General features: G+C 36.9%; 8 protein-coding genes across 16 annotated transcripts in view; 2 read left to right on the forward strand and 6 right to left on the reverse strand.

Moving 5' to 3' along the window:
* Positions 1–9,390: 9,390 nt before the first annotated feature.
* Positions 9,391–14,991, reverse strand: ube2t (ubiquitin-conjugating enzyme E2T (putative)). 2 transcript variants are annotated; one of them, XM_058763532.1, is made up of 7 exons: positions 14,838–14,991; positions 13,923–14,040; positions 13,748–13,817; positions 12,035–12,140; positions 10,195–10,293; positions 9,778–9,861; positions 9,391–9,613 (listed from the first exon to the last, which is right to left on the reverse strand). In XM_058763532.1, exons 1-7 carry the CDS (start codon positions 14,853–14,855, stop codon positions 9,494–9,496), a joined length of 615 nt encoding a protein of 204 aa, XP_058619515.1. In that variant the 5' UTR covers positions 14,856–14,991; the 3' UTR covers positions 9,391–9,493. The 2 variants fall into 2 exon arrangements, with proteins under 2 accessions (XP_058619515.1, XP_058619514.1); XM_058763531.1 differs by lacking the exon at positions 14,838–14,991 and adding an exon at positions 14,276–14,430.
* A 1,422-nt stretch (positions 14,992–16,413) lies between these two features.
* LOC131531558 (uncharacterized methyltransferase YdaC-like) lies at positions 16,414–17,491 on the reverse strand. Its single transcript, XM_058762394.1, has 3 exons — positions 17,003–17,491; positions 16,530–16,670; positions 16,414–16,424 (listed from the first exon to the last, which is right to left on the reverse strand). Exons 1-3 carry the CDS (start codon positions 17,436–17,438, stop codon positions 16,414–16,416), a joined length of 588 nt encoding a protein of 195 aa, XP_058618377.1. The 5' UTR covers positions 17,439–17,491.
* Positions 17,492–28,613: 11,122 nt separating this feature from the next.
* On the forward strand, positions 28,614–34,422 carry etv7 (ETS variant transcription factor 7). 2 transcript variants are annotated; one of them, XM_058763732.1, is made up of 10 exons: positions 28,614–28,897; positions 29,402–29,528; positions 30,131–30,295; positions 30,385–30,504; positions 31,004–31,048; positions 31,232–31,336; positions 31,633–31,797; positions 31,923–32,065; positions 32,151–32,251; positions 33,685–34,422. In XM_058763732.1, exons 1-10 carry the CDS (start codon positions 28,862–28,864, stop codon positions 33,866–33,868), a joined length of 1,191 nt encoding a protein of 396 aa, XP_058619715.1. In that variant the 5' UTR covers positions 28,614–28,861; the 3' UTR covers positions 33,869–34,422. The 2 variants fall into 2 exon arrangements, with proteins under 2 accessions (XP_058619715.1, XP_058619716.1); XM_058763733.1 differs by lacking the exon at positions 31,004–31,048 and having other exon boundaries at positions 28,616–28,897.
* Positions 34,423–35,008: 586 nt separating this feature from the next.
* On the forward strand, positions 35,009–43,599 carry pnpla1 (patatin-like phospholipase domain containing 1). Its single transcript, XM_058764286.1, has 9 exons — positions 35,009–35,799; positions 37,301–37,533; positions 38,397–38,462; positions 38,555–38,764; positions 38,936–38,996; positions 40,137–40,358; positions 40,439–40,571; positions 42,720–42,842; positions 42,946–43,599. Exons 1-9 carry the CDS (start codon positions 35,595–35,597, stop codon positions 43,199–43,201), a joined length of 1,509 nt encoding a protein of 502 aa, XP_058620269.1. The 5' UTR covers positions 35,009–35,594; the 3' UTR covers positions 43,202–43,599.
* A 978-nt stretch (positions 43,600–44,577) lies between these two features.
* Positions 44,578–56,722, reverse strand: LOC131532539 (uncharacterized). Of its 4 annotated transcripts, XM_058764282.1 has the most exons (8): positions 56,564–56,722; positions 54,870–54,898; positions 53,567–53,660; positions 50,689–51,277; positions 47,279–47,419; positions 47,051–47,115; positions 46,370–46,636; positions 44,578–44,890 (listed from the first exon to the last, which is right to left on the reverse strand). In XM_058764282.1, exons 4-8 carry the CDS (start codon positions 51,266–51,268, stop codon positions 44,846–44,848), a joined length of 1,098 nt encoding a protein of 365 aa, XP_058620265.1. In that variant the 5' UTR covers positions 51,269–51,277; positions 53,567–53,660; positions 54,870–54,898; positions 56,564–56,722; the 3' UTR covers positions 44,578–44,845. The 4 variants fall into 4 exon arrangements, with proteins under 4 accessions (XP_058620265.1, XP_058620266.1, XP_058620264.1 ...); XM_058764283.1 differs by lacking the exons at positions 54,870–54,898; positions 56,564–56,722 and having other exon boundaries at positions 53,567–54,315; XM_058764281.1 differs by lacking the exons at positions 53,567–53,660; positions 54,870–54,898; positions 56,564–56,722 and adding an exon at positions 52,155–53,526 and having other exon boundaries at positions 44,581–44,890.
* A 9,513-nt stretch (positions 56,723–66,235) lies between these two features.
* On the reverse strand, positions 66,236–91,016 carry kcna10a (potassium voltage-gated channel, shaker-related subfamily, member 10a). Of its 3 annotated transcripts, none has more exons than XM_058764475.1 (2): positions 90,901–91,016; positions 66,236–70,674 (listed from the first exon to the last, which is right to left on the reverse strand). In XM_058764475.1, exon 2 carries the CDS (start codon positions 70,539–70,541, stop codon positions 68,835–68,837), a length of 1,707 nt encoding a protein of 568 aa, XP_058620458.1. In that variant the 5' UTR covers positions 70,542–70,674; positions 90,901–91,016; the 3' UTR covers positions 66,236–68,834. The 3 variants fall into 3 exon arrangements, 2 of the variants coding, with proteins under 2 accessions (XP_058620458.1, XP_058620459.1); XM_058764476.1 differs by lacking the exon at positions 90,901–91,016 and adding an exon at positions 74,420–74,943; XR_009268935.1 differs by lacking the exon at positions 66,236–70,674 and adding an exon at positions 77,352–77,888 and having other exon boundaries at positions 90,901–91,012.
* A 17,229-nt stretch (positions 91,017–108,245) lies between these two features.
* Positions 108,246–118,638, reverse strand: kcna2b (potassium voltage-gated channel, shaker-related subfamily, member 2b). 2 transcript variants are annotated; one of them, XM_058763197.1, is made up of 3 exons: positions 118,472–118,638; positions 117,377–117,778; positions 108,246–115,887 (listed from the first exon to the last, which is right to left on the reverse strand). In XM_058763197.1, exon 3 carries the CDS (start codon positions 115,765–115,767, stop codon positions 114,283–114,285), a length of 1,485 nt encoding a protein of 494 aa, XP_058619180.1. In that variant the 5' UTR covers positions 115,768–115,887; positions 117,377–117,778; positions 118,472–118,638; the 3' UTR covers positions 108,246–114,282. The 2 variants fall into 2 exon arrangements, with proteins under 2 accessions (XP_058619180.1, XP_058619179.1); XM_058763196.1 differs by having other exon boundaries at positions 117,377–118,638.
* Positions 118,639–135,131: 16,493 nt separating this feature from the next.
* LOC131531961 (potassium voltage-gated channel subfamily A member 1) overlaps positions 135,132–144,179 on the reverse strand; it is a 9,699-nt gene continuing 651 nt past the window's right edge. Inside the window, exons 1-2 of the mRNA XM_058763195.1 lie at positions 140,564–144,179; positions 135,132–135,317 (exon numbers count right to left, since the gene is read on the reverse strand). The exon at positions 140,564–144,179 is cut by the window's right edge and continues 651 nt beyond it. Of these exons, the coding sequence (XP_058619178.1) occupies positions 142,879–144,179 (1,301 nt within the window). The 3' untranslated portion in view covers positions 135,132–135,317; positions 140,564–142,878. The remainder of the gene's footprint in view (positions 135,318–140,563) is intronic.

Here is a 144,179-nt window from a genome sequence, read left to right on the forward strand (position 1 = left end):
CGCGATGTCATTCATTGTACGCGCAAATTCAAAGCGTCGCGTCTAGGCGCGTCATCAGCGCTCGCGCTCTTTTAAACTTGTAATAAAGCAGTGAATGATCTTTCCAGAAATTACGCTGATCGACAGAACACGTTTATATTTAGAATACATTGCAATCACTCCAAAATAGATGACGACAACTCACACACCTGCATTAGGAGCTATACTTCTTTGCGTGCCTATTTAGCGTTTGCATCGCAGAGTTCGCAGCACCTGAAAGATGAGTTCGTTATGCAAACATTCAGAAGGCGGGAACCGCTTTGAAACTGCAACATTAATTGGTTTAATTGCAGATGAGTGACAATTCAACTATATCCAATGAACAATGAGGCTAGAATTGCTGTCCGCCTTGACTGGTGGACTAACATATAGGGGATGTTACGGTTATGGATGCCCCTCCTCAAAGCCCGAGGCCCTAGGCAATCACCTGCTCTGCCTATAGCTAGCGCCGGCCCTGGGTGGGGCCATCTGGCTATATAAGCGGGCATTTCACCATAGGATCTCAGATCTATTATCCTTCAGCGACGATGATCTTTCTTCGCTGATCTACAACCTCGAAGCCATTCACTGTTGACATGCCTCGTTGCAGACAAAGAGCTGACTCACCTGCACTTCTCTGCTGATCCCGACCGCTCGCCGAGCCGCTTTCATCCAGCTCGTCCCCTGCCGCCTACTAAAAGAGCATCGCACCATTGTTTCAAATGCCGCACCGTCATTGCAGCTCATGCAGGATTTCTCTGCATGCAGATGACAGCCACTCAGAGTGTGTTTCCTGTCTGGGTAAGCCCCACGCGGAAGCCACTCCGACCGAGATGAAATGTTCGCACTGTATGAACATGAGTCTCGCCTATGCATGCTCAGATCGCTTTATTTTCAGAGATTGACGATTTGGTGACCTACAGGCGCTCTCGGTAAGCCCTGCCTGCCTTGAATTTGGGCCTAACGACTCTAAAGTCGTCCTGAAGCCAAGGCATGGTTACGTTCTGCACTCTGTTTAGAGCACAGTTTATCACACTCCTCATCGGAGGACCAGGAGTTGAACCTTCTCTGCCCTGTCAGGGCACTGAGAATTTACATTGAGCGTACCGCTACCTTCAGACAGTCGGAACAACTCTTTGTATGCTTTGGTGGCTGCACCAAGGGGGCTCCGGTCACAAATAAGAGAATTTATCATTGGCTAATTAATGCTACTGCGCTAGTGTACTCCTCCCTAGGCCTGCAATGCCCCACAGGAGTACGAGCCCACTCAACAAGAGGCTTGGCCTCTTCCTGGGCATGGTCTAGCGGCGTGTCTATAACAGACATTTGTGCGGCGGCTGGCTGGGCCTCTCCGTCCACTTTCACCAGGTTCTATAGCTTGGACATTCCGGCCTTACAGGCTCGGATCCTATCTGCTTAAGAGATACACGCCTGCCTAAGGGCGGGCCTAATACTTCAGGCATCTGCCTTGCTTCATGTACGCTCTTGGCCCTTTTATAAGTGCTGAGGCTGTACAAAACTGTTGGAACGATAATCCAACGATAATCTGCCCTCGTGCCTCCTGTATTTATACTTGGACCCTCTGTGCCCGAGTGGCTCAAGGCCAGATGTATCTGTCGTTCCTCTTTCATGACACGGCGGGATTGAATTGGTTCCCCATAGCGTCTAGCGATGCAGTACGAGTAAAAGGATCGATAGGGAATGTACTCGGTTACTAACGTAACCTCGGTTCCCTTAGATACGGGAACAAGTACTGGGTTCCTTGCCGTGCCATGATGCTGCACGACTCAGTGTCGTCACTTCAGTCGAATTTACCTGAGATCCTATGGCAAAATGCCTGCTTATATAGCCAGATGGCCCCTCCCATTCTGGCAGGCTTCGCTGCCGAGCCATTGGTTCAGTTTTGATTGGTTCGTGCAGTTACACTGCATGATTGAAAAGGCTTCAGTCGTGGGAGAAAAGGAGTTTTTCCCCATATCGTCTAGCGATATTTCCAGTACTCATTCCCATATCTAAGGGAACCGAGGTTACGTTAGTAACCGAGTATGTTATGTGTGGTTGCCAGGCCATTCCTGTAGAAATTTGCCTCACTGGTCAGTGTGTCAGTGAGAAAGCCAGGGTTAAAGCCCCAGAAATTAAATAAAGCCTATATCAAACGGAAAATGGCTTGAACATAACATTTATTTATTTATTTGAATTAAAGTTTTTTTTTAATCATATTTAAGCAATATCACACAAACAGAGTGTTGCAAAAGCACTACTGTAAGTGTTAATCTTTTGAACAACATCTAGGATAAAAGACAAATAAATTAGTAGTAACATTTTACTCAGCATTTTTCTACTTACATTTATGAAAATTGTCTTCCAGGTCAAAGCAGAATCATTGCGCTTCTTCGAGCAAAGTAGACAGCATTTTTTTCCTGAATGAATGAATGATTTTGAATGAATCAACGATTCAATGACTCACTTCATCATCAAACTTGCTAACTAGCACATTATTTGGAAAGGCGATTTGCAAATATTCATAAAAAAAAAAAAAAAAAACCTTATACTCACTTCTTCTGTAGATGAAGCTGGATCACGAATGATTCGCGCTAACATAGACACATTTAGGCAGATCGTGATGAGCGCATTCCCTTCAAAAACGAAAGTAACGTTAATCCTCTGCGTCTTCAGAGGCTCAGATGTCGGGAGTAAATGATGACTGCTATGTTCATTACATCCAACAACAAAATGCCTCAATTGCTTAATCAGAGACATTCTTGTCTTCCCCTGCACCGAAGTCGACACAATGGCGGACAGCTCTCAGCTCACTCAGAGTGGGTCTAAGCCAAGGTAAGATGGCCTTGTCAATCAACTACCGTGGGAGTGGTCTGTGCAGAACTACATCATTCTGACAGGAATCTCAGAACAGCCTTTTAAAATCCCCTTTGAGAAAGGGGATTTTAAAATAGGGATAAAAAAAAACACTGAGTGGATTTCAAATAACTTGTAAAGTGAATTTTGCATCCGATGACCCCTTTAAAACAGTAAGTTATCACCACATACTGGCGTAAAGATGCAGAAATGTGCAGAAAATCTCTACCTTTAATGCCCAGACTGCAGTCTGAACGCAGAAATGGAATGATAATCTCTTTTGGAAGGCCGCTTTGCTAAATTAAATTTGAGTAGCCCTACATGAACTTAACTCGTGTAGCTCACAGTACAATAGAAGCCCAATAGAAACCATCACAGAAATTCCAATGGTTTCCATTAAACTACCATTATAAACCAAAATTCCTTTTTGTAGTGTGTTTTGGGCATTTTTCCAATAGGATTTAACATCCCACCAATAGAATCCATCACATACCAGTAGACACCATTATAGTTCATTCCCATTATAACCATTAAAACCATTACACTTTCTATTGTGTTTTGGGCAGGGTTCTATTGTTTTTTTCAGCAGGGTAATTGTCGTATCTCATAGCATTTGTGCACGATACCCACTGCAGCCATTCAAAGTCTCCACCGTATCCACTGTAGTTTTAACGTAAGAATGCGGTCATTTTCAAATTGGATGTACGAGGCTTCCGGTGCAGCCATTCAGTATTTTAGCTGTAAAAAAAAAAAAAAGGAGTTTATGCTGCACCTAAATATTATTTTATTGTATTATCGTAATCAAAAACACATTGGTTTGTCATACAGATAGTTTTACTGTGTATTACAGCACTTTGTATTGCACTTCTTATTGTAGGCTACCTAGCTGATAAGTCTGAATCAGAAGTATCGCACATTGACAGGAAATAGTTGCATTCATGTTGAAAAATAAGTGGATAGCCAAAGTAGTTACTCTTGTAGAAATGGCTCTAGCCCATCCTACATAGTAAGTTTATGAATTTCTTAGCATCTTTTTCACCTGTTTTATTGTCCACCAATGAAAAGAGAAACAAACAAGCTGCATGATTTGAGGACTGTAAAATACAACACTAAAAAAATTAATAAATAATGTACAGGGTTTTAGTTTAGGTTTTATTCTCAACATGTTTATCTTTTTCTTTCTTAGTTTTGAAATGTCGTTACCTCAAGACATTTACCTGTGAACCTGCACAAGAGTTCATGTCCCAGAATGTTTACTCCAAAGACAGCAAGCTGAATTCATGTTGGCTTACTCGTGAGAATCACGTTGACAGTATAAAATACAGTCATCTAGTATACATGATAACACATTCACGAGTCAGAGCCTGCCAGGGAGAACAGAGGAAAGAAAAGGATCTTATTTTGGATTCTATTTTAAGTCTTGCCATTGGCAGTCCAATTATAGAAGCAAAGGTAAGGAGGGGGCATGAATTAAATAGCAATAAATAAGGATGATAAATTATCGATTGTCTCAAATTTGATTGCTTCCAATTATTTCCAGGCAAAGACTTGTTGCATGTGTTACTTTGGGACAAGTCAGACGGGTTATAGGGTTAGAACCTAAACTCTTTAAATGACTCTGCATCACGTTCAAAGTGTGCAAGTAAATACTAGGAAATCAATTGTTTTTGTGTTTTTGCAGGGATATTTTGTACTTATCAACTGTGGTTCTAAGGCCTACTTTGTGATCTAAATCAAACTGAAAAGCTGCAGTTGATAGAACGTGCACAGAAGCAAATAAGAGACAGCTAATTAGTCTTGAAAGGAAGCTGAGCGCATATTTTTAAAACATTTCACTACCATGCATAGGCAGTATAAATCATGCCTGATATTGCATTGTTGACTTTGAATTTGATGAAAAAATAAGTTTAACAAGTTGATAAATGGACCGTAGACACACCGCATAATTAGGTCAATGTGGCAAAGCTGTAGCATTAATGCAGTTTGAAATTGCTATTGTTGCAAAGTGCATTCTATTTCACATTCTACACTCTTAAAAGTAAGGTTCTTTATTGGCCTTACTTTTAAGAGTGTAGAATGTGAAATAGAATGCGTTCTTTATTGGCATCGATTGTTCCGTGAAAAAACGCTATCACCCGTGGAATTTTTTTCATGTACAAAAGCTTCTTTATAGTGGAAAAAGGTTCTTCAGATTATTAAAATATCTATATATATATATATATATAATTTTTATTTTTTTTTTTTTTCACTAAGAATCGCTATCCCTGTCGGAACCTTTTGTAGAGACAAAATACTGTGAAATATACAGTAATCTAGTATTCCACTCCGAACACAGTGTTTATAAGATAGGTATTCTTGTGATGGAAATTTAGCATACAACAGTTATCAGTTCACAACAGCAGAGTAGAAAGAGAGGACTGAGATGAGACGGCACTTGTTAAGCTGTGTTTGGATTCATGCAACAGATATGTACACCAACAGAGGGAGAGAGAGAGAGAGAGACAAAACACAGGTACAGTAAGTGATGATTGTATCTGGCATGCAAGCTGCGATTACAGCTGAGGTGGAATGTTAACATTGCCCGATAATATTTTACTGTCTCCATTTGAGTTCAGCCAACCGGAACCAGAGAAAAATGATTGACCTGAAAAGCAGGACGTGTTTGTGTCCACAAAGGCGTGTGTGAGAAGGAGGGACAACAACCACGAGACTAATCAGGACATAGAAAACATGTGTTGAATCTATTTCTATTAAAATCTTGATTTTTAGGTTCCCAGCAGATAAAAACTCTGAGAATCATGAGAGGTTTCTCTCATTCTTTCTCGTTCTCTTATTCAGTGATCACGAACCCAGTATACTTTGGCCCTTTAAATGCATTTCTTCCATAAATGCTTCAATATGTAACACATAACATCACTGATGTGATGTTATTTTGTTTATATAAAGCTATAGTGAAAATATGTGTTGGTACTGTAATATGACAGCTCTCCTGTTGTTTGTACAATCTCACGTACTTTTTATTTAAATAAATATCCTAGAGCGCCTCCTAGAGCATAAGGTTAAGCATGGCACTGACGTACAATTCGAGCTGGGATGTACAAACTCAGTCCTGCAGGTCCACTGTCCTGGAGATTTTAGCTCCAACTTTCCTCAACAAACCAGCCTGGAAGATTATAGTAAGACCTTGATTAGCTGGTTCAGGTGTATTTAACTGGGGTTGGAGCTAAACTCACTGGAGATTGATTCAAGATTCTTCAAGAAACCTACTTGCAAAGCTACAGAACTGTTAAAAGTTTTAGGCACTCGTGTAAAAATGCTGTCAAAAATAATGTCATAAATAGATTTTCTTTATCAATTAATTTCTATTAACTAAATTAAATTAACATTTGGTGTGACCATCCTTAGCGTCTAAAGCAGCTTTTGCCTTAGGTGCACTTGCGCATAGTTTTTCAGGTAGCTTTGCAGGTAGGTCTCTTGAAGCATCTTGTTTGTTATGTTTCTTCATGTCCTTCCAGACAGACTGGATGATGATCAGATCAGATCTCGTGTGGGGCACTGGCTGTTGTCAGACTCCTTGTGCAAACAAAAATCTCACTGGATTATTAGAATTAATGGCAAAATGAATGTTTGGAAATGTAAACTGATATTTCCTACTGACACACTACAGCAAAAGCTAGAAATAACTGACTTAAAACCATTGAAAATACTAGTGTTTAATAATTTTGGCCACCACTGTATGTATATACAGTGCCCTCCATAATTATTGGGACAAAATTGCTTTGCTGTGTAGTCAAGACATCTATAAATATGTTTAAAAGATGAATCTGAGACAAAAGTATAGAATGACACATTTTATTATTGGGTGCTTCAACACATACACCTTTTACCAAATAAAAAGGACAACACTTTTAGAGTTTCACCCCACTATCTGATGTGAGCATAAGTATTGGGACAGCAGAACTTAAGGCAGATGTAAAAGTTAAAAACTAATATTTAGTTGTGAATCCCTTGTATGCAATCACAGCAGTGAGTCTGCGACCCATAGACATCACCAGACTCTTGGTCTCATCCTTTGAAATGCTTTTCCAAGCCTTCAAATGCAGCCATTTTCAGCTGTTGCTTGTTTTGGGGAGTTTCTGCCTTTACTCTCCTCTCCAGCTGGTGAAATTCATGTTTAATAGGATTTAAATCTGGAGATTGACTTAGACAATCTAAGACTTTTCATTTCTTTGCTCTTATAAATTCCTTGACTGAACTGGCAGGGTGTTTTGGGTCATTGTCCTGATTCAATATGAAGCACTCTCTGATGAGTCTGGTGGCATTGTCTTGAATATTGGTAGCCAAAATGGTTTTGTACTCTTCCAAATTCATTCTGCAGCTGTCGTCATACATTAAGTCATCAGTAAAGTTGAGAGGGTCTGTTCCAGAGACAGCCATGCATGCCCATGCCATGACACCACCTCCACCATGCTTTACAGATGAGGCTGTATGCTTAGGATCATTGCAGTTCCCTTTTTTCCTCCACACTTTTGCTCTCTCATCGATTAGAAAAAGGTTAATCTTTGTCTCATCTGTCCATAAAACTTAGTTCCAGAACTCTACTGGCTTACCTTCCTTTTTAATCGTGCCTTTCTATTTTTGGTACTGGTCAAGGTTTGCATGTTGCTGTGTAGCATCTGTAATTCTGTGTCAAAGTCTCCAGACAGTAGATTGTCAAAGCATCACCCCAGCTTTCTGGAGGTTCACTCTTAAAAATAAAGGTGCTTCACGATGCCGTAGAAGAACCTTTTTGTCTAAATGGTTCCATAAAGAACCTTTAACATCTTAAGAACCTTTCTGTTTCACAAAAGGTTCTTTGTGGCGAAAGGTTCTTCAGATTATAAAGAGGTAAGAAAGAGATGGTTCTTTAAAGAACTTTTGACTGAATGGTTCTTTTTTGGAACCAAAAATGGTTCTTCTATGGCATCGCTGTGAAGAACCTTGTAAGCACCTTTATTTTTAAGAGTGTTGTTGGTGATTTTACAGACACGTATTTTTTAGGGATCTTCTATTTTTTTTTTAGGGTGACTTCTATTAGGGGTGTAACGATTCACTCATTTTCCCGTTGCATCGAATGTGCAACACTCAATCGCTGTTTACGAATACCATAGGAATGAATGGGAAGTGGCGTAAGCTGAATCCCACCTGTCGCAAAAAGTCAGTGACTTCTCTTCTAAAACGGCAACTCTAAAATAGTTAAATCCAAAAGTATTCTTTAGTGTAAAACATGTTGAAGATTAGCTGATCGATTCATTAAATGATGAGCTGTTTCCTCTAAAAAGCCTCTCCTCCATTGACATCCATTCAAAAAAAAAAAAGGCCTCTGGTCTCCTTTCCATTAGCCATTACGCTTTTTTGGCTAAAGATTGGCTTGCCTTCTAGTGGCTTCATTACGACGGTAGTCCACTCACTTAACGCAAAAGCAGCAAAAATGCACAAAACTACATAGTTTTAAAGCATGTCAGGCATTTTCAGACAATTCTGTAACAAGAGTTTAACAATTTTGCCTAAATGTTTTATTGCAATGTAGTATGTAAGGGAGAGCTGTTGTTAGACTGAAGGGCTTTATTTTGCAATAACTGACTAGATGTACATTATCCTGCTTATTACATGCCTACTTGCCACAAAACTAAATAATTAGACACTAAATATTGATTTGAGTTGAAATATTTGAACACAAGCTTCCGTGAAGAAAGCAGTTGCTAGCAAGCGGCTAATATATTGATTTAAGATGAAACTGTTTTAAAATCTTATAGTCCATTACAGTATACAAAACAATCACGAGTCCGCGATACCAGGATGACACAATTAAATATTTGTAGAGAATATTGATTTGAGTTTTAATATTTTATTAGCCAACCAAATACAAAGCTTCCACGAAGAAGAAATGTTCCCAGCAAGCGCACAGCACCAGCTGCAGTTATCTGGATGAGCCTGTGTTATTAGTTTTTACCGGTTGTTATTGGCGAATAACATACCTCAGAATGCGGTGTTTGACCAATCAGAATAGAGTATTCCACAGAGCCGTGTAATAGATATATGAAGTTATTTCTTCTAGTTTTACCTTCACGAGAGCGCAGGCAGGAGAAAAAGAACAAATAACTGATCCTACAACCAACGTTACCACAATAAAGATCAACTCTTACACTATTAAAAACAACAACAAAAAAGCTCAAGTTTTACATGTTTACATTGTGTTAAATATAAGACCACAAGTCAACAAATCATGATTGTGAGTGATTTGATAAGCTTGTAATAAAGCTTGGTTGAGATCTTTCACAGATTGTAAAGTAAGCTACTTATTGTATTATACAATATAACTACCTCTGATCTAGTATGGAATACTTTTTAATAGACTTTTATTCATTAAATATTAAATGTGTATTATGAAATGTTTTTAAATTGAAAGGCACTTTATGTCTTGAAGACTAATGAACAACTCCGGGAGATGCAAATGTAGGGTAACATTAAATTTATTTTATTACATTCATATAACCAACTGTAAACAAGAAACAAAAAAAATACCACAGAAAATTATTTGTATAATAAACTTAAAATCAGTCATTTGTAAAATATAAGCCTACTGCATGCATACTTTCTTGGTGTGCTCTAAATTCTCCTGTGCAGTAAGTGCCGCTCTCTTCTGTGCAGTTTTCTTATATTTATCCTCAGGAGTCTTTTCTTTCGTCTCCACACAACCCTTCAAACACAAGAGAGAAGAGAAACAGTGCCATCAGACTGAAGCAATGAAAGAACACTGGCTCCCCCAGTGTCTGATGTGTGTAATGTCAATGAATGAAATGTTGGACTTAACCATTGCTGCAAGTTTAAAGAAATGACAGTTCTGAGAAGCACAAATCTTACCTTGTTCTTCTGTATTGCATGTTCAGCCGTCCATTTCTTTGCCTTTTCTAGATATAGTGCTTTGTTGTATTTGAATTCTGAGGACTGGAAAGTAAGCCAGGTATATTAATTTTCAATAGTAATGTAAGAGCAATAATTATGAATGCTTATTTCTGCCACTGAACGAAAGTTTAAAAAGGGAGTTTCTCTCACACAATTTCTGACTTTAGCAGAAACAGGCTTCCATAATTAACAGTCAGAAGTGTGAAGGTGGCACAAAATAAAATCTTTTTTTTTTTTAACAAACAGCTAATCCCAAACCTAATTTAAGCCACTGGTTCAGCCAATGTTATGCCGGGCTGATCAAACAAACAGATTTCAATTCCAGAATTTATACACTTAACCTTTAAAAACTGAGGGAACATATGTAAAACTCACAATATCAGCCATGAGTGGGTCGTCGGGGTTCGGTTCGGCCATCAGTAACTGTATGGAGGTGAGCACTGTAGAAATGTTGAGCGATGGCCTCCAAGCTCCCTTTGAAACAAAATGCATATGAATATCAACATGTGACAATTGACAATCACAACATACAGGTGCATCTCAAATTAGAATGTTGTGGAAAAGTTCATTTATTTCAGTAATTCAACTCAAATTGTGAAACTCGTGTATTAAATAAATTCAATGCACACAGACTGAAGTAGTTTAAGTCTTTGGTTCTTTTAATTGTGATGATTTTGGCTCACATTTAACAAAAACCCTCAACAAATTAGAATATGGTGACATGTCAATCAGCTGATCAACTCAAAACACCTGCAAAGGTTTCCTGAGCCTTCAAAATGGTCTCTCAGTTTGGTTCACTAGGCTACACAATCATGGGGAAGACTGCTGATCTGACAGTTGTCCAGAAGACAATCATTGACACCCTTCACAAGGAGGGTAAGCCACAAACATTCATTGCCAAAGAAGCTGGCTGTTCACAGAGTGCTGTATCCAAGCATGTTAACAGAAAGTTGAGTGGAAGGAAAAGTGTGGAAGAAAAAGATGCACAACCAACCGAGAGAACCGCAGCCTTATGAGGATTGTCAAGCAAAATCGATTCAAGAATTTGGGTGAACTTCACAAGGAATGGACTGAGGCTGGGGTCAAGGCATCAAGAGCCACCACACACAGACGTGTCGAGGAATTTGGCTACAGTTGTCGATTCCTCTTGTTAAGCCACTCCTGAACCACAGACAACGCCAGAGGCGTCTTACCTGGGCTAAGGAGAAGAAGAACTGGACTGTTGCCCAGTGGTCCAAAGTCCTCTTTTCAGATGAGAGCAAGTTTTGTATTTCATTTGGAAACCAAGGTCCTAGAGTCTGGAGGAAGGGTGGAGAAGCTCATAGCCCAAGTTGCTTGAAGTCCAGTGTTAAGTTTCCACAGTCTGTGATGATTTGGGGTGCAATGTCATCTGCTGGTGTTGGTCCATTGTGTTTTTTGAAAACCAAAGTCACTGCACCCGTTTACCAAGAAATTTTGGAGCACTTCATGCTTCCTTCTGCTGACCAGCTTTTTAAAGATGCTGATTTCATTTTCCAGCAGGATTTGGCACCTGCCCACACTGCCAAAAGCACCAAAAGTTGGTTAAATGACCATGGTGTTGGTGTGCTTGACTGGCCAGCAAACTCACCAGACCTGAACCCCACAGAGAATCTATAGGGTATTGTCAAGAGGAAAATGAGAAACAAGAGACTGAGGCCACTGTCAAAGAAACCTGGGCTTCCATACCACCTCAGCAGTGCCACAAACTGATCACCTCCATGCCACGCCGAATTGAGGCAGTAATTAAAGCAAAAGGAGCCCCTACCAAGTATTGAGTACATATACAGTAAATCAACATACTTTCCAGAAGACCAACAATTCACTAAAAATGCTAATTTTATTGGTCTTATGAAGTATTCTAATTTGTTGAGATAGTGAATTGGTGGGTTTTGTTAAATGTGAGCCAAAATCATCACAATTAAAAGAACCAAAGACTTAAACTACTTCAGTCTGTGTGCATTGAATTTAATACACGAGTTTCACAATTGAATTACTGAAATAAATTAACTTTTCCATGACATTCTAATTTATTGAGATGCACCTGTATATGCATAAAAAAATTCTACTATCAAAAGTTAATATGACTACAAGTGTCATACTTCAAAACAAACAAAATAATAAATTATATTTTGAAAAATGAAAATGAAGCCTATATTTATTGAATTGGGTTAAAAAAAATTTTTCCAGTCTTTACCTTTGGTGGCAGTTTCAGAGCATCAAGACAAATGCGTCCTGCATTATCAATGTTGGGGTGATAGATGGGTGTCAGAAAACGCATCTTTGGAGGTTCAAACGGATACCTTCAAACATGAGAAGTGTTAAAAAAAAGTTATTAACAAAAATGAAATTTCGCTGTAAATCAGTTGTAAATCAGTACTCAGTTGTAGATGAGCTTGTTTCATCATCGGAACAGATTTGGAGAAATTTATCATTACAAATCCATCGAGACATTTAAAAATGCGAGTACATAATCCATAACACTCCCTCCAGTGAAAAAGTTCATCCCCTGTTGTCCTCTCACAGACATTAAAGGGGTCATATGATGCAATTTCAAGTTTTCCTTTCTCTTTGGAGTGTTTCAAGCTGTTTGTGCATAGATAAGATCCCTGAAGTTGCAAAGACTAAAGTCACAAAACCAAAGAGATATTCTTTATAAAAGTTAAGACTCGACCACTCCCCCCTAAAACAGCTCATTCAAACACGCCCCCACGTCTACGTCACTGTGTAGGGAGATTTGCATAACACCGCCAAAACGTATACACAATGAAAGACGGCATGATTTTTATTCTCGCTGTAGTATTGTTGCTGCCGCCGGCGCCATGTCGCGAAGACGCTGTGTTTCGTTGTGAAAGCGAAAGTACTTTGTTTGGGCTTCCAAAAGAGGACACAACTAGAAATCAGTGGTTAAGTTGTATTTACAACACTGTTCCAGAACAGTTCAACCCAAATATTAGAGTGTGTGCAGCGCATTTTACTGAGAACTGTTTCCTGAACCTGGGAGTAGCTGCCAGCTGCACAAAGGCTGTTTCTATAAAGTGGGGCAATTCCAACTTTGCAAGGACAGTCTGGTGCTTCTGACTCACAGCCTGTAAGTACGTTTTCTTATTTGAATTTGCCACTGACTATTCAAACACGAGTTTTGAGCCGTGTAGAGAGGTGCTTGTTGTTTGTCGTTCTTCCGATCACAAATGCAGACATGGTAATGTCATCGCGCCACGTAAAAAGACAGTATAAATCATTATAATCAGTAATTATGTCCCCACTGGATGCAACAAATGCCTCGTTTATAGTGGGTTTTATTTATAATGGGTCTCACGATGTTTTTATGTCATCGTGCCGGGACACGGCATCACAATACGGTAAGGGGCGTAACATTTCCATTACATGCTTGAGGCATTCAGCCAATCACAACGCACTGGATAACTGGCCAATCAGAGCACGCCTCGCTTCTCAGAACGATGAACTTTGTAAAAATCGGCACATTTCAGAAAGGCGGAGCATAGAGGAGCAACAATAATGTACAGTATGTGGAAAATAATGTTTTTTAACCTTAAACCACATAAACACATTGCATTACACCAAATAATGTTACTTTTTAGCAACGTCATATGGCCCCTTTAACTGATAGACTGGAGTGGTGTGGATTATTGTGATGTTGTTATCAGCTGTTTGACTCTCAATCTGACGGCACCCATTCACTGCAGAGGATCCACTGGTGAGCAAGTGATGCAATGCTACATTTCTCCAAATCTATTCTGATGAAGAAACAAACCCATCTACATCTTGGATGGCCTGAGGGTGACTACATTTTTAGAAAATGTATTTTTGAGTGAACTATTCCTTTAGGCATATCAAAAATCAGTTTATTAAAACAGTATGTTAGTGTTGAGATCATTTATAGTCTCACCTCTCAGGTATGTTGATTTCCAGTGTGAACACGCCTCCTTCATATGGAGTGTCTGCACCTCCAACAATCTCTGTATCAAAACACAAGAGCAATGCAGAAGAGGGGATGCTGTCAGTGTTTAATGTTTGATTTTGATATTGTGTCAGTATTAAATCTCATATGAGAGCAGACTGACGGGCTTGTAGTTCATCCACCCGTCCCTCGGTCTGCCAGCAGGAGACTCCTGGAGGAGGCTCAGCACTGAGGAGCTGCAGCTCCCGCTTCAGACGACTGATTCTCTGCATAACGACTGCCTACATGAACACGACAGTTATTAAGCGAACAATATTTTCAATACTTGTCACTTGCCACATTCACAATACGCATTAATATGTGGCACGTTCCCCTTCTCTAGCAGCAGCCAATGAGTGTTAATCAATGTGGACTGCAATGGAGTTTGTCAAGACGTTTTCAACTAAAAAGCCGATATAAAGCAAAATAATTTAATAGACAATTTTATGAGGTGTTTAGCTTGTTATCTTCACTTACTGATGTTGTTACTGCCAAGTAAACTGGATAGTAAACACCGTCTGAATGACTTTCGTGGTTTTGATTCTGCCCGCTGTTCATTCGTCATTCATTGTGCGACCGACGCGCGGTTTTAGCTCCTGGTGCATCATGGGTATTGTAGTTTCTTACGTGTTCACTTGTCATGGTTTGATTATCGTTTGTTTGTTTGTTTGTTTGTTTTATTGCTTAGGTTGAATCAAACCTCCCTTACAAATGTTTAGTCATCGAGACGTAAAATGCTACTATTTTAATATTGTTGTATAGCTCTTGACTTAATAAGAGGATGGTATTTTAACCAAAAGATTGAAGTGTTTCCCCAGGACAAGTGTATTTTTCATGAATGTAGGACTAGGTAAAGTTATAACTGTTTTCAAGGTCGAAATTTTATACAGTTCATTAATTACAAAGGTTTATCCTTTTTTCGGTTTGATAAACCAGCCTAAAACATTTTAAACACAGCACTGGTCCTTGAGAGGCAAAACAGGCCACAAAAGTGAAATTTTATGTATTAAAGGAATTATGTTACGATGCTTTTACTTACGTTTAGGTAGCCTACCATCTACTGTGCTTTTCTTTCTTAACCCATTTAATCTCAAAATTACACCTTAACGATTATGTGTACCAAAAATCTGTCATATCTTTAACATGCATTATAGCCTTTTGTTTTGGAGCTCTGATGCAGCCATCTTCTAATGGTGCAAACAGGAAGTAAACATGACAATTTGCACTAAACATATGAAACTGCACATATTTAATTGAGACCCTTTATTTTATTTTTTTTCCATATTTGCAGAAAATGTACTAAAACACCAGTCAGTAACATTTTTAGAGCTTTATAAATGAAAACCTTCTTTACGATCACTATTGTGACCAGTGGGATTAAATGGATTATATGGGTCATCACCATTGGATTCAAAAACAATGTGTGTAAAACTGTTAAAAAAAAAAAAAAAAGGCACTTATCTAAGTCTGGACTTGTCTAAAAGGAGACCTTCAGGAAAAAAGCTGCCTTGCAGGACATATAGTTTCTTTAAATTACAGATAATACCGTATTGACCCGAATATAAGACGATGTTTTTTTCTTGGAAATGCATCTGAAAAAACGCGGTCGTCTTATATTCAGGGTCTAGACTTTGACATGTCAGTAATACACCCACAACAATAGGTGGCGCCAAAAACGCATAAAACGAGTGAGCCATGAAATATGTAATGCAATGTGTGTTGTAAAGATGCCGAGTGAAAACAAAAGAAAAAGAAACGCTTACAACGGCACGAATCGTGACTGTCATGTTGTCTGATGGGACCAAACTTCCTCTGTAAGTGATTTTAAAACATAAGACAGTACCCAGATTTGAAGACTACAATAAGATTTCACTTCTACTGTTAATAAAATTTTGGTAGGCTACTATGAGATGGATAGCCTAAATGTTATATAACTCAGGTGGGCTACCTGTTGTTTTTATGGTATATCAAAAAGTGTATATTTTTCAATGTCATTGTTGGTACATTTTACCAGTATTTACCATACTTTCAAAACAAAAATTAAAATAGGAAAAATATGCAATATGAAAATAATTTAAGAAAAAATGTGTTTTAAAAAAGATTTGGTTTTCAAAAAGCCTTTTTCCAAAAGGTACATCTGGAAAAGGGGGTCGTCTTATAATCAGGGTCGTCTTATATTCGGGACAATACGGTACTTTAAATTGAGAATGATGAATGGATTTCTATAGGGACAACTTATACTTGTTTGCCTCATAGGCCCATATAGACAACATGCAGTGTGTTAAGGGAACTACTGTGGGAATCTTCAAACACTTTTTTTTTGTACTCAAGATTTCTAGGTATGTGCCAACACAGAAACCGGCTAATCCCACCCTGAGGAAATATTCACAAAAATGTCAGATCTTGCTTCATTGCACTGGAAAAAACACCTTTAAATGATTTAGGTTTAGGATTTCATGGTCAGGGAAATCATTTGAAATGTGCATCATTGATTATTTTACTGAACTTTTGTTAATTTGTATTAAATGTGAGAAGTTTAAATGTTTTCTAAAACAGATATATTGTGTACAATGTCAATCACTGGCAATATTTGCTCCTGTTAGATTCATTTTATTTCAAAACAATCCTGAGAAAGTGTGGAGTATTATTACACATGAGTATATTACACAGGAATTTTACTTAACAGCAGTGGCAAAAATAGCTTGAAATGTGATGAGTTTCTCTCTTTTACTCTCCATTCGGACATCTGTGAATCCAGAGGACTGCAGTGCTTCCATGTAGACCTCAGGACGCCATTTGTCTCCAGTGAGCACTTTCATATGAGCAGCTTTAATAACACTGTCTAGTCTGAGAGTTGTAACCATAATACCACCTGCAGAGATAGAAAATAATAAATTCCAAAATTATAATAAAAAAGACATACAGATGGGTCCAGCAATCTGAGACCACATTTTCATTCTCAAATTCATTTTGGATATCATGTACTGTAGTTTTGAACTTGTGGAGTTCATGCATCTCTAGATAATGATAGGCATACTAAATACTGTACAAAAATAAAATAAACAATTAATTAATTAATTAATTAATTAATTAACCTTTTCAATAAACCAGTTCCATCAGTTTCTTTTATGAAGTTTACCATCTTATAAGCATAGATGTTGATTTGGACATTTTATTGAATCACTCAAGTTCTCGAGATCTCACCTGGTTTCATAACTCTGTGAATCGCTCTCGCTCCTGCTTTCAGATCCGGCCAGAAGTAATAACAGTTGCAGTGAAACACCTTGTCAGCCGTGTTTTCCTCTATCGGCATGGCCACCACATCACTGTAATACAGCACAGCCTTTCCTCTGGAGATCTGCTCCTTCATGCGTTTACTGGCCATCTCATGCATGTATTGCGAGTAATCCACACCGAGCAGTTTTCCCTCCGGACCCGTGAGGAGCTGCGCCGCCGCCTGCAGACCGAAGCCCGGGCCGTGACCGAGCTCCAGCACCGTGTCGTTGGGTTGTATGTTGCACAATTTCACTGCATTCTCCTCCAAAATCTGATTGTGCCATTTAAAGAACTTGGTCACCAACCATCCAGTTAAAGAATACGTGGGGTGACCCAGCTGTTTGCCCACTTTGGTAGGCAGCATTTCTATGCTGAAAACAAAACAATAAAACTATACTGTATATGTATATATATATATACCTCAATAATTAGGAACTCGGAGTGTGTGGTCAAAGAGCTACTCCCTCTCAGAAGTAGGGATGGCTGACATGAAGCTGATGTTTTGACACAGTGTCGAGATCCCGAAGCGCAGATGTTTCGAAACACCCATGTCACGTGACTAAGGCAATTCGAAGCATCGGGGCATGTCACAACTGTTTCGAGACGTGGCATACCTGCCGAATCAGCGTTTGATTGACAGGGTCGGGAAAAAATCACACAATCGCACATCTTTCTCAACCTAACTCCCACAAAGTATAAAAGTTTACGCATCTTCACTTCGTGGGTTTTTGTGAGAGGAGAAAGATTTTGCAATATAGTGATATTTATAGTGTAATCTTGTTAATTATATTTAGGCTAGATGAAAAGTTATTATTAAGATATTGATAGATATAGGCTATAGACATTGACAGGTAATTAGGATAAATATACTGATACATTCATATAGGCATACATATACATTAATGTAAGTTAGATAGTGACAAGCACAGCAAGTTAGAGATAGGATATCATAGGCTAATTGATACATAGATTATTTCATACTGATAGATTACATAATAATGGAAGCTCCATGCAAGAGATGCCATGCATCTGTGGTGTGGGAGCATTTCCATTTGGAAACACAAAATAAAGTGAGATGTATGTATTGTGATAGGCAGCTAGCCTACTGTAATAATACAACATCCACGATGGGCCATTTGAGGAGCACTCATCTCGGCCTTTTGGGGGGTGCAGAGGATGGTAACATTGTCCCTGTACCTAGGCCTGCTATTGACACTGCTGGGCCATCTAAGCAAGGCATACATTGTATGAAATCTAATTCAGATCACAAAGTGTTGAGACACTGTTTAGAAAATCCATATTTTAAAATAAAAATCTTTATATGTAAAAAAAAAAAAGAAGTCAGACATTGTGGCTTGATGTCTTTTATTAATGTTCATTTTTCATGACCAAAATAACATTTATTCATAAAGAGTTCATTCAGATGTCAGACCGATGTTTCAACACATTAGAATAGCAGAACAATAAAAACACAAATTCTAAATGCTTATTTTTAATTTTATGAATTACTGCTTCACCCGAGATTCGAAACCAGGGTGACAGCATTCCAGTCATGAACACTAACCACTTCCCCGAACCACTTGGCCAACCAACGAACACAACGTAGGTTATAATTCGTATATTCGCCTAACTGCTTCTCTGTCGAAACTGTGTCAGAGCAATACTTGAAAATGACCACTAGGTGTCACCGTAGAGACGGGTGTCGATTGCTTCGAAGCCTCGACACATTTGCTTCGACTGTTTCAGTGTTTCACGAAGCCTCGCTTTGCCCACCACTACGGGCAGGAACAGAGAATTTAAGCATTAGTGGTTCTGCCCGGACATACCATTCATTGAGGTTGCCCGGGGGAGGAGGAAAAGTTGATTTCTTTATTAATTGATTTATGTAGTTGTATATTTATGAGATGTAATTTATATTTTGTTTTCTTTATCTTGATTTAATGTTTCTTTGTTTGATTTGAGTTTGACTTGTGTAATGTTACATGTTGAATGTAAAAGTTGTTGCTTTCCCTCTTAATTTGTAATGGGCCCATCTTTTGCTTTATAAGCTGTTGCTTTGTTCGTTTGTGAAGTCAGTTTTTAGTTGTTGGTTTTGTGTCTGTCTGGATAGATTGATTTTCATTTTCTTTTGGTTTATTTGTTGTATGATTATGAGTTTGTGGAGTTATTGGTTTGGGGGTAAATTAAAAACCCAATTTTCTAGTGAAAGCTGGTGTTCCTTGTTCCTGACTTCTCGGTCCCTCACACTAACCATGGATAACATTTATGATGTGGAAAAGCATATACAGTGCGTGCATAATTATTAGGCGATTCAATATTCTGATCATGTTTTTTTTTAAGCACTTTTTCCAATTCCAAACCACATCAATCATAACAACTATTTTGTTTACGATCATATATTATAATTATATAATCAACAAGAACTGGAAGTGAAAAACGCTTACTGATGCTCCAGAAGGAAACCCAATACATTAAGGGGCTGAAAACTTTTAAACAGAACGAAGGTGTACATTTTTCTTATTTTTTTTTTTTACCTAAATATTTTTTTCATTTACTACTGCCCTGCAGAAGCTACTTACATGTTTCCCACAAGAAAAAATATGTTCAATTTACCCTGATCTTCAAATTCAAAAAGTTTTCACCCCCTTAATGCATTGTTTTTTCTTCTGGAGAATCAGTGAGTGATTGAACCTTCTGTATAGGGGTTCCCATCATGGGATCATTTTTGGGATTACATTTTTATGTTTTATTTAATTTATTCATTTCATTAAATGTTTTATTTTAATTACAATTTAAGACTTAAACAGCTCATATAGCTACTTTATCACTAGAAAAACTGAAATAACTATAAGCATAAGACATCAAGGAGTTGTGTGATCATTTAAGACACTTTTATTAGCATTTACAATGACAAGCAATATATAGCACAGCAATTCATAGTGCAACAGTTACAGGGATTAACATAAATCCATGTTTCTTTATTTATTTTATACTTTTTAAAAATATATTTTTACCTGTCAACCTAAAATGGCACTCTCCATTTTAGAAATATTGTTTTTTCAACCCCCTCCACCTTACTCACCCATCCAACATGTCAGTCCCAAATATATGTTGATTGCTAGAAACCACCACCAAAAATAAAAAATAAAAATTGAATGTTAACTTAACAAATAAATAAAGTTAACTTGCAAAAATAATTTTAAAAAATGTAATACATAAGTAAAATTAGAATGTGAAAAGTCTGTCATCAAATAGTGTATTAATGACAATCTTATTTTGCATCTCACCACCAGGTCATTACCCTTTACCTTAAATAAATGTCAAGTATTTACTCCACATTCTCCTATAAACCTATAAACCAAGTAGTCTGACTTTTCTTTGTATGCTGCAACTTTCCCCAGTTCCCCAGAAAAATGGTGAACCACATGTTTCTGAAAAGGGAGCTAAAAGACTAACCATAGTATTGTTTTTTTAAATTTATTTATAAGCATTAAATATTAATTTTACATTTAGATAAGCATTTAAACAATAAAAACAAAGGACCCAGGACAATTTCAGCACTGGGAAGGGCTGAATAGTAATGATTGAAATTAACTGAGTGATGGATTTTGGATGCTCCATACTGAACAAAAAGTAGACTGCAAACAGATACTTCTGGTATCTCTGTGTTATTGGTCAGTGACACATCCATTTTGATGCTAACTCTCTTTGCGTTGAGTAGGCTTGACATCCTAAAATGGGGATACAAGTCAGATATACAGTAAGCACTAGAAGTAGAGACTTATACTACTTGGGGTAGTTTTAAATAAACTTTAATTTCGCTTTTGATGCAAAAATTATCAAAAGGAAAGAAAAGATTCACAGTGGCACATCTTTTGCATTGTTTTGTGTAGTAATTCAGTTGTTTTAATATGAATATTGTTTTAATAGTGTTCAGGACAGTAATTGTCTATACATCTAAATCAGTTCTTTAAACTTTGTTGTCTAAGACCTTCTTATTACACCTTAAGAAAAAAAAAGATATATAATTATGTATTATGCTTGATGCTTGTAATCATTGATTTAAAGGTATTTATCATTTCTACTTAAATTGTCATTATCTACTTGTATGATTTGTATTATCCGGGAACTGTACAAGTAGCCTACTGTGGCATATGGACATTACTCTTTTTATTTGTAACTTTTAAATGCAATACTCTTTTTAAATGCATTTTTTTGTAAATCTGCATTGAAATATGTATTGTGAAAAGCACTGTACAAATAAAGAAATTTTATTTGAATTCTAGATATGTATACAACTTATTTGTGTGTGTGTCTGTGTGTGTGTCACGAATCTGGTCAATGCACTTCCGCTCCCTCACCACCAGAGGTCACCCGCTCATCACATGGACTCTTGCACTTCACCATCTAACTACATTTCCCATCATCCATTGCACAGATATCACAGCTGTCACCAATCACTCATTGCACCAATCACATGCACACCTGATCCTACGCACACACAATCACACACTCTATTTAAGCCTTGGACTTTCTCTGCCTCACTGCCGAGTATTGTATGTGTTTACCGCTCCCCTAGCCACTCTACTCTACTCTACTCTACAGAGCCCTTGTCAGTATCACAGTCTTGGATTACCTGTTCACCTGTGTTTGTTTTCTAACCGTGTTTCCTGGATTAACCCTTTCTGTGCCATTCCGTGTTTCTTTTCAGTTCCTGTATTGTTCTGCGTTTTTCACTCCCCTAGTGTTAGCTGCGATACGGAAATTTTGTTGTTTTCTAGTCTGTTCCTAGTGTTTACCCCTGTCTCCCTGTTCGGACTCTGATTATTCCCTTGCCTGGATTATAGCTCGTGTACCTGGATTATCTCTCTGCCTTGCCCCATTGGATACTGTTCGCCGATCGTCGACCCACGCTTGCCCTAGGTTTACTCTTTGTCTTGTCCCTGCTGTACCTGTTTGCCATTGTTTTGACCCTGCCTGTATTTATGACCATGCCTTTAAATAAAAGCTTGCACATGGATCCGCACGTCTCGTCAGCCACGTTACAGTGTGTATGAAGGCCTATATATATATATATATATATATATATATATATATATGTATGACCTGGACCAGATCCTGCTCACATTTGGGCCAAATCACCATAAAGGAATCCGCAACTGGTCTGGAGCTGGTCCAGATCCAGAAAAAACGGATCCATGCCGGTATTGGCCCGTTGTACTAAAAGACACCGGTCCGAGTACGTTACGCGGATCTGGTCCAGAACTTCCAATGGGTCTGGCCCAAATGATTTTTGCTATCTGGGAAATAGCAGCTGGCCCGGTTCTTCTGAGGTGCTAGTGGGTGCTAAGCACTTGTGGCCGCTGGTGGAAAATTTTAGGGCTGTGCTACATCCAACAATTTTAGCTAACATCCCAGTATAATTTAGATACAGTGCCTGGGAGGGGACATGTTCGGTTCACTTGTTGTGGCCATGAAATATTAATTTGTGAGAGTGTCATATTAACTCATATTAATTCCACAGTTATTGTAAATAAAAATAACTTATATTGTTACAATTGTTTAGAGCTGTGTGTGTGTGTGCGCGCGCAGGTGTTTTTGTGACATATGAGAACACAAATTTGTATAATGAAAAGGGTATGACATGGGAATGAAGGTGAGAAGGACAAGGTGATTTATGAGGACATTATCAGTGTTCCCATATTCCAAAAGGCTTATAAATCATACAGAATGAGTTTTGAAAAAGTAAAAATGCGCAAAGTTTCCTGTAAGGGGTAGGTTTAGGTGTATGGTGATAGAAAATACCGAGTTGTACAGTAAAAAAAACAATAGAAGTCTATGGAAAGTCCTCACATTTCACAAAAACAAACCTGTATGTCTGTGTGTGTGTGTGTGTGTGTGTGTGTGCGTAATGCAACCAGTCAAATTATTTGTTTTTTATTAAAAAGAAGAGTAGTTGTAATTAGTCTCTTATTGCTGTGTTTATACAAGTTCTCCATAAACAAACAAAACAAATTAATAAAATAACATGTTTTTACTCCAAATGCTCTGGTTACTAATATAGCCTCAGTTCCCTGAGACAACGGGAACGCATACGCTTGTTCCCTATTGAATGGTCTCTCCTGTTGCGTTGCTGACGCTTTGAGTAAAATCCTGTTTACTCTGATAGAGGAGCCGATGGCTATATAAGCCAGTTCACAGCACCATATCATCAGAATTTTCTCCTTCAGCGACGAGATATTTCTTCGCTGACTCTGTGACAGAAGCCGAAGAAGAAGGAAGAAGCTTATGGGGTTAGATCCCTGCCACAATTCAAAAGTGCATTTTGCACACGCGCAATCTTAGATTTGTGGAGAAAAAGTTTGTCTCGCAAAGAAGAAAGTATTTAGAGCATACTAAAATCAATTTTGCATTTAAAATAAGTTTTTGGATGTGTGCAGACCTTCTCTTTTGCACGTGCAATGTTTCACTAGCTTGCTCACTTGATGCCCACCCTTAGTGCTCTCTAAATGCCGACGGCTCGTTTGCTCAACACAACCCAGCCTTACAGTGTGCCATAATTTCAGCCAATCAGAGACGAAGCTGCCTTGACAACCAATCACAACATTCCTTGCATTACTGATGACAGCTGAAGAGGAAAAATACAGTGCATGCATAATTATTATGCAGGTTGATATTCTGATCATATTTTTTTCCAATCACATTTTACCAATTACAAACAACATCAATACTAATTACTATTAATCAGAGATGGGTACAAATACATCAGAATGTATTTAAAATAAAAAATACAAAATACTGCATGGAAAAATGCATTTAAATACAAATTCAAAATACTGTGTGGGAAAATGTATTTAAATACAAATACAGTATTTAGTATTTTGAAAATACACAAAATACATGTGAAATTGGCCATCCAGTGAAGTAACACTATTAAGGCATGTTTACACCAAGAAGGATAATTATAAAGATAATTATATTAGTGTATTCTAAGTATACAATGCAGTTGTGTCATCTGTCACTTTAAATGCTCAAGCTCTTTAAAGCAGAAATAATTCTGATTGGCTGTCAGTGTTTTTATTATTCATCATTTTTTTGTGCTGTTATGGTTTTAGTTGTGGTATGCTATCTGCTGTTAGATTTAGGATGTACTCACAGTAGGGTATCTGATCCATGCTTGAGCGAGATTGACCCTCTAAGTCCAGCTCATTTCACAAGTGTGACTGCTCTGTACCGTGTCCAGTGTAGTCCGTTTAACCATGCCCTGGCCCGCTTGAAGAGGTGCATCGGGTGTGGTACACATGTAGTGTGACCGCTAACCGCGCCGGAGCATGGAACAGTTCATTTACTATTTTTGTATGTGCTATTGTTATCATTATGACAGCAAAAATCTTTATTACTACTTGGATATCACACTTTTTTTAATTAATTTAATTTCAAGTACATTTAGATTTATAATGGGTCTGGTTCTCATCTTATTGATGAACAGGTAATGTAGTTTGTGAGTAAAGCTGGGAATTCCACCATTAACTTCAGTTGCCTCTGTAATAATCCTCTGATATCTGTCTGTTAGCGAAAGGACAATCGCGCTTGGGCTTTAGTACAAGGCAACTGTGCCTAGTGTGAGTATGCCTTAGAACAATTTTTTGAACTTTATATCTTTATTATTAGCATTATAGTTATCTTTGTCTTGGGATACACACACAGAAAGCTGCTTATTACTCATTTATCCATGTTTCTTTATTGCTCTGACGTGTCAATAACTCCTGCCCACTACAAGCTCCACAGATATATTTGCATAACACAACGATATATAAATGATATAGAAAAAGTTCAATCGATTTACACTTTATATCATCGTCAACATATATATCCATGGGTACCAAAGACGTCACTTCCGCTATGCTCGCCGCCATATTTGTGTCCGATGTGACAACGAGCACAGCACATCCGTATGAGATTTAATAGATAATATTAATTAGCTAGCTTACTACACAATCTGAATAATGTCAATTTAGCTAATATTAGCACAATTCCCTGCTGGAACAAACAGCATAGACCAGCGTAATTCCCATGCTGGTTTATGCTGGTCTATGCTGGTATATGCTGGTTTGGTGCTGGTCTATGCTGGTATATGCTGGTTTGGTGCTGGTTTAGCTGGTGGGCCAGCAAGACCATGCTGGTCAACCAGCCTGGTCTTGCTGGTGGTGCTGGTCAACCAGCATGGTCTTGCTGGTGATGCTGGTCTACCAGCATGGTCTTGCTGGTGATGCTGGTCTACCAGCATGGTCTTGCTGGTGATGCTGGTCTACTGGTCTTGCTGGTGATACTGGTCAACCAGCATGGTCTTGCTGGTGATGCTGGTCTACCAGCATGGTCTTGCTGGTGATGCTGGTCTACTGGTCTTGCTGGTGATGCTGGTCTACCAGCCTGGTCTTGCTGGTGATGCTGGTCTACCAGCCTGGTCTTGCTGGTGATGCTGGTCTACTGGTCTTGCTGGTGATGCTGGTCAACCAGCATGGTCTTGCTGGTGATGCTGGTCTACCAGCATGGTCTTGCTGGTGATGCTGGTCTACTGGTCTTGCTGGTGATACTGGTCAACCAGCATGGTCTTGCTGGTGATGCTGGTCTACCAGCATGGTCTTGCTGGTGATGCTGGTCTATTGGTCTTGCTGGTGATGCTGGTCTACTGGTCTTGCTGGTGATGCTGGTCTACCAGCATGGTCTTGCTGGTGATGCTGGTCTACCAGCCTGGTCTTGCTGGTGATGCTGGTCTACCAGCATGGTCTTGCTGGTGATGCTGGTCTACCAGCATGGTATTGCTGGTGATGCTGGTCTACCAGCATGGTATTGCTGGTGATGCTGGTCTACCAGCCTGGTCTTGCTGGTGATGCTGGTCACCAGCATCCCACCAGCATCCCACGCTGGTCACCAGCATACCAGCACCAAAACACAACATATGCTGGTCTTGCTGGTATGACCAGCTTGCTGGTCTATGCTGGTTTTTCCAGCAGGGTTTATAATTATTCATTCTTTCTGGACAAATTACTGTTTGAATTGCGAACGTAGCCGCTCGATGAAGGCTTTAAGACCTTGAAGAATCCTCTCCCGGCTGGTCGCTCCTGCTTCACAGCGAGCAAGACTCTGTGATCCCCTTCTCCGTCCACGTTTTGATTTCAGCAAGTCTTGGTTAATGCAAACAACGTGATTACTGATCATGAGCCCAACATCCAGCAAGCCAAGAAAACAGGTTGTGCAGCTCTGACTCAGACACAAAAATGGCGGCGATAAAACACTGTGACCTCACATGGAACCTATGGATTGTCGTATTGGCATAGCAACCAGTAATGATTAAAGTTTAATGAACACATTTGACTAGCTTGGTCAGGGGTCACCAAGTTCAGTCCTGGAGGGCTCTCATAGTTGAGGTATACCTATGATGAAAAATACAGGCCTCTCTCATCTTTTTAAGTGGGAGAACTGACTAAATACTTTTTGCCCCACTGTATATATATATATATATATATATATATATATATTATACTATTTATTATTTTAGAATGTATTTATTAGTTTTTCATATTTGTATATTATTATGTTTTAATTAAAATTTTAAATGTATTATATTTCTATTTTTATATTGTTGCAATTTCTAACAATAATAGTATTATGTAGTTAGGTATTTTATTATATTTTTAGTCATATTGTTATATTTCAAGTTTTATTGTATTTTAGTCGAGGTCTTCACTGTGGCTATGTCTCTGGGGGTCATCTGGGTGTCCTGGTCTCCGCTGACGATCAGGGCTGTAGACATCATCTCTTGGTGCTGATCCACCATCTGATCGAATACGGACTGAGAAACAGAATAAGAAAGAAACAGACAAATATTAGCGTAGATGCCATTCTTCTTATGATGTATCGAGAACATTGTGTGTTATGGGGAGTGTTCCCGGTTCCAGTTGATCTAATTAATGCAGCCTAACAATCCTTTGACGGATTTGAATAATATCCAGGACCCGTACGGTCAGCACTGGAGCTCCTCAGGGTTGTGTTCTCTCCCCACTGCTCTTCTCCCTCTACACCAACGACTGCACATCTAAAGACCCCTCCGTCAAGCTCTGGAAGTTTGTAGACAACACCACACTTATCGGCCTCATTCAGGATGGTGACGAGTCTGCTTACAGACAGGAGGTTAAAGTGGAAATGAAGCAGTCAGTCAAGTTCACATTATTTAGGAAAATAACTTCCATTTTAATAAAAAAGTATATAACAAACATGATTAATGAAACCATTTTAAAGAAAAAAACAATGTTTTAAAAAGTTGGCACGGGGGCAACAAAGGGCTGAAAAAGCAAGACATTTTGAAAAGATTCAGCTGGGAGAACATCTAGCAATTAATTAAGTTAATTGACATCAGGTCTGTAACATGATTAGCTATAAAAGGCATGTCTTAGAGAGGCAGAGTCTCTCAGAAGTAAAGATGGGCAGAGGTGTGTAAAAAGTTTGTGGAATACTTTAAAAACCTAAAGAGGAGGGAGACCTTCCAGCATGTTATCAGTGTTCAGTTCAAAAGCCAGTATCTCCGGCTGAGTGGTTGTCTTTGGGTTGTATTGATCTATTTTTGTCAGTCCTCTGTCATGTGTTCCCACCTCTTGTGTCCTTATTTGGTCATGTTCCTGTCCTTGTTAAGTATGCTTATCAGTTTATTTAGTTCAGCTGCCTAATTATGTCTAATTATCGTGTGTATTTAGTTCCTGCCTGTTTAGTTAGATTTTGTCTCTACTCGTTACTCCCCGGTCTTCCTGTGTGTCCCAGCCTTGCCTTGTCTTGCCCTGTCTGTTTTGGATTTATTAAAGACTGTATTTTGAGTTCTCATCGTTCTTTCCTGCCGTGTGCATCGTGACAATTAGGCTATTATAATTTTATAACTCATAATTGAGTACATTATTTTTCATTTTAAGCTGAAACAGCCTGTGCTGTGGTTTTGCTGTAAATGTATAAAGCAAATTGCTTTGTCAGAATGGGGGCATTTTAGCCCAAATTAAATTTGTTAATCTAATAACATGAAAACTATGGATATTTTTCATACTTGATTTATAGTTTGCCATTGCCGTTGAAACGATGATAACTATTCTGGACACATTTCAGTTTTGTTTCACAAAAAAAAAAAAAAAAAAAACTCCACCCTAAGTTGCGAAGACGCACCTTAACTGAGAATCGCTGACCGAAATAGTCCACCTGATAATCGCTGAATTCGCAGGCCTCATACATGTCATGACTAACAATTAATTCATAAACATAAACACGATAAACAATACTTAACTTTTTTTTTTCTTCTTATTTTTTCCCAAATGCTTACATCCTTTGGTATTTTTAATGTTTTTTTTTCTTTCTTTTTTTTTTTTTTTTTTTTTTTAACTTTTAAAGATTTGCTCATTTCACACACATTGAATCTTTCTGGGTTTTCAGGAAATACCAGATTAGCTACCTGAAACAAACACCAGAGAGATCTCTCTTCCCATACAGTGTTTGCGAGATTCATGTGCACACTGCCCCTGGCAGATCCGCTCTCTTTCGTTTTCATTTCCCGGAAGGATTCTTAATATTGCAGCGACTCGCATAAGAAAAGACAAACTCTGCTGTGCGAGACTGCGACTTTACGCGACACCGCATGCTGTATTCGTTGTATATATCGATCAGCTTGATAGATTAAGGTTGATACAGTAATCAGGTATTAATATTGTAGCGAATATTTATGTGCTTGTGAAGTCTTGAAGGTTACAGAACATGAGTGACGCCTCCTCACCGCCACCTTTGATAAAGGTAAGATCCATGATAGACGCACAGCACTCACTCACTTCCAAATAATAGTAGAGAAAATAAAATGACTTTGGTCAGTGCTTTTATTAGTGCCACAAAACGAAGACACACTTATCACATGAAAATCACCTCAAACTGCTCACTTAAGCAAATATTATATTCAACTAACTTTTTTTTTGTTATTTTGTAAACCCTCTCAAATGTCATAATAAAAAGTTAAATATTAATGTAGATTTTTTTATGCAAATATACCTTATTAACATTTTAGCCAACAGTGCAAAACTGAAAATAAAAACTGGTGTGTGTCTCAAATTTACTTTCACTTTTGTTGTGTGTATTGTGTATTGAGATCTTAGTTTGTTTTCATACTGCAAGAGTCGATTGTCTAGTTTCTGTACTTTCTGATTCATTCATATAAATGCTTTATTATACATCACTGAAAACATGGATTTTGGATTTATTTGATTTTTATTGAAGTAAATGTTTCTTTCTGCTTTCGCTTCCAAGCTTCAGCAGAGTTGTAATGGGAACAAACCCCCAGTTTGCTCTCCGGTTCTGCGGGACCCTCAAAATGAACCTCCCTTCGGTTACGACACGGTGCCTGATGAACTCTGCAAGCTACCTGGAAGACTACGTATGTTCCCACATAAAATATTATATTTACATGAATAGCTCATAGGTCATAACAACAAAGTGTATTAAAGAACAAATGTACTCAACATTATACCCTTTCAAACATGACTTCTTCTACAGAACACAAAATATGTTTAACAGAGATACAATGCTACACTTTTCCACATTGTGACCAGCGGCTACAAGGCTTCAAATGACAAATAGCACCATGACAGTAGCATAAAGCAATTCTCTTCATATATTTACGTATAAGTCTTCTTATAGTCCAAAGCCATATAAAGTTTTGTGAGAGGAATAGACAGAAATGATTCAGTCAAAACCTACAACACTTGCAAATATTCAAACCTAATGCCTGCATTACATCACATCAGTTTTGAATATGCGCAAATGCACATACGAAAGCGATGATGTTCACCAAATTATATCCTAATTTTTGTTCTGTCCCCCACGCAAAGCATTTACATGCTTGGATGGTGTTTGTATGTCTTTTATGGAGATTCATAGCCACTTCCATTGCAGCTTCATCATTCCCATAAAATAAAGAAATTCATAGAGATTTGGAATGGCATGAACTAACACTGAATTTTATGGTTGTAATGTAAGGAATCAATCCATCTTTGTGGAATAAGGAGGACGTGAATCTCTGGCTGCGCTGGGCTCAGAGGGAATATTCTCTGCGGCGTGCGGACCACCAAAAATTTGAGATGAACGGAAAGGCACTCTGTCTTCTAACCAAAGAGGACTTCCGTCTTCGCTGTCCCAGCTCTGGTGTGTGATCTGAAATGAATTGTAGTTATCAGTTTTGTTCATAGCTTTCATGATAACTGTGCACTGTGAATGGGAACTGCTGTGAACAGGTGATGTTCTGTATGAACTCCTTCAACATGTGAAGCAGCAGAGGAGATGTGCGATCTTCAGTCCGCTGTCCAGCTCCAACACACATTCACAACAGACGCCCGACTCGCACAGGACGACAGGTGATCTAGTTGTTTGTAATAAACTATTATTCATAAAATAGGGAGCGTTCGGCTAAAGTCTTAAAGGCAATCAAATTCATCCATTTTAAAAGGTAATGCATGTATTATTTGATCGCTTGCATATTTTTATACAATTATTTGTTTGGTTATTTAGGTTTAAATTTACAGAATTTTAGAGCCTTTTCAAGTTAAAAGCTGAGAGGACTCTTCCTTGTTCAGGCTGTTCTTGTGTAATATTCTATTATGGGCATTTTGATAAATGTCTGACTTCCTATTTGAACAGTTGCCAGAGAATAAATGAAATGGCTCACCGTTGAAGGAACTGAGCTAGTGTTTGCTCTAACATGCTGTGGAGTCCTTGTAAAAGGAAATATTTTGCATATCATACTTACTGAACATTTTATATCAGTATTTTATAGCAAGTCCTTTATTACTGATACTGATGGGAAGCACACTGATCTGCTTCATGAGGTTAAATAACACCCATTTCTTTATTCAGGAGGGAATTTCCTGGTTGTAAAGCAGCTAGAGCTGTTGCCAATAGGTGTGGCTAAATTAGACCTACCTCCATTCAAACAATAGTACACAATACATTTCTTTCATATTTGCCCTTTTCCATGTAATGTTATAAATAAAATGAATTGTTTTGCAATTAATAAATAGCATTTGATAAGTTGTCTTGCAGATCCTTACGTTGCCTCTAACAGAAATGTTCCTGTTTGTCCAGTAAATACAAACTCCTGGGTGTTAACAGCTGGATGCAGCACAGATCAGAGCCAGGAGAAGAAACCTCTGTCTTCTGACCCTGAGCATTCACATGGCATGCACAGAGGTCAGTGTTTAAACCATCTTTATTGACCCCAGAAAGTCATGAAATCAAAGGCCTGGGGATAGATCTCACCCAAACTTGCTGAAAATGTATAAACTCTCAGGCCAGCGAAGATATAGATGAGATTGTTTTTCATCAGAACAGATTTGGAGAAATGTAGCATTATGTCACTTGCTCAGCAATGGATGCTCTGCAGTGAATGGGTGGGCCCCTAGAGGACCCTGGCTTCCTGACTAATACAAGATTTTGACACGGGAATTTAAAAACTTCACTTTCTCCTTTTATTTCATATTTTGCAGAGATTTCACATCATTCTCCCAAGGAAAAAAATCAACAGACATCTCCAGACAAAACCAGACAACCAGTAAATGTTTACTGTACAGATGAGCCTCTCAACCTGTCCAATAAACCCAAAAAACCTGCAAACACCACACAAACCTCTGAGGCCAATGGAAAGATTGCAGGTGCTCAAGCATGTTGCTTCATACACTGTAAACTGGCATTAATATAAAAAAAAATGATATCAGACATTGTTCAAATTTGCTGTATGTCAAAAATCATAGAGATTACTATTCCATCTTTTCATTAGACTGCAAACTCTTATGGGACTATGTGTACCAGCTGCTGTCGGACAGCAGGTATGAGGCCTTCATACGCTGGGAGGATCCAGATGCCATGATCTTCAGAGTGGTGGATCCCAACGGACTGGCACGACTCTGGGGCAACCACAAAGTACTACAGCAGACAAGACCAGCTCACTTGTTCATTGCTTTAAGTGGGATCGATAATAATTGGGTTTATTTGTTTGTTATTGCAGAACAGGGCCAATATGACCTATGAGAAAATGTCCAGAGCATTACGTCATTACTACAAGCTCAACATTATCAAGAAAGAGACAGGCCAGAGGCTGCTCTTCCGGTGAGTGGAAACACTTGAAAAGCAATTAATGCACATTTGTATTTTTGTACTCAAATGTAGTAGTCAGGTGACATGGGCTTTTCAGTCATTGGTTTTAATGGTGATGCCAATATGATTCCTATATAATTCCATTTAATGATGGTAAGTGAGCGGTACCTGTTGTTTTTTTTTTTTTTTTAAAGTGCACTTAATCACAAAAAAGTGCATTTTTAGTGTACTTCAAATTTTAAAAGAATATTTTCAAAAAACTGTTCTTGCAGAAAATATATTTACGGTAATCAAATAAAAACATTGGAGAATAGGAGAACACAACGTAGACAGAACAAAGAGACTGAGGAAAGGCAGGGCTGTAAGTGTCACAGTCATGGACTTTTGTTTGTGTTTTCTCTCCCCATGTGCTCGGTGACTTAGTTTCTGTCTCTCGTTAATTGTGTCATTATGTTCAGGTGTGTCTAGTCATTATCCTCATTTACGCTCCCCATATAAATTGCATTCAGTTCAGTGTCTCTTCGTCCAGTCTCATCGATGTATACGTGTGTTTGCTACCCTCCTGTGTCAGACTGCTTCTATGTGGATTATTAAAGACTGTTTACTGTTATTCCTCATCTTAGTGTGTTACTCCTGCACCACACCGTGACAATAAGTACTAAACCAAACGAGGGACTAAGTAAAGTAAAGTAACAAGACACAGGTGAACAGAATGGCATAATCAGGAAACAGGAAAACTAGGTCAAATGATAAAGGCAAACTGAAAACACAAAAAGCAGACTATGAGACTAAAACAGACACAAAAAAACACACACACGAAATGTGACAATAATGTCAAACGCTTTACTTTAAAGTACTTTAAATCATTATGTTTTAATATTTTTTTCTTTTGCTTTAACATCCTGAAATACATGTAAAATACTTTATATTACAATTTTAACTAGTGTTTTCTATATTACTATTAAAAGTAATATAATGTAAATATGCTAAATTGCAACTTCATCATTACAAATGTGTAATTACAAATATATATTAATATACCATGAATATTGGATTTCAAAGACAATATAATTATGAAATTACATATAAAGATGTACTTTAGTCCTATACTTCAATCAAAACACTCTAAAGTTCAGCTAAATGCATTTAATATAAATTTCAGTTCACACTTTCCACATTTAAAATATTCATAAATATGTTTATGTATATTATTTCTGTATTATATTGAATTGAATTCAAATTCAGTTAAAACCTATTTTAGACAAGATTTATTCACTAACATATTTGAAAACAGAAATTCTTTATCACTGAAAAGGAGTCAGTAGATTTTTGAACTCACACAAGGGGGAGCTAAAACTGTAAAAATGAAAAATATTCTGGCTTGGCCCATATATTGTTCAGTCACACTTGATCTTGTGTTTTCAAACACTGCCTCTGTGCTGCAGGTTTCTGAAGACCCCTGAGGAAATCATGCAAGGCAGGTCAGACCGCACAGAACCGTCAGAGTCTCCTGACAGTCCTGCATCTCCTGACTACAGAGAAGACGCTCTGGAAGTATCTCCTGTGTCGACTCCTACTACCATGAGCCCCAGCTCTGATCACAACTTCAGCATATCACCAATCCCATAACATTCACTCCCACCTTCTGATCCAGGATCGGCCTTAGCAATGAATTATCCTGATTTTTTAGAATGGGAAACCCAGAGCTGATCTTCTGTCAGAGTGAACGTCCAATGCAGCACGATGTGAAATACCATCAGCAGCACCAGAGATGGCTGATATCCCGTAGACGTTCCACAGGACTCAGTGACATTTTAGGAGACGCTCAGACCACATGGTTTTGGCTCAGGGTAGCAGCGTGCAGTTGTTTGCTGTTAGTATGTGTTAAAAGCTAAGCGACACTAATTTCTCAACACAACAATTCTGATTGATTCTCATAGTTGATTATTCGAGTTGATATGAAATTTTCTCTCAGGTTGTAAAACTGTGCAATGTAATTTTTTTTTTACAGATTTGTGAACTTCACTGCATTACTAAATGGAATTACATTGTTGATTTATGCCATTAATCAAATATCATTGATAATCTACTGAATGAAATCTGTGAATTCATTAATGAACTATTAACTGTATAAAGGGAGTTGATAAATAAGATGCTCATCAACTTTTTTAGGTTGAAATGTATGGATTTTATATTTGATTAAATCTTATTCAACCATTTCTTTCAATGCTTTTTGCAGTTTTCTTACAGTAAATATTCCTGTATGACAAATAATTGTTAAGTACAAATATTTCATTTTATCTAATAAAATCTAGATGAATAATAATTGATCAAATATTGATGAATGGGTCAATACAATGAAATACCATGGACACAGGACCCACTTTGAGGCGTCATCAAATTTCAAAATGATTAAAATTATTTAAAATACTTTAAGACAAAACAACTAACAATTAGTATATTTCTTATTTTAATTTACCTCCTCTGTTTCTTTCTTTCTTTCTTTTTTTTTTTTTTTAAGAACCAGGGTTCCCACTTTCTTGTAAAACCTATATTTAAGTTTATAAAAGTTTGATTCCCAGACCTAGAAAAGTCATTTAAATGAAGAAGAAGAAAAAAAATCTATATTATCAATAAGCTTTATTTATATCAACATAGAACAGATTTTTCTGGTTATGTCAAGCTGTAAAATATTTTATTGGCCTTAATCCTCATCCAGTAAATCATGATCAACTGGAAAAGTCATGGGACCTGTGAATATTGCCGTGACCAATGGTGCCTTTGAGTCCAAACTGTTGAGAATCACCTTAATGTGGGAAGTGACATCACTGGCTTATTACTTACAGTAAATCAACTATGTGAATGGTAGGTACATTTAAAATGATTTGGTTTTAGAAGAGGAAGCTGATAACTTTTAGTTTCAGGTTTAGTGATTCATAGCTCTTCTAGGTTCAGTTCTTCCTGTTGGTGTGTGTGCTTGAAATCTATGATGGGTTTAGCTAATCTCTATGGTAATCTAGTCATGACTGTGCTCATTTTAAGACATTTACTAAATGTCAAGCACATGACTGCTCTAAGGACAACAATAATACATTTACCTCTGATGGCCTCAAAGTGCGTCGACACAAATATAATAAGCCTACTTTAGACATCATGAAGTGAGGAATTGATTTGAGAATCGGATCTCCTCAGTGGCTTCACATCATTCACAGTGTCCCAGAGGGAAAGGAGGGACTTCTGTGGTTTTTGATTTAACAACACCGTGACTGTCTGTTTTAATATGAGGTGCTGATGCTTCACATCCAAAGTCAGTTCGAGCGTTGAAGAACTCGTACCATCTGAGATTATTCTAGTCATGTCATCACCGTTATGCGTTCTGTCTAAACATGACAACCTCTCCGTGTCTTTCTGTGGTTCTGGCTTTCTAGCTACATACCAGCTCGGTGCTGCGCAGAGTCTTTTGGATAACGCGGCCTGGATCCTGCAAGGAGCTCCGAGGGTCTATGGCGCGTCTGCTGGTTCCCTCGTCGCTGCAGCGGTCGTCTGTGGCTCCAATCTAGGTATGAGATCTTGCTATTCATAACTTTCATTGACTGACTAGGACTTAGTATTTTACTTACTGTAAAGGTTGTAGGTTTAAAACCCACCTCAACAGGACCAGATTGGTACTGGCTTTACAGTTTTTTTCAACTGCTTACACACAAAATCTTTACTTGTCACACACTTTCTGAAACACCAGAACCACACACCAAATCTGCAAAACCATACACTAATTCTCAGCCTTTGACTCACAAAACACAACACAAAAATCTAACAGGAATTATCAAAAACAACCAATCAAATGGCACACTAATTCATCAGTGCCGCACACTAACTCCTCACATATGCAAACACTTATCGCTTTACTGAACACCATTCAATCATGGCTTTAGAATAGTCCTATAAATACACATCTACAGATGGTTGATGTGTTTCTTTTCTTTCATACCGTGTAATACTGTATTCACAACCACAAATGCACTGTAAAACCCGATAAGTTAAGAATACTCAAAATATTTGAGTAAACAAACTCAATTTTTTTTTTTAAGTTAGTAGAGCTTAAAATTTTTATGACAAGTGGTCATACAAATTATATACAACTTGCTTCCATAAACAGCACATTCATTCAGATCTTTATAGTTAAGTGCTAGTTTGCAACAGCACACTGACACGCTAATGTAGTTATCTAAAAGACTCATAGTCAAACAACATGCAGTATATACAGTATAGTCTTTAAATTTTGTTAGCCACCCTCAACCTAACCACAAGCTCTACTCTTCACCACAACGGTAACATTACAAAACCAACATAACAGAAATCTATGTAAATCTTAACATAACACAACATTTAAGTACTAACTTGTGTCTCTCTATGTTAATCTTGTGCAAAAACACACAAAATAACACTTCATTTCTGCATTTATTTTCCTTGTTGTCTGATGCAAAGCATGCTGGGAACTAGAAAACGCAATCATTTTAAGTTCACCTTACTACAACAACATTTTGAGTTTACAGAACTTATTTCAATTAAGTCTAATGAACTTTCATTATTATTTGAGTGCAATTAACTCATTTCATTTCATTCATTTCACTGTTCGGTTTTACAGTGTGCTTACCGTAAAAAAAAAAGTTTGGTTTCAATCTTGCTTTCGTGTTTACCGTGAATTTTTCAACATCTCTCTGCCGATTACTTTCAAACTTGTACAGAAATGTACATAGGAGCTCATGAAAGAAGAGCTTTAGGTTTTGAATAACTGTGTATACATCCAAAAATATACTATTATGGCAAAGGTGTTTGCAATGTAAGACAACCTTTTGTGATATTTTGAACGCAGTGCTTCATTTTGCGAGAGATGTGAGGCATTTTGTATTTTGTGTGTGCAATTCTTGGATTTGTGTGAAAAGTTTTGGGAAAAACAAAAAGAGGCAGTGTTTTGAAAATGTGTGTAAGCAGTGTAATGTGCTGTAAGTCACTTGGATAAAAGAAGTCAGCAGTCATTAAATCCACCCTTTGTTCTCATAGGACGCATTCGAGACCATCTTTTGGAGTTTGCGCGATTTACCAAACAGCATCCGCTCGGTCTTCTCAGTCCCACGGTGGATATTTTCCGGTGGCTGGAGGTCACACTGCAGCGCTGTCTACCTGATAACGCACACACTCTCGCCAGAGGCCGTCTGCACATCTCCATGACTCGCATCTCTGATGGAAAAAATGTCATTGTGTCAGAATTTAATTCCAGCGATGAACTTATTAATGTAAGCATTATGATTTTTTAAATGTTCATTCAGAGTAACATTTTATACAGTAACAAAGCAGCATTTGCAATCCATTATAGTTAATTCATAGTTTATAAACTGCCTCTACATTGTTAATATATTACCGGTAATAGGTTATGTACAAACAGTTATCTACAAATGATTATCGTTTAATTAGCTGCAAAGAGTCAGATGTTTTATTACCCTTTGTTAACAACTTGTTACCAAACTGATGTGCAGCATTTAACCCAGTAGAAAATGAGTTGTTAATGATTCATTAGAAGTAAATAGTGCTCACTTTAGATTAGGTCATAGAAAATACTAAAATAAACACAATAACCTACATTGTAAAAAGTGAAAGTTGACTTAACTTAATAATTTTAAGGCAATGGGTTTCCTCAATTTTTTTAAGTACATAATAATTAAAAAAAAAAAGTTAAGTGAACTTGACAATTCAATTAACTTATTTTTTTAATTATCATTTACTTAAAAATGTTAAGGCAACGGGTTTCCTCAATTTTTTTTTAAGTTAAGTCAACATCACTTTTTACAGTGTAGGATGTTCATTTTTAAACAACAAGAAGATAAACTTCATTAGTTTGAATTAAAAGGCATCAAAACTCTAGAAAGCGGAATCAAGATATTGCACATCCCATAGTAATATCAGGTTTTCTTAAAAAATTCTGAACACATGCAGTCCTTCTTTTCAAGAAAGAGGAAGAGCTGAATAAAATTCATCACTTGGGCTTATTTGTTGATGACTAAATTGTGTTCTCTCTATAACTTTGTAATACAGGTCAAACTCTGTTTTTCTTTCTCTTTCACTTTTTCTTTAAATGGCTTTTTTTTCTGTCCACTACAAGGCACTTTTGTGTAGTTGTTTTGTCCCTGTATATTCTGGCGTGATCCCACCGCAGTATAAAGGTGAGGTGAGTAAAAGTGCCTAAACACTACAGAAATACACTAAACCAACAGACAGCCTAGAATAAGCTATAAATGCAACACCACTGTATATTCCCAGCACTATATGGATGGAGGTTTCACAAACATCCAGCCCATCGAGGATTCCTCTCCCACCCTCACCATCTCGCCGTTTGCTGGAAACACGGACATCTGTCCGTCCGATACCTCCACCATCCTGTGCGATGCCATCATCCAGCAGCTCTCCTTCCAGTGCTCCGTCATCAACTTCATCAGGCTGGTAGATGCCTTGTTTCCTCGGGACTGGAGGGTGAGATCTGTAACACAGGCACTTCTATGGTGCTTTTTTCTTTTCGGAGTGTAAACAACTCTGAACACCTGGAAGAGACAAAGAGCTTGAACATTGTGTAACTTTTTTTGGCTCATTAAAAAAATGAAATGATTTCTGTCATTATTAACTGTATATATTGTTGATTGTCAGATTTTGAAGAGGGCTTTCTACAGTGGATACCAAGATACCGTATACTTTCTGCAGCAGAGCAGTGAGTTTTTATCAGATTTGTATTACTATCATTATTATTCATTTACATTTAAAGTATGTGTACACTTACTTTTTTGCATTTGGTAAGAGTGATACATACAATGTCAGCGTTTGGAGGACCAAAACATACTGTAAACCCTTTCATGTAAACAATTGTAGAGATGCACAAATGCTTGTGAGTCTTTTGCCCTTTTTGATTGGAAATGTTCAGACGCACCAATCTTAAAAAAAGCTCAAATAACTCCATGAAATTGAACAGAGGATTTCTAAAGTTGTACATATGTAAAGGGTTTACATTTTAGAAGCTGTTCGTACATTGATATTATACACATGTAAACAAAATAAAAAGTATGTGCTAGAACTAATTTATATATATATATATATATGTGTGTGTGTGTGTGTGTGTATATATATATATATATACAAAAACACTACCATTCCAAAATGTTGGGGTCAGTAAGATTTTCATTCACTCATTCATTTGTTGGTTGGTTGGAAAGAAATTAAGTACTTTTGTTAGGCACAGATGCAGTAAATTAATCAATTTTTTTTTTTTATTTAAAAAAATGCTGTTCTTTTGAACTTATTTATCTGAGAATTTCTCCAAAATGTATAAATGTACAAAAAAGCAGTGCAACTGTTTTTAACACTGATAATAAATGTTTGTTGAGCAGCAATTCAGCATATTAGAATGATTTCTGAAGGATCATGTGACAATGATGCTGAAAATTCAGCTTTGATCACAGAAATAAATCACATTTTACAAAATATAATCAAATAGGGTTAGAGTTACTTTAAATTGTTGTAATATTTCACTATATTACTGTGTTTTTCATCAAAGAAATGCAGTCTTGGTGAGCATATAAGACTCCTTTAAAAAACATCAAAAATTCTTTCCAACCCCAAACTTTTGAACAGTATGGTACCTACAGTATGAACGCTACTGACATCACATTGTTTAGAAAAATATAAAGTATTATAATATGAGAGACCTTTCTGAATGTAAATGTAAAAGTTGGACAGGCAGTTTTTGTCTGTTGCTATATTGTGTATTGTAGCCCAGTTTGAATGCTGTATTATCCAGTAGTAAGTTTTTAGTTCTGTCTGCTTGTCATTAACGCTATCTCTCATACCTTGACAGACGCACTGCCGCTGTATCCTCAACGGAGAAAGGAGTCTGATGCGTCTGATGATTCGTTGAGCTCAGACCACTGGATTCTGACACAGACTGATCGTGCAGAGGAAGAGGAATCCCATCAAAACGGCCCTGAACAACCTGCAGTCAATGGGGTTTGTTCATCCGCGAGTCCATCCCATCAAGAGCCGACAGTACCTAAGAACTCACCAGTAGAGGTCCAGGAAGGTACTGTAGAGTCCTGTTTCCATTTCTGATAGTGGAGGATTCGATACAGACGTGAAACAGTCTCCTATTCTCTGTTTTAGTGCTGCTGTGTAATATCGTGGGACAGCTGGAGATTGTGAGTAATTCGAATGTCGCTTTACCTCAACGGACGCTCTCATACCTGCTCTTACTGTTCACACTGCCAATCTGGAGTGCCACGACCTTATGGGACAGGTACTGATCTAATTATAGTTTATTTCGGAAAATGTGACCCTGGACCACAAAACCAGGCATAAGTGTAAATTTTTCAAAATTGAGATTTATACAACATCTGAAAGCTGAATACATAAGCTTTCCATTGATGTATGGTTTGTTATGATATGACAATATTTGGCAAGCCATAGCTTTCAAATTCTTCAAATTTAAAATGTCACTACTTCATTTAAACAATTAACGTGTGGTGCGTGAACCGATCATCTCTTCATTTGTAGTTATATCACAAAATAAACATGAATGAACATCAGAAGGTGTTAAAAGACACATTTCTGAAATGTATCATGTCTCATGTAATCGCTCAGTGAGTGTTTTTTTATATCACGGAGGACGTCGATGAAACAGCTCGTAAACAATATGTCACATAACGTTGGTTTACCTCAGGAACTCCATTCAATGTGCATCAACTTGTTGGTTAACGCTATATAGATGGTAATAAGTACATGTACAAATTTACATATTTGTTTTATTTTTACTTAACCTGTTGTCTTCACTATTTAATGTGAATATTACAGCCACCATTTAACAATTAATTGGGTAACACTTTATTTTAAGGACCAATTCTGGTAACACTTTATTTTAAGGTGTCCTTGTCACACGTTACATGTACTCACTATTATAATAACAATAAATTATGCATAACTACATGCAAGTAACCCAAAGTCAAACCCTAATCCTAACCCTAACCATATAGTAAGTACATTACTTTGTACTTAAATGTATAATTACACTGTAACAAGGACACCTTAACATAAAGTGTAAACCAAATTCTCACTATTAACTAGTAGCTTATTAGCATGCATATTACCAACATATTGGCTGTTTATTACTTATTAGGCAAATATTATTGGCTTATTCTGCATGACCATATTTAAGATCCCTTAATCCTATCTCATACCTATTAATTAATTATACCTTGCTGACTATTAATAAGCAGCAAATTAGGAGTTTATTGAGGAAAAAAAAAAAACTTAGTTAATAGTAAAATGTGTTTCATTTTCTAAAGTGTAACCATGAATTGGAGTAGTAAAATAATTATATCCTAATTATAAAAAAAGACTTATGTGCAATGTGTATGTTTATACAACTCCATTGTTTGAGTATTTATTATTAGATCAATTAAGTTTAATCAGTTAATTAAATAGATTAATTCAACAATTATTTAATAAACATTGGTTTCAGTATGAATTCCATTTTGATACATCACGAGTTTCCTTTAAATGCATAAAAATGAAAATGAAAAGATAAATAAGAATAATACGCAGAGCCTAAAACAGGGGTGGCTGCAAACAGTAACATCTGTAAAAATGTTAACAACATTGTTTTTAAAGGGTAAAATTTTTATATTGTTACGGAGTTAGAACTCTACTAAAATCCATACATTTAGATCATGACGACGACAGGTAAAACCACACTTGGCACCTCACTACCATGGTAAAAAAATAAAATAAATAATAATAATAATAATTACCAATATGGTTTCTGTGGTATCTAGAATGGCTTCATGGTATTTAGTCTATAAACACATTTATTTAGTATAAATACAAATGCACAAAACTGTTATCTTATAACAAAAATTTGGCCTGTTCATTATACTTCCTTAATACATTCAATAGGCTTACATGACTACATTAATAATATAATACAATTCTATATAAATGTAATACATAGCAGTAATGAAGGGGGCCGATTCTTTGCAAAGGGTCAATTGGCCCGCACGCTGGACTTTGGACACCCCTTTGTCACATGTATGTTCTGTTTTGGTTTAGTTTTCTGTGTTTCTGTTCTCCTGCCTTGTTTGTTTCCATGGTTTTTGATTAATTAGCTCCACGCCTGTTTCGGTTCTCCTTGATTACGTTCCCAGTGTTTATAAGCCCAATGTTTTTCTCAATTCCCAATGTCTTGCGTTGAAATTGGATTGTGGTAGTTGTCTCCTGCGTTCTCCAGTGTTTTTTCTCTTGGATTTATAATTAAAGACTCTATTTTGATTACCCCTTCTTTGTGTGCTTCATCCTAACCACACCATTACACCCTGACCTAAAAGGTTTTTATTTTAGAAGGCGGCATTCTTATGTTGTTCATAAGCACTTGTGATTTGTTGTTTTGCAGGTATCAGAAAAGGATCACTGAGGCTATGAATGTGGCATACTGGCTCTGGCATGGTATTAAGCTCTTCATGATTTTTATACTCAAAATTGTACTGTCCTCTACAAGGAAAGCCTTTGGAGATATGTAAGTACACAATAAAATTTTTTTCGGCTGTTAATTGTTAATGCTACCATTGTGGAAGGTTGAAATTCATAACTGTCTTCTGTCTTTTGCAAAGCATGCTGAGTCTGATCAGTTTCATACCTGTGCAAGTTCACGATGAGCAGCACAGACGCAGAGAGCTGTCTGAGCGACACATGGCCTCCTCTAATCTGAATGGGCACGCCTCTGCTGTTTTCCCGCCGAGTCCCTCCATGGCACAGACCCTCCCAAACCTCTACACACTCCTGTTTTCACTAGAGACAGAGAGCAAGTGGAGAAGACACAAGATAGAGGTGCAACACACATTACAGCAACACGTGGCCGATGTGAAAAGAAATTAAATACATGCGAGATGGTAATGTTACTCATCACAGAGTGAAGCTGATACTGTATATTATTCTGTGCTGCTTCAGATGGAAAGTTGAATTGTTTTAATGCAAAGTACTGAATACTAACATACAACTAGCATTGGAACAATGCTCTAGATTATTAGTGTCCTTTTCTTTGTAAAGACCAATGAAATTTGGTAATGTCTTATGAGCCCATATTTTTGCTGATGAACTAAAAGGCAACAAAAATAATTAACAGTAAGAAAAATATACAGCTGCATATAGTTTTGTGGAAAAAATGAAAATATAAATATCAAATCAGTTACGCTGTCAACTTTTCCAGTTTTAACATTTTGCTTTAGTATTATGAAAATAAAATAGCCAATTGTTTGTATTGTTTGCTGCTTAATGCAATTAATATTTTTCTGAATGTCCACCAAAAGGAATGAAAACTTTATTTTTTATTATTATTTAAACTAGCATCCATTATAATCATTAAAACTATAATGACTTGTGCCAAAGAACATATATGCATGCCTTTGCATTTATTTATTTTGAATATATAGGACACCTGTGTTGTATGGCAACAGCTGACTATTAATTAGGTGGTGAGGTGGTTAGATCACAGGACTCTTCTTTCATCAAGTTCCGACTTCAAACTCCAGGAACCAGTCGAGATCGATTAACAATGGTGCTCAATGCTGAATGTGTTTATACAGGACGCACTGAAATGTCAAGGGTGGCTAATACCATTCCAGACGTCACTGCTGCCATTCACATCCACTAACAAATGCTGCCATTATTTCATTGCAACCATTTATAAAGACATTAACTCTCCAAAAGAAACCAAATGTGGTTTTACTAAATGATTTTAGCACAATGGCACAAAACAGAGCATATCGAAACATGGGCCTCAATCATGCAGTCCTATGACGCATCTGCCACCATCAGAACAAACATCTACTGACGCCACCTCCTCAGTTAAAAACCATGACAAATTAGCTTTTAATAAATGACATAATATGTAAGGAGATGCTCAACCTTATATAGCCAAATAACACATGATAGTTGTGATCCATATCTTACATTTTATACCCAAGTGTAATGTTGTTTAGCGTAAATATCATGTCTGAAATGAGGTTGCACACAGCATGAGACTACAAACGTTCAGTTTTAGCCTAAATGTCACACATTTATCTCAAATATCTGCAATGTACATTATGGATCAGAAGTTTGGGGTTGGTATGATTTTTAAAAAAAAGTTTTTATAAGAAATCTCTTAAATTTACCAAGACTGCATTTATTTGATTAACAATACAGTAAAAACAGTAATATTTTGAAATCTTATTACAATTTAATAGAAGTTTTTTTTTTTTTTTCTATTTCTAAAATAAGCAGACATTACTCTAGTCTTCAATTGTCACATTATCATTCAGAAATCATTAGAATATGCTAATTTGGTGTTCAAAAAAACATTTCTTATTCACAGTTTCAACCCTGTTGTCATTTTTACAGTTGGTCATTGTATAAAGCTTACAGTATAAACAAACTACTAAATTTGGCTTATTCACAAAAGCAGCTACAAATATATCACAGTTTTTGGGGGTTTTTTCCTGAGTTAACTCTATTGCACTTTTTTGTCGTTTTTGACTTCAGTCAGTCTGTATCACTTGTACTCTGTTCTTCCAAATCTTCAGGCACCTACCAGGAAATGGAAAAACACGATATGAGCTCAAACCACTTACAGTAAACCATTTAAAACCACCTACAAGAAACAGGAAACAACTGGAACTTAATAACTAAAAGTGCAAATGCAAAAACCTTAAATTTCAAAACTCCACAGTTCCTCCCCAGTGGAAAAATAAGCATATATTTAAAAGTAAGCTACAAAAACAACCCAATGCTTCTGCAAAATGTTCCTGTCATAGACATAACATGCACTAACATGACCACTTTTACACATTAACCCATTTGGTGAACAGAAACTTGGCCATTCACCATAATCCAGATATTCACCATAATCTATTAATAACGCAGAAATGTCTGCCAAATCTTGTACTGTTCCTCGTGGTGTGTAGCACCTGCAACTCTGCATATCCTTCTGCAAATGAGCGACTGAAGTATATTTTAAACATCGGTTCTCATTCACTAAGTGTGCAAACACATTTTTTGCAATTTGTGCAATCTGCAGACGAATGTTTTCACAAACACATGATGATTCACCAATAGTACAATGTGCTTTAAATAAGACGTCTGTAGTCTGGTTGTGTATTAAAGGTGCTTACTGTGTTCTTAAACTGGTTTTGAGGATAACACACTTGCCATTGTTTGAATCCTGCTGCACATCTCTCAGATGATTGCATTTCTTTAGAAAGCCTCATATGTTTTCTGAGAGTGACAAAAGGCTGTAAAGGAAAGATTGTGTGGAAAGGCCTTACATGAAGATTTGGATGTGTTTTAATTCATAGGTGGCCCTGAACATCAGCTGGTGGTGACAGCTATATATATATATATATATATATATATATATATATATATATCCAACTAGTGCGAGAGGCCAGTTTGGGGACTATTTCCATCATGTCCAATGTGTTTAAAAAATATGCAAATGATTGATCTCAGACATGCGTTTGTTCATTTAGAATTCTCCAAATTCATTAACATTAGAACAAGCATTTGTGTATGTACACTCATGTTGTGAATTACTAATCCACACAATTATTAGTGAATGAGACCCAAGATGTTTGTGCAACACATTTCAGCGTGAATTGTTTTATGAAACTGTCACAGTATGATGCAGACTTTGCAAACAGACTATAATTGAAGAACAGGATGGTTAAAAACCATCAGCACTCAGTTTCTCAGTTTACATACAAAAAAATATGGATTATTTAAGTCTAAGGACTAGAGGGAGTGAAAATCTAAGAAGTTTTGGTCATGAACCAAAGGTAAAAATAAATAATAATAATAAAGAAAATACATTACGGACCTTTTTATTGACTTACATGGGTAAAAAAATAAAAATAAAAATCATTTTTGGTTTTTAAGAGCTCTAACAGACTCAAAAAGAAAAAAAAAGTGTGCATTTTAATAACATAAACCAAGACCCAACTGTGGTCTATTACTTTACTTCAAACAATTACACCTTTGCCCTTTTTTTGCTGCCTGATCTGTTCTTACCTGTCTGTGGGCCGCACACTTTTGTGTGAAGGAATCCTGAAGGTACTGGTAACCAAACCCCATGATTCGACCGACCGTCTGGCTGCACAATCCAGCCACTTTGGCAGTGAAGTCCAGGGTGAAGGCGAGTCTGACCAGCTCAGGAGAGGCGTCTGTGGTCTGGGGAAGAGGACTGGGGATCTGGGCTATGTAGCGATCGGCGAGCTGCTGGAAGGAGCTGTAAGACAGTTTCTGGAGGAAGTCTTGGACACTCTTGTTCCTGCTTATCTAGAAAGAAAATTACACAGAAATGGTATGAGGGCATCTAGCAGCATTTATTGCTGGTTATGTGAATTCAGGTCTTTTTTTTTCTTCATATTTTACTACATGTGGCAAAAAATAGGCTGTGTTGAACCTAAAACAGCAATGTAAGAAAGTTTGCTGCCTGAATGGATAATTATGTATCAATATGGATAATAGAAATAAAATTGCATGACCACAGAATACTGCAACTGACCACTCACAATAAAGTATCCTAAAAAGCCATTTAATAAAATACGATAATTAAATGATTATTTTCTTTAAATTAATTTTGCATTCATTAGATAACACAGTCAAATGACTGAACATTATGTCAAAGGAGTGATTCAACAATTTAATTATAATTCTTAAAATCAAACGAATCCGGGTTAAAATGCTTACTTTCTGATCAATAATATCTCCATGTTGCTTCAGCAGGCTGATAATCCTCTCTGTAGTGTTATCACCTGAGGAGACACACGTGTGGACATTTGCAATTTGCAATATGAAGCTTAAATTTAAATAAGCTGTGAAAAATAAATAAATAAAGCAAGATCCCCCAGAATATTTTGTGGAATTTATTGTGCTCGTCAACGATTCTTGCTAGTCAGATTTCATGGAGAGGGTCACCTGAAGAGCTGCAGTCTCCTAAGGAAGCAGCAGAGGGCAGTGGAGCACAATCTTCTTTTGGACTGAACTGAATCTCCTTCACAATCAACTCCAGTTCTTCTGACAACTTCTCAAAGTATGTATTATCAGAGTCCACACTCCCTACAAACAGAGGAAAGATTCACATACTGTACATAGTTGTTTGGACCAACGATACATTAACATTTAAGTGTATAGGCCTGTTCACATATATGGAGAAGTCGGTAGACGAGAGAGCTCAACGAGCTGCAAATGAAAAAACACATGCAAACAGAAAAAAAACAACAAAAAACTAAAGAAAACGACTTTATCAATTTGACAACACACATGCTGCAAATACAAATATAGAAACATGCTTATTTAATTAATTAATACACACATACATATATATATATATATATATATAAAACAAACAAAAAAAAATGGTTACTATAGTTAAACCATGGTAACCACATATTAACCATGTTTTTGCTACACTACCCATAGTTTAACCATGGTATTTGTACAACTGTGGTTATTAAAATGGTAATCAATATGCCAAAAAACAAACAAACAAACAAAAAACACATGGTTACTACACTTTTACTATAATAAAACCATAGGGCTTGGCGATTTGGCAAAAAAAAAAATTTAAATCTTGCTTTTTTTCTGAAAGTTTGACCGATTTATGATTTTGGTTTTTTGGTGTGCAACATGACTGAAGTAACGTTCTCTTTATTAGTAACTTGAAAACCATCTGGTTAAGGAACATTGTATTTTAAGTGAGCACGCCACACATAAAGTGGTCAAAATGGTGTAAATAAATGTCAAACATTCTTTAGTTAAATATCTTTGCAGAAGATCTGAATGAAATATGAAAGCAAATACTGTGCAGTTTGAATTAAAAATTCAATATTTCTGAACACAGACTAAGAAAATACCGATTTTAACCAATGTTATCTCACTCTGCCACTACCAGCTGCAACAGACTTTCAGCATATTTTGCATGTATTCTGTTTTCACCTGGTTACTTAATGCGTTTTCTGTGATCGGATAGCTATCTGATCGTGAAATGACCAGGTGTTAATGCCCTTCGAAACGCTTACGAAACCACTTCAGGAGGTGGTCTGGGCCGCATTCCAGACCAAACTGGACAAGTGTAAATGCATGCGCCTGTTGAACCACATATGCTAATTTTACTCCTCCCAAAATATTCAAATAATAAACGTGTGAGAGCGTGTTACAGGCTATATAATGTTATATAGCATCAAAGCGAATGAGTAGCTAGATCTCTTCAGCAAGCTGACGCACACACTGCTGCAAATGAAACTGAAACTAAGTCATAGACACTCAACACACAATCATCTTCATTAAAAGTAGTGAGACTATTATCTTGGCAGTGCTGATGCCACACTCTCTCCTGTTAAGGTCTTTGATCCTGAAATTAGCTGATAATGAATAAAATGCAGCGCCTGTTGCTTTCTTTGACGTGAACTCCATTCAATTTGCAAATAGCACAGGAATTAAAGAACATATTTATATCTGTTTTGCGAAGACACATTTATGTGGCCAAGTGCATATGGAAACGTTTTAACAGATCAAATAGATATGGAAAACGTATGAAGTGACCAGGTGTAATCATCTCAAATCTGAACCATTTCCAAACCACAGAGGAAACATCACTACCTTTTTTTGGCACAAGGTCATCCTGAGGTGAAGAGTCATCCATCTCCATGATGTTAGATGCTATTTCTAAATTGCATTCCTTTATAGAGTGCTGACGGACAATATTGTCTCTTAATAATTCTGCCATTGGTGCAGTGACAATGTATCTGATCGGATGCGTGCGGCAACATTTTTATTAAAACCCCATAAAAATCGCAATACCTCGATTTAACAAAAATAAAATCATCTTAAAACGCAAATTCGAATTCATCGAAAAAAAAAAAAAAAAAAAATCGCCCAGCCCTTAAAACCATGGTTCATTTTCGTTTTGTTGGGGTCCTCCCGTTGTAGTCTGTGCTACTTGCAGCACGTTTTTGTTTTTGGTTGTGTTGCGAGTATTTGCAGCACATGTGCTGTCAAACTGATGAAGATGTTTTCTTAATTATCTGGTGATTTTTCTATTTGCATGTGTTTTCTTAAGTTGCATCGCATCGACTGTACTGCACACTGTACAGTTTTCTCATCTCATGCATTAACATTTCAGCGTAAAGGCCTGTCCACACCAACACAGAAGTCAAAAATGCCAATTTCTCATGTGATCTGTTTGTTCAGACCAATGTGTAAAAATGGCATACAGTCAGAATAAAAATGCAAATTCACTCCCTGGGAGTAGGTGGTGGTTACAGAAAAGTGGAAATACCCCAGTACGCTCCATTTCTCACATCTACTTGTCACAAAGAAGAGAGGAAGTCAAACATTACTTACATGTTCAGATTTTTGTAATTACTATTATGTTTTCAGACTACGCCAAATATAACAGAACAGAGACAAGAGCGCCGGTTCCAGATTCTTCCTCTGATATTCACAATAGTGATGGTCATGGGTCGATTCATTCATTGTGTCAGTCACGCGACAAATGAATGAAAGACTCCGAAGGTGAAATGATCATTTGTTTTTCTCAAAATGTATCTTTTGCATATGATTGCATATGAGAGCAAGTCCAGGGAATTTTGACGTTCCAAACTAATAAGACTTTGGTTTCTTTAAAAAACTGATTAATTTTATGACTCCTTCATTACATTTTCTGGTTACCTGGACTTTTAGTGGAGGGACAGAAACCTCTCAGGTATCATTAAAAGCATCTCGATTTGGGTTTTGAAGATTAACCAAAGTCTTACAGGCTTAAAACAGCATGAAGGAGAGTAAATAATGACAGAATTTTCATTTTTGGGTGAACTATCCCTTTAAAAGTGAAAAGGTGTCTCTATTCAAACTAAATGTTTATCGAAAAATATTCCGTACCAAATTAGTCTTGGTGTGAACAGAACTTTACTTGCTTCCTAAATGCCACTTAAGATAAATTAACTTAAGCCAGAATAATGGCCTGTTCACACCAAAAATGTTCTGTTTATTATAAGCTTGCGTTGCCTATTTGTTGTCTTTAAATACTCATTCTCTTTGAAGCTAGTTTCTGATTGGTTGTCAATGCTTCTATCGTTCATTAGTTAGAAAACAAAACGTGAATCTAACGATATCATTCCTCTGTGTCATTATCATTATTCCCTACTCTCAGAATTGATTAAAGAATTAAAGCTCAAAATAATTCACTCATTAAAACTTTGTAGTTAGCATTATAGTGATTATCCTTGGTGTGAACAGTGGCAGAACTATGAATTTGCAAGACAAGTTCACTTGTTTTTATTCACAGGGCTATTAAAACTATCTGGCCCGTCAACTTCAAGACTTACCTGAAAGCCCCTCCACACCTCCAGGAACAAGAGAGGAGTCCTTTTGTAAGGACTCTCTTTTCTCTTCATTTTGATTGTTAAAGAAGATCCTTCTCAGAGAGTGTTTTTTCCTCACAGTCTCACTGTGGCCAGGTGAGCCTTTATGAGAAGAGCGAAGCCCCCGTTCTATTGTATATTGTCCAGAGTCTGTTTCTGTAACTCGTTCATCTTTCACTTTGGGTTCAGTCTTCTTCTTAGAGAAGAGGTGGAGAAAGCCTCTGAAGAATGATTTGGTTCTGGTTGGTGCTTTGAGGCACTTACCCCTTGTAGCAAGGTCTTGTGTTGTGCATTCAGGGCACTCGCTGGTCTTCAGAAGCCGCTCTTCTCTCAAGCGGTGGGTGGAGGTGTCACTGGATGCCCGTCTGGACTGCCTTCCTGGTTTAAGCCATCTGAGTTTATTTAGCTGATGTTTCCTGCATCCTTCATTCAGGCTGAGGCTCCGCTTGACGTACGTCTCTACCAGACATTTAGCACACTTCTGATTCGACAACAGCATCTGAGAGTTACGAGAAGCAAGCTTGGACATCTTTGTACTCTGCATCCACAATGTCTATAAAATAAAAAAATAAAAATAAGCTTTTAGAGCGTTTTATGTTTCCCAAATGCACACGATTAAACTAAATCTTTTCCATATTCACATATTTGCCCAATTTTCGTATTTCATCCCAAGCTCTTCACTGACACAAAACAAAACATAGCAAAGAAAACTGATGAAGACATTAGCAAATGTTTCCAAAGAAACACTCTATATCAAATATCTATACGTTATGACTTGCCATAGTTTTAATGAAACAAACATTCACTTCTTAGTTGATTATTTTAACCCATATCCACCAAAACAGAAGAGTTGGTTAAAGACACAGTAAAACCGTTGTAAATAATGGGGTAGTTTTGACTTCATACAATGTACAGAGTAATGTTTAGCGATATAATGAAATAGTTTTGTGTTCTGAGCAAATCTGAATCTAGCAGTTAAAATTAAAGTATAAACTAATAATCAGATGCACTTTATTTTACAGTACGTCCACTTACACATGGAGTAGAGTTAGGTTTAGTGTTAGTAACTAGTTACTGGAATTACTATAATAAGTAGTATGCACATGAGGAACAGGACTGTAAAAATAAAGAGCTACACTTATCTGTTAAAACGGAAGTTGGGTACTTAGAGGTCACGGCTGTGTCTCCAAACCTAGTAACGTTAAGCTTCCTACTTCAAAACTTAGATATTTTCGACATTATAATCCACGGTTATGATTTTTAAAAATGCTTGTCTAAGTAGGCTGCAAGTAGGTTTTGAGACACAGCCTTTACCTGTACACATATTAAACACATTACATTTGTAGACACTCTCTTCTAACTCGTTTCGTGTCCTGTTTATCAGACGTATCGCTACAGTATTACTTCAGAAGAGCTAAATTAAACCTCACCTTTATGGATGTAGACCACCTCTGGGTGTAGAGATCGAATAGCGTTATTATAAATGAAACTTCACATTATAAAAGTAGAAGTAGTAACGGAAAAAACTTCCCTGTGGGTCACGTGATCACGTGACTTCATGGCCCACCCACTTCATGAATATTTATGAACGCCATGAATAATTATTACAAGATTGTAGCAGCATATGAATATAGAACTACAACTGGATATGAATGTAGTGGTAGATCTGCAATATATATATCTTATTTTTTTCTTTTTGTAGACATTAAAAAACAACAATTAGCATACTACATATGTGCCACATGATGTAATTGCAGGCTCTCCACATGATGGCGCTATTCATTCAAATTTAATTTTCTTTGCATTCTGAACAGAAAAGCCTCACGTGGGTTTCTCTCCTGTTGCCTGGACATAAATGCATCTTTGTTTACCTGTATTGGATAATTGAGAAAGTTCAGTTTTCTTTTGTTTTGTTTTTTAAATCTCCTCAATGAAAAGAAACTCATTTGCATTGCAAAAACCATGTGGGATGTGTTAACATGTTTTCAAATTAAGCTTCTCTAATTTCTCTCTAGAACATGCCTTATGTGAAATATTTGGTTATTTCATTCTCTTTTTGCTTAAGATAAACAAACATCTCCATCATCACAGGCTCTAGAAGTGTCCGTGAACTCAGTATCACAGTGTCTGCTTCAAAATCCTCTCTAAAACTAATTGTAAACAATCAATCAATATGTACAGTGCAATCGGGTCTATTCATCAGACTAGGCTCGGTTAGTTCCTGACCATCCTTTAAATTGAGAAACTGTCGGATACCATATTTACTTATTCCGTTCCATTCCGATAACATCAAAACACTTGACAGCTTGATGACTGCAGAGGCCTATCACAGCAGAATTCAGTCTGGCTGGCGAAACATAACCTGTGCTTACAAAGACTGTGGTAGAGCAGATATTCAACTTAAATTCCCTTCAGAGACCGTACGCATGTCAAAATAAGGCTTATCATGAGATCCTGTGTCTTTTTGGCATCTTTCAAGCAGATATAGGTCAGGAAACACCATGTTACCTCTAAGTCACCCAAGTGAATAATTCACATGAGTTTAACTCAACTCCAGTAGTTTAATTATTCAGAAGTAGGTTAACACTGATGTTAGATTTGCTTGATTTTGGTCAGCCAGGGAACTAAAGGGGACATCCTGCCTTCTGTATTTAAGTCAATAAACAATAGCATGCATAAATCTAATTGACAATTGATCATGAGATTAGTAGTGCTTCCTTAAACAGATCGTTCAGAGCATTATAATGGATTACTGTGATTATAAGTGAATAGAATGTAATGTTTTTGGACACTTACAGGAATAGTGCACCCAAAAATAAAAATCTGTAGACAATTTACTCACCCTCAGGTCATCCAAGATGTAGATGAGTTTGTTTCTTCATCAGAACAGATTTGGAGAAATTCAGCATTACATGACTTGCTCACCAACGGATTCTCTGCAGTGAATGGGTGCCGTCAGATTGAGAGTCCAAACAGCTGATAAACACATCACAATAATCCACAAGTAATCCACACCACTCCAGACCATCAGTTAAGATCTTGTGAAGTGAAAAGCTGTGTGTTTGTAAGAAACAAATCCATCATGAAGATGTTTTTAACCAACTTTAAACCATCACATATATTATGGCCAAAATATAAGTCCATAATCCAGTGAAAAAGTTCCTCTGCTGTCATCCTCTCATATCAAAACCCACCCACATATTTGTTTTAGACTGTTTTCTCTTGTAAACAGTGCTTGATCTGTGCATATTTCTCTCCTGATTCAGATGAGACGACTTTTTCATTGGAGGAAGCGTTATTACGGATTATAGACTTGTATCTTAGCCAGAAGAAACATTTTGAAACATCATCATGATGCATTTGTTTCTTACAAGATGTTAATTGATGGACTGGAGTCATGTGAATTACATGGATTACTGTTTGGACTCTCATTCTGACGGCACCCATTCACTGGCAGTACATTATAAAAGACAATAGAAATAATTATGAAATGACATAAACTTGTACTTCAGTCCTACTTGGGTCAAATCTGCATTTAATATAAACTTAAACTATAATACATTTAATTGCAAATAACACACACTGAAAAAAAAATAAAATGATTCATTGAATTTACTACAAATATTTAAGGTAAGTGGTTGCAATCAATTTATTTTAGCTACATTTAAATAAACAAATTTAGTTGACTAACTTTCAACATTTTTTAAATGTAGCTAAAATAAATTGTTTGCAACCACTTACCTTTAAAAAATGTAGTAAATTCAATAAATCATTTTTTTCAGTGCACAACAATTAGTATATTAAGTATATTATTTCCGTAATAAGTATGCATAAATGCATTTCTTTTTCACAAGTCATCCGGGTATCTTTTGCCTACTGTTTTATGAATACTATTAGAATTCAGGCATACTCTTCTAGGGAATCTATGGAGAATCCATCTTAGTTGGCATTATAATTTAGGGACAGTATTTTTGTCTATAATTGCATACAATGATGTCTGCTTAGGTTTTGGACTGAGTTTGGGTTCGTGTGGCATGAGCTTGGCGGTTAGGAAGGCAGAGATGACAATAGAAAGCTATTGAACTGTACTGGTTGGGCAGGTGTAGAAGATAGGACAGATTAAGAAAAAGAGAAAGATAGATGACCTTTAGAATGATGAATGGCGCATCTGGGGCTGCAGACACAGTGGAAACAGATGGACGGTACACACACACACACACACACACAGAGACGTACAGTTAGAAGAGCAAAACACATGGGCGGTTGTCATGTGAAGAAAGAGTGACAAAGTGGAGAGCTATAAAATGTTAAGCAGCCATGACTCATGACCGTCTCTCTCCTCAGATGGGCTCTGATGGTTAAGAATACATGAGAACAGGTAAGCAGAAGTGAAGAATGAAAAATACTGACTTCACTCTGTTTCCCATGTTCCCACTGTCATGTGAGGCTGCACGTAGAATAGCATACTTGCTATTTTTGTAGTATGCATAGTGCACTGAACTTAGAAACAATTTTCACTCAGAAATTGTTAGTACATTTTACAAACAATTAAGTATCACATTGAATTAAATGTGGAATTTTGAAGTAGAAAGACAAACAGTATTTTTTTTTTTTGTAAAAATCAATATAAATAACATCAAAGTAATATTTAATATATTTTTAATGTATCTTTCTTGGGAGTTTTAAAATGCACAGTGTACCTGTATAGGATTACTGGGCTTTCTGACTTGCAGAGACAGTCTGTGTTTTTTTTTTTTTTTTTAAGATTATATAAATATTACAGTATAGGGAACTAAAAATTAAGAAACAAACAAAGCAAAACAAACAAGCGCAAAAAAAAAATTTTTTTTTAAATGTATGTATACAGTTTAAACAAAAACTCATCCATTTTCTCATAAAACGTACAGGAGAATACAATTTGTTTTACATAACCATATACATTTGTGTGACACATTATAGTGTTATATAATAATAGAATAATAATATTATTATAAATAATATCAAAACAATATTTAAGATATATTTAAATATCTCTTTCTTGACTCATATGATCAGATTTGCAACAATGTGACAATCAGGGTTATTATAGTTTATTAAAATTAAAACAAACTAAAATTAAAAACATTTTCAATACTTTTACAAATATAAACATTAACTGAAAAATAAATAATAATAATAATTTCAGCTAGTTTCCAAGGCAACATTTCTCATTTCTCAGCTTGAGTTCTATAATAAATAAAACTAAAGCTGAAAAAAAAGTAATAATAATAATAATAATAATAATAATAATAAAAAACAAGTATATATTCAAAACAAAAACTACTAAAAATGACAAAAAACAATTATTATTTCAATCAATAATAATAAAATAACAATGGACTGACAATAATGTAGCATATTATCATTTGAAATGTTTATGGATGCATACTTTTAAACAAAATATACAGTAAAATACAGTATACTATGAATTTATGCAGTATATACACACAAACACATACACATATAATGTTTGGGTGGTTTTAATTACTGTATTACAGTAACACATAATAAAGAGCTCACTTTTTGAGCTTTTGCTGACGTGACAGTGAGCATATATAATATAATATAATATAATATAATATAATATAATATAATATAATATAATATAATATAATATAATATAATATAATATAATATAATATAATATAATATAATATAATACCAGCCACAAACTGTCATGAAAACATATGCATACATAATAATTAAAATGTAACAAATAAATGGCCTTGACCAAAAATACTAAACATTCACACTTTAATGAACGGTAAAAGTTAGTTTGAACTCATGCAAATATACTTACTAACTTTACATGACTTTTTTCCATCATCATCAGTTCGACTCATTTGACGTGGGACTGCAAGTCAAGTGTCGTTAAAGATTAATGTGGAGAGACTAAGTTTAGCAGAAAGAAGCAAGAAAGAATTTCAGCTGGGTCTCTTGTCTGCTTGATCACAATCTCTGTGTATCGCATTGCGTCCAGTGACCAGTCAACAAGTCAAAGTCCACGAGTCCAGAGTCATGGCCAAAATCTTGCTGTTCTTTACAGACAGTAATCAGCAAGGCAATCTCACATTTACCGTACTCATTTACTGGAAACCCCCCTTGAAGCCTCATGATATTCTTTCAGCTCAGTTGAATAGTAGTTCACAGCAGTATTACTGTAGTATCACCGATATACAATTATAGTTCTTAATACCTGGATTTTTTTTATAATGTTAAAGTTTTGATTTTGTTGTGTGTTTTTTCTCATTTTTATGTAATTTAGTTTAGCCTAATTAATTTAGTAATTTAGTCTAATTAAATCTTTATATTATTAAATATGGTTGGCTCTGCAAAATTGCTTTTGTTCCTCTTAAAAGCGTCTGCTATATGAAAATGTATTACTTCTAGGGTTATTTTTTTTTTAAGTATTAAATACTTTATTCATTTTGTATTTTTATTTTAAGTTTACTTAGTTTTATTTATTTTAGTACTTTTGAGTTTAAACTAAACAAAAATGAGAAACGCGGCCTTGGTAACGTTTTTCTTTGTACGAATTTGCCACTAGTTTAGCAAAATGTAAAGTAGTTACATTCTCATGAGATCAAGTTGTGATGGTTGTAACCTTAACACTAGTAACTGAGTGACCGCACAGGTTCTGTTTGGTACGCTTCACTGATTTTAAGCCACTGTGCCGCACTGAACATCCAGTTATCCTTCACACAAGTGCATCAGACAAACCCTCAAGAGAACAGATTTAGTTCTAATGCAAACTGTGAAAGTCTGTTTCAGCTCATTGTGAAATGCTGGAAATAATGCATAGCTCTTTGGTTATGAAAGCAAGTTCTTCTAGGAATAAGGCTGGGATTACAAACAATGCATTTTTAGAAAATCCTTGCCATTATCATTCATAATGATATGTGTTTGAAGAGATTATTTTACGAAGGAAAAATCCTCACCCCCCCAACTGACCTTAATGTCTGCATATGTATGATTCCAGCTAGCTAAAAATGAGCCTATGTATTCTGTCAGACAGGTTATTTCTGAGAATTATTTTATTTTTTTTATTTGATCTGGTGCAGTTCATAAAATTAAAAGTAAAAGTATTACAATAATATAATACAATTTCTGAATGAATTGCATTGCATTGTATATTAAATTATATTATATTATATTACCTATTTATCTTTTACTGTTTAACTCATTCATCTGTGTATTCCTTGTCATGGCGACTTAATCATTACTTTTTTAATGCACCTTTTCCACAACAATTTCATGTGACTGATTTTCGAAGGCTGGTTTAGTGCCAGCTCAGATGTTTTGGAGGATTTTTTCCTGACTCCTTAAACTTTCATGAGTTCACTCCATCTTTAACGAGTCTCTTTGATGGAAAGTTCCGTGTATCTGCACAGACTTGTGCATTGAGATGGTTTAGTTTCTTGCAAAGGAAGGTCTTGGTTATTTTTGGCTCGGTGTATCTGGTTAGAGGAGCAGACCTAGTATAGGAGGCCTTTGCACAAACTTCACACTGTGTAAGGCAGAACACTAGAGTCAACAGCACACAGTGACTCAATATTTTCTTTAATATTTAATTAAAAAAAATAATGGTGGCCTCATTTGGTGGATTTCATTGATGAGTTTCCATAAATACTACCTGGTCCCATGGCATAACGTACCTGGGGGCACTTTTTAGCAAGACGCGAAATACGTAGCCTACCAATAGTACATATCACTGCAGTTTCCAAAAGAAATGAGCACTAAAGTAAAACTGACGCCTTTTATTCCTTTTCAGTCACACAAATTTACAGTTTTGATTAATAAAGTGTAATTTTCGCACAATTACTTGAAGAATATCATGTTATGACTTCAAAACAATAATATGCTGGGAGATTTGAAAACTGATGCTTTTGAACGTTAGCATCACACATATCCAGCTTCATATCTATGGGTTTTCATATATGACAAGTTTGTTCGGTAGCTCACGGAGTACGGAGACGGACTTGAGAGTCGAGGAGCTCCGGTTTGAATCCTGTGTAACTACGGTTCGACAAACCAGTTCAAATCTGCATATAAAGTTCAATGGCTGCATCAACAAATGCATTTTTATATCAGTTTTGCATTTGTCAACACTCAGGTAGGTTTAGGGTTGGGTTTGGTGTAGGGCATATTTCCAACACGATAGAGCATTCATTTTTAGCGACGGTCCCCGGATATTTGAATTATGAACCGCTGCAATACGTACCTGAAGCAACGTAATAAAAACACAGCAATATGTACCTATATCAACGTAATAAAAACGTGCCAGGGTTTACGCATTGATCCCGTGTTTTAGTGCCACTCAGTGGACATTTCTATTTGAAACTGCGGCGAAACGTGCAGCAAGGTACGTAAAAACGGTCTCGCTAAAAAGTGCCCCCAGGTACGTTTAAATGGCATAAGAGTAGAATGGCATTCATTTTAATTTCATTTTTCCAGTCAGAACAAATTGATATTTTTAAGTTACACTAACATTCAGCAGTTTGAGTTTTTTTTTTGGCTAAGGCTGAATTTATTTGATTCAAAAATAATAATACAAATGTTCTATTAATCTGAATGACTAGAAGTTTTCATTACTTTAAGGGGGAAAAAAACTAAACTTTGGTACAGTAGTGTACATATTCCATATTACTAGTTTATAGTCCATGCTTGTTAAAAATTAAGTCTTAAACGAGCAATAATATTATTATTATTTTTTAATCTAAAATTCATGTTAAAGTATTTATACAGACTGTTCAGATAGAATTGTAAAAGTGACATTCTTTGAAGAGCTAAAATTAAATTGCTTCCAAATCACACACAACAAATTTATTCCTCTTTAATCTAAAGAATCTTCTGTTTTGCCAAGACCTGGATTACAACACCAAATCTCCCAACTAAATTAAACGCATGCATTCCAAACTAAGTATTAAGCTCAGGCAGAAAGTCTTTCCCTGCTGAGAAAAAAGCATTTGAAGCGTAGATGTGGTGAGAACAAGCTGTCAGCGGTACAGATCTACCGTATAATGCATTGTGTTTGTGGGACCGAGCAGCCTCCTCCATACGTCATATAGAGCCCAGTTCATCTCCTCAAATCTTTACAGAAAGATGTCAACACATACAGCTAGCAATAATTGATTGATATCGCAATGATGTTAATACTTTTTAGAATAAATATAATGCAGATTGTTCGACTGTTAAAGGAAGAGTTCGCCCAAAAATGAAAATTTACTCTCAAGATGTAGATGAGTTTGTCATCAGAACAGATTTTTTTTTTTTCTTCTTGTACACACACTATCTGTTTATGTGCATCATGAGTTATTTCTGGCATAAGAAAAAGTAATGTCTCTCGGTACTCCAGTGATTTATGTCAGCCATAAGAAGAGCAACTACGTCTATAACCTGGTGACACTGAGTTGTTAAAATACATCTGAAATATGTATTTTTAGTACTTTTAGTATATGTAAATTTAGTTTCCACTTAGGCATGTGTTGACATCTGTTATAGCAAGTATGCGTGACATGCATGTACACACAGAGAAGCACACACGAATGAAGACATGGCATACTGAGTAGTTGCATTCCTGTTGTCTAGAGGTTATAGTCATCTTTCTCTCATGTGTACATCCATCATTTCAATTTCAAAAGTAATGTATTTTAAATACATACTAAGTATAGTTCAAATCTATTAACATATTAACTGACATATCACTTGAGACTTACCAAAATAAAAATTATAATTAAACTTCATTTGGAGTATCACATTTCCTAATATAATGCCTAAAATGTGTTTTAATGTCACTATTGAGGAGGATAGTATGATCTTTGAATTAAATCGGTCTTGAAAAGCAAAATATTTAAAGTGTAGTATACTTGGAATAGTTGCACGTTAGCACAATCAAATATACTTCAGTATATCTTTAGTTGGACTTCAGCACTATTAATTAAAGTGCATTAAGTACCAAATTAGTTGTTAGTTGTAGCAGGCTTTAAGTATACCAGTTTAGTACACTAAAAGTACAATTGCAGGGTATTTTTTATTATGTACATACATACTGTATGTAAATACATTTGTAGTATACTTAGCATGAAATAAATGTATTTCAAATACATTTCAGTATGTGTATTTGTCACTATAGTGCAGAGTTCTGTCTTGACAGTCCTTCTAAGGAGCCAGATATTGTAAATGTCATAAAAATTGTCTTTAGCATTTTTTTTGAGAAAGTCTCCAGTTCACCAGCTAAGTCTGCATTTATTTGACAAAAAATACACATGCAATAACAGTAATATTGTGAAATAGTCTTATTATTTGAAATAACTGTTTTCTATTTGAATATATTGTAAAATGTAAATTATTTCTGTTTTATTTATTTACTTATGTTTTATTTATAATTATTTGCTGCTCAAGAAACATTTTTTTTATCATTGTCAATGTTGAAAACAATTGTTTTGTGTTTTTTCTTTGTTGTGATTTATTTGATCAATTTAATGCATCCTTGCTAAATTCTTTAAAAAACAAAAAAACAAAAAAAAAAAACAATCTTACTGATCTCAAGCCTTTTAATGGCAGCGCATGTAAGATATGTAAAAATATATTTATATAGATAGGCTATAAGGTGATTAAAAGTATAATCAGTATGAAGACTATACAGTTATTTCAGTAGCATCAAACCCCTATAGCATGTCATGTGGGATAAATGAATCATGTCTGACTGGGAAAATCACAGACTATCATTGAGCTCTTATGTGATATTGCATCCACACCACCAGGTGCCAGTAAAGGTTCAAGGCGACTGCATACACAATACACATAAAACAACATAAAAAAATAAACGAAAATACATAAATAAAAGCACCTTTTATAACATATTCTACAATAAGTCATTAGCAGGATCCAAAATGAACAACATCTGCCAATGGTAGGTGAATGTACTTAAATACAAGTATGTGAAACTGTACTTTGCATTTTAAAGATACATACTTTTATGAAATTATTTAGCTGTGAAACACTCTTGATTTTTGGAGGTGCTTTTTTACCAGCACAAAAATTCAATTTCACCTTTAAGCAATGCATTATATTGCAGTTCTTAAAAAAAAAACATTAGCCTGTTGACCAGTCTAACTGTTTTTAGTTCTGTGAATTACATTTTGTATTGTATTTTGTGCTCGACTTGTGTTAAATTTGGACCCTGGCAACCTGTAGGTAGTGCAAATGGGGTCACTCAGTTTGCTCTTTTTACTGTACATACATATTGCATTGGTTTTGTGTGTGCGAACGTAGGAGGCAGGTGTCATGTCATCCTGTTAAATGAAAAACAAGAACTAACACAGTCACGCACCATTCCTAAGACCTTATAACAGCCAGTTTGTTATGTAATAGATATGACTATCATAATTATACTTATACAGAGCTGCTTTGAGGTTCGCGAATAACAGCACAAAGCACTGACAGTCTCTCTCATCGCCTACCTCTCCCGCTCACAGCTGTTTCTTTCACTAAAGTACCTTGTCACATTCCATGCCTTCATCCAACACTGTTCCAGTCTTCACTTTGACCAGTGGCCATTGTTTCTCTGACCTCTTAGCGCCCGGCAGCGTTTGGGCTACTGTTACCTGCACTTCAGTGATCACTCCTGGGGCTTTTGTCAGATCGCTACAGGAGACGAAGCTATTATGACTGGAGATGAAACAAGTCACAGAGTTGATCTTTGTGTAGTTTGTGCTCTTGGAGAGAGGTAATACAGTGCTATCCTCATTTTAACTCACGTTTGACTCATTGTAAAATCTAAATTTGAGTTTTTAGCTAATTTCTTTGCTTTGAAGTTATGCTAATAGCTCCTAAGAGTTGACAAAAATAAACTTTTAGCAGATTTACTACACATTATACACTGCCTGCCTCTGACTAGCTTTAGCATTTAGGAAGTATGTGTACAAATGCTATACAATTAAAAAGGGATGAGCACTCTGACCCAACTTCCTGTTCCAACAGGAAATACAGCAACACAACCCTTGAGAAAATAAGTACATTTTAGCATACTTTTAAAAAGAGTATTTAATTTGGAAATAACACTTAAAAATAGTACACTTAAGAGTGAGCTGAATGCAACATTTTCAGACACTTAATTGCCTGTTATTTTATATTAAATGAAAATGTAAGCTATTATAGTTTAAATTTATATTAAGTGCAATTAACTGAACTTAAGGGTGTTTTTGACCCACTTTAGTAGGACTTGAGTACATTTTTTATATGTAATTTCCTAATTCTGTCATTTACGGATAAACTTTACTTCTAAATACATGAAGCTTTTATGGTAAAACTAAAATATAATTTAAACACTTTCACACAAATTTACAGAGTTGCGATTAATAAAGCGTAATTTTCGCACAATTGCTTGAAGAATATCATGCTATGACTTCAAAACAATATTAATATGGTGGGAGATTTGAAAACTGATGCTTTTGAACGTTAGCATCGCACACATCCAGCTTCATATCTATGGGTTTTCATAGATGATAAGTTTGTTCGGTAGCTCACAGAGTATGGAGATGTACTTAGGAGATGAGAAGCACCGGTTCAAATCCTGTGTAACTACGGTTCGACAAACCAGTTAAAATCTGCGTAAAAGGAAGTTCAAATGGCACAGTTGCATCAGCTGATACGTTTTTATATCAGTTTTGCATTTGTTAACACTATCGGGTAAGTTTAGGGCTGGATTTGGTGTAGGGCATATTTCCAACACGATAGAGCATTAACCTTTAGCGACAATCCCCGGATATTTGAATTCTGAACCGCCGCAATACGTATCTGAAGCAACGTAATAAAAAAACAGCAATACGTACCAATATCTACGTAATAAAAACGTGCCAGGGTTCACGTATTGAACCTGTGTTTTAGCGCCACTCAGTGGACATTTCTATTTGAAACTGCGGCGAAACGTGCAGCAAGGTACGTAAAACGGTGTAAAATTTCTTCTTTCAGACGAATACAATCGGAGTTATAATAAAAAAATTTACAAGCTTTTATAATGGCAGTGACTGGGGCCAAGATTTTGAAGCCCAAAAAAAGTGCATAAATCCATCATAAAAAGTGCTCAATGTGGCTCCGAGGGGTTAATAAAGGCCTTCTGTAGTGAATCGATGCTTTTGTGTTAGAAAAATATCCATATTTAAAACTTTAAAAACTGTAATCTCAGGCTTCCGCTAACTGTCGTACACTCGTTTGCGAAAGAGTGGCATTCCAGCGGAGGACCTTGGACGTAAATGTAGTGTAAGCGTGAGAACCAAGATTTGTTTACAGCAAAGGAAAACCAGTCTCCTCTTTTATCGAAATCCTCTGACATTTTCCTATACAAATCCTCGTTTTGTACTTCTAACACTGTGTCTTTTTATGATGCATAGATGCATTTTTTTTTGGCCCACTCACTCCTGTTATAAAGCTTGGAAGAGCCAGGACATTTTTTTTATATAACTCCGATTGTATTCAACTGTAAGAAAAAAGTCGTCAACACCTATGCCTTGAGGGTGAGTAAATCATGGGGTAATTTACATTTTTGGGTGAACTACACAAGTGTACACAGGTACACTTTAATGCCATTTATTTAATGAATATTCAATTACCTGCAAGTACTTTTTTTTTTAAATATACGTTTAATAATTGAAGTACACGACAAGCGCACATTTCATACAGTTAAACCCACTTCTTTTTCACAAGAAAAGTAAGAAAACTGTGGTAGTTAAATGATTCCATGGGGTCCTACTCTTCAGATACATCCAAATCTTCATTTTACACTGAAAAAAGAGATTGGCTGTGCTCAGAATCGCCCCTATACCCTTATATAGTGCAGTATTTGAAGGGGCAGACATTTGTAATGGTGTCCAAAATCATAGTGGACATTATCAAGTGCACTCAACAATGACTGTGCAACTGATGTACATACAGGTGCATCTCAATAAATTAGAATGTCGTGGAAAAGTTCATTAATTTCAGTAATTCAACTCAAATTGTGAAACTCGTGTATTAAATAAATTCAATGCACACAGACTGAAGTAGTTTAAGTCTTTGGTTCTTTTAATTGTGATGATTTTGGCTCACATTTAACAAAAACCCACCAATTCACTATCTCAACAAATTAGAATACTTCATAAGACCAATAAAAAAAACATGTGAATTGTTGGTCTTCTGGAAAGTATGTTGATTTACTGTATATGTGCTCAATACTTGGTAGGGGCTCCTTTTGCTTTAATTACTGCCTCAATTCGGAACCAACACCAGCAGATGACATTGCACCCCAAATCATCACAGACTGTGGAAACTCAACACTGGACTTCAAGCCACTTGGGCTATGAGCTTCTCCACCCTTCCTCCAGACTCTAGGAGCTTGGTTTCCAAATGAAATACAAAACTTTCTCTCATCTGAAAAGAGGACTTTGGACCACTGGCAACAGTCCAGTTCTTCTTCTCCTTAGCCCAGGTAAGACGCCTCTGACGTTGTCTGTGGTTCAGGAGTGGCTTAACAAGAGGAATACGACAACTGTAGCCAAATTCCTCGACACGTCTGTGTGTGGTGGCTCTTGATGCCTTGACCCCAGCCTCAGTCCATTCCTTGTGAAGTTCACCCAAATTCTTGAATCGATTTTGCTTGACAATCCTCATAAGGCTGTGGTTCTCTCGGTTGGTTGTGCATCATTTTCTTCAACACTTTTTCCTTCCACTCAACTTTCTGTTAACATGCTTGGATACAGCACTCTGTGAACAGACAGCTTCTTTGGCAATGAATGTTTGTGGCTTAAACTCCTTGTGAAGGGTGTCAATGATTGTCTTCTGGACAACTGTCAGATCAGCAGTCTTCCCCATGATTGTGTAGCCTAGTGAACCAAACTGAGACCATTTTGAAGGCTCAGGAAACCTTTGCAGGTGTTTTGAGTTGATCAGCTGATTGGCATGTCACCATATTCTAATTTGTAGAATTGGTGGGTTCTAATTTATTGAGATGCACCTGTATACCCTGTGAGCATCTCAAAGAATTAATTCTGCATGGACACACGTTTTATTCACATATTAGTGGAGTAGTGTAGGAATAGTGAATGAGGGTGAAGTGGGTGATTAAACAGCAAAGCAACAACGTGAGAGGAAAAGGGAAGCATGGCTATGATCTGTCTCTGATGAAAGAGAAAAAGAGGAGCTGCTCATGTTACAGTGAAAGTCAAGCCTGTTATTGCCGGTAATGAGGGCATCTTATATAACAGTGAATGAGGAAGAGGGGTTTTCAGAGAGGTGGGGGACCTCAAAGACCTGACCGCCAGATAACTTTTCGACACACTTTCTGACTACAGTATCAGCCGTCTAATTGTCTGTGATTAAATACATCAATGCACTTTATTGGAAAAATGCTAAGTCACCATTTTAAAGCCATCTTTCAGTTTCTGTGACTATATTGTTCATTTTAAATGTTACTTTATAAGATTAGGACAGTCATGCCACAATTTAATTTTTTTAGGTAATGTGTAAATCCATGACTATAGTCACTTGTGATGATAAATGCCAATATCTTTTAATTGAACATCTTTTCACATTATTAATTTTAATAGGTTTCTTTATATTGCAGTTCATGTTGAGGACAGTCACACTGCAAGATGATTTCCATATTTTACTGAAAATGCAATTTGAATAATTTTAGTCTTTGCTGTCCTGCCAAATTATGAAAAAAAAAAAAAAAAGCATTTTATATCAGTACAGGGACATGTCATGTCTAACATAAAAGAACAAAATTACTTCTTGAGCTAATAAATGCAAGTCTATAATGACAATTATTGAAACGTTTTGAAGTGACCACACCAGCAGCCTATGATTCATATCACTGGGATTTGCATTTCAGGTCAAACACTGCAACAATTACACAATGTATCATTTTAATACATACATTACACAGTTATTACCACAGTAAATGGCTTTATGATACTTATTTACAGTCATAAATTTACAACCAACTATGATCAGTTGTCAGGCTAAGCACATGATATTCAAGTTCCTGAAGATTCCTTATTAATATTTTCAAAGGCTCTGAATATTCTCATTAGATTCTAAGTATAGAATAAAAGGGTTTAAATATACAATTCGTTCTCTAGCACAACCACCAATGTTCGGTTAGTCTGTGAAGAACCATCATTATAGAGGCAAAATGTGCAAATAAATGTCAGATTAACAATGACAGCTTTCTGCTTAATAATGTCTTCCTGCACCTATTAAAAGAACAATAACACACTACCTTTGCATACTAAAATGACATAACTTCAGGTAATTATAAAATAGCAGCAGTTATAACATCAAAAACACAATGAAAATATGTGTTTATATCCAGTATGTCTTGGGAAACAGCTCAACAAGATTCACAAGATTTTGCAAAACAACTTATAATACACTGAGACCTTGGCTCATAGCTCCCTGATTCTCTTTCCAACAAAATGTTGTATATTCTCACTTATTAAGCAAAATGTCTTTATCACGTTTTAGGGTGTTTTTCTCAAAGAAAATTCTTAATTTCTCTAAACTTTCCTTAGGTAACTGTTGAATCTGAGAAAGTGATCATTTTTGTCTTGTCTTGATAGGATTATGAATATATATTTCATTCAAATCAAGACAACATTCACCAATAATACAAGGAAATCAATTCCACTCAATATAAAACCCGTATGACAGCATGCCTGCAACAACAGGTTCAGCCCATTTGAGTGAAAGGCACTGTTATGCTCATCTCATTCATAGAAATGAATATGGACTGTAAGTGGAAAACTCTGGATGCATTTCTCCTCTTCATTGGCTGAGCTTCCTCTAAAGTGCCACAACAAACCATAATGATTATCATTTCAAATGCAAAATGAAACAATTATGAAATACTTAATTTGCAATTATATTAGAAAACACATACTTAGAGACAATGGTGTTACATATAAATGTTAAAGGTGCCATTTTGCATACTCAAAATGGTAGTATGCTGATGGAAGTCACCCAAACACACTTGATGACAGTGCAGTTGTCATTTAATTTTCAGAGTGATTCTGTAATTTTTAATTACACATAGTGGACCGGATGTGATAGGTTTATGAGATTATGGTTTAGGTTGAATTATAATTTAATAAAAGGATTACGCAACACAGATGGAAATCTAACATGAAATTTAAATTCTGCTACTTATGTTTTCAGAGAAACTGTTATCACATTCGTATCATTCAAGTTAGGTAACATTTATAATAATCTGTTCCCAAGAATTGAAAAAAAAAAAAAAATCTAGCAAACACTGAAGCACTATAATAACATTATTGGCTGAATCTAAAAAAAAAAAAACCTGTGGAGAACTTGTCAAGGTCATATTTCACAAATTTTGCAAAACAGCAAAAACTATAGTCATTTTATAGCCTATTTTAGGACCATCAATATTTATTTTGAATTATTTGCATTACATGTCTTCCTCATTTGCATTAATGTAATGCAGAAAAAACTTATTGCTGAAAAATGTATAGCGTAACTATATAAATTGTAAAGCATTTATTTATTCATCTTGGAAGTACTTGCTGTAAAGCATTTAACTGATAAAGATAAGATACTCTATTACATTAATCAGAATCTGATGAAAATAGCCATTGAGAATAATGACAATTACAAAATAAAGGTAAAACATCCAGATGCATTACTTTTATGAGAACTGGAATGAGAATGTGTTTATTTACTAAAATAGACTATTTTCTTTTTGCAAAATATAACCCTGATAGCACACATACATCACGGAGACATCTGCAAGATGTATTTTTTAGAGTGCTTGCCCATCTGCAATACGTCTATAGGACAATTTCTATCAGATGTCAAATAGACGTTTAGAAAATGTCTTTAAGATGTCTATGATTTAGAATGTAAGTAATACTGACACCTTAAAGACATCTATCAGATGTTTATACACAGCAGATGCTTTCCAGATGAAGACATCTTGCAGTATGCTATCTGGGTCTCTTGATTTTGTGGTGAAATATGACCTGAACGTGTTTAATGAGATTCACGCTCATGAAAATAAAGTTTCGATATGGGTGTTAATACTTAGATTTGTCAGACTGCCAGTTCCCATTTGCCTTGTTCAGAGAGGAACTACTTCCATTTTTTGTATTGTTCCCTGACTTTAAAGCTTGATCGGCTGACTCAGCTATGGGCTGCTTTTCCTCCTGCTCTGTCTCTCTATGGTAAAAGTAGTTGAAATTGGAGACGATTACAGGCACAGGCAGGGCGATGGTCAGCACCCCAGCAATGGCACATAGAGTGCCCACAATCTTACCGCCTAACGTAATAGGACACATGTCTCCATATCCCACAGTGGTCATGGTCACTACAGCCCACCAGAATCCATCAGGGATGCTAACAAACTGGGTGTTAGGATCGTCCACCTCAGCGAAATAGATGGCGCTGGAGAAGAGGATGACGCCGATGAAGAGAAAGAAGATGAGCAGGCCAAGTTCTCTCATGCTGGCCTTGAGCGTCTGGCCCAGGATCTGCAGCCCTTTGGAGTGTCTGGAAAGCTTAAAGATCCTGAAGACTCGCACCAGTCTAATGATTCGCAGGATGGCCAGGGACATATTCTGTCCCGTGTTGGACTTATTGGTGGTGGTCACGACCTCAGTTATCAAAGTGACAAAATAGGGGATAATGGAGACAATGTCAATCATGTTCATGATGTTGTTGAAGAATTCCCGCTTGCTGGGACAAACCAGGAAACGCACGCAGAGCTCGAAGAAGAACCAGATGATGCAAGCGGTCTCAATAATGAAGAAGGGGTCGGAGAAGGTGCTGCTGATTGTTTTGGGAGAGGCACTTGGAGGAGCACCTGAGGGATGCGTCTGGTTGAAGGAAACACCTGCAGTTGGAAAAATCTCCAGGTCCTCACGGAATTCTGGGAGAGTCTCCAGGCAGAATATGATGATGGAGATGACGATGACGAAGATGGAAACGAGAGCGACCCCTCTGGCTGCGTTTGAGCTCTCGGGATACTCAAAGAGCAGCCAGAACTGCCTGTAAATCTCATTGGATGGCAATGGGATCTCCACGTCTTTGATAAAGCCTTCTTCCTCGCGGAACTGGTCCATGGCTTCCTGTCCTAACTCGTAGAAGATGATCTCATCCGTGAAGACATCTAAAGGTACGTTTGCGGGCCGGCGGACCTTCCCCCCTGACTGATAGTAGTACAGGATCCCGTCAAAGCTCGGACGATTGCGGTCAAAGAAATACTCGTTTCTCATGGGGTCAAAATAGCCCATTCTTTTCATTGGGTCACCCAGAAGGGTGTCTGGGAACTGGTCGAGGGTCCTCAGGCGGGTTTCGAAGCGAAGACCGGCGATGTTAATGATGACCTTTTGATCGCCGTCATCGAGAAGTCGCTTATCAATAAACAAGTCCTCGTATTCTTTGGCCAGTTTACTGAAGATCGTCTCACTTTGCGTTCCTTCACTGTTCAGGAGTAATTTCCAGTTGGAAATCAGACTAGCGCAGCTGGCGCGCCCTCTCCTCGTGTGAGGGGGCAGGACAGGTGACTGCGGTTTGTCCAGATTTTGTGGTGTCCTCTCTTTATATGGTGACACTTTTGCAGAATTGCAGTAGGTGCTGCCAGGCCCAAACTCTGGCATTTCTACCGTCAAAGTCGTCATCTCGTTGGGATAGTCTGGGTCATTGAAATTGTCCACAACGTTAGTATTCTCCATACCCTCAAACTCAACTAGCGCCACCTCTATCCTTCCAGCCTGGACAGTCATGTGGCTCCAGATATCAGACAACCACCGAATTCAGCCTTCACCAGGACAAACCCACTGGTTTAGTATTTCAAATTGATATTTGTCATTTGTTTTTGAGGTGGAGGTCAACACAATGAATCCAAGGTGCTGGGGCCTGCAAAACAAGGAAGAAGAGTTAGAGCCTGGTTTTGACTAATACAACTCCAGTAAATGGTGTTTGAGAATCACACTGTTTCTTGGTTACTGGTCTGGGTGAAACACTGAGGAGAGCAGCTGGCGAAGGTGACATATTTTGGGAGGTGTCAGCATCACAACACTTCCAAAAATGTCAGTCGCCTCTGGGTTATTTTTGTTTTTGCTGTGAATCGCTTTTACACTGCAAATGTGGGAGTACTGGAATATTTCATACGTCTATAACAGTCCATGAAGAAAATACTAATAAGTATTAAATAACCTCTTTCAGACTGACATGTTATTGCTTGTTTACAAAACTATAATATCAAATTGAATGGTCCCACTTTATATTAGGTTGCCTTACTTACATAAAAAAATAAGTACAATGTACTTATTGTGTTTATATTGTATTGCAAAACACTTTTACTGCTATTAAGGTGGAATACGGGTATAATAAGGACAGGTTTGATGATATGGGTAGGTTTAAGGATGGGTTAAGGTTTAAGGGATGCACTATAATTACTGAAATTAGTAACAGATGTAATCACATGCAGGTCTTAATTAAAATATAAGTACAATGTAAAACACATATGTACACAATAAGTGCATTGGATCAAATGATTAATTTAAATGTAAGTACATAGTAGTTAAGGCCACCTAATATAAAGTGGCACCAATTGAATATTATATCATGCAGGTGAATCTCACAATATGTCATGTTTTACCCACCCGTATTAATAGTTAGTAAGGTAGTTGTTACGTTTAGGTATGGGGTGGAATAAGGGAACTAGAATATAGTCATGCAGAATAAGACATTAATATGTGCTTTATAAGTACTAATAAACAGCCAATATGCTAATAATATGCACGCTACAGTAATACTCAAATAGTCAATAGTGAGAATTGGTCCCTAAACTAAAGTGTTACCAAAGGGATTAATTATCATGAAAGTATGTGCCTGAAAATGAAACAAAGCAGGGAATAACAATGTGCTAAAACAGGCTTAACAAATTAATTTTTATTTTTTTTCTTTGATTTTGGGGCAAAATGCAACCTTGACAGCCATTCACATGAACACTCAAATGTTCTAAAATTTTAATTTAAATACTTTTACAAAGCTTAACTGCTTTCCCATTTTCCCTCGCTGTCACAAACTCAAGTTTCGTACATTTTAACAGACATTTGGACGGCTTCCCTGTGATTCTTAATGTGACACAGACGTTTCCAGTATCTATGGTGACACACCTCTGACACAACAGTCAGCCGGACATCACCTCAGCTAAAGAGTAACCCCTGTCAAACACTTGACACCAGAGTCCTGGCCTGTGAGGCAGTGTGGGAGAATAAGAGAGCTGCTGAAAGAGAAGTCGAGAGATAGTAGCAGAGGGAAGGAAGCAGAGAGAGAAAGAGAAACTGTTGGCCCAGTAAAGGCCAAGACAGTGGGGAAAACAATCGCCCCTCATCTAATTCACTTACTATTCCACTGACCTGCATTGGGTTCAGAGGAAATGTTGCAGTGCCATCAGCCAAGCTGTACTACAAGTCATTAGCAACAGCACTTTGTAGAGCCAAAAAGTATTTTTTTTCCCTCTGCTTTTTTTTTTTTTTAATCTGAAAAAAAAAAAACCCTGGAATTTCAAATAAATACAAAGACAGCATATTAGCAAAATTATTAATGGAGCCTACACTATAACTATTACTCAAAATAACTTATTTTAATATATATTTTTAAAACCCCTTAGACAAAGTATTAAACTTAAAAGCATAACTCATTTGTATTATGAATGTGAACGATACCTCAGATCTAATATACTTTGTGCTTGTATGTTTCTAAAGTAAGCAAATTTTTGTCGGGTGGAAAATAAAACGGGACCATAGACTTCCACTGAAAGAGGGATCAGAGTTCAATCTAGAGATCAGAATATCGGGGATGAGCTCCTTTAATAGCCACCTTGCAAACATATACTTAAAAAAGGGTAGCACTTTATTTTAAGGTGTCCTTGTTACACGTTACATATAATTAATATTATTACATGCAAGCAACCCTAATCCTAACCCTAACCATACAGAAACTACGTGTAGTTAATTAATATTACTCAGTACTTGCATGTATAATTACACTTAAAATAAAGTGTAAACCAAAAAAAGTATATAGAAATATACTTTATACTAATATACTACCTAAAACCACTTAACTACAACAGAGCAATGTGCTAAAAATAATGTAAAAGTAACAATAGATTTAAGAATGTTCATTTTTCAGCTACAAATAAACTAATTTTATTGCATGCATGTACAGGTATTAGAGATTTCTAAACGTGCTATATTTCCAGGCTAAATTGTAAAAAGGAGCGTAGTTGAGAGGTTGAGAGGCACGGACAGATGTTTAATTAAAGACGCCAAAAATGAGTCATCCTGCTCAGCTGCCACTGACCAGAAAACAGAGAACATGTGCGTCACCGGGAGAGAGAGAGAGAGAGTGAGACTGCCTTTATACAAGAGAAACAAATAACAACAACAGGTGAAGAAACACTGATACATCAGGAAAAAACCTTTGAAAAAATACAAGCATGAATAGAATAAAGACAGTAATAAATGCTATTAAAATAAGTGATTGACAGATGCTGATCAGTGCTGTGGAGCTGGGAAATGACATTGACAGGGATCTCACATGATCAGGGATTTTCAAGGTCACTCAGCCTCACTGCTGCTGGTAGATAAAATCAAACTGTCTTTATAAAATAAAATATTTGACATATTTATTTTATGATTTATCTTTCTTTTTGGATTTTTCACATCACATGAAGGCCATGTAAGTAAATTCAAATAAATATGAGCGTATTCAAGTTTATTTTATCATTTTAGTATTTCCATACTCTGTAATTTATCTCTACTTACTTTACATAATATATAAGCTATATAAAATGTGCTGAAAAAAATTGTTTGTGTGTACACACACACACACACACACACCTTAAGCAATAAATAAGTACATACATACATACATAAAAGTTATTCAGGTTAAATCTTTAGGGCACCAGCACACAGATGGTTTTCTAAAGAAGCAGAGAATAAAACCTCTTTGTGTAATTTAAAGCCTTCAGGCTGTAAACTCTGTTTCAGTTTTATCCGGAGTTTTATGTCAGTTTAAACCATGGACAAATAATCAGTTTGTTTTGCCCATGATCAGATTTTCAATTCAACCTATTAGAAAAGCATTCAGGACACTAAATAGCATAACACCTTATTTTGATAGTCCATTTTAGTCAATCTACTAACTACACGTAACTTTGCAACTACATGTCAACTCTCATTAGAGTATTAGCAGACTGTCTGCCTAATAACACTTTATTTTGACATTTTAACAGTGCAAGTACGTCAATTTAACGGTCTACTAATACTCTGACGAGAGTTAGTTGACTTGTAGTTGCAAAGTTACTAAAGTGGACTACTGAAGTAAAGTGTAACCATAAATAAATCTAAAGAGTAATCTGACAAATTAATAGTGCACATTTCAACATTCATAATAGCAGAGCACATTAAAAGCAACATTTACACTTATAAAACACTGAAATTACAGATAATTCAGTACAGAAATATTCTAATAAACATTTATGTCACTTCCTCCCAAAACATGCACAACAGGATGTCTGAACAGATGTTGCCTAATACTTATTTATTTAACTGACACACACACACACACACACAGAGAGATACAGGCCTACCTCTCATGAGAGAGGGGTCTCCTATCGGCTGTTGTTTCTGCCTGTTGCTTGTTCTACATTTGGGTTCAGAGTGGCTTAATCTATTAAAGTCCGCATTGGGTAACCTTATGCTGGTGAGAAACTAGAGCTGCCGCTACGCAAACAACTACGCACACACACACGCAAGCACACAAACTCAAGCATTTGTGTGCATACACATTCAGACACATACAAAGAACTACCAAAAAAAAAAAAAAAAAATTCACAAATAAAAAACACAGAAGGCTTAGCCATCACTCTACAGTAAAACAAAGTCTGATTTTGAAGTTATCAAACTTTAATAGAGGTCCATATAAGCAGTGCAGTAACCAATCTCCCCTCAGCAGCTCACCTTCTCACCTTTAACAGGGAGAGACGTCTCATCGCACTTGTAAAACAGCTGTTAACTGTCATACGATAGATTTTATATTCATCACGACATGTCGACACCCCTAACCCATGGCAGCCCAGACACATCTGATGAGCGTAGATCTACCAAGGCTGAATATCTCTGACTAGGACCTTACCTCATCCAGCATCAATACACACCAGAGCGATCGTTTACATACCACATCAATCCTGAGAGTGCTTATTTACAGATCACTACACCTCAGCGGCTCAGCGATTCATCCTCCACACTTACAGATATCAGCTCCATCATCAGCAGACAGCTGGCGGTCATTGAGATGACAGAAGAACACTGACAATTTATCTGCGGATTTGAGGCATTAATTTTTGACTTGGATCAGATTACACTTATTTTGTTCTGTTGTGAAAGTGCTGCTGTTATATGTTTTATTGGTTTATACATTGCTATCTATCTATCTATCTATCTATCTGCCTATCTCTCTATCTACCTATCTATATGTATGTCTGTCTATCTGTCTGTCTATCTATCTATCTATCTATCTGTATGTCTGTCTGTCTCTGTCTGTCTATCTATCTATCTATCTATCTATCTATCTATCTGTCTGTCTGTCTGTCTGTCTGTCTGTCTGTTAGTCTGTCTGTCTGTCTGTCTGTCTGTCTGTCTATCTATCTATCTATCTGTCTGTCTGTCTGTCTGTCTGTCTGTCTGTCTCTATCAATCTATCTGTCTGTCTGTCTGTCTGTCTATCTATCTATCTATCTATCTATCTATCTATATATCTATCTATCTATCTATCTGTCTGTCTGCCTATCTCTCTATCTACCTATCTATATGTATGTCTGTCTATCTGTATGTCCGTCTGTCTGTCTATCTATCTGTCTGTTAGTCTGTCTGTCTGTCTGTCTGTCTGTCTATCTATCTGTCTGTCTGTCTGTCTATCTATCTGTCTGTTAGTCTGTCTGTCTGTCTATCTATCTGTCTGTCTGTATGTCCGTCTGTCTGTCTGTCTCTGTCTGTCTGTCTATCTATCTATCTATCTATCTATCTATCTATCGGTCTGTCTGTATTGTCTGTCTGTCTGTCTATATCTATCTATCTATCTGTCTGTCTGTCTGTCTGTCTATCTATCTGTCTGTATGTCCGTCTGTCTATCTATCTGTCTGTTAGTCTGTCTGTCTGTCTGTCTGTCTGTCTATCTATCTGTCTGTCTGTCTGTCTATCTATCTGTCTGTTAGTCTGTCTGTCTGTCTATCTGTCTGTCTGTATGTCCGTCTGTCTGTCTGTCTATCTATCTATCTATCTGTCTGTCTGTTAGTCTGTCTGTCTGTCTATCTATCTGTCTGTTAGTCTGTCTGTCTGTCTGTCTATCTATCTATCTATCTATCTATCTATCTATCTATCTATCTATCTATCGGTCTGTATTGTCTGTCTGTCTATATCTATCTATCTATCTATCTATCTATCTATCTATCTATCTATCTATCTATCTATCTGTCTGTCTGTCTGTCTGTCTGTCTGTCTGTCTGTATGTCCATCTGTCTGTCTATCTATCTATCTATCTATCTATCTATCTATCTATCTATCTATCTATCTATCTATCTATCTATCTATCTATCGGTCTGTCTGTATTGTCTGTCTGTCTATATCTATCTATCTATCTATCTATCTATCTATCTATCTGTCTGTCTGTCTGTCTGTCTGTCTGTCTGTCTATCTATCTATCTATCTATCTATCTATCTGTCTGCCTATCTCTCTATCTGTCTGTCTACCTATCTATATGTCTGTCTGTCTGTCTGTCTGTCTATCTATCTGTCTGTCTGTCTGTCTTTATCTATCTATCTATCTATCTATCTATCTATCTATCTGTCTGTCTATATCTATCTATCTATCTATCTATCTATCAAGCATTTACCTAGCAACTGCCTAGCAACCAACCAGAATCTCATATCAACCACCTAGGAAATCCCTTAGAACCACATAAAACACATTAGGAACTATCTAGTATCCTCCAAACCCTTCAGAACAGCCTGGCAACCAGAATGCACTCTTTAAAGTGTCTAAGCATTCAAACTACATACTGCAATGCCTTTATTAAAGGCATTGCAGTATGTAGTTTGAATGCAGTTTGAATTGCAGTATGTAGTTTGAATGCTGTAACTATCCATGTCTGGTCTGTTCTTGTTAAGAGAGATTAGTTATACACTGACCTGCACCGCTGTAATGTGACATGATTAATGACTTGTGGGCTGCAGTCCAAACACCGCATGCTCTCATCAATTTCTCTCTGTCTGGCCATTAAAGCAAACAGTGACTTCTGTTACACTTTTAAAACCAGCTCATTTAAAATGCAGTGTCTAAGACAGCCCATCTCCATGTGACAGGCTGTTAAACAGGTGCACTTTTCTGTTCAATGAATTTAAAACCACAAAGCTTAAAAATTTAACTGCACATCACAAGCATTATGTTTCCATAACAAGCATGCTTACAATTCCTTAACCGATCTGTCACTCAGAATTAAATTAATATGAAAGTCAAAAGCCATTTTAAAGGGTAAGCATGTAAAGAAAATCCTAAAGAATGTAATTTGTCCTTTGAACAGATTTGACTGTGTTATTAATAGATAGACGACTTAAGTGGGAAATCCTCCATGTGATTACAATCATTCCATGAATAAGATGTTAAGCATTGCATAGTAAGGAAAAACATACATTTTGTATTCTGTAAAGGATTCTAAAACGCACAGTACATTAATTAAGTACATTATATTTTTTTGTTGCTATACTGTATGATAAACAAGACAAATTAATAAATATATAACTGAATAATAAAAAATCATACATAAATCTATACTTTCTATCCACAGCAGGTGATTTTGGGCTTGGTCAGGAATCGGGATGGTTCTATTAAGAGGATTAATGTGACTGAGGCAGATCAGTGATATAAGCTGAGGATCACTTTGCTCAGCTGAACATTAGCGCCACATGGCTGCAGGCTCAATTATAGTGGGCACGACTCCAAAACATCAATCCATCGTCAGGATCCAGAGGCTTCCTCACTATAGATGACCAGTCCATTCCTGTCTGATACAGAAAGATCCATATTAACATGTCTGTAGTGCATGTTACTAAAGACAGCAGCAGCTACGGAGCAGGATTTTGCTTCATTAGGAAGTGTCCACTATGACTTAAAAGGAATTTACTGAAGGACAAGCCCACATTTGGATATTATATGTCTGTGCTATGAGAAATAATCCTAAAAGCACTATTTAACCCCCGTCACTGGAAGTACATCAGCAAAGTGACAAGTTTCAGTGCTAATGCTTAAAATGGGAGGAAAGTTCAATGAACCTCCAGTAATGTTAAATCTGAACGAACTAATGACCTTAGATGGCTTCTCTATTGATTAATATTAATTCAAACTAAAAAAGGAAAACAGACAGACAGACAGGCAAGGCAAGGCAAGTTTATTTATATAGCACATTTCATACACAGTGGTAATTCAAAGTGCTTTACATAAAAGGACGTGAAATAGTCATTAAAAATAATAATAATCACAACAATAAAAACAAGGAATTAAAAAAATAATAATAATCACAACAATAAAAACAAAATGATATAATTTGTTTAAAAAGTATTTAAAACAGTTAAGAATAGAGAATGATTATACATCAGTTCGGACGTAGCACAGTGCTCATTTAACAAATGCACAACTAAACAGATGAGTTCTGAGTCTGGATTTAAATGTGGCTAATGTTTTAGCACATCTGGGGTGTATTCCAGAAAGCATGGTTAACTTACCTTCAGATAAACCCTGAACTTTCGGTTGATTAACCCAAACCTTGCTTACTCGAGGTATGTGGTTCCAAAAACGCGTCCGGGAGTAAGTTCATTCAACTCCGAGTATGTTCCTGGTTAAGACTCGAGACATTCTCAACAGAGCGACAAATCGACGAGTCACTATGGAAACGGACGCTAAGAATAAGTGTGCCATACTGCTTCTTTCTTCTTCTGTTTAAAAGTCATGTAGGCCTTATGCTTAGTGCATATCGCCACCTAATTGATGGTTTTGCAATCATTTTTTTTTTTTTCCGTTTAATCCTTGAGAATAAGAATTATATTGTTTGTTTGATGCTAATTATATATTAAGTCATATCAGATATGTATTTTTATTATAGAAATACATTATAGAAAATGCCGATCCATGTGTGAGATGATAATATAAAACGTAATAAATATATATATAGGCTAATATAATAAATTAAACATTACCTTGTCATAATAGTGTTTTATAATTTATACAGATAACTGTTATATATGCCAATAAAATATAATAACCATATTAGAGCAATATATAGGCTAACCTTATTTATTACTTATATTAGCGCTTTATCATTAAAATAGCATACATATATATATATATATATTTTAGTAGGCTATATACATAACTGTATTGTAATAATATATAATATTGTGCGCTATCTGTCACGCCCACTGAAGGCTCGTCAGTAGATAATACATGCTCTGATAGTGCTGAAGGGAACTAACCCTGGAACATAACCTGCTCCGGAGCAGGTTATCTTCAGAGAGCAAGTTGCTATGGTTACTTACATACCCTGAAAGTAACCTCCGATTTTGGAACCGAAAGCTGAGGTTATCCGCTCACTTTTCCTCAAACATACCCGGGTATGTCACATAACCTGCTTTTGGGAATACACCCCTGATATCTTCTGGAAGCTGGTTCCAACTGCGGGTGGCATAATATCTAAAAGCGGACTCCCCTTGTTTTGTGTGAACCCTTGGTATTTCTAACTGACTCGATCCTAATGATCTGAGTGGTCTGTTAAGTTTATATTCAGTGAGCATATCTGCAATTTATTTAGGTCTTGGGCCATTGAGTGATTTATAAACGAGTAAAAGTACTTTTAAATCAATCCTAAATATAACTGGAAGCCAGTGTAAGGACCTGAGGACTGGTGTGATATGCTCAGATTTTCTGGTTCTAGTCAGAATCCTGGCAGCAGCATTCTGGATGAGCTGCAGCTGTCTAATGGTCTTCTTTGGAAGGCCAGTGAGGAGGCCATTACAATAATCCACCCTGCTGGTGATAAAGGCATGAACTAGTTTCTCCAAGTCTTGACTGGAAACAAAACATCTAATTCTTGCAATGTTTTTGAGATGATAGTATGCTGATTTAGTTACTGCTTTGACATGACTACTAAAACTAAGGTCTGTCTCCAGAATCACCCCAATAATTTTGACTTGATTTTTAGTTGTTTGACCCCCAGAGTCAAGGTATGCATTCACCTTGAGAACTTCATCTTTGTTTCCAAATGCAATGACTTCAGTTTTCTCCTTGTTTAACTGAAGAAAGTTCTGGCACATCCAACTGCTAATTTCATCAATGCATTGGCAGAGGGAGTCAATGGGGCTATAGTCATTTGGAGATAAGGCTAGGTAAATCTGGGTATCATCAGCATAGCTGTGATAGGCAATTTGGTTCTTTCTCATTATTTGACTTGGTGAGAGCATATACAGGCAAAACAAGAGGGGTGCAAGAATTGAGCCTTGTGGGACTCCGCATGTCATGGACGCCCACTTAGACTTATGCTCACCTATACTCACATAATAACCTCTCCCTTCTAAGTATGACCTGAACCATTCGAGTACCATCCCAGAAAGCCTGACCCAGTTTTCCAGTCTCTCTAGAAGTATGTTATGATCGACAGTGTCAAACGCAGCAGTAAGATCTAGTAGTACCAGCATTTTTGATATTTTGCCTGAATCAGAATTGAAGCGAATATCATTTATTATCTTAATAAGCGCTGTCTCTGTGCTGTGATGCACTCGGAATCCAGATTGAAAATTGTTCAGGTATCCATTTGAGTTTAAGTAATTGTTCAGCTGATTAAAAACTACCTTTTCAATAATCTTACCTATGAAAGGAAGATTTGATATTGGTCTATAGTTGCTCAACATTGTGTTATCAAGATTGCGCTTTTTCAGAAGGGACTTAACAACTGCAGTTTTCAGGGAGTTTGGAAAAGTCCCAGAAAGAAGTGAAGTGTTCACCACTTCTAAGAGATCTGCTTCTAAACAGTTAAGCACACTTTTGAAAAAAGATGTGGCAAGTGTGTCAAGATAGCAGGTTGACGATTTAAGGAGCTGTACTATTTCTTCAAAAATTTTGCTATCAATTTCTTCAAAAACAGACATAGTCACTTCTTTTTGAAATTGCGGTCGAATCTGTGTGACCTCTGCATAACTTGAGGATGTGCCAATCTCCTTTCTGATATTATTGATCTTCTCAGAAAAGAAGGAAGCAAACTCATTGCATTTGCTGACGGAGAGCATTTTACTGGGAATCTGAGTTGGGGGGTTTGTCAGTCTCTCCACAGTAGCAAAAAGAGTGTGAGTGTTGTTTAAGTTACTGTTTATAAGGTTTGAGAAGAAGGTCTGTCTAGCTGTGGCTAGTTCCACATTGAAAGCATGAAGGCTCTTTATAGATGCTATAGTGAATTTCAAGTTTTGTCTTCCGCCACATCCGTTCAGCTTTTCTGCATTGTCTTTTCATACTCTGAACTGCTGTTGATTTTCTCCAAGATGATTTTTGTCTGCCAGTCTTCTTGCTGACCTTTACCAGAGCAATATCATCAATAACATTCTTAACTTTTGAGTTAAAAGAATCCAGGAGAAGATCAACAGAGTCTGCAGAAATGCTTGGTGTTAAAGATAAAACCTTCATAAATAGCGCACTAGTGTTCTCATTAATGCATCTCTTTCTGACAGAGACAGATCTAGATTCAGCAGAGATAATTATATCAAATAAAATACAGAAGTGATCAGATAGTGCTACATCCTTAATAACAATGGATGAAATGTTTAGACCTCTACTGATGAGTAAATCTAGAGTGTGTCCACGATTGTGTGTGGGTCCATGCACATGCTGAATCAGGTCAAAAGTGTTTAAAACAGTTATAATTTCTTTTGCAGTTTTGATTTCTGCATTATCTATGTGAATATTAAAATCCCCTGCAATAGTAAAACAGTCAAACTCTGAGGAAATCATTGATAACAGTTCTGTGAACTCTTCAACAAAGGCTGGAGAGTATTTTGGAGGCCTGTAAATAATGATAAACAGAATGCGTGGAGCACCTTTCAGCACAATACCTAGGTATTCAAAAGACAAATACTGACCAAATGACACTTGCTTGCATTGATAAACATCTTTAAATAGAGCAGCTACACCTCCACCTCTCCTAACAGTCCTGCAGACACTTGTAAAAATTAAAGTTAGGAGGGGCTGTTTCATTGAGGACTGTTGCACTGCAGCTGTCTTATAGCCATGTTTCATTTAGAAACATAAAATCCAGGTTGTTTGTGGTTATTAAATCATTGATCAGAAATAATTTATTTTTTAGCGAGTGAATGTTTAAAACTGCTAACTTGATGGAATTACATTTTGTCTCTACATCAATCTTAGATTGATGCATTATAGGCTGCAGATTAGATGGGTGAGCCGTACGGCTTGAGAAGGCCTTAGACTTTCTATCACGTGATAAAACAGAGATAGAGAAAGCTACAGGCACACTGGGTTCCCGCTTGTTCTGTAAACATTTGTGAATGTTGCTGCTAATATAGCGGGGATCCGACACATATCACTGAGAGCTGTTATCAGTTGTTTTTGGTTCACCTACAGCCGATGGAAGAGGGTTTGAGCCCTGGCGTTGTGGCAGCGGTCGGAGAGCTCTCACAGGAGGAGGAGGGAGAGCTGGGCCAACTGTCTTTGGTGGTTGGGGGGCCCGCCGTTTTTTATTTGATATCTGGGGGCTTGCAGCGAAAGAGTGGGAGAGTTTGGTCCCAGTAGTTCCTCCATTTTCTGTGAGAAGCTTAGAAGTGGAGATGCTGGAGAGAGGGATAATGTGTCTGGCTCTGGTGTTTCCGGTGGCTGTGAAATGTTGTCCTGGCTTCCTTGGCTGTTTTCCAGAAGTCGTCCTTGGGTGCTGAGTCTTAGAGCTGTTGTAGTACGTCACAATCTGTTTGTGATGAGCTGTGTGGGCAGGGCTCAGCCGGGATAGTTTCCACGAGGAGAGCTTGTTTTGGCTGCGTGGCGTTATCAATGTCCTTATGGGATGTGTCAACCACAAGATGACTCTGAAGCTGATATGAAGTCCTGTGGTCACTCATATTCTGTCTAGGTGTGTGTGTGTGCCATTCAGGCTGAGTGGATTGGCACACACCACTGAAGGATGATGGAGGGAGAAATAGATATTGTCCTTTAGCACTCTTGCACCAAGTTTGTTTGGGTGGAGGCCATCCAGTTTAAACAGTTGTCTATGGACCCAGAAAAGATTGAAGTTGTCGATGAAGTTGACTCCTTTTATACTGCAGGTTCTTTGTAGCCCAAGAAGCCATGAAAACAGACAGATAGATAGATAGATAGATAGATAGATAGATAGATAGACAGAAAGACAGTTAGCTAGATAGATAGAGACCAACAGATAGACAGACAGACAGACAGATAGATAGATAGATAGATAGATAGATAGATAGATAGATAGATAGATAGAGACCAACAGATACACAGACAGACAGACAGACACATCACAGACAGATAGATAGATAGATAGATAGATAGATAGATAGATAGATAGATAGATAGATAGATAGATAGAGACCAACAGATAGATAGACAGACAGACAGACAGATAGATGGATGGATTTCTTTTTTTCCCATCAGAATGTTCTAGAATATTTGCTGAAGTTCTCAGCGTGCGGTTCTCACTGCAGTGGTTGTTTCCCACAAGCTTCTAAAAGCATCCAGTGCTTGTGCTGTTGTTTTTTATGCTTTCACCCTCCTCTACGTCATAGACTTAAAAATATTAGAATATTCAATTATATCTAGGCAAGCAGTCATATTTATTTATGTAATCGATTTGCTTTCTCTCTTCTAAAGAAGAAGCTTTCCCTGTTCCGTCCAATGGAATCAGTTTCATCTACTTGGCTGCTGAAAAAACAAACAGACATTTAAATTCTATTTTTACTTCCTGAAGAATGCAAATGAAATCGAAGTTGTTCCTCAGAGACTGCTGAAGTCATTTTTTTTTTATAACTGGAACAGTTTGTGAACACAGTGTTTGCCCAGGAGAAGCTTTTCAGTCGTTTTTAACTGAATTTCAGTTTTAATACTCAGTGACTTTGCATGTATAAATATGGCTATGAGAGGAAAGGATGCTCCCCTTTCCCTCTTTGGCATGCAGTGTGTTTGTGCTTTGGCCCATGGTGCTTGGGGATTCTCCTTGGCAGCGTGTCTGAGATTTGCAGAGACGAGGAAGCCCTAAAAACCTCGAGATGTCAGAGTTCCAAATTGCCAGCCTGTCTCTTTGGGTCACGCAGTCTAGAGCGCTCAGAGTATCATACAGAAATAAATCCACTGGCCATCAGCAGCCATATGGCTTTGCAAACATGGCAAGTTTCCTAAAAAACTCATATACTGCAGTCAGGGGACAGGTGGCATATGACAAAAAGTGACAACTAAACTAATAAGATTAATTACATAAAATCTTCAACAACACAGCTGAGAACAGTGAAGTTCTACACAAAAACAAAGATGAATATAAAATTCTCAAGTTGGTAGTCCACTTTTCACATTATACTCTGTGTTGAATTTAATGCAAATAGCATTTACAATAGCTATGGCTATGATGGTAGTAAAAATATCATAGAAACAGCCAGGGTTGGTGTCTGGGAACTTGCACTTAAACTTTGCACAAAAAAAAAAAAAAACTGGGAAGTTTGACAGCAAAAAAAAAAAAAAAAAAGATAAAGATTTCAGCATTTTCTCTTTCATTTGGACAGTAGCATACTCACATGTGAAAATAGCTGCCCTGAGTACATACACAAGATGGCCACCGAGTGAACTGACTAGACTTGAAAGGAACTTGGACCCCAAAGCAATTCCATTGGTTTTTAATGGTTACTCTATTCAGTGCCTGATCAGAAATGACCTAAAATCACTTATGGTGTTTTGTTCTTAATCATGAAAATATGAAGTCTTGTACATTCACAGAAAATATCTAACTTCTGTGAAAAAATAAGGTGGATATTACAGAATCTAAAAATTAACCAACATTCCCAACATTTCTTTTGGTTTTCAGATTAGCAAGCTATCAGTTTAGTCTACTAACATAGCACTAGCTGACCGGTGTAAAAACTGTGTATTTAAAGCTTAGATTTGGCGTCTATCTGGGTAACAATTTTAGAATATAAAATCGTTGTGGGAATATTGTTTTGAAATGTTTCTAAAATTCTAAAATGTCCAGTATTCTTGTTGTGATTATAATTATAAGATTATTATTATTATTATTATTTTGTCAAAATAGAATGTTATAAATGTTACCAAAAAAAAATTAAAAATTCTTAGAATGTTCATCAAAAACAAATAACATCATATGAATGTTTAGATCTCTCAACATTATGAGAATGTATAGGCTTAGCAAATATTAATAAAGTAATAAGAATGATTCATAAACATTAATTTCAGGTGAAAAACAAAAAAAAACCCAGGTATAAAAATGAAAATTGAGCTAAATAAATATAACCATACTTAAGATTTGCAAATATATATATATATATATTTATTTATTTATTTATTTTTTTTTTTGTATTACATGTTTTCTGAAGTTGTTATGAAAAATGCAAAATGAGGCATTATATAATTAAATATGCTCTAATTTGGATAAATATCTAGAAAAAAATCTGAACATTGGATGAAGCCAGGTTGAAAATTCTTGTTTCATTTTGTTGACATATTATAGTTTTTGCATGGGGATTTTGGATTTATTATCACTCATAAATCAGAAAATACAAAAAAAAAAAACATCATTACAAACCAAACTTTCCAGTTTTATTATCTATATTGTGATATAATCTTTTTTTTTTTTTTTTTTAAATAAAATGTATACAATTTTAAGAAATGATTTTATACAATATTTTATTTCTAAAAAAAAAAAAAAGATTATATCAGAATATAGATAATAAAACTGTAAAGTTTGGTTTGTGTGGAGATTTTTTTTGTCTCAGTGCAGACGCAAATAGATAAAGAGCTATAAAGGCGTATAGTAGATGTTTTCCTTCCAAAATACTTTATAAAAAAGGCAAAAAGTCTAAAATCTCAAAAAACAGTATTTTTGCCTGTAGTGTCTTGCCTTTTTTGTCCTAACATTTATAACTTTAAAAAAAGTGAAACGTGAAAATTGTGAGAATGTTCCCTGTTAGCTGGGTATGTAGAGAAATCATTCCAGATTGAACCATAACCTCACTGAGCTCCTAAAAAACAAACCCCAAAGTGACTTTGCCCACTCATTTGAGTCTCTGACACAGCACTGATTGACACAGCTTGATCTGTGAGCGTCTGGTGTCTGTGGCCTGTGAGCGCTGGTGGAGTCACGCTCAGCCCTTGTGCGGCAGCTGTTCTAGCCTGATTTAGCTGCTGAATCACATCTGCAAACAAGCCCCAACAAACCATTAGATAAGAGCTGAGCCCGACCACACAGATGTTACTTCTCCACTACCACTTCAAGCTCATCAGCACGTGTACAAGGTCAGAAATCAGTAATTGAGCCTGATTAACCATATTATACTCTATCATATGTGTTGTTTTTTCTTTCCTTGCAAAACATGTTAACTTGAGTTTCCATTTTTAGTCCTTGTACATCATAATGAAGGGCTTACTGCACTGCACGGAGGAAATAATTAAGAGGGAGGGCACGTGATTGGCATTGCCAACTGGCACAGCTTGATAAAACAAACATGTTTGCATGAATTAAAACCTTTACAGAAATTGCACAGAAAAACTGCAGGAAAATTCGAATGGCAGAGACATTAGTAACAGTACGAACAGAACTTAAGCACAATGAAAGACACATTGCAAACTATGTTGGGATGAAGTGAAATGTCTTTTGGAGGAATCTGTAAAATTACCTGTAAAGATCACAGAATCATTAGATGAAGGTTTGCAGGGAAACCCTTCCAAAATGTTCACTATAAATACCCTGCCCCTGCTGTGCACCCATCTGTGCACTGCTCAACAACGGCATTAGTGTCTACACACACAGTCTCTGATGGTCACGCCGGCCCCTCAATGCCTACGACTGACGTAGACGGATGAGCTCTACACCCTTCATCGTGCACTACATGCTGGAGATTATTTGGACTATTTGCTGGCCAAAAAGTTCATGTCATTATATTTACACTCTATAGTTCTTGCACTTTTTTTATGGATATCAACTGTTCAGTAGCCTATATTTGAAAGAAATATTCCCTTTTAAGTATTGTGGGCATCCACCCTTCATCATGCACTCCATGTTTAATAGATTGCAATAGTCCTATTTATTTATTTATTTATTTTTTTTTTTTAAAAGCAGCCTTGCATGATTTTTGTCTCAAAGTTCATATTTGAATATTTGAATTCAGAATGCCATGCAATTATGTATGTATTTATTTAGCCCTTTAACTTTCACCCCTAAAAGGAGCAAATGAAAACATTATTTAACTTAATGTTCTTATTATTAGACTTCTAATAAATAGCCTCAATCACTTTTTCTTTTTTACTTTTATGTTTTATATAAAACTCTGCCGTACTGTTGAGCTGTCAGTCCATGGTAAATCTTGATTTAAATTCAGAGAACAATTTCATGAGTTATTTTCCAATAATAAACATTCTTTTAACTTTATTAGTATCTTGGATACATTTAATAACCTTCAGGGTCCACAAAGATTTAAAAAAAAAAAAAATTATAAATATTTATGCGTCTGTATAATATGTGACCCTGGACCACAAAACCAGTCTTAAGTCGCTGGGGTATATTTGTAGCAATAGCCAAAAATACATTGTATGGGTCAAAATTAAAAAATAATTTTATGCCAAAAATCATTAGGATATTAAGTAAAGATCATGTTCCATGTAGATATTAGTGAATTTCCTACCGTAAATATATCAAAACTTAATTTTTGATCAGTAATATGCATTGCTAAGAACTTCATTTGGACAACTTTAAAGGTGATTTTCTCAATATTGTGATTTTTTTGCACCCTCAGATTCCAGATTTTCAAATAGCTGTATCTCAGCCAAATATTGTCCTAACAAACCATACATCAATGGAAAGCTTATTTATTCAGCTTTCAGATGATGTATAAATATCAATTTCGAAAAATTGACACTTATGACTGGTTTTGTGGTCCAGGGTCACATATACAGTGAGGAAAATAAGTATTTGAACACCCTGCTATTTTGCAAGTTCTCCCACTTAGAAATCATGGAGGGGTCTGGAATTGTCATCGTAGGTGCATGTCCACTGTGAGAGACATGATCTAAAAAAAAAAATCCAGAAATCACAATGTGTGATTTAACTATTTATTTGTATGATACAGCTGCAAATAAGTATTTGAACACCTGAGAAAATCAATGTTAATATTTGGTACAGTAGCCTTTGTTTGCAATTACAGAGGTCAAACGCTTTCCTGTAGTTTTTCACCAGGTTTGCACACACTGCAGGAGGGATTTTGGCCCACCTCCACACAGATCTTCTCTAGATCAGTCAGGTTTCTGGCCTGTCGCTGAGAAACACGGAGTTTGAGCTCCTCCAAAGATTCTCTATTGGGTTTAGGTCTGAGACTGGCTAGGCCACGCCAGAACCTTGATATGCTTCTTACAGAGCCACTCCTTGGTTATCCTGGCTGTGTGCTTCGGTCATTGTCATGTTGGAAGACCCAGCCTCGACCCATCTTCAATGCTCTAACTGAGGGAAGGAGGTTGTTCCCCAAAATCTCGCAATACATGGCCCCGGTCATCCTCTCCTTAATACAGTGCAGTCGCCTGTCCCATGTGCAGAAAAACACCCCAAAGCATGATGCTACCACCCCATGCTTCACAGTAGGGATGGTGTTCTTGGATGGTACTCATCATTCTTCTTCCTCCAAACACGTTTAGTGGAATTATGACCAAAAGTTCTATTTTGGTCTCATCTGACCACATGACTTTCTCCCATGACTCCTCTGGATCATCCAAATGGACATGTGCTGGTTTAAGCAGGGGAACCTTCCGTGCCATGCATGATTTCAAACCATGACGTCTTAGTGTATTACCAACAGTAACCTTGGAAACGGTGGTCCCAGCTCTTTTCAGGTCATTGACCAGCTCCTCCCGTGTAGTTCTGGGCTGATTTCTCACCTTTCTTAGGATCATTGAGACCCCACGAGGTGAGATCTCGCATGGAGCCCCAGTCCGAGGGAGATTGACAGTCATGTTTAGCTTCTTCCATTTTCTAATGATTGCTCCAACAGTGGACCTTTTTTCACCAAGCTGCTTGGCAATTCCCCCGTAGCCCTTTCCAGCCTTGTGGAGGTGTACAATTTTGTCTCTAGTGTCTTTGGACAGCTCTTTGGTCTTGGCCATGTTAGTAGTTGGATTCTTACTGATTGTATGGGGTGGACAGGTGTCTTTATGCAGCTAACGACCTAAACAAGTGTGTAATAAAATTTAGGATAATAAATGGAGTGGAGGTGGACATTTTAAAGGCAGACTAACAGGTCTTTGAGGGTCAGAATTCTAGCTGATAGACAGGTGTTCAAATACTTATTTGCAGCTGTATCATACAAATAAATAGTTAAAAAATCATACATTGTGATTTCTGGATTTTTTTTTTTTAGATTATGTCTCTCACAGTGGACATGCACCTACGATGACAATTTCAGACCCCTCCATGATTTCTAAGTGGGAGAACTTGCAAAATAGCAGGGTGTTCAAATACTTATTTTCCTCACTGTATATATATATATATATAGCCGTATGGCAATATATATGCTACATTACGTCCTTTACAGACATATGAACCGTACGGTCACTCATGATTTTGGATAACTATGGTAAATACATATTTTTGCATTTCTCATATATTTAGCTTACCCTCTAACCTATTCACAACAACGTTATGGTTTCATCCCTACTTCCTTGATTGCTTATTTGACCCTATTATCTGATGACTGACCAATAACCACCGTTCTCCCTTCTGTGTGACTGACTGAAGTTTGTAAACCGCTGCTGTCACTTGAAAACTGTAAATTCCCATCCCTCCATAGCAACAGCTGACACAGAGATGGGGCAGTAGAGCTGTGGAAAGATTGCTCTCTCTCATCTCCTTCTTTTGACAGATTTATTTCCTATCAAAGTAAGCTCAAACGTGTGGTAGAGATATCAGTTAAAGTTTAATATGTGTGTGCTATTATTTTTAAAATAAACCAAGCAAAACTGATTTTGACAGCTAGTGATCATCTATTTTATGGAAAAGAGAAGCTTTTACATTTTCCGTGCATTTCAACATGTTGGTGGGAACCAGGCAAACACAAGTTATAGGCCTAACGTTTTTATCTGACAAATTTATTATGACAGATGTCTCTTTTTACGTTATAAATACGTTTTTCACAACATGTCAGAAACATAAGTATTATATTTTTAATCAGGTTAGCTGGTCTCCATACACTATACTGAAGATGAACAGTAGCCTACTTAAATTCAAGCTCTTATACTTCACACGCGGTCATAATTCCGCATAATTGTGCATAAAGTTAAACAGCGTGTGTCACAGATTGCCTGGTTGGTATACTGACATATTTTTATTTAAGGTTAATTATTTTGACACCTAAATAAAACGTCTTACAAAAGTTGATTATTTATCTGGTGTTGTTTTCGTAAACGATATTTACGTTTTTGACTACTTGTTGGTATTTTTGCAACGTTTCTAAACTATTTTATTTTGGTTACATTATTATTTATTATTTATTTTAGATGTGGTTTCTAAAACGTTGTAGCCTACTGCAACACTGCCAAGTTACAACCAAAATAAAATGTAAAATAACATTTAGACATTTTGGGTTTAAAAATCTCCAAAGACTTCGGTGCCACTAAAGAGCTGAAGTACTGTCCTTCACACACCTCTGAGACAAATTCATACAGAACTGATAACTGAGTTCTACAGCTCGACGAAGCAATGAAATGTGGCTTGAATTAGTTTCGTTTAGGTGTAAATGCTGTCATTACCTGTGGCTGTGTGATCAGCGGTGTGTCGCTGAGAGCGCGCGCCTCTGCAACAGAGCTCGAGACGAACGTAAACACTGGAAGACTCTTCACATTCGCCAAGAGATGATGGAGAAAGTCGCCGAAAATGGACACTAAGTAAACGATAGCCGGTCAATAGCATGTGAAGTGTGTAAACGGGGTTTCCAGCATTGTTGGTGGAGTTTGCTGTCATCCTGAATCCCAGCAGAACAGCAGTGGTTAGTGTGTAGTGAGTTTGATCTGTAAGCTGGACTAAAGGGTGATGGGGGCAGGACATATCAACCACTGACAGATGTGCTGCTGTCATACTAAACGTCTCAATTTATACCTTAGCCTACTATTAAAAAGTCAATATAAGTATGCAATACTCTGTGGGGGACGGGACTACCAAACAAGGTCTTGAGTCACACTATTATTGGGGCAAGTTGTCACAATGTTTTAAATGCTATAAATGTAGCCTATAAATTACAATATGTGTTGCCCAAAACATCTCTTTATAATTTTTTCATAATTGTTTTTTTTATTTGTTTCATAACAAAAAAAAAAAACAAGCTAATATTGTTGTGCTATGCTAAAATGTCAATGTGTGTGTATAAATCTAAACTCCGATAATTTATTTCATTTGTTTTCTTTAGACTCAGACTCTGGTTTTCTGTTCTCATGAATACTGCTTCCTGTATGGACCACACGCCCCCTGCCGGCCGCTGAGAGATGCTGCATCTGAAAATACTGCTGTCATTAATCAAAAGCCTGATTATGAATTCCTGCATTTGACGTGTACAGAATTTCACTGAGAGCAGCATTGCTATATAAAGACTAGCGACATGAATTATATGCTTCTTAATGGCATGCCGCTTTCATATTTTTCAAAGTGACTGAAGTCATGTTAAGATGAAATGTTGGTTTAAGACAGCATTTTACACAAGAGGATCAATAAGTCTGACTTATTAATAATAAATAATAATAATAATAAATCTGTTAGACTGGTGGGAGGAAGTTTAGACCTACTCTTGAGTTAGTTTGTTTGTTTTTTCCATGAACTCTGTCAGAATGTATTTCTCATAAGTGAGGGGGTTTAAGTTTGTTACAGGTTGTTTTCAACGTTTTAATGTTATATAACTGATCATTGTTGGCCAAAAAATTACACTGTATTTAAATCCCATAGACACAATACTTTTTTTTTTTTTAGTTTTTCTTTCTTTCTTTTTTTTACATTAACATAGATAGATAGATATACACACACTTCTATATAGGCTATATATATATATATATATATATATATATATATATATACATCACACACATGTGTGTGTGTGTGTACTGTTTCTGCTACATTGAGGGGACCCAATGTCCCCACAAGGATAGTAAAATCTGAAACTTTTGACATTGTGGGGAAAACATATTAAAAATAGTAAATGATGTTTGTCTGAAAGTGTAACAATGCAAACAGGTTTTCTGTAAGGGTAGGTTTAGGGGATTCAAAAATATATATAATTTGGTCAGTATAAAAGTAAGAGAAGTCTATGGAAAGTCCCCGCAATTTACAGAAACAAACGTGTGTGTGTGTGTGTGATTCAATAAGGATTCAAGTAAAGTGTTACCAAATATTCTTTTTTAAATATTGTAGAGAACACAATGAGAAACAAATGTGGAACATCCATTGTTTCCATGCTGTTTTATTCTCTGCATTAATATATAGCCTTTAAAAAAATGAAAATGTATAACAGCACGTTGTATTGAATATTCTGGCTTACTGGTTGCAGGAGTTGAGGCCTGCTGAAATGTCATTCAGCATCAGCAGAGTTTAAACAGAATAAACACACAAATTCACAACAAATGTTTGGTCTGGCTCATTTCAGGAGGAGGAGGTCTTGATTTACAGTGTGTGACAGAGAATATGACGGCACTAAGTCATTTCATGTATTCTCATCTCATCCCAGCAGACAGGAGGGGTCTTAAAATATCCTAGTCCATGAATATTTTACAGCAGCATACTCTCTTCTGTGATGACTTGCTCTCTTTGCCAGATTCCTCGTGTACAGTGATAAAAAAGATGTAAAAGCTCACAACTTAACAAAACAAACCTGTATGACATTGCTTTTTTTTTCTTTTTTTTTTTTTTTCTGAAATGACTCATGTTCCTTCCCCTCCACCTTTCACAGCCTCAATGTTTGTCTGAAAGGATATTGATAGTGTGCCTATCTTCTCAATGCAGATTCATCCATTCTTTCACGATGGAGTAACACAATCCATCATGTCTAATTCAATCCATTAAGAGGTGTGTTCTGCATTTCTCTCCTCACTGAGCTCTCAGATGCATGTTAGAGCTGAAGTGGATGATCTTGTGCTGAGTGACCATTAGCAGTCAATGGCAATTTTATTCTAGCAATTTCCACTCAAGCTGAAGCACTCTCTACTTTGCTCTGCTGTCTGCTTTTTCTCTCCAAACTTGTGGTTTAAACGTTGTCTTTATAAAAGCATAGTTAATAAATGCAGCCTTGTTGAGGAAAGTCTGGAAGCTTGTTTCCACCACTAAATAAATTTTTTTTTTAAAGTAATTGATGCTTTTATTTCACAATTCTGATTATTATTATTTTCTTCTTGCAGTTGCGTGATATACATGAGCAATTCTGAGTTTATATATCTTGCAATTCTTAACTTTGTTTCTTGAGTTTAAAGTCCAATTCTGAGGGGGATCTAGATTCAATATTTTAGTTCATTATTTAAAAGGCAAATTTGTGACATTGAGTATGTGAACAATTAAAATTAAATTAAATTAAATTAAATTAAATTAAATTAAATTAAATTAAATTAAATTAAATTAAATATTAATTAAAAATAATTAAATATGGCAATTAGGTAAGAGAAGGTTAATACCAACATTTTATTTAAAAAAAATCTCAAGTACAATCTAGATGCACTATTTTCATGTGGGAAAAAAACTATTACAATTAGGTAAGAAATGGTTATAAAACTAACATTGAATTTAAAGTAAAATCTCAAATATAATCTAGATTAACTATTTTTAGGTCATGTGACATTAAGAAACATGCAAAAATAAAACAAACAAACAAACAAACAAACAGACAAACATAATCAGTTGGTTGGACAACAAAAGAAGATTAAAAAAAAGATAAAAAGAAACAAACAATAATAATAATAATTATTCAATCAAACAGTCAGTGAGTTGGACATTATATATTTTAATTGTTTTATAGCAAAATATTAGTTTGTTACATCTTTATCAGTTTCATCAGTGCTCTTTCTTCAGTGTCAGGGTTTAGAAAAGAAACATTAAGGGCCTTATAGAACCTAAAAATAATTAAATAAATAAATAAATAATCTTGGAGCTTTTTTCGTAAATACATGACAAGATTCAGTTAAATATTCATGGAACATGCTTCTAAATATATAGGCCAGGAAATATTATGCTAATCCTATTATATGTCTGATCCTTTGATCTGTATCCGGAGAACTAAAATTAAAGATACTTTACATTTAGATACAGGAAAGTTACATTTTGGGTTTAACTGCAAGTCATATTATCTCAACAAAAATGAGAAGCTATGTAAAAAAAATATCTACAGTGAATTTTAATGTAATATATTGCATTTCCACATCCAAACAAAACATTTATTTTGTACTTTGGCTTTGGGTCACATACAGAAATGAAAAGTAGTTTGTCTGAACTATCATTTACTCTTCTGCTGTGCTAGAGGTGAAAGGGGAATAAAGGCTAGAGCCTTTATCAATTACCATCGACCCGAAGCTATATTGATCCACCGTGGTCTCTGCACTTCCTCACCAGGCTCAGAATAATCTTGAGCAGCTGTATTAGGGTTTGTGATATCTCATCACTTAAGGTTATATGCAAGTTTTTTGGAGCCATGACCAAGACAACATGCAGAAAGACAGTTTTTCTGGCGCTGTTGAGGGATGTCATGCACCTGTTTTATTTGAGGGGGCGCTAGTGTGGCCATCGATTAACTTGGCGTAGTAAGCAAGATGAAGTTTGTTTCACACAATGTAGTTTGAATGGCTATGACATATCCAGCAGTGCTGCTTGTAAGCTACCCTATTGGTCAAGCACTCAGATGCTGCTAATTTGCATATTTAAAACAATAGAGTGCAACAGTACCCACCCACTTTTCAATGGACTTGGTAGCTCTCACATTCGTTTTCCCCCATAAGCATTAAAAATATCTTTGTTAAAGAGTTATAAGCCATGAACCAACCCAACCAGCCACTAGGTGAATCACAACATTACAAACTTGTATTGGACAAAAAGGCAATGGTACAAGACTTTATACTTAACAGCCTTAAGGCCGTTCACACCAAGGACGATAACTATAAAGATAATGAAAATGATATAGTTCTAAAAATCGTTCTCAATATTAAAGAATAACAGAGTCCACACCACAGCTATAACGATGAAGGCACAGAGAAACGATATAGTTGGATTCCAGCTGATAAACGATACAAACATTGATAGCCAATCAGAATCAATCCTACTATCACGAGCTCGAGAATTTAAAGCGACAGACGCGTGTGCACTTAGAATAAACAGACAAAAGTTCTGATATGTCGTAGCCACGGTGGGATCGGAGGCACCCTCCCCCCCCCAATTATTAAACATTTATTAATTTATAATCCAATACTAATATTATTAATATTATTATTTGTACTTGCCCTCTTCGTTGTACTCCACCCCTCCCCAGTTTTGATGAAATCATTATTTTTATTATTATTACTATCATTATGATTGTTGCTAATAACATTTGTTGTCTCTATTATTATTATTATTGTGTTGCCCTTTAAGGAATGTAACTTTCAAATAGTTCTTTAAATATTTTTTAGTACATATTCTCAAGTGAATATGCGAAGTTCATAATTACTTTTCCTTTATCTACCTCGTTTGTAAAGAAATTATATTATTTGTTTCATGTGATGACATCACTTCCTGTTTAGTCACTTCCTGTGAGTGATCCGTTCTTCATGAAAACAATGAGACAGACATAGCGTGCTCTCTAATAATCCATTGCATCCTCTAAAAGCATCACAGAGGCAATGCTGTAAGTTCATTGATATTACATTAGACATGTAAAAGATCATATATTAGTAATGATTTTGTTAAAAATATGTTTGATAAGTTGCTAAAACAGTTGTGTACTATTGTGTACAAGCGTTCAGTGATACTAATAGACATTGTAACTGCTGCTACAGTGAGAACAGTAGTTTATGCTTATGTTACAGTCATTCATGATGCGATGTTAGTCAAGACACTGGATTCTGAAGATTGTTGTATTGTTTCATTACAGTTTTCACCGCAAATGTTAATGAGGAAGAGTGACAGTAAATGATCAACCTTACTACGACTCTGTCTTCATTGGCTACGGTTTAACTTGGTGTTTAGTCAGAGTTTCAACACACTGCACGAGAACACTACAGTGAAAAAGCATTATTTGATGTTAAAGTGGATAAGATGGCCACAAGCAGCAAGGCGTCTGTGTGCAGCACAAAAGTGGCAAGTCATCCGCATCATCGTCGAGTGCAGCCGTGCCGGGCCAGAGCTGAAGCCGCCAAAGTGAGAGCATCATATGCCAGCCAAGAGGCTAAACTGAAAATGGAAAAGGCCACAAGAGAAGCTCAAAATCAGCTGGAAACAGTAAGAATAGACACTGAGTTGGAAGTGTTAACGCTACAACGAGAAGCTGATGCAGCTGCTGTGGAGGCACAAGTGCTGGAAGATGCTGAATTAGCAACACATGCTGCAATGGAAAGAGGAGGATCTGAGTCAGAGAAAGTTAAAATTGAACGTACCAGTGAATATGTCAATTCTCAAATCAACCTTCAGAATCATTCTCCCCCTCCACTCTTTTCAGCTTTGCCCGTCGCTCCTCCATTTCATGCTGACTCGCATAACAGCTTCATAACATGGAGTCCAGCTGCGAAAGACACTTCACACGCACAGTCTATCAAAAACAAGCCAAGGTCTGAGAAAGCTGATAGTATGCACTTACCTGCAACTAACCTATCTGATCTGTCTGAAGGTGTGATTAAGTCTGAAGTTGGGAGGACCAGCCCCATCATGAATGCACCTGCTAAGCCTTACATTGTTCAATACATTCCTCCAGCTAGCACACCACCTCAGGCAGAGCCTTTGGCACAGTATTTAGCCCGGCGAGACCTCGTTAGTTCAGGACTGTACCAATTTGACGATAAGCCTGAAAATTATCGGTCATGGTATTCCTCATTCACCAGTGCAGCTCGTGAAGTTCACCTCACAGCAACCCAGGAATTGGACCTCATGACGAAATGGCTGGGTAAGGAATCTGGCGAAATGGTGAAACGGATCCGCTCAGTGCATGTCAGTAACCCCAATCTTGCTTTACACAAAGCATGGGAAAGACTACATGAGTGCTATGCTGCAGCAGAAATCATCGAAGGTCACTGTTTCAGCGATTAGACAGTTTTCCTAGGTTTTCAGCTAAAGACCACACCAAATTACGTGAACTCGGGATTTGCTTATGGAAATCCAAGGTGCTAAAGAAGATGGTTATCTCACAGGTCTGTCATACCTTGACACTTCACGTGGAATCGCACCAATTGTAGATAAGCTTCCATATGGGCTTCAAGACAAGTGGGTGACTTCTGGGTCATGGTACAAAGAAGAAAATCACGGTCGCTTTCCTCCCTTTGAGTATTTCTGTAACTTTGTGTGCCAAAATGATCCTAGCTTTATGCATCAAAGCAGTGCTACAACAACTGTGAAACCAGACAGATCCATTGTGAAGAGTTTCCAAACCAACAAACCCATCTCAGTTCACAAAACAGACGTGTGTGCAGTCAGTGATGACCCTAACAAAATCTGTCCATTACACAATAAACCGCACCCCTTGAAAAATGCAGAACATTCAGAAACAAACTCCTCGACGACAGAAAGGCCTTCCTCAAGGAGAAAGGAATATGTTACAAATGCTGTTCTTCGGTTTCTCACCTCGCCAGGGAATGCAAGTCTTCCGTAAAATGCTCTGAATGCAGTAGCACCAATCATGATGCAGCCATGCACCCTGGCCCATTGCCACAAGTAGTCAAGGCTCCTTCACTGTCACAAGAGGATGGCGGGGAGGGAGAAGATCACTCTAATATGGCTGTTGTCAATACAAGCTGTACAGAAGTTTGTGGTCCAGGTCAGTGGGGCCGCTCGTGCTCAAAAATCTGCCTTGTAAAGCTGTACCCAAAGGGTTCCAAGGACATGGCTATCAAAGCCTACGTAATTCTGGACGACCAGAGCAATCGGTCATTAGCCAGACCTGAATTCTTCAAGCTGTTCAATGTGGAGAGCGAACAATTCTCATATCATCTCAGAACTTGCTCTGGCATCATAGAAACATCTGGCAAGAAAGCAGAAGGATTCCAGATTGAATCCCTGGATGGAAAAGTTCTCATCTCTCTTCCACCACTCATTGAGTGTCATGAGATCATGAACAATCGCTCTGAGATTCCAACACCAAGTGCAGTCCTTTGCCAGCCTCATCTCCGACACATTGCCAAGCACATCCCAGAACTAGAACCGAAGCAGAAATACTTTTGCTACTCGGAAGAGATGTAATTAGGGCACACAAGGTCAGGCAGCAGGCCAATGGACCAATCAACGCCCCCTTTGCCCAACGACTGGACCTGGGCTGGGTAGTAATAGGAGAAGTGTGCCTGGGTAATGTACATAGGCCAACGGTCAACACTTTCAAGACCAACGTGCTGGAAGGCGGCCGCAATTCAATTTTTCAACCCTGTATGAGCTTTATGCAGGTCAAGGAGATGCAGCAAAGTGGTAGCACATCTACCAAAGCAACTGAGAAGACGCTTGGACAGACAGTGTTCAGCAGAACTGAGCATGACAACAAACCTGCTCCATCCGTGGAAGACACAGCTTTCCTAAAAATAATGGACACAAACGTCTACAGAAACGATGCTAACAGCTGGGTAGCTCCTCTACCGTTCAGAGAACCACGCCAGCGCTTGCCAAACAATAAGGAGCAAGTTGTTAATCGATTCACATGCCTGCAACGAACCCTGAAGAAAACCTGAGATGCAGCAACAGTATGTGGCATTCATGGAAAAGATCTTTACCAACGGACATGCTGAGGTTGCGCTGCCACTGAGAGAAGGGGATGAATGCTGGTATCTTCCTACATTTGGGGTCTACCATCCACAAAACCCAATCAGATCAGGGTGGTCTTTGATTCCAGTGCTCGTTACTCAGGCATCTCTCTCAATGATGTGCTCCTCACAGGTCCCGACCTCAATAACTCCCTTGTCGGCGTCCTGCTACGCTTTAGGAAAGAGAGGTTGCAATCCTAGCAGACATTCAGCAGATGTTCCATTGTTTCTTGGTGCGTGATGACCATCGTAACTTCCTCCGATTCCTATGGCACAAGGACAACGATGTCAACAAGGAAATTATTGAGTATCGAATGAAGGTCCACGTCTTGACAATCGGCCATCTCCTGCTGTGGCCATTTATGGGTTGCGAAGAGCCATCAGAGAAGGTGCACAGGAGCATGATGCTGATACCATCAAGTTTGTGGAAAGACATTTCTATGTTGATGATGGTTTGGTATCCGTACCATCCGAAGCTGAGGCAATCGATTTGCTCCAACGAACACAGGCTTCACTAGCTGAGTCAAACCTCCGTTTGCACAAGTTTGCTTCGAACTCTCAAACAGTCATGGAAGCTTTTCCACTGGAAGATTGTGCTCCAGTAATCAAGGACCTAGATCTGAGTGGAGAAACTTCACCCACACAACGGAGTTTAGGTCTGCTATGGGAGATCACGACCGACACATTCACCTACTCCGCATCGACTATTGCCAAACCATTCACCCGTCGTGGAGTCCTCTCCATTGTCAACAGTGTTTTTGATCCTCTGGGTCTATTGGCACCTGTCACGATCCAGGGAAGAGCCCTTCTCAGAGAACTTACCTCTGAACAGTCAGACTGGGACACATTACTCCCGGAGGACAAACTAAGTAAATGGGAAGCCTGGAGAGATTCTCTCCAAGACCTAGAACAGCTTCATGTTCCACGTACATACACAACAACCTCACTAATTGAAGCAGCGCACACAGAATTGTGTGTATTCTCAGATGCATCGACTAAGGCCATAGGTGCCGTGGCATATCTGAAAGTAATTCAGAAAGATGGGCCAGTCAGTAGGATTTGTTATGGGCAAGGCAAAACTAGTACCCCTGTCCGAGCCTACAATCCCAAGGCTCGAGCTGTGTGCTGCTGTCTTAGCAGTAGAGATGGCAGATCTCATTGCGGATGAGCTAGATCTTGAGTTAAATGACATAAAGTTTTTTACCGACAGCAAAGTGGTGCTCGGTTACATTTATAACGAGTCAAAACGATTCTATGTGTATGTTCACAATAGAGTCCAACGCATCCGTCAGTCCTCGAGACCTGAGCAGTGGCACTACGTGCGTCACGGAAGAAAACCCTGCAGATCATGCGTCGCGATCTTTACCTGCATCTTGCCTGGCACAGACTTCTTGGTTCACCGGCCCCTCCTTCTTGCGTCAGCCACCTGCAGAAAAAACACAAATAACTGAGACGTTTGAACTAATTGAACCTGAAAATGATTCAGAAATCCGACCACAAGTACAAACATGTGCTACTAACCTGGAAGAACCAAAGCTTACCTCTAACCGATTCCAACGGTTCTCTACCTTCACCTCCCTAGTAAGAGGAGTAGCATTTCTAGTTCACATAGCAAAATCCTTTAAGCACACGAACCAAAACAGCAAATGCAAAGGTTGGCACAGATGTGACTTACCTCGTGCTCCAGACGAAATTGACCATGCAAGGAATGTTATCCTTAAAGCAACACAAAAGGCTGCATTTGCAAAAGAACTGTCAGCCCTCCAAGCTAACCAAGCTGTATCCAAAAGTAGCTGCTTGAGGAAACTCAGTCCGATCATGGAGGACAATTTCATTTGTGTTGGAGGACGACTAAAGTACTCTGAGGTTGCAACTGCGGAAAAAACCCCAATAATTCTCCCCAAAGATAGCCACATATCCCTATTGCTCATTCGACATCACCATGAGCAAGTGAAACATCAAGGCGTCACCTGACAGAAGGAGCAATCAGGGCAGCAGGACTGTGGATCTTGGGAGGCAAGTCACTAATCAATTCAGTACTCCACAAATGCATAACCTGTCGCAAGCTGCGTGGAAAGCTCGAAGAACAATACATGGCGGACCTGCCATTTGAACGTCTCAAAGTCTGCCCTCCCTTTACATATGTGGGGCTCGATGTATTTGGACCCTGGTCTGTCACAAGCAGACGCACCAGAGGAGGACAGGCGGAGAGCAAGCGGTGGGCCATCATGTTCTGCTGTATGAGTTCGAGAGCTGTGCACATCGAGATCATTGAGTCTATGGACACGTCAAGTTGCATAAATGCTCTCAGGCGCTTTTTGCACTCAGAGGCCCTGCGAAACAGCTCCGTTCGATTGTGGTACCAATTTCATCGGAGCGTGCAAGGAGCTTGGAATGGACAAAACAGTGCAAAGGTACCTCAGTGAGCAAGGATGCAGCTGGGAATTCAACCCACCACACAGTTCTCACATGGGAGGCTCGTGGAGCGCCTGATCGGCATTGCCAGAAGAATCCTAGATTCAATGTTTCTGCAGCTGAATACTCGCTTAACCCATGAAGTCCTTTGCACACTAATGGCAGAAGTGACTGCTATCATTAATGCACGACCACTCCTACCTGTGTCTGCAGATCCAGAACAACCATTCATACTTTCACCGTCAATACTCCTTACACAGAAGACAGGAGTGCCGCCTCCTCCCGGAGACTTCTCGGACAAGGACCTGTACACAAAGCAATGGAGACAAGTTCAGGCTCTTGCAAACCAGTTCTGGACCCGCTGGAGCCGCGAATACTTACCTTGCTTGCAACACAGACAAAAGTGGACAGTACCTCGCAGAAACCTTCAAGTGGGAGATCTAGTTCTGCTCAGAGACAAGCAGATAGCCCGCAACTGTTGGCCCATGGCCAGAATCTCTGCCGTATTCCCTGGAAAGGATGGGCATGTAAGAAAGGTTGAGGTCACAACAACTGACCAAGGCAATATTAAAACCTTTCTAAGGCCAATTGCAGAAGTTGTTCTACTTCTACCCAAAGACTGATCTAGAGACTAAGGTTTAGCACGCTCACTGGTTCATAGTGACCTCACATAGGTCAGGCGGGGAGTGTGTTGCCCTTTAAGGAATGTAACTTTCAAATAGTTCTTTAAATATTTTTTAGTACATATTCTCAAGTGAATATGCGAAGTTCATAATTACTTTTCCTTTATCTACCTCGTTTGTAAAGAAATTATATTATTTGTTTCATGTGATGACATCACTTCCTGTTTAGTCACTTCCTGTGAGTGATCCGTTCTTCATGAAAACAATGAGACAGACATAGCGTGCTCTCTCTAATAATCCATTGCATCCTCTAAAAAGCATCACAGAGGCAATGCTGTAAGTTCATTGATATTACATTAGACATGTAAAAGATCATATATTAGTAATGATTTTGTTAAAAATATGTTTGATAAGTTGCTAAAACAGTTGTGTACTATTGTGTACAAGCGTTCAGTGATACTAATAGACATTGTAACTGCTGCTACAGTGAGAACAGTAGTTTATGCTTATGTTACAGTCATTCATGATGCGATGTTAGTCAAGACACTGGATTCTGAAGATTGTTGTATTGTTTCATTACAGTTTTCACCGCAAATGTTAATGAGGAAGAGTGACAGTAAATGATCAACCTTACTACGACTCTGTCTTCATTGGCTACGGTTTAACTTGGTGTTTAGTCAGAGTTTCAACACACTGCACGAGAACACTACAATTATTATTAGTCTTTATTTATTTATATTTATATATTTATAAATATATACACACACAAACACATACGCACACACACACACATACATGCTCACAGACATATGAATGCAAATACAGGAGTTAATCAGAACGGACTTGTAATGTTGGCCATCAGTTTGTTTTTTGTTTTGTTTTGTTTATTTTTTCTTCTCTTTGTCTTATATGTTATATGTTTGGTCCATGGGGTTATGTATTTGGTACATGTAAACATTGTCACATTCTTTACTTGCATAATAAAAAATAAATAAATAAAAAAAGAATAAACAGACGATATCATCCACTGGTGTGGATGCTAATATTGTTATCTTTATAGTTATCGTTCTTGGTGTGAACGAGGCTTTAATGTGGACAAAAACTACAAAACCTACAAGCATTGCGAGAGACATAATTGAATTTAAAATGTTAAAACTATTCATTATATATGTTTAGTGAGGGAGACTGACTATATACATTATTTACAGCTTCTTCGGAGTGGGAAGACACTATAGAGTTAATTTGCTGTAATTTGCTAGTAGCGATTCTCTGATTGGTGGATTTTTTTTTTGCAGAATCATGGGCAATGTAGTTTTTCATCAGTGATTGCTCTGCTTAACATGCTTATTTTAAACATAAATTGAAATCATGCTGGTTGGTGGCAAAAGCATATATCATCAATTAACAGCATTACCACAGTAGGTTTGTTATAAACGATTTATATGTTATCATTAAAAATAAATTTTTAGTTTTGAAACCCTACTGCTGCAATATTGATACGTGTGGTGCTATGGAATGCACACGACGAAGGAGGACTATCAGAAATCAAACTTTTAATAATCATCCAAGGAGAGAATACCAGGAATCTTAGTAGCAAGCTGCACAAACACTTAGACATCAATAATAACTGACAAACTAGAACTCAAAGGACAGGAACTAATATAGGGCAGATAACGAGGGACCGACAGGTGAACACAATGACTAATTAAACAGAACGGGGAAAACTAGGTCACAGGGGAAACACAGAAAAACACAGACATGTAACAGTTCGCCCCCTCCCGGAAAGGCGCGTCCTTGCGCCGTAGCATAATCCAACTGAGGAGGGAGGGTGGGGGCTCTGGAGGAGGACGTGGAGCAGGAGGGGGGCAGAAACAAAAGGAGTAAAAAAAAATCCAATAGGGAGTGGTGGGTGGGAGGAGCCAAGGGGAAGCCAGGAGGCCGACCAACAGTGGCAGAGCAGGTGGAGCCCGAGGCGGTGACAGAGAGCCGAAGAGCCAGGGTGAAGCCGAGGATCCAGAGGGCCAAGGCGGAGCCAGAGGCTTCGGCGACCGAGGTGTAGGAGGGAAGGAGGAGCCCAACGGAGCCAGAGGGACGAAGGGACGAGGCGTAACCAGAGGAGTGCAGTCCTGAGGTGGAGGTAGGGAGATGACTGACCAAGGTGGAGCCGGAGGGACGAGGGAGCCCGGCGGAGTTGGTGGACTGACAGGCCCCTGTGGAGACGAGGAAGCTGTAAGCCATGGTGGAGCCGCTGGGTCAAAGGGACGAGGCTGAAGGTGGAGTCGAGGGATTCTCCAGACTCAACACCAACAGAGCTGGAGATCGGCAGACCAGCGGTGAGCCCACGCCACAGGTGGTGAGCTGAGGGTGTGCAGAGAGGCTGACGAAATCTAGCGAAGATGGTGTTGAAAAAGGGAACAGGTCTATGAGAGGAGGTGGGAGAGGTAGGTTGGGTGGGATATATTCCCAGGCATACCGTTCAGGAGATGGCTGAAGGACGAGTATATCAGAGTGAAAGTCTATTAAGTCTCCCAGGTCCAGTTTATGCTCACCCCCAGCGGTGGCGCCGTGGGCAGGGCTTTCCATAGCCCCCGCGATCTCCACAGCTGTATCCACTGTCGCTTGTGCTGTCGGCTCTCGCACCTGGTCAGACACGTGGGGCTCAGGCTCCGGGTTGATCGTCAGCTCTGTCGCTCCTGATGGCACTGGATCAACGACCGCGGCAGGCTCTGGCTCTCCGTCTGAGGTGGGCTCGGGCAGCTCCGCGCTGCGGTGTGTTAGATGACTGTGCTCTGGATCCTGAGTGGGGCTGGTGTCATAATCCGCCAGCACCCACTCGATGAATGCGGCGAGGCTCTCTTGAGGACCATCCCCGGACCACTGCTCTCTGTGTTTTTGTTAAGTCCAGCTTGGTAGAACGCACAGAGGCAGTTGTCCGGGTAGTGCGTGTGATTGCCAGGAACACAAAATCCTCGGTGTGGTCCTCGAGAGAGCAGTCCCCCTGCTCCAGCAGGAGGACGAGGACAGCAGGATCATTCATAACTCATAATAAAAAACTGACAAAAACGGGAAACAAAACGAGGGGAAACACGCTACAGTATTTTCCTTTTTTGTGGTTGGTTATTCTGTTACGTGCGGTGCTATGGAATGCACACGACGAAGGAGTAATATCAAAAATCAAACTTTTAATAATCATCCAAGGAGAGAATACCAGGAATCTTAGTAGCAAGCTGCACAAACATGTAGACATCGATAATAAATGACAAACTAGAACTCAAAGGACAGGAACTAATATAGGGCAGATAACGAGGGGCCGACAGGTGAACACAATGACTAATTAAACAGAACGGGGAAAACTAGGTCACAGGGGAAATACAGAAAAACACAGACATGTAACAACTATAGTGTACACAATTAACACAGTTAAAAGAATAGTGCTCATCAGCGCCCCCTATGCCTAAAAACAGTTCTTCATACAACTTTTTTTAATATTTCAAAGCTTAACTAATTACTAGACAATTCAAATTAGGTATCGTTAACATAAGCAGTGCCAGCATCAAAATTAATACAAGATGGAAGAGAGATTAATCCTGCACTTATGGATACACTGAGTTGTACAACATAAGTTTGAAATCATAACATTCAGGGATAAAATAAATAAATAAATAAATAAATAACTTAATTAATAAATGAGGCTTGTGGTGAGAGATACAAGTGAAAAGTACTTTAGCTCACAAGCACTGAAGACATATTACAAACTGTTATCGGTGTTGTTCTAGTATTACTTTTATCTTATGTTAATTTTTTAATATTTTCAGTTGTAGTTAACAGTAACATCACTGGCTGTAATTAATTATGACTAGACCATCTCTCACACCTTCTGTAGGGTTCTAGCCGGTTTCTTTGCTCAGCTAACGAGGAACACAAGATGATGAATTGCTATTAGCAAGGTGTTAGAAACTACCTGCTCTCACAGACTCTGCTGTGCATTCATCTAGCTGTAAGGCTACAGATCCCAGCAGACTCTTACCAGCAGCCCTCTGTCCTACTTCCACTGGCCAAATGCAAGTAGTTACCGAACAGGGGTGTCTCAATGGGACAAAGCAGTGTAAATTAGCTGGTACTTTATTAGCATATGGATTGCACATAAAATGTGGTGAATGGACAAGATGAATATTCATATATGGCCTATTTGTAGGTCAGTGTATGTGATGTATGTCTGATATAGTAACCCTTGCGGGGGAAAAAAGTGCTTTTTAACACAGTTTGTAGTACTTATTATCCTTTAAAATAATATACTCAGTGTAAAAGCATCATAACCCTTCATATAAATGACTGAAATAACTAATATATTCTAATAATGATGTAATGACTGCTGCATTTTAAATTTGGCTCAGAAAGAGAGCGTTAGATTCTCCTTCAGATGGTGTTTTTGGATCAATAGCCATCAGCTGCCAGGACTCCTGTCTACTGCATGCCATCTCATCTCAGACGGTTTGTCGGCCCTCCTCACAAACAATAGGAGAACAGAGGCGTCTGCAGCAGAAATAAGCACCTATGGCAGTGGCAGTGGGGTGGTAATGGTGTTGGGTAGATTTGGAGCAGCTGAGCTGAACAGATGGGAGAGACGGGCCGGTGGAAGGTGAGATCTTCGCCTGTCGCGGGAAGCTGGAAATGTTTGCTCTCCCACAGGTTATGCATCGCCCCATGAGGAGTGGATTATAAATAGATGACTTTGCTTTCTCTGTGCAACATAGAGTGCATTTTGTTTCACTTAAGAGCAAAACACAATGCATTTTGATGGATATTTCTGCTCGCTAGAGTTCAATAGCAACAGAAATATGTATAATGGCCTGGTGAACAGCAAAGAGTACTGGCTTTTTAAAACTTTTTAGAAATACATATACTACTTCCACTTTACACACCATTTCAACTTGCTGAACTCATCTTGGAAATATACAGTTAGTATTTTTTTTTTTTTGGGGTGGGGGATCTTTAGATCATTATTTAAAACAAATTGCTGACACTGAGCATATGAAAAAAAAAAAAAATATATATATATATATATATATATATGTGTATATGTATATATATATACACTCAGTCTAGATTCGTAATAGTAAGGTCATTATTTAAAAAGCTAATTTGTGACATTGAGCATGTGAATAAAATAAAATAAAATATTGCAACCTACAGAAAGTTAAAACCAACTTTGCATCTCAAACACGATCTAGATTCACTATTTTTAGATCATGTGAAAAATAAAATAAAACAAGTTTAAAACCAACATCGAATTAAAAAAAAAAAAAAAATTGTTCAGTGTTTAGTTCATTATTTAAAAAGCAAATTTGTGACATTGAGTATGTGAAAAATAATAAAATAAAGTAAAGTAAAGTAAAGTAAAGTAAAATATGGCAAGAGAAGGTTAAAACCAACATTGAATTAAAAAAAACAAAAACAAATCTTAAACACAATCTAGATTCACTATTTTTAGGTCATGTGAAAAATAATAATAAATAAATAAATAATAAAAAATATATATATTACAATGAGGTAAGAGAAGGTTATACAACTAAAACTGAATTAAAAGACAAATCTAGATTCACTATTTTTAGGTAATGTGACATTAAGCATGTGAATAATAAAATAAAATAAAATGAGATAAAAGACTGTTAATACTTAAAAAAATAAATAATAAAATAAAATAAGTTTAAAACCAACATTGATTTAAAATAAATAAATAAATAAAAATAGTCTATACTGAATCTAGATTCATAATTGTAAATCTAGATTCACTATTTTTAGTTCATTATTTAAAAGGCAAATTTATGAGTATGTGAAACATAATAAAATAAAATAAAATTAGGTAAGCGAAGGTTATAAAACTAACACTGAATTAAAAGAAAAATCTAAAAAAAAAAAAAAAAAAAGTCTAGATTCACTATTTTTAGGTCATGTGACATTAAACATGTGAACAATAAAATCAAATCAAATACAATTAGATAAAAGACATGTTAAAAGCAATGAATCAGCCAGTAACCACTAATAGTTTGATGAATGAATCAACCAACATCACCATCATCCCAAAATTAAAGAGACACAGAAATAATCACGAGTCATTGTAAGCTTATTATGATTTATAATATACTCATCCTCATAATCATTAATGATAGATCTCTTTACAGTTATAATCTTTTGGAAGGAAAAGATGCATCTCTTGTTCTCTTTCCAAGATTGTCTTTTAGGTTTAGCGTTAGCGTCCAGTGGTCCTTGTAAAGTGCATGACATTTATCACATCCAGAGAATGTATTGAGTCCTCCATCTCTTGGTTCTTCTCTTTGTTATATTATTGTGCTCAGTTTTTAAAGTTGTTTTGTCTTTACCCTAGAAAACAAAAGGTCTGTACAAGAAATGAAAGAGCAGGCCTCCTGGATGATAATGTGGGGACAATGTCACATATACACATAGACACATGCAGACCAACACCTAATATCTCAGCTCATCCGCTGATGTGCGCAGTCCATTCTCCGTCAACCCGTTGACATCAAGAGTATCTCCACAGACGGTGGAGAGAGGTGTGCTGCTACACAGAAACATCACGTGCTTTTCCAAGCAGTCAAAGGTTTGCCATTCGTAGTTTCATAAGGCCTTGTTCACACAGGCAGCAAAAATTCAAATTTTCAGCATGTAATAGATCAAAATAGATCCAAAACACATTCAAAGGTCGTCTGAAATATAAGTTGGTTGATTAAAATCTGATTTTTGGAAACATGTTTCGATAACCATGTCTCAATAAATATAAGTACACTTTAGCATAATTTTTTAAGAGAGTAGGACTTATGGAAATAAGAAAAATAATTCCAGTAATACATACTTGAGTATATATATATATATATATATATATATGTATTACTGGAAATATGTATTATTTCCATAAGTCCTACTGTGCAAACTGAATGTTTTTCAGACACTTAATTGCTTGTTATTTTCAATTAAATGAAAATGCTTTATAGTTTAAAGTATTATTAAATGCAATTAATTGAACTGTAACTTTTTTTTCTTTTCACCAAATCTGTTGTCTTTAAAGTATGGTTAAAGCGTACTGCTGAATATACTGGCACACATTCACGGTAAACTAATATACATATATATATATATATATATATATATATATATATACATATACTGTAAAGTCATTTCCACTAAAACTTTTAAATAGATTTGTATTAACACATTTCTAATGATAAAGTTGCAATTGATTACATTTAACATATATTCATTTTAAATAAATATTAAATAACATACTACAGTTCAAATTATAATCACATACTTTACATGTGTATGTTAGACAACACATTGCACTTTAAAGCATGACAAATGAGTATTAAAAACAAGTATTTAAACAACTGTAACATTTTCATTTGACATTATTACAAAGTGCACTTCTTAAAACTATTTAAGTGTGTTAAGGAACACAGTAATGATAGTATACTTTCTTTAAGTACACTTAAGTGGTCTTTTATTTCATTTATCTTGTTTGCAGACATTAATAATATTAATCTCTTCTGCGGATCAGATATTAACATAAGCGCAGATATCATTTCTGCAAGTGTAGATGTGTAAAAATATACTTTTTAGTTTTGAAGTACACATTTAATACAATTAAGCACACTTCTTTTTCACAAGGCTATGAACAGTCAGATTGGATTTCAACGTTTTTTCATAATTCAGGGTGCATCGTGTGTATAATGTCACAGACAACATTCACCCATTTTTTTTTTTTTCTCCATGTAGTTAACTATGTTATTACATAGTAAATGAATGCATTGGATGAATAAAATACACCATTATAAAAGAAAGCAGCTTAGCATCATGTCAATGCTAAAGTCATTACCATAGAGAGCAATATAGATACACTTTACAAGATACTGGCTACAGTGCCTTAACAAACAGATCCAGTCACTTTAAACACTGCAGCGCAGACAGTCAGTCCAAAACAACTGGATTTGGAAAACAAACCAGATTAATGTGCAGTGTGAACAAGGCCTTTCACTTCAAAACAAGATGAGACGCGAGCTCAGAGCTCCCACCTCCATCAATCCCAAAACACCTCTGTTATGATCTGTTTCTGAATCACATCTGCTCATCTTTCCTCTCAATCTTGGTCTGTTCATCTATCTGTTTGTTCATTCGTCGACCCATCCTTATCTGTATATATACACTGCATTTCCATATTGCATGTACATGTTTATAGCAAATGAGGGCTTTTTTAATCCATAAATCATGCCTGAGTGTGAACAGTAAAGCCTGTGATGACATTCAGTCGAATATTGATTAGATATAAAGGCGTGGTTTGATTGCTGACACATTTATATACCGCAATAATCAATAGGCAAAGCTTCTATGATAATTACAGATTCTTTTTTTCTCAGTGTTTGTGCTTAACGTATATGAAGTATACTAATACTACAATACATCTAGATTTGGATAAGGTTTAAAGGATATAATTGCAGCTGTGAATTTGTCGACTATTAAGAAACTGCGTTACATGGCGGAGGTGTTTTATAAAGCTATAGCTTTTGTGTTAAGACAACAATGAAAGCAGCGGATTCTTCGAAAGTATCGTCACAAAGCTGTGTTCGTACATAGGCGTTAAAAGTATTCAAAATCTCTAGAGTATTACAAATGTACAGACTGACTGTCGTAGTGAATATATTTCAAAACAATATATCGACAATTTCAGACAGAACGAGGCAGCTATGGAGACGCTATTAAATACGATACTTTGAGAGCATCAGTTCGGCGTATTTCGCTATTAAACGCTTACGACATCTTATTAAGAATTCCTTCATCTCGAAGGCGATTTGTAGCCCTGGCAGTGTAAAAGGGCTTGTCCAATTACTGCATACCATCCTTTGCATGGACATCCAATATAAAAGGGCTTCTGCATGCATTCGACAACGCACGCGAAAAAGAAAAAACATAGAGACAGTCTGTTTTCCTGAGGCGATTGACAAGCATCCTCAGAGGGGCGAATGTTTATGTAGGATATACAGTCATTAAAACAGGATGCGATGGAATCGGTAAATATGAGAGGAGGAAGAAAAAATCCACTGTGGTTCTAAACTATGCTTTTCTTTGAGAAAACGATGAGGGAATGGATGCAAAATAATTTGATGTATGAATAAATGCCTTAAACTACGACAAATAAGTCAACACAATTTGTTTTTACCTCACAAATCCCTTACTTGTGTCCTTTTCATACTCTAATCAATTCAACTCCAAACATTTTTTCCCATCAAATATCGTATTTTGCTGAGAAATATGTCACATTATACAAGTAAAATAGGTTGTGAACAGTTTGGCTTATCACATTCTTGACACAAGTTCTTGTCTTTTCAGTGTCCTGTCCATTAAGGCTAAACATAAAAGTAATGGCTGCAATATGTCCCTCACTTTTCCAAGTCTCTGAGACCCTTCTTAAGCAACCTCTGCTTTCTAGAAACATGTCCTTAAAACTGGTGAAAGCAGGTAGCATGGCTTAGCATAGGTTCAAACCCCAACCCTCACTCATTGAAGCTCTGGGCAGGGGAAGTAAAAGTGTTATTAGGTTAGGAAGTCTTGCATTTGGAAAGGGTGGAGTGAATGGCGCACCACGCTCCTGGATATGGCAGTACTGCCTCACTGAGAGGCTTTCAAAGTTTACGGAGAGAATTTGCGTAGCCTCCGAGGCTGGAGGCCTACATCTCATTCGGCCAGCATAACAGCAAACATAGCGGCAGGGAGATCTGCCAAGTATTTTGGTAGTGGAGTGAATCTAATTCTGAGAAAAACCTTGGGCAGTTCAGCGTGTTTAAACTGGGGTGATTGGGTATTATGTAATGTTTAGTTACCAGAGCTTTTTTTACATCTTAACTATAAATTGCATAGGTCCTGAACCACTTGGATTTCAAAACAAAAGGTTTTCTGCTATTACTTCCCACTTTAAAGACCCCATGAAATGGTTTTTACAAAAAACAATGCCATGACTAAAGATTGGAGAGCTCTCAAAAATAAATACATATTAAATAAATAAATAAATAAATAAAATCAGTTGCAAGTGTAAAAAACAATAAAATGTTTGTTGCTTAAAAAAAATATGATTTCATAAGTACACATGGCTACATTTTAAAAGAGATACTGTATATACCTTTGCATGAGCATACTGGTGTAGTTACATTATCTACCAGCAGGGGCTAACTGGGGACTAACCAGCCAAAACTAGTTGGCACTAGAGAAAGGAGACTTTCTCATTCTTGGGAGCACTGAATAAGCCAAATTTAAATAAATAAATAAATGCCCCTAAATAGATGATATAATAAGTATTTCCCTTCATTTTCTCAGAAAGGCTGAAAATTTTAATTATACTTATTTCTTAATATACTTTAAAAAATAAAGAACGCTAGCATTTCAATGGCCTCAAAACGAACTGGATTAAAAGCGACAAAAGTCCATTTTGATTTCATGAGGTCTTTAACATCAATGCAACAGACAATGCTAGAGAAACCATCTTTAGTTATGAGGATAAGCTACAGAGTAGACGTGTCAAATGTACCACAAAATCATGAGAATCCCTTGTTATTAAATCAGGAATTGAGATTTTGCAGACTTAGATCTCCCCCATATCCAAATGTGGGCTTTGAAATGCTTGTTTTAATTGGTGCATCTCACTCTCCCTCCAAACTAAGAAATGAACAATCTTGATGTATTCGACCCTGAAAGTGGGCTATTACACTATATCTAATGTATTAGCCTACTAACATAGAAAACTATTTGCAAAATCTTGCAGCCTTAAAACAAAAACAAGCATTTATAATATTGCACATACCGTTAGTCTCACAGAGAAAATATTTATATTGATAAAGATATGAATACTTATTTCTAGTTTTGTAAGCATCATTCTTACTACATGCATGCTACAAGGAATGTGTACCAGACATGCACCACAAAAGTAGTAGAATATTTCCTATCTCTTACAAAAGCTATTCAAGGAAGCATAATTTTCATACAAGTTTTATCCAAATTATCCAGCATCATATTATGAGCAGGATGCACCATGAAATGGCACTAAAATGTAAAAAGAACATAAAAATGCAATAAATAACGGCAGTGAACTTCATCTTTGGTGACCTGACTTGAGTGAGTTTTGCTGTTGTTGGCTGCAATGTCACAGTAAAATATCTACACTCCTGCAGCCCCCCATCAGGCGCTTGTAGGGGTAGATCGTTGTTACAAAAGACATTTCTCATACACATGGAATGCTTGGAAGTTTACAATGCTGGGAATAGTAAGTGACATGAGGAAACGATGCAATGGAGGGCAGCTGCTCATGCAGTATAGTGGAATGACGACGATGGAAAAATGAGCAAAACAATCTCCGCTCCACTTTCAGGTCTGATTACTCTAACATGGGACACACTGAGATCCTAGGCAGCAAAAGAGGGAAAAATGGTCATAGAGATAGAGAAAAGGGGCAGGTTTAACCGGCTTTCAAGGCCCCCGAGATTGGTCATGCATGTATTTCTCCGTCACAAGATGGAATGTAACATGTTTAGGTACCGCACGTGGTACGCTGTTGCGGCTGGCAGGACAGGCAGCGTTTGTGCATTCACAGAGAAAGAGAAACACATCCTCCATGGTGATTCTTCACGAATATACATTAACTCCTCCATGTTTTAAAGCCACTAATCAATTTGGAGTGACAAAATTGCTGTTCTTCCCAGGTACAAATACACTCAAGGGGTCCTCAGGTTGGCAGTGAATGGGCGAATGGGAGTCAGGAATTGGTCCCTCTATGCTACGCTTGCATCTATTGGTTAGGCTACGATTTGGCTACTGTTGCAAGCAGAACGACTACTAGAACAGTCACACAGAAAAGACAAACTCCATGCAGACACTGAACACGAGGATGCAAAACAACGTCCCCCACCGATCAAGTTTTCCAGAACTTGCGACAGGGAATGGGGATGGAATGATGGAGAGGTCTTCTTTACTGATCCTTCGCTCAAATGGACGCATTTCAGTTCTCCCATCTTCAAACTCTTGCACGAGGCGTCTGAAGCCTTTAAAACCGGGGGGTTTGTACTCCCCTACTTTATCTCACCTTCTACGTCAAGGCAGTTCAAAGCGGTTATACATCTGTAAGCATTTTGGTGATGTTAACATAGTTAGTGTTGGTTAGGGTGCAGTTCCCGGTCTTGATGTTCTCCTCTCGGAAGTCCTCGTTGCTGTTGTTCACAGCTTCTTGAATTTCCATGTAGTCAGACTTGCTCATGGTTGACCCGCTGCGGCTCTTTTTGAGGTCCTCCGAGGAGTCTATCTTGGGGACGCTGGTCACGTTAAGGTACTGGGCCTGTTCCTCACCCTCCGTCTCTCGATGGTAGAAGTAGTTGAAGTTGGAGACTATGACGGGCACGGGCAAGGCAATGGTCAGCACACCAGCGATAGCGCACAGGGATCCCACAATCTTGCCTCCGATGGTCGTTGGAACCATGTCACCGTACCCTACTGTCGTCATTGTGACCACGGCCCACCAGAAGGCATCGGGGATGCTAACAAACTGCGAGTCAGCCTCGTCCGCCTCGGCGAAGTAGACAGCACTCGAAAAGAGGATGACTCCGATGAAGAGAAAGAAGATAAGCAGCCCAAGCTCCCTCATGCTGGCCTTGAGTGTTTGCCCAAGAATTTGCAGCCCTTTCGAGTGCCGGGACAGTTTGAAGATCCTGAAGACTCGTACTAATCTGATGACCCTCAAAATGGCAAGCGACATAGCTTGCTGCCCTTGCTGACCATCCTCTGGCTTCTCTGCTAGCTCTGTGCCCAAGGTGATAAAGTAAGGTATTATAGCCACGATATCAATGATGTTCATTATATTAACAAAGAAGCCTGCTTTGCTGGGACACGCAAAGAAACGCACCAGGAACTCGAAGGAGAACCATATGATGCAAAGGGTCTCCAGGATGAAGAAGGGGTCAGTAAAGTAGGTGGAGGTGTAGCTATTTGTTGAGTTGGAGCTCGTGGAAATTTTGTGAGGGTCCAGGTCCTCACTGCGAAAAACCGGAAGTGTCTCCAGGCAAAAACTGACTATAGATATGAGGATGACCATGACGGAAATGATGGCAATAATCCGGGCAGGCCCTGAACTTTCAGGGTACTCAAAGAGCAGCCACACCTGCCTCTGAAACTCATTTTCTGGCAGGAGTTTCTCCTCTTCCTTAATAAATCCTTCATCCTCCCTGAACATCTCGATGGCTTCTTCCCCGAGCTCATAAAAACGTATCTCCTCAGAAAAAATATCCAATGTCACATTAACAGGCCTCCGCAGCCTGCCGCCTGACTGGTAGTAATAGAGAATGGCGTCAAAACTTGGGCGGTTCCTGTCGAAAAAGTACTCGTTCCTCAGAGGGTCAAAGTAGCGCATTCTCTTTTTGGGGTCCCCGAGCAATGTCTCGGGGAACTGAGACAGAGTTTTGAGCTGCGTCTCAAAGCGCAGGCCAGAGATGTTAATGACCACCCTTTCGCAGCACTCATGGTCTGGTTCCGGGTCATACGTGTCCTGTGGCTGACCCGGGAGAGCTGCGGCTTCATCAACTGGGTCGCCTGTGGCAACAGTCATGCTGTGAACGAATGCAACCTGCAGTTTGGGGTCAGGATGCAATGGTGTTGCCTCTAAAAGTTTGTGGGGAAGAAATTTGGGGGCTTCCTTTCACTCCTTAACACCTCCCTCTTGTAAACACTGAAAGAAACATAAAGCAGAAGAAAAGATTACTTAGGCCAACATGCATTCAGCATGCTCACTGCAAGAATGCAATGGGCTTAGTAGATATGCATTAATTCTACTCTACTGTGAGTTTATTTGGATTCCTCAACACAATGCTTAAAGCACTCAATTTGTTTTTGAACTAATATAGCAAGTTATTCAAATACCATCAAATCTGAAATGAAAGTGAAGAGACTTCAAAGCACTGCACAAGGACCCACAGCATTGCTGCTGAGGAAATACACATAAAGTATGGCTCTAGAAAACCAGGGCATCTAAAAACACCTATCAATCATATGGAGAAGTCAGCATGACCACTTTACACATTGTAGTTGCTTTTATCTGCCAAGTAGATCAATACTTGCCATGGCAAGACTGTATCATTCCTCTTAGGATTCAATTATGCACTGTAAATCTAATAACAGCCTGAGTGCACTTAAATCATAATTAGATATTCCAAAACCTCCCCAAATGCATTTCTCCAAGACAGCAAGACTGCTTGAGATAGAAAAGTTGAAGAAATGCAACACTGTCTACCTTAGTTCCCCATCAGTAGGTAAGACAAATATATCTAAAAAAACATATATGTCTACGTTTACATCCACATAAATTTCCAATTAAGGTCTGTATAGCATTTAGGGATGTAGTCGGAAAAAGACGTTTACATGCTGTACAATAATTGCAGTATTTCTGTATTTTTCTTTTTTGGAAATACTGCAGAAGCTCTTGCAATAATTTTAGACAATAATTTACTATAAATGTAATGAATTAGGAAGATCACATAACCACATTGCTGCATTAATGTGTTTCTTTAATAGCATGACTTTTTACAAATGTGTGTATCTAGTATCATGTAGAATTACATGTGCATATATAAGAATGTGCAACATCTGGAGTCAGGTGATGTTTACATGATCCAAAATTGTAATTTGGATAATTCGGCATATGCTATGTTTTATTGAGATTTATAGAAATCGGTTAATATCAGTTTAATGTGTGCATACGAATATAACCAAATTCGGATCAATATTGGAATATTCTTGTGCATTTATCAGCAGCCAGTGTCCCTACTGCTTAAACCAGCCTCACACAGTTTGCTAGGCTGGTCTCAAGCTGGTCTCCCATCCTGCCTAAGCTGTTGCTCAGATGGTTGAGCCGTCAGGCCAGCCGGTTACTCAGTCTGAGCAGCTGAAAAGTGCTCTAAAACCATTCAACAGGCTGAGAGAGCAGCTAAAACCAGCAAACCAGCTTAGGCTGGTTTAGGATTTCTTTTTAGCTGGGGGTGTTAATCTAAACCACAGACAAGCATATGAATCATTGCAGTGTGACTAATTAAACATATTCAGTGTGCTATTTAAATAAAAATTAAAAAACAACTTCAAGCTTCCAAGAAGTCAGTCATCACAGTATCCACAGACAGGAGTCTGCAACTGCAATAAGCAAAGAGGAGGTTACGCAAGCTTACCTGCAAGCATCAAGAGTCCCCAAAGCGCCAGAGAAATCATTTGCCAAATGATTATGTTTACATGACACCGGCAGGACTAATAATTCGTCTCGTTGCCAGGGTCAGTGGTGTCTTTCAGCAGCCATTCATTACAGGTACTGCAATGATCCCGGTCTTCCTCCCAACCGCTGCGCCAGATCTGCCGCGCCGGACGCGAATATATCCGGCCGTATGCGCCTTCAGGACAAACGGGAAACATACAGCAGCGTGTCTCAAAGAAATGAACGGAGGCCAAGCGAAGGGGACTCCCTTAAGGCGTTATTTGCAAAGAGCTTCCCATTGAAACGGTCCAAAGATGCTAAGGTCAGCAAAATCTGACGCCCCCTGTGTCCTCACAGTGTTGTCTCGACTCAATTCAGAGATCTGCAAAGAAACAGGGGAGCTGTTTGCGTTGGGCGTCGCCTCAAACATGCTCACATCACACAAGATAGTAACATTTAACACAAGAGACTGAGGAGAATTGCCTGAATACGTGTGGCCGCTCGAGTTTGCTGGCCAAAATGATGCTCTGAGGAGTGGCAACATCTTGTTGTTGAGCAAACGCGCTCATCTTACGGGCAGAAATCCATAGAGCATCACGTTTCAGATGTTCCCAGTCATAATTTCGCTGTTTGTTTTGTTTTTGTGTTTTTTCCGTTGCGCAAAGACAGCGTCCGTTTTTAAGGTATTATCCAATTACCCGAAAACAAGGTTTTTTTTGTTTGTTTGTATTATTATTATTATTAGTATTACTACAGGACACATATTCAGATTCCAAGCTCATGCACCCATGAAAAACACATCACACCGGCTGTGATCAGTGTTTTAACCCCTTCAAGCAAGCGCGGGGTGTCTGCAGTGACATGCTTCAGCAATAGGTTCCTCTCTAGGTGGATGATCAAAGCATGCCCATGCATTACTGTGCTAAAGGCATTCACGCATTTCGTTTCACTCAAGGCATTGATGCATCAAAGCATGCATTAAAAAACAAACAAAAAAAAAAAACAACCTTCCCGAGTTGTTTTCAAGATGCAAAATATCCATCGACTTATGCACAGGGATTCCTCGTGCGCTTACTTGTGCTCTCCTCGTTCATTTTAGGGAGTGGCGCGGCGCGAGCGAGCCATTTCATGTCAAAGTCCAACTTTTCGTCTTTTACTCATAATTCTTGTGTAAGAACGAGCGGTATAGACTGCAGTTGGGCACTGCTGCGCATACAAAGGGACTACAGTGATCTGTGCTGCTGCTCACCACCACTCCTTACCGCTGTACAGCGTGGGCAAATTAAAGGGGAAGCGCCTCCTCTGCGCTAATACAGCTGCTGCTGCTGCTGGTGCTGCTGGTGCCTCTCTGCTCATACTGAGCCCAGAGGCTGTGTTATCAGAGTCAGTCACATTTTATTACAAATGTCCATCTATTTATCGAAATGTATTAACATATCTATCTATTTATTTAAAATATTATATATGCAGTATTTTAAAACAAACAAATAAGAAGATTTTTTTTTATATAAAAACTGAAATAAAAATATAAAGTTGTCACATTTCACGTCTTTATGCATAATGTAATTGTTAATAATAAATATCATACAATTATTTAGATGTATAAATGTTACATATATTTATTATTAGCATGTAAAAATAGTATTTAGATAGTATAAAAATATAGTATAAAATACTATAAATAAATGTAGCCTAATAGCATGTCTCCTCTGTGCTAAATATCAGAGTAGATCACATTTCTGATTAAAATATGAATTTAAATTGAATAAAACATTTTTCACATATATTTAAAAATATATATGCAATGTTCCAAGCCAATTTAATAACAACAACAATAATAATAATAATTATTATTATTTAATTACATAAATATTACATAGAATTATTATTAACATATACAAAATAGTACTCCAGTCCAATTGACCTTTTATTATTTTATTTACTACTCTATTTTATATATATATATATATATATATATATATATATATATATATATATATATAATAGTATAAATGAATGTAATATGTGAATATAAGTATTTAAAAATAAATAATGAAATTAATATTTAGTTTTTTCAACAATGTAATTAAAACACATTTACATAATACTTAATATAATTAATTATTTTATATTTTAATAAATATGTTTATGATCAATATTATGTAAACATTTTGTATTGTTATATAGATGTTAAATAAATAATTTATTATTAAAATATAATAATATTTTGAAGTGACCTGAGCTACATTTGGATAATTGTAATGGACCTGTACTACCTTGAACATCTTAGCAACTGCATATGAGCATAAAATCAAAACAACTTAGAAATCATATAGCAATGCACTTTCAACCAACCACACACATTAGCACTGAAACAGCAACTTTTACACAGCGCTCACATTTTCTTTAGAAACCGTAAAAATCTATTTTTAGACATATATGTAATAAATAATTACTGAACATTATTATTTAATTACTGGTGATTGTAAGTAGCACACCTTTGTAGCACACACAGACCAAAGTCCTCTTAAATATAAGCAACATTGAACCTTGATGTACTGGAGTTGAACTAATATACACATATTTCTCTTCAGCTCTTAACATGTGAATTATGATGTCCTAATCATAATTAACAGCACTTTTCCCCTCATACTGACTCACTAATGAGTCCATCTATCTCTGCTGCTGCTCCAGCTGCTCACTGTCTGGAAGCTGTAAAGACTGGATTTCGAGGCCCGATGTAATACATGAAGAACAAAGAAGGGAAAACTTGCTGCCATTGAATAGAATTTTGAATCTGGCATATGCATGTACACTCAGTATTTAATCATCTTAGCTTATGTTCTTTTGCATATATGCATTTCAGACTTGCTAGAAAGCTGTGATAATTCGTACACAGGCCTGGCTGCTGCTAGACCTGAATATGTCTGTTTGTTTCTGAAGTGAAATGAAGAATGGGAAGCGTGAAGTTCCAGTGGGTACGTTAGGGAGGTGCTGCAGTCTCTCGGGGGACTGTTGCTGTGTTTGCGCGCGCGAGAGAGGATGAACTGTGCGTGCCTGCGTGCACATGCTTCGAGAGCGGCTGATTGCACGCTGCCACTGCATGTTTACTAAAGCAGCAAAATAAACATCATCTGATGAACTGAGCCAAATATGTAGCCTTATTGATAGCGCTGGACTGATGTGATGATGGTTTGATGAAAGTGGGTATTATGGCTCGATGTTTGGATAAGGAGATGAGGAGATCAGGGGTTATGGTGACTGACTGATTTGTCATGAGGACAAGGTTGAAAGGTGAAACCACCTCCATTTAAACAGTTTGTTCGCTCATTATGGTGCTCTGAAAGACTAAGCTGTTTTTATCGTTTATTTTATTTGATGAATTTGCTCTCTTTTAAACTTTAAAGAATTTCTTTTCATATAATTTATAAATAAATAAATGCATTTATTGATATTGATATTGATACTGATATTGATATGAATTAAATAAAAGGCTATTTTTTTATTATTTTTATTATTTTGTTCTCTTCAACTTATATTTATGCATTTATTTATTTCTTTTTTACATACAATGACAGTTACAACTGGCAAAACTTAATTATACTGAATGTGTGTAATTAAAATCTTTAGAAAAATTAATTTAAAAGCAAATTTATTTAGAACGAACGAACGAATGAATGAATGAATAAATAACTAAGTAAATAAATAATAAATACTGATATTGATATTAATATTAATTAAATAAAAGGCTACTTTAGCATAAGCTGTTTTTATTTTATATTATTTTTTTCTCTTTTAAACCTTTTCAACTTATATTTATGCAGTTTTTTTTTCTTTTTTTTATGTACAATGACAGTTGCTACAACTGGCAACACTTAATTATACTGAATGTGTGTAATTGAAATCTTTATAAAAAATGTATTTAAAAACAAATTTATTTAGAATGAACGAATGAGCAAACAAACAAACAAACAAATAAACAAATACATTTATGAATAAATAAAAGGCTGCTTAATTGTATGTGAGATACATTTTTAAAAAGTTTACTTAAAGAAGTTTGTGTGTTGACTAACATACTAAAGCAAGTGCAAACTACTTGATTGTAATTTTAACCATAATGTGTAATTACATTTAAAGTTAAAATATTTGAAAAAGTCTGATTTGCAACTTTATCATTAAATCTGCAATTACAAGTATATACACAAGTTTGAACAGAAATGACATTAAAGTATACTTCAGTTTACCATAAATGTTTGTCAAGTATCAGAAGTACATTTTAAACATATTTCTAAGACAAAACAAACATATAAAGACGTAAATTAAGTCAAAAATGTCAAATAAATGTACATTATAATACATTTAATTTAATTTTAAATAAGATCAAATTAAGTGTCTGAAACATTACATTAAGTTCACACTTAAGTATACGTATAAAATAATAATAATAATAATTCATTTAAAAAAGTTATCTCTCAAGGTAAGCTCGAAAAAGACCAAATCCCCTGTACAACCAGTTTTCTGAAGCCTGACATCAGCTTTGTTTGAAGAACACGTTGAAATATATCAAATTCACTGATGTGCTATTCTGCTTATTCATTGTGGTGCATTAAGGTTCACTTATGACATACAAGAATTTTGTTCACAGCATTTTGCCACCAGTGACTCCAAAACTACACTGTAAAAAAAATTCTGTAGTTTTTACAAAATAATTTTGGCAGCTGTGGTTGCCAGAATAATTTTGTAAAAAATACAGAACAACTGTAAACACATTTACAGCCAAAAACTGTAAATTTTACAGTATACAACTGTACAACTGTACATTTACAAACAAGAAAGTGTAAATTCAACAACACACACTGCTATTAAAATCTGTTTTGTACCTTTAACATACTGACAACCACCATAATAATGCAGGTGGTAAAAGAGAAAGCCACATGAAGAATCAAAGCTCATCACAGGTAGCTTCACCACAAGCAGAAGCATATACTAATATATAGAAGGCGCACAGAGTCATTCATGCAAACACAAAAAACCATCACGGTAACACACGATACTTAAATAATGCAATAAACTTTCATTAAACAACAGAAGATGTAACATAAAGCCCAAATGTACATAACTGATAACAAAAACTATTTAAAAAAAACATGATTATTTAAACAAAATACTTTCAAATGTGGAGTGTCACGCAGGGAATTCTGGGAATATCAGTTTACAGTTTTTGACTGTAAATTATACATTGATTTGTTCTTTTTTACTTCTAAAAACTGTACAATTAACAGAATTTTACTGTAAAATTACATTAAATGTCTGGTTGGATCTTTTAGAATTTTTCCCTGTATATAGTACGGGAACTTACTGTTAACATATTAACAGTTTTTTTTTTTTTTTCGTAGCGTTTTTACAAAATTTTACAGTTAAAATTAGAATTATTTTTTACAGTGTAGTACATTCTTTAGTCTGAAGAAGATTTGTAATAGTGTACAAGTTGTTTATTTATTTTGTCCATTGACAAACTGTTTAACAATCTTACCATTTTACCTCCTTTTCCACCTCAAAAATCAGAATGCAGAAGAATAGTAATGAAAGCAAAGCACTCTTTACCCTCAATCTGTCTTGTCATCATGACAAATAGAGTTATAGTTAATGGGCACATTACAAATGGATCGAAGCACCATCTGGTTGTGCAGGACTCAAGCTAGTGAACTTCAGTTCCTGAGATGCCGGAAATAATGGTTACCTGCTTACAGAATGATATTATGAAGTTTCAGTTCAGCTGAAATAGATTCTCTTGGCAAAACTGCTAATGGTAACATGCTAATTCTCAGAGGATTCCTTTTCAGAACTGAACTTGGTCACGTCGTGGTCCATTTAAACCTATATTTAGTTTTGTGTATTTGGATAACCGAAGCTAGATAACTGAAGATTGGATTTGATCCAGAGATGAATTTTCCCTTCTTCGTTGCCTTGCATCTCCACACAGATACAGCTATATTCATCTTAACTCACTCTATAGGGCAATCTGCACTTTTCCTTGTCGGTCTGCTAATTATTTATGAGGAAACATGCCATTATAAGGAAAGCATTTAAAATGCAGCCCCTTCCCCCAAAACAAAAAGCCTAACTAAAAGGTTTGCAATGCATTAGTTTGGCTGTCTTAATTATTCTTGCGATGTTTATGACTTAATGCGATCTTGTTTACTGGGTTTCACTTATGATACTTTGACTTTATAATTGTAAATTGCAAAGAATTTTTATTCTTTATAGGATAAACCCCTTGAGGGTCCTATCACTTTCCAGAGTGATAAAGTCATCTGGTCTGAATCAGGAGAGAAATATGCACAGATCAAGCACTTAACGGTGGATTTGTTTCTTACAAGCACACAGCTTTTTTGCTACATACAGTAATACATTAACTGATGGACTGGAGTGGTGTGGATTAGTTGAGGATTACTTTGATGTTTTTATCAGCTGTTTAGACTCTCATTCTGATGGCACCCATTCACTGCAGAGGATCCATTAGTGAGTAAGTGATGTAATGCAAAATGTAGTAAATTTTCAGCATCACTTGGGTGATCTATTCATTGAATTGACACTGATTAGAGAAAAATTATATATATATATATATATATATATATATATATATATATATATATATATGAATAAAAGGCATATTATGAATTACACAATGCAAGGAGACATTACTTTGATCAAAAGTAACATTAAAGACATTCTGATGTTACAAATATCAAATAAATGCTGTTTTTACCTTTCTATTCATCAAAGAATCCTAAAAAAGTCTTAGATTATTGATTATGATATATGGTATTAGTTACGATATTAGTTATTTTCATCATTCATAATAATCAGCAAATCAGTATATTAGAATGATTTCTGAAGGATCATGTGACACTGAAGACTGGAGTAATGATGCTGAAAATTCAGCTTTGATCACAGAAATAAATTACACTTTACAATACATTAAAACAGAAGAAACAGAAACCATTTAAAAAACAGAAGTCATTTTAAATTGTAATAATATTTCACAGTATTGATATCTTATGCTGTATTTTCAATCAAACAAATGCAGCCTTGGTGAGTATAAGATACATATTTCAAAAACAAATGTTACTGACCAAAAACTTTTGATTGGTAGTTTAAAACCATTCATAAGACCAACCTGCAATATGAAAGCTAAAATATAAAACTACCAAACTATTATATTGACCAACAGACACTGTAATGAAACCGGTAATGAAACCTGCACCAACCACCTGACACTAGATTTCATGTTTTTCATTAAAACGTTCATTAGCTGTAGTTTATGCATGATTCAACGTTTGCTCCCGACCTCCCAACACTATTTTGTTGTGTAATTCAATTAAATACCTTGATAACTTGGGAGTTTTTACGGCAGGCCCATGCAATTTCACACACCAATCAAAAATATAACAGATTCAACTGTTAGCAAACTGTTAGTTTGAAGGGATTGCATACGTGTATTTCTGTGACAGCATGTGTGTTTGCAGGAGTGAGCCTGTGATTGTGCCCTTTCGAGCTGGGACCGGTTTGCTCAGGAGACCCTGACGCTTCACTGTAGCAACCAGCGAAGGAGACTGCAGCACACAATGACTCAGACTAGCTTTACATCTTCAACCACACACACTGCAGATCATAAAACTCCACCAATACTCATCCCTTTATGTTTATACAGCAGACGAGTGGTCTTTATCATTTATTATTCAGCGACACAATTTCCTAAAATAACTCAGTTTTAAATAACCCAAAACGGCTTCACTTTTGCTCTTCATTTCCAACATAAACACAGGCGGATACGCTCCGGCTGTTTGTCAAAGCTAGCGATATGCTAGTCTAATTTAAGAAACGCCATGCAGGATGGGGACAGGAAACCTGTTAGTGGAGAATCTCCTCCTGAGATAATATCTGCGCAACATAATTGGTTTGCGCACCCTGACATCACTTCCTCCAAACAGTAACTCTCTTGAAGGTGCCCTTCTCCTGATATTTTTAGTTTAATGTCTGGACAGTGGCTCCACCCCTCCCCCATCATGCATTTCAGGAGGTCTGGGTTTCACATACAGCCAACCCGGTGTCATATTTTGCACGCCGCCTCTCTGAATGGATAATTCCTATTGATTTTAGTCGAGAGTTCACTTCTCTCCTATTCTGGCGAGTGGAAAAATCCATATAAGGTCTCCCTGCTCATTACCTGTAGAGCTTTTGCTGGAATGGACAAATAAATTGACTGGAACAAAACAGCCCAGGTTGGTCAGATCAATTCGGCTTTCATGACTAGACGCAGATTCAATACATTGCAAACAGCAAAGGCACACGCTTATATGCATATGCACGCCCGTCTTATTTGTGTGGGAGAGAACACATCGATTCAGTTGACACGTCAAGGTCATTGGGCTCGATTTGCTTTTCCTGTTGTCCTAGGACATGAAGCCACTTTCTCTAATGCTGTGACACTGTTTCTGAAGCAGGCCTTTCTTTCTCTCTCTCTCTCTCTCTCTCTCTTTCTCTCTCGGGTTGTACTTACGCCCAGAGGAGGCTGCGAGGAAAGAGCACACCTGCCATAGCGACAGAGAGCACTCTCACTCATCACCTCTGGCACGCTATTAAGATGTACCTGCTCCCCTTGCTGTGCTCTAGGTCAAACAAGAATAATTTAGGGATGTGCACAGCAAGCAAACTACAGCAAACTGGGACAGAAACTTCTGCTGGCAGACGTAAAGTCAAACCAGATGGCAGAACTAAAGGTGAACTGAATTGTCCTTTATTCATGTTTAATTACTTTAAATAAATATTTATAACAGGCCTGTATTTAACAATTGTTCTAAGCTCAGAGGCCTAATAAGTTTAGGCTGGGGACCAGTTCTCGCTATTAAAGGGTTAGTTCACCCCAAAATGATAATTCTGTAATTAACTCACCCTCATGTTGTTCCGAACCCGTAAGACCTCCGTTCATCTTCGGAACACAAATTCAAATATTTTTGATGGAATCTGAGAGCTCTCTGACCCTCCATAGACAGCAAGGATACTAAAAAGTGATAAGTTGACTTAACTTAAAAAAATTTAGGAAACCTGTTGCCTTAAAATTATGAATTAAATAATAATAATAAAAAAAAAAGTTAAGTGAACTTGACAATTTTCCTAAATTTTTTAAGTTAAGTCAACTTATCACATTTTACAGTGCAGAAACATGGCAAGGAGATCGGTAAAATAATCCATGTGACATCAGGGGTTCAACCGTAATTTTATGAAGCTACGAGAATACTTTTTGTGCGCAAAAAAAAAAAACGCAGTTTTGGAGAGTATCCACTGAACACAAACAGCATGTACTGTTCTGTGTCAGCTGTGCCACACAGATATGTTGTTTTCATTCAAATCAAAGCATACGTACAACGTAGAAAACATATTCTCCAAAATGGCGCTAGGGAGACGAATTTGAATAAAGTCGTTATTTTTGTTTTCTTTGCGCACAAAAAGTCTCCTTGCTACGTTTCTGGACCTTGATCGTGGCAGGATCCTTGCTGTCTATGGGAGGGTCAGAGAGCTCACGGAATTAATCAGAAATATCTTAATTTGTGTTCCGAAGATGAACGAAGGTCTTATGGGTTCGGAACGACATGAGGGTGAGTAATTAATGACAGAATTTTCATTTTTGCTATCCTTTTATTATCTCTTTACTATTGAGAATTGGTTGCTAAACTAGAGTTTTATCATTAATTCAAATTAAATTAAATTTATTATAAAACATTACAGAAAACTCAAATGAAATATGAAATTAAATATCTAAAATATATTTATAACAACTGAGCATAATTGGCTATATTAATTTTCTACATTCCCTTGTGAAAAACACGTACACATTAGCAATTTATAAAGAGTATTTTATATGGAAATAATATATTTTAAAATATATATGTTATTATATGTTATATATGTTAACTGCAATTAAATATAAATGTAATCTTTATTCGTAATTTCCTAATTAATCCCATAGTCTTTGAAATATGATTAAAGTGTAGGCCTACTGAATGCACTGACAAGATTTATGATAAACTAAAATATTTTTTAATTTATTTCTATTAAAACTTGTATGTCATGTTTAATTATATTTGTAATTCCACATTTGTAATAATGAAGCTACAATTAGGCAATTTAAGGTATATCAAATGTTATCCTGAATAACACACTACAGTTAAAATTACAATCAAGTAGTTTACGTGAGCTCTAGTATGCTAGTCAAAACATCAAAATAACTAAAGCACGAAGCAGGCCAAAGTCTAATCAATTAAAATCTTTCCTTGAGCTGCTTGATTTGAGAAAGCATTCATGTTTGCAACACACAACACATACACATACACGCACACTAAATATTGAATTAACTTGTATTCGAATTCATAAGCGCCAAGAAAACAATAGAGTTCATTTAAAAACAGTCCAGTTTAATAGTATAGCCTTTTGAAGATCTGTCTCATCAGGACCTGTTTGTTTAGTGGATGTGGATGAAGCTTTCACAAAATGCCACATGTCTTCTCAGTGAACTCTGGGATATGAGCCATGAGACTATATCCTGTTGGAAAAGCCTCCGGGGATTTCTGTGCTGGACCATGCAATGGAAAAAAGGTAGAGCCAGGCCTGGACAAAGGAAAACCCCTCCAGCTCCACTATAAGCGGTTCTCTCTCCGGCAGACAGCATCTCGGCAGGATCCTGGAACCATCCCTCCAGTGTGGCATCCTGTGTGGAAGAAGCCGGCAGTGTGGGATGGACATGGAGAAGACCATCTGGTTTGAGTCAGTTAAGACTCCATAAGGGGATTCATAGGAGTGTGTATTAGTGTGTGTGAGAGAAATGACGGATGGAGTGTGTTATGGGAGCAGGTGTGAGCATTCATACCCAGTGGAGTGAATAACCCCTCAAGGCAGATTCACTGTAGGCTATAGCAAAGAAAATGACTGACGGACCTTGGTTTGGTGGCAATATGGTGGGTGCGAGTCGCACACAGATTAACATTTATGTAACCAACCCTCGGATGATGACAAACGTAGGCTCATGCAGTTATTAGAAGTCAATCATTAAAAAGTAAAAACCTACTACTCAAGTGAGCGATAGAAGGACTCCATCTGGTCACAGTGTGACTGCGTTTCCCTTCAACTCCCTCTCTGAAATGGTGACAATCCAACCCATCTGTGGCCACAACATGACAGCCATAGAAACTAACCGCTAGAGCGTCATCAGCTGTAGGCAGGGCTTCCATTGCCCTAGACTGTATGACAACAAATTTGATCTTCAATATTACGTAGGAGAAAATGAACACTTTAGAAGTTTGAAGTATTTAGGTCAGAAAGTAAACAATTAGGGAGGTAAATTAATATATATATATATATATATATATATATTACACTACTGTGCAAAAGTTTGGGGTTGGTAAGATTTTTATTTATTTATTTAGTTAGTTTATTCATTAATATTTTGTTTATTTATTAATTTTTATTAATTTATTCAGCGAGAATGCATTCATTTGATTGTGTCAATAAAGACATTTAAAATGTTGACAAATATTTCTGTTGGAAATAAATGAAGAAATCCTAAAAATGTGTCATGGTTTCCACAAAAATATGAAACAGCACAACTGTTTTCAACATTAATCAGAATAATCAGAAATGTTTCATGAGCAGCAAATCAGTATATTAGAATGATTTCTGAAGGATCATGTGACACTGAAGACTGGAGTAATGATGCTGAAAATTCAGCTTTGATCACAGAAATAAATTATTAATTTAAAATATATTAAAACTGAAAACTAGATTTTAAATTATAATGTTATTATATGTATTTCTGATTAAATAAATGTAGCCTTGGTGAGCTTAATAATCTTTCAAAAACATTTTCAAACATCTTACAGATCACACACTTGGAAAGAGTCTTGATGAAAACATGCAGTATGTTTGCACCTTTAGAATAACACCTGATTTAGAAAAAAAAAAAAAAAAGAAGATGAATAAGCACAGATTCAGCTCTTTCTGAGCATCTACGAGAGACAAACACGTCATGATCTATACATTTAATAAAGTCAGCAGATATATTCTGCTATTTCATGAGAAATGCACATTGGGGACAAAACTCACTGAGGAATACTTCATATCTTTTGCTGATGAAAAAAAAAACTGACTTTTTTTCTTCTGTGGAACACAAGAGAAGATATTTTGAAGAATGTACCAGTCGCACAAGCAAAATACACAAAGCAACATAACAGTCGCATAAAAGTGCCAAATGCCACATTTTAAGACATATTATTGACACTGTAAGTCATTAAACACATTTACATTCACATTCCCAGCACATTCTTCTAAACATCTCCTTTTGCGTTCCTCAGAAGAAAGAAAGTCATACAGGTTTGGAACAGCATGAGGGCGAGTAAATGATGACAGAATGCTAATTTTTGGTTGAATTATCCCTTTGAGTTTAGCTCTTGGCTTCAAAAAGCATGATCTCCTCAGCTCATGAAGGGAATTTTATCCTGTTATTTTAAAATAACCAATGTAGAGTAATGAGTGAGTCGTCTTCATCTGTATTTAGTATGGGTGACTCATATCCTGCAGTGGCATGTGTGCGGGTGGAGCCCCTCTTTTCACATTAGTAGTATTAATAGTATATCACTACAGAATGTGACAAGGTATCATTCACAGATCCACAAATATTTTCCCATCAAAATGAAATAAAACAGAGTTAAACAGAATGTGCTTACTCAAACTGTCCTTTTTTTCTACTTGGACTAAAAGATTCTCTGCAGCACTTGAAGGTCATGCAACTGGGCCACTGCAGTATGCATGGCTTTTTCAAAGGCACATTGAACTGTAAAACACTGAAAAAGAAATAGTACAAACAGTACTGTACTTTAATAGTGTTTTCCCTGTAGCTTTGTATCCTGCTGTTGCATCATAGTGATGCTCTAATGAACATCATAAACAGATATTTCCAGTCCTGGAAGCAGATTGGTCAATAAAACATAGTAAACGTTATGACACACCTGTTTGCTAATACAGTATGTCTGGCAGAAGGATTGCATGTAATGAATTTGCTTAATGTAAAAGTTTTAATGAAAATTTCTGCCCTTATACTTTCTATAAAGCAACTGTTTTACAAAAGCAACAAGGCAGTTGAAGCTGTGCTGTATTGTGAATATTGTCATTCTTGTATTAAAACAACTAGACAGAACATAAAGCACACTTTTATTCACCAAGGCCACATTAAATTGATCGAAAGTGACAGCGAAGACATTTAGAATCTTACCAAAGATGTTTAACCGTTAAAGAATTATGGAAAAAAAAAAGAAAAGAAAAATCCATGAAAATATGAAGCTGCTCAACTGTTTTCAATATTGATAATAAGAAATGTTTCTTGAGCAGCAAATCAGCATATTAGATTGATTTCTGAAAGATCATGTGACAAGACTGCAGTAATAATGCTGAAAATGCAGCTTTACATCAAAGGAATAAATTACATTTTACAATACATTCGAACACAAAAGAGCTATTTTAGATTGAAATAATATTTCAGAATATTAATGTATTTACTGTTATGGTGAGCATAAAAAAAAAAAACTTTTAAAATCTTATCAATACAAACTTTTAACAGTAGTGTGCTGCTTTCAATATATAGTGTATATATATATACATTTGTATATACAATATATATTGCTTGCACGAGACTCAAACCTGCAAGCCTAACTCTTTAACCTCTTAAGACCTGAGAAAAAAAGTTTTAGGGAAAAAAAGATGTTTTTTTTTTTTTTTCATGTCTTTACATTGTTTAGAGCATTAAAAATAATGTAAAAATAAAAAAAATAAAAAAAATAATATTTCATTCATAAGTTATGCTATGTCCTCGGAAGATGACATCAGGACTCAATTTTCAAAAAAAAAAATAAAAAGACATGAATGAACATGCATAGGCAAAACAATTGATTTTTTTAAATCACCAATACATTTTTAGATTGAAATATATATATATATTTTTTTACCAAACTTTGTATAAAGATGATTCTCAACTATGTTATAATAGAATGATTGATATACCATTTTTCTTTCTGCAAAATGTGTGTAAAATGGCCATAAACGGGTTTTCTCATTATATCCAATGTATCTATAAACTAAATCTAATTTGTCTATTAATGTGTTTTTGGGGCAGAAGTGTAGTGTAATAATGGGAGTAATAATTGACAAGATTTTCATAAAAATATATAATATTTCATAGAATATTGAAATATAATTTATTTCCCTATTCATTTTTTATGTCTCCCAAAATGCGTAATGAACATGCTTTTAATCCCGGTGTCCTCATATGAGGACATGTGTGTTATGATGTTATGAGATGTTGATTTATGACACACAATTGAAAAATTTGACAGATTTAAATGATAATTACAATATATTATCATATTTCCATAAGAGTGTCACTAAATTAATTTCAGACATTTTTGATGACCCATGAGAGGGAGTGGTAATGATGAAACATCCAATCATTTGTTATCTCTGAAAAGCCCTGAAAGTGTTTTGTACAGAACATCCAGACTTAAAACAGTGGCATGTATAGTTTCTGAGAAATTAACTAAAATATAATGTCCTCATATGAGGCCGCAGGGTCTGAAGAGGTTAACCATTAAACCACATCTGCCCCTATAATAAGGTGGGATTTGAACCCATGTTTCAATCACAGGCTCATCCTCAGAGAACATTTATGAAAAATAAAGTCACAACTATAAAATATAAAGTCAAGTCACTATTGTGATATTGTCACAATATCATTATGAGATGTAAATTCACAACTGTAAGATGAACTGTTAAGTCAGATTGTGAGATATTAATTGACAGCTGTAAGATATAAAGTCAAATTATGAGACATAAAGTCAAAATGACGAGACATAAGGTCACATTTACAAGAAAAACACATACAGCTTTAAAATATAAAGCTGCTGTTGTGATATAACAATGTCATTGTGAGATTTTAACTCACATTTGTGACAAAGTTGTGAAATATTAAGTTGCAATTGTGAGATATACTGTATACGCAAGTAGAGAAATGTACTCACAATTATGAGATATAAAGTGAAATGATAAGATAGAAAGTCAATTATGAGAACTAAAGTCACATTTACAAGACTCACAATTATATATAAATCGTTTTTATAAGAATATAAATCTGCTATTGTGATATACTGCCGTCACAATATCATGTGACACAGACAAGTCAAAATTGTATGATTTGGAATTGTGAGATATTAACTCACAATCACAAGATATAGTAAAATTATGAGACAAAGTCACATTTACAAGAAAAATGTCACAGTTGTAAAACATAAAGCCACTATTGTGATCAGTGTTGGGAAGATTACTTTGGAAATTTAATAAGTTACTGATTACAAGTTACCCTATTTAAAATCTATTAAGTAGTGTAACTATTTCAATTACTTTATTAAAGTAATGTAACTGATTACTGAGGTTAAATACAGATTTAAAATCATAACAAGAAACGTTTTTATAGCTTTGATACTGTTTTTGAAATTAAATCTTTGCATAGCTTTGACAGAAAACACTGGCATCTAAAAAATCTTGGATATACATAAACCCAAATATGAAATAAAACAGTTATCGAATAAGCATGTGTCCTAAATTCCTGAAACATTGGTGTCTCATATTTTGGAGTAGCAAATGCAATTTCAGATAGAAATCGATCGAAAAGTATGTGTCTGAAAAAATAAATAAACAAAATCAAATGTTTCAAAAATTCAGATGTCACCCTTTATAATCGTTAACATTTTTTATAGGTAACTAATTTAATTACACTTTTTTTTCTCGTTAACTGTAATGGATTACAGTTACATTTATTTTGTAATTAAATTAACGTAACGCCGTTACATGTCACTAGTTACTCCACAACACTGATTGTGATATAGTAACAATATCATTTTGATATATAAATTGACATTTGCAAGATATAAAGTAAGTTTGTAAGACATGGAGTCATATTGTGAGATATTAAATCACGATTGTAAGTTTTAAAGTCACACTGTGAAAAATTAACTCAATTGTAATTAAGATATAATGCCAAATAATGAGAAACAAAGTCACATTTACAAGAAATCATAAATTATAAAATATAACGCTGCAATTGTGATATATTCTACCTGGTCTCATGGCATAAACGTACCTGGGGGCACTTTTTAGCGCGATGTGAAATATGTAACAATAAGTACATATCACTGCAGTTTCCAAAAAAATGAACACTAGAGGCAGTAAAACTCTGACGCCTTTTATTCCTTTTCACACAAATTTACAGTTTTAATTAATAAAGCGTAATTTTCACACAATTACTTGAAGAATATCATGTTATGACTTCAAAACAATATTAATATGCTGGGAGATTTGAAAACTGATGCTTTTGAACGTTAGCATCACACATATCCAGCTTCATATCTACGGGTTTTCATAGACAGTAGGTTTGTTCGGTAGCTCACGGAGTACGGAGATGTACTTGAGAGTCGAGGAGCTCTGGTTTGAATCCCGTGTAACTATGGTTCGACAAAACAGTTCAAATCTGCATATAAGGAAGTTCAAATAGCATGGTTGCATCAACAAATGCGTTTTTATATCAGTTTTGCATTTGTCAACACTCAGGTAGGTTTAGGGTTGGGTTTGGTGTAGGGCATATTTCTATCACGATACAGCATTTTTTTTTTTGTGACGGTCCCCGGATATTTGAATTATGAACCGTCGCAATACGTACCTGAAGCAACGTAATAAAAACACAGCAATACGTACCTATATCAACGTAATAAAAACGTGCCAGGGTTTACGTACTGAACCCATGTTTTATCGCCACTCAGTGGACATTTCTCTTTGAAACTGCGGCGAAATGTGCAGTACGTAAAAACGGTCTTGCTAAAAAGTGCCCCCAGGTAGCTACGTTTATGCCATGAGACCAGGTTGATCCACAATCGTTATGAGTTTTAATTAATAATTGTGGGATATAAAGTTGCAATTGTGAGTCACAATTACTCTGAGGCAGAAACAGGCTTTCATACGGTGCATCACAGTATCTATGAAAAACTAACCAGCCAAACCTGACCCAAAGACATGCACTTGGGACCAACGGTTGAAAAATAGATGCATAAAAAAAACAATGTGTCCTTGTGAAAGAACAGCCCCTAAAAAAAAGCTAAATTCACAATACAGCACGGCCTTTTGTACCTTATTGCTCTCTTGTTCTTCATGCAATATTTCAGACATTGCATCAACACAACAGCCTTCTTGTGATGATGACGAAAGGTTTCCACATAATGGCCATGCGGCATGTGATGTAACACACAAACAGACGGGACCAGAGAAAGACACGAGTAACCGACGCCACTCAAAAATGACAAAGAGGCATCACGTTTATGACTATCAGTTTATACAGCAACGTCAAAGACGACATCACAGCCTGACGACACATGACAACTGATGGAGCTAGCATAACTAGCACAGCCCTCCACACTGCTGGGCTACGGCGGTGGGAGCGTGTAGGAGCACTTATGTGGAGTTTAGAGTCTTACATTTAGCAGCAGAAACAGAACATCAACACAGGAGTCCATCTTCTTTTGGTAAAGAGACAGAATACTGACAGAGAAAAGGCAAGTGGTGCGCTGGGGCCGTCTAGCCAGGGGGAAAGCAGGGCCCGCAGGCTGGGCGAGGGGGATGTTTTTTGAAGGCACCTCCTCCCAGAAGTGTGGAGGAGCAGGGAACAGTCCACGAGCCCCTACGTTTGGCAAGCTGGGATCCACACAGGCTATCCGGCCTCCGGAGGATAAACTCCTTTAAAGCTTCATCCGCTTCTGTCTCCATCTTCACTGCTGTGGAAAAGAATGGGGGACATGATTAGATGAATGAATGAATAAATGAATGGATGAATAGATAGATAGATAGATAGTAATATCAGAGTAATATCATGATATTCAAAGGCAAAGATCCAGGTAAAAAACAAAAACAAAAAGAAAATCTAGCAGTGCATGTCTGTACAAAACTCACAGCCACAGCTGTAAGACATAAAGTCACAATTATAAATAAATAAATAAAAATGTAAAAAGAAATAAAACAGAAAAGAAAGAAAGAAAGAAAGAAAAATTCCTAAGTGTGATTTAATATTTTAGAGTATAATATACTTGGAAGTAAAGTCACATATATTAATAATAATAATAATAATAGTAAAGCTCGATATTTTTGAATATAATATAATCACATCGTGGGATAAAATGGAAAGTAAAATTGTGATAAATAAATTCACATGTGTTATATTAATTGGCAAATGGTGAGAAATAAAGTCACATCCTATAATTCACAATGTGATTTTATATTTCAGAATATACTAGTCACATTATGAGACATTAATTTGCAATTGTGTGATTAAGTTAAATTCTATACTACTACTACTAATGTTTTATTCATGAAGTGCGCAATGTGATTTTAAGTTTCAGAATATACAAGTCATATTGTGAGATTTTAATTCACAATTAGATGATATAATGTCATATTCTGAAATGTAATTAATTAATAATAATAATAATAATACTGTTTAATTTATAAACCCCACAATGATTTTATATTTTAGAATATAATATAATCATATTGTGAGATTTAAAGTTATAATTATAAAAAATAAAAGTTAAAATGGTGTATTAATTTGCAATTGTGAGATATGGTCACATTCACAATAATAATAATAATAATAATAATAATAATAATAATAATAATAATGTTTTATTTATAAAGTGCACAATGTGACTTTATATAGTAACCTTGTGAGATGTAAAGTCACAATTATTAGAAAAAATAAAAGTGGCAACTGCGAGATATAAAATCACATTCTGATCTACCAATTAAATGCACAAAACTAACCAGCCAAAAACTGACCCAAATGTGAAAAAATAAAAAAATAAAAAATAAATAAATTACCCATTTCTAGGGTGTCGTGGACGGTTGCTAGGGCAACTTTAAATGGTTACTATGGTGTTTAAGGTGATGTACGTCTTTTAATGTACGTCTACAGGATTTTTCAGATCTCCAGGTACGAATCCTGATGACTACGAGCTGTAACAGCACACCTTTCATCAACAAGTCACATGATTTGAGGTGTCATTTATGTCTGGAGAACAAATGGCCATGAATGAGTTAAATTAAGGAAAAACTGTCCTACCTGTATGAATGAAAGTAACAAACGACACTCTTATATATATATAAGATTCCGCTTGACAACATTTGATCAAACTATCAAAACTGTGACAGTAATGGAGTGTGAATCTAACTCTTCACGGTCGTTCAAACTGACCCAGAAACAGGAAGTAGATCTCGCTTGTCCTGAATGTGGTCCAGGAGGAGGACTTTCATTTAGGTCTATTATGCAATGTGGAAGACGAAAACAGCAAAGCCTTTTACAAGCAGAGAAATGGCTCTGAGGCTAAACTAGCAAAGAAGAGTCGCACAGGACACACTAATGTCCAGAGAAGAGGGGAAGTGTGTGCAGACAGCATGAGATTGGCTCAAACGACAAGTATCTACTATGAGAAGCTAGACAGGAGCTGCTTGTGGATGCAGCCGTGCAGAAGAGCTCTATAACGCTCCCCAAGAAACACAGCTTGTCCTAGATTCCTTGCAATGACATGCGCAATGTTGCAGAAGATCAGATGGATGGTTGTTTGCGTGTCTCTCTGCATTGAAACACAATGCTTTGGGTCATAAATGAAATCTAGAGGCCGGGCTCTTTTCATTTTAGCATAGAATGTGACTGATATTTCAATCTGATGACATTGCGCTTTAGAGATTCACACAGCTTGTTTCATCCTGAGATTACTTCATCTGCTGTATCAGGAAAACAGGCCACTCGACTGAAGTGAACTGGGCCTGTAGGAATAAGAGATATGGCATCTTTTACAGGCTGACTGACGGATTTTAATATGATACTGCACATCAGTGACATGATATCAGAACTTAAGTGTAACAGCGTGCTATGCTGTTTTCAGTCGGGATTTTCTTTCTCTTCACATGAAGTTCATAAGCAATTCATATGCCAAGTGTAGCATTAAACAAGTCAACATTAATGAAAATAGCGTAAACATGAATAAAAATGGCATTGGTAATATAAATGTTAATATAAAATTTGTCAGTATATTTGAATTATACATGTTTATACCTGTGCATACCTAAGAAGCAGGGTTATTATTATTAAATTCTATTAATTTATATTATAGTATAAAAAGTTTACTTATATGTTAACTAAGTGTTAACTAGTTGCCAATGTAATATTTATCTTTTTTTTTTTAGTTTAACTTGATATATTAAAATACCTAAAACTACAATAAAATGTATAAAATTGTATTTATAATATAAATGTTAATATACATTTTTTAAATAAAAAATGTGTTAATATTAGTTAATATATATTTTATGTTTATTATTTCAATACTGCGTGTATATATATATATATATGTGCGTGTGTGTGTGTGTGTGTTTTGATATATTTTAGCACTATTTCTTGTTTTTTCTTTAGTTTAAGTTAAAATAAAATAAAATAAAAATGATAGACATATAGATATGATAATGATATAGATTTCAGGTGCACACACACACACACACACACACACACACATACATATATATATATATATTTTTCTATGTACACAAAAGGCCTATTTCTCTCAAATACTGTTCACAAATCTGTCTAAATCTGTGTTAGTGAGCACTTCTCCTTTGCCGAGATACTCCATCCACCTCACAGGTGTGGCATATCAAGATGCTGATTAGACAACATGATTATTGCACAGGTGTGCCTTAGGCTGGCCACAATAAAAGGCCACTCTAAAATGTGCAGTTTTATCACACAGCACAATGCCACAGATGTCGCTAGTTTTGAAGGAGCGTGCAATTGGCATGCTGACTGCAGGAATGTCCACCAGAGCTGTTGCCCGTGAATTGAATGTTCATTTCTTTACCATAAGCCGTCTCCAAAGGTGTTTCAGAGAATTTGGCAGTACATCCAACCGGCCTCACAACCGCAGACCATGTGTAACCACACCAGCCCAGGACCTCCACATCCAGCATCTTCAGCTCCAAGATCGTCTGAGACCAGCCACCCGGACAGCTGCTGCAACAATCGGTTTGCATAACCAAAGAATTTCTGCACAAACTGTCAGAAACCGTCTCAGGGAAGCTCATCTGCATGCTCGCCGTCCTCATTGGGGTCTCAACCTGACTTCAGTTCGTCGTCGTAACCGACTTGAGTGGGCAAATGCTCACATTCGATGGCGTCTGTCACTTTGGAGAGGTGTTCTCTTCACGGATGAATCCTGGTTTTCACTGTTCAGGGCAGATGGCAGACAGCGTGTATGGCATCGTGTGGGTGAGCGGTTTGCTAATGTCAACGTTGTGGATTGAGTGGCCCATGGTAGTGGTGGGGTAATGGTATGGACAACGAACACAGGTGCATTTTATTGATGGCATTTTGAATGCACAGAGATAACGTGACGAGATCTTGAGGCCCATTGTTGTGCCATTCATCCACGACCATCACCTCATGTTGCAGCATGATAATGCACGGCCCCATGTTGCAAGGATCTGTACACAATTCCTGGAAGCTGAAAACATCCCAGTTCTTGCACGGCCAGCATACTCACCAGACATGTCACCCATTGAGCATGTTTGGGATACTCTGGATCAGCGTATACAACAGCGTGTTCCAGTTCCTGCCAATATCCAGCAACTTCGCACAGCCATTGAAGAGGAGTGGGCCAACATTACACAGGCCACAATCAACAACCTGATCAACTCTATGCGAAGGAGATGTGTTGCACTGCGTGAGGCAAATGGTGGTCACGCCAGAAATTGACTGATTTTCGGACCCCCCCGGACCCCCCCAATACAGTAAAACTGCACCTTTTATTGTGGCCAGCCGAAGGCACACCTGTGCAATAATCATGTTGTCTAATCAGCATCTTGATATGCCACACCTGTGAGGTGGATGGAGTATCTCGGCAAAGGAGAAGTGCTCACTAACACAGATTTAGACAGATTTGTGAACAATATTTGAGAGAAATAGGCCTTTTGTGTACATAGAAAAAGTCTTAGCTCATGAAAAATGGGGGCAAAAACAAAAGTGTTGTGTTTATAATTTTGTTCAGTGTATATATATATATATATATATATATATATATATATATAGATAGATAGATAGATGTGTGTATGTGCCTAGGAAGCAGGGTTAACATAGTTATTATTGATATATTATTTAGTTATTTATATTCATATTCATGTATTTATAAAAGAAATTTAGCTAGTTGCATGCAATATTTCCTTTTTCATTTAGTTTAACTTGATGTACTAAACTAAAACTGAAATAGCAATTATAGAAACAAATTGAATGAAACAAAAACTCACAGAACTGACAAAAACACAAAATTACTAAAACTTTAACTAAAATTTAAAACAAATAACAATTACTAAAATTGAACTAAAATTAAAATAAAAACGGAAAATCTAAAAATTAAAACCAAATTTAAAATATATAAAAAAACATAAAAGTACATTAGATATACTAAAATAATACAGATTATATAGATTTCAGTTATTTAAATATTGGACAGTTGCTCAAAATGGACTGTCATAATGCAATTAAGGCCACTGTATTGTTCTGAGCCACAAGGTGGCAGCACTGCGATAGTCGTGACATGACTGACACTTTTCAAATCAATGTCAACTCAAGGTGAGCTTAGGTGGGGCAGTTTTCTCTCTTACACCACATGTTTGGATAAAACAGCATTTAAAAGGCAATTGTTTAGTGTCTAATGTCATACCTAACAAACAACCTCACCAGATTTGCATTTCATATCTTAAATGTCTTTAAAATGCTTAAAATGGAAACCACCAGTGTTCGCGAAAAAATAAAAGAAACAGTGAGAAATAAGAAGCCAAACCTAAACTCAGGCATGCAGTAGGCTACCAAACCAACAAAAAGTATTAACCAAAAGTACTATTTTGACATAATTAAGCTAATTATGACCTACAATCGACTGCGAATTAATATGACTGATAATAATGGTGTAGGATTCACCTGTTTCTTAAAACAAGGCGGGGTTTCCATCCTGTGGGAGAATAGAGATGGCGGGCTACTCCGAGCGTTTGGCGAAGATACAGCAGCCCCTTGTGAATGATCAGTGTATCACACCCATTCATTTTTCACTTCAGTCTGTGCCTGTTGGACAGTGTTTTGTTTGTTTGTTATTTCACATGTATTGCACTTTATCCCAGAGTGTGGCTTAATAGTTGGGGTCTTTTGAAGACAGACTACTCCAGAACAATTTCTCTGTTGTATTGTCGTTGTTATGGCCCTCTGGTTAGATGAGAAAATCCATTTTCACCAGTTTACAAAATCCAGCAATACAGCGAATCTTCAGCCAGACTTCAAAACATTCTGGCGGATTACTGACGACAAAAAAAAAAAAAAAAAAAAATATGCCATGGCAACAATAGCGGGTTACCGAGGAACCTATCGTCGCTATGGAGACTGCATCACTCCAACGTGATTAGAAGTATCCAGTCAAAAGCGTTTTCGGTCTCTGATCTTTCCCCTCCCTTTTGTCTTCAGTGATCGGTACACATTAGCAAGTCTCTGAATTTGTGCTTGAATCAGAACAATTGTAGATCTTTGAACTCTGCACGAATGGTAGCACAAACGGAGAAAAAGTTCACATATAGCATCTTATGCATCTTTCACTGGTTGATATGGAACGGGCTTTTGACGAGACGAAGATACACAATAGAAGCACACAAAATTAGTCATTAAAGACACTTATTCCAACAAGTGATATGTTATCTGAGCGACACTTGTCCATAATGTAAGGAAATACACAATACCTTTAAAAGGGCTACCTCTTCCTTCATTATAATAAGCGCTTCCCTCCATATTCTGGTAAAAACAGCCTAAACTGGACTTAGTTTCCAGCAATGTCATGTTAAAGTAGACTATGCGTTGCAATGAGTGCATTTGAATAGAATAGCTATTAACTTGTCTTTGACGAAATATTGGCTTTATGGCAAGCCGTTTTAACATTTTCCCATGAACTAGGCTATTTGTTTATTTAGAGTAAGTCATTCAGTAGTGATTGGCGTCTTTTCAATTTCACTTGTAAACTATTAATTGGACAGTAGTACTTACTTTCGCTACCTGTCACCATTCCAGAAGTTACAAGTAACTTGACTGTTTCTGGAAGATATTTTTGTCATTGAATGTTATGTGGATTTGTGGTACCGATATTAACCGTTCACTTCCAATGATATATTTCTGATTGTTGCTGGTATTTATTCAAGTTTAGTACATCTTTGTTAGATACTAGTACTTATTTATTGAGGCACAAATGTATATTCAAACAGTAGGCCTGTGTAATATTTCTTACAGTACATTATTAGTTATATTAGATCATTAGATGTAAATACTAGTCAGAATGGCTACTGTATAGATAAAGTACAATAAAAACAAAATGATAAAAAAATAAAATGTTACTAGTCGGAAGTGAATAGTTGATATATTAACCCAATATAATTCAATGACAAAAGATGTGTTATCAGTTACAACGAAATAATCATTATTGCACTGTGGAAAATAAATAAATAAATAAAATAAAGCACTTATTTTTGGGGGAATGAGTTTTTTAAGAAAATACTATTTCAGTCTTTCCTCTTGAAAATATCATGTTTAATTAAGTGTTTCTTGTAATTATGCCTATTTGTGAAAATTACTAGCACTTTTTGAGTGAAAATTGTTTCAAAGTAAATCCTATACACCAACTGTAAAAATAGGGCATGATGTATTGTTTTAAAATTAATATTAAGGCATTTTCTGTATTGAATTTTTGTTTTTGTTTTTTACAGGTGTTTTACCTGTACTTTGAATTTTGCACATCATTGCACTGTGTTTTAGGATTAAAGGCAATGTCCGTAAAAATTAAAGGATAATATCCTGGCAAAAAAAATTACCAGTACATTTTAAATTTTTGTTTTAATATCTGAAAATAGTTACAATAGCAATTGAAAACCGTGCTGTATTACTTAATTGTAATCAAAAGTAACAGGTGCTAGTTAGTTTTAAGGGATAGATGTTAAAGCGGCTTGCCACACGGATATCACATATTGCCTATTTATGAATGAACGTACCCTAAAGACAGCAAACGGACTGAAAGCCGATAGCGGCTTCCTCCTCACAGTAAAATGGTTCAATCAAACAGGTGATAAACACTGCATGGGACTGGCGCGTTAAACATGTAACCATTTCCTCTGCGTCGTGGAAATGGAAGGGCGACACACTCAGCAGCACTTGACTGTCATGACACGAACCTACAGCGTTGCCATCATCAGGCAGACTAGAAGAGCCTACACGTCTGTGAACATCTTTTTAATGTTCACGCAGTTTTGGTTGTTCTGGGCGGGGAAGTTGGGCTGCTTGAAGGCGCCCTCCTCGATGACCATGTACTCCGACTTGCTGAGCGACGACGTGCTTCGCGTCTTCTTCAGCTCCTCGGAGGAGGACAGAGGCTGGCAGCTGCCGATGTGGAGGTACTGCGCCTGCTCCTCTCCCTCAGTCTCTCGGTGGTAAAAGTAGTTGAAGTTGGACACGATGACTGGCACCGGCAAAGCGATAGTTAACACGCCCGCGATCGCACACAGGGAGCCGACGATTTTGCCCCCTATGGTGACTGGATGCATGTCGCCGTATCCCACGGTCGTCATGGTAACCACCGCCCACCAAAACGCATCAGGGATGCTGTTGAAGCCCGAGTCGGGATCGTCAGCCTCGGCGAAGTAGACTGCGCTCGAGAATAAGATGACCCCGATGAAGAGAAAGAAGATCAGCAAGCCCAGCTCTCGCATGCTGGCTTTGAGCGTTTGCCCCAGAATCTGGAGCCCTTTGGAGTGCCGCGAGAGTTTGAAAATCCGAAACACGCGCACCAGTCTGATGACCCTAAGAATGGCCAAGGACATCGCCTGCTGGCCGTTGCCTTGCCTTTCCGCGAGCTCGGTCCCCAAAGTGATGAAATAGGGTATGATGGCCACGATGTCAATAATGTTCATGATGTTCTTGGAGAACGTGGCTTTGCTGGGGCACGCGAAGAAGCGCACGAGCAGCTCAAAGGAGAACCAGATGATGCACAGAGTCTCCACCACGAAGAACGGGTCAGAGAAGGGACTGCTGAAGAACGTGAGAGTTGCGTTCGTCAGCGGCGCGACCGTCGTCGGGTCTCTGTCGTCCCTGAACTCGGGTAACGTTTCCAGACAAAAGATGACAATGGATATCAAAATGACCAGCACCGAGACGATCGCGATGCCCCTGGCCGGACCCGAGCTCTCTGGGTACTCAAACAGCAGCCACACCTGTCGCTGAAACTCATTAGCGGGCAAAGGACGCACCTCATCCTTTATAAAGCCCTCGTCCTCTCGAAATTTCTCCATGGCCTCCTCTCCAAGCTCGTAAAAGCGTATCTCTTCGGAGAAAATGTCTATGGGAACGTTAACGGGTCTCCGTATGCGCCCTCCGGATTGGTAATAATACAAGATGGCATCGAAGCTCGGCCGATTCCTGTCAAAGAAATACTCGTTTCTGAGGGGGTCAAAGTAGCGCATTCTCTTCTTGGGGTCGCCAAGTAAAGTCTCAGGGAACTGGGACAGGGTTTTGA

The sequence above is a fragment of the Onychostoma macrolepis genome, chromosome 23 (genome assembly GCF_012432095.1).
Source record: "Onychostoma macrolepis isolate SWU-2019 chromosome 23, ASM1243209v1, whole genome shotgun sequence".
Taxonomy (NCBI): domain Eukaryota; kingdom Metazoa; phylum Chordata; class Actinopteri; order Cypriniformes; family Cyprinidae; genus Onychostoma; species Onychostoma macrolepis.

Coding starts and splice junctions, on each gene's coding strand:
- LOC131532539 (XM_058764282.1), bottom strand. CDS start 51,268: ATGCAGAGTACAAAGATGTCCAAGCTTGCTTCTCGTAACTCTCAGATG. Junction 47,116..47,278: donor AGGAGACTGCAGCTCTTCAG/GTGACCCTCTCC, acceptor GTGTCTCCTCAG/GTGATAACACTACAGAGAGG. Junction 46,637..47,050: donor GAGATATTATTGATCAGAAA/GTAAGCATTTTA, acceptor TTTTCTTTCTAG/ATAAGCAGGAACAAGAGTGT.
- kcna2b (XM_058763197.1), bottom strand. CDS start 115,767: ATGACTGTTGCCACAGGCGACCCAGTTGATGAAGCCGCAGCTCTCCCG.
- etv7 (XM_058763732.1), top strand. CDS start 28,862: ATGAGTGACGCCTCCTCACCGCCACCTTTGATAAAG. Junction 28,898..29,401: donor CACCGCCACCTTTGATAAAG/GTAAGATCCATG, acceptor TTCGCTTCCAAG/CTTCAGCAGAGTTGTAATGG. Junction 30,296..30,384: donor TCTTCGCTGTCCCAGCTCTG/GTGTGTGATCTG, acceptor TGCTGTGAACAG/GTGATGTTCTGTATGAACTC.
- pnpla1 (XM_058764286.1), top strand. CDS start 35,595: ATGTCATCACCGTTATGCGTTCTGTCTAAACATGACAACCTCTCCGTG. Junction 35,800..37,300: donor CGTCTGTGGCTCCAATCTAG/GTATGAGATCTT, acceptor TTGTTCTCATAG/GACGCATTCGAGACCATCTT. Junction 40,572..42,719: donor GCCACGACCTTATGGGACAG/GTACTGATCTAA, acceptor GTTGTTTTGCAG/GTATCAGAAAAGGATCACTG.
- kcna10a (XM_058764475.1), bottom strand. CDS start 70,541: ATGACTGTCCAGGCTGGAAGGATAGAGGTGGCGCTAGTTGAGTTTGAG.
- ube2t (XM_058763531.1), bottom strand. CDS start 14,356: ATGAACAGCGGGCAGAATCAAAACCACGAAAGTCATTCAGACGGTGTT. Junction 12,141..13,747: donor GAAATCAACATACCTGAGAG/GTGAGACTATAA, acceptor TCATGTTTGAAG/GTATCCGTTTGAACCTCCAA. Junction 9,614..9,777: donor ATGCAATACAGAAGAACAAG/GTAAGATTTGTG, acceptor TTGTGTTTGAAG/GGTTGTGTGGAGACGAAAGA.
- LOC131531558 (XM_058762394.1), bottom strand. CDS start 17,438: ATGCTGCCTACCAAAGTGGGCAAACAGCTGGGTCACCCCACGTATTCT. Junction 16,671..17,002: donor TCACAGAGTTATGAAACCAG/GTGAGATCTCGA, acceptor CTATCTCTGCAG/GTGGTATTATGGTTACAACT.